At 54.0% G+C, this 140,376-nt stretch overlaps 3 protein-coding genes across 6 annotated transcripts; 2 read left to right on the top strand and 1 right to left on the bottom strand.

Annotated features, from left to right (window-relative positions):
• The first annotated feature begins 32,755 nt into the window (after window positions 1-32,755).
• Window positions 32,756-77,324, top strand: LOC308516057 (G-protein coupled receptor 157-like). 4 transcript variants are annotated; one of them, XM_081086810.1, is made up of 13 exons: window positions 32,756-33,225; window positions 43,550-43,763; window positions 65,703-65,801; window positions 66,350-66,510; window positions 69,672-69,796; window positions 71,888-72,040; window positions 73,944-74,069; window positions 74,188-74,375; window positions 74,506-74,616; window positions 75,102-75,203; window positions 75,418-75,493; window positions 75,956-76,083; window positions 76,178-77,324. In XM_081086810.1, exons 1-13 carry the CDS (start codon window positions 32,843-32,845, stop codon window positions 76,778-76,780), a joined length of 2,469 nt encoding a protein of 822 aa, XP_080942936.1. In that variant the 5' UTR covers window positions 32,756-32,842; the 3' UTR covers window positions 76,781-77,324. The 4 variants fall into 4 exon arrangements, with proteins under 4 accessions (XP_080942936.1, XP_080942935.1, XP_080942933.1 ...); XM_081086807.1 differs by lacking the exons at window positions 32,756-33,225; window positions 43,550-43,763 and adding exons at window positions 55,990-56,328; window positions 57,125-57,212; XM_081086808.1 differs by lacking the exons at window positions 32,756-33,225; window positions 43,550-43,763; window positions 66,350-66,510.
• Window positions 77,325-82,697: 5,373 nt separating this feature from the next.
• On the top strand, window positions 82,698-93,978 carry SLC2A7 (solute carrier family 2 member 7; the record flags this gene model as incomplete). The annotated part of the gene is made up of 12 exons (XM_081087710.1): window positions 82,698-82,727; window positions 83,699-83,797; window positions 83,888-84,048; window positions 86,275-86,399; window positions 87,837-87,989; window positions 89,435-89,560; window positions 89,966-90,153; window positions 90,480-90,590; window positions 91,454-91,555; window positions 92,390-92,465; window positions 93,268-93,395; window positions 93,675-93,978. 12 exons carry the CDS (start codon window positions 82,698-82,700, stop codon window positions 93,891-93,893), a joined length of 1,518 nt encoding a protein of 505 aa, XP_080943836.1. The 3' UTR covers window positions 93,894-93,978.
• Window positions 93,979-103,482: 9,504 nt separating this feature from the next.
• Window positions 103,483-119,870, bottom strand: CA6 (carbonic anhydrase 6). The gene is made up of 8 exons (XM_081087055.1): window positions 119,246-119,870; window positions 116,376-116,555; window positions 114,394-114,542; window positions 113,845-113,937; window positions 110,161-110,230; window positions 108,675-108,832; window positions 106,373-106,496; window positions 103,483-103,914 (listed from the first exon to the last, which is right to left on the bottom strand). The coding sequence occupies exons 1-8, from the start codon at window positions 119,313-119,315 to the stop codon at window positions 103,808-103,810; spliced, it is 951 nt and encodes a 316-aa protein (XP_080943181.1). The 5' UTR covers window positions 119,316-119,870; the 3' UTR covers window positions 103,483-103,807.
• Between the last annotated feature and the right edge of the window lie 20,506 nt (window positions 119,871-140,376).

Raw genomic sequence — 140,376 nt, forward strand, 5'->3', positions numbered from 1 at the left:
GGATGAGTGGGTGGGTGAGTGAGTGGATGGATAGGTGGGTGGGTGGGTAGATGCATGGATGGATGGGTGGGTGGGTGGGTGGGTGGACAGTTCCAGGCATGAAGTGTAAGACTGCTGTGCAGTGCTAAGGATCTAATGGCCATGCAGAGACTGCTGGCTGCCAGATTCTAGCAACAAGTACGGGGAATGTAAGAAAACAGTACGTGCTCTGGGATTTCAGGGGCGCACAGGACTGGGGAGAGGCCGAGGCAGTCGGGGGGAAGCAGAAATGATTTGGGCTGAGCCTGGGAGAGCAGCCAGGATTCAGAGACAAGTGTAGCGAAGGGGAAGGAACATGGAAGGGAATGGCATTAGCAAAGCTGGGAGTGCAGGCGGCCTCCTTACGGTTTAGCTGTCTGTTCCAGGCACAGGAGGGGGCTGGGTGGAGGGAGGGCTCTTATGAAGGCGGAAGGAATGGCTGAGGACTAGAGGGCAGGGGATTAGCAGGGGAGAGAGAGCCTGCCTCAGAGGCCCTGCCTTCACTCCCTGGCCTCCGCCCTCTCGGATCCTACCCACTCCTGCCGCCCACCTTGGGGAGCCTGGGTGGCACCTCTCGCTGTTCTCTGGTCTCTGAGGTAGGGAGGGTGGCGGGGTGGATGGTTGGGTGGGTGAGTGAGTGGATGGGTGGGTGGATGGATGGGTGGATGGATGGGTGGGTGATTTTAGAGACAGAGAAGGGAGAGAGAAACATTGATTCTTTGCATCCTGTACACATCCCGATGGGGGAATCAGACCCGCAACCTGGGTATGTGCCCTGACCGAGAATCGAACCCGCAACCTCTTGGTGTACGGGATGGCACTCCAGCCAACTGAGCCACCCGGCCAGGGCATGACCCTCATTTCTGATAGAAGAAGAGTGCGGTGCTGGGCGGCTGGTGCCACCTCCTTAGGGGGTGATGTGGGTGCAGTCTCCCCCCCACCCGCTGGGCCCTCCAGCTGTTCTTGCCCAGTTTGCACCTGCGGCCTTTGCTGAGGGCCGGCCTGCTCTCCTGTGTTAGGTGTGAGGTAGGCAGGCAGATCACTTGTTTGTACCACACAGAGAGGAGGCGTGCCGACTCCAGAGCCATCAGAAGTGGCATTTACTTGCACGTACACGTGTGTGTGTGTGTGTGTGTGTGTGTGTGCAGTCGGGGAGGACCGGCAGGGCCCTTTAAATCCAGCTTCAGTGATTAAAGTCCTTAGCAATGGAAACGGTTGGTGGCCAGCTGTGGGCTGTCCCCTCGCATTCTGGGCCTGGCTGTAGGGGCCATGCGGAGGCTGCTAGGTGCCAGGTGCGGCGTCTAGCAGCTTTTTTCTCCACTGGAAGTGCCCCAGCAGGGCTCCAGCGTCCTTACGCGCCTGGCACAGAGTCAGAGGCTGGCTGCCCAGGCCCAGCTGTGTCTGGCTGCAAATCGGGAAAGATGACTAACCTTCCTGGGTTTGCTTCCTCATCTTCCACAAAGTGGGCTAATGTGAGGACCCCCTTCGTAGAGTTCGGTGCAAAAACAATTAGATAATGGACACAAACTCCGGAGCAGTCTGTGGCCGCTACTGGGCCTCGTCCCTGATAAAGAGCCTTGCTTTCCCAGATGTGTAATAATTTCACTACGTCAGGAGAACCTCCCTCCACCCATACAATCTAGCGTGGCTTTGGAGATTTTTGTTTGGTTGGCTTTTGCATTGCAAATTTCCCTCTCTCCACTTCCTGAAAATGGGTGCTTTCCTTTGTTGTTGTCGTTAACTAGCATTGCAGATACTGAGGGGGGTAAAGTGCCTTGGGTGGATGCAAAAAGGCCCTCCACCCCCACCCCGGTCCCTGGCTGTGGGCAGGTGTTAGCTGACCCCAATGGGTAGAGCCCAGCATCTACAGTCTAGGCCTGGGGTCCCCTGACCTCACGGTGCCAGTGACCTATTCCGCACTGTCATTGGGTGCAGTCTCGGGGCTGACCCACTCCTCCCAGCCTCCCCACCTCACCTGCCTGATTCCCCTCTGATGCCCCTCCTTCCTCTGGGCGGATCAGCCTGGGGCTGGTGCCTCACTCCCTGGGGAGAGAGTGGAGTTTCAACACTCTACTCAGTAGGAGAAAAGCGGGTGGAGAAAGGGAGGGTCCATCGGAGGGGGAAGAGCTGGGTGGGGGCAGGGAGGTCCCCTTGGGGGAGGGGTGTTAGCTGATCCGAGCTGAATGGATTCCTAATCCTGACATTAAACATATTCTGAGGAAGTCACATCATCTCACAACAAAATGAATGACTGAAAGGGGGCTTGGAAGTGGAGGGGACTGCTGTCACTATTGTCCCCTCTCCTGAAACCCACCCCCAGTGCCGGGGGAAGCAAGTTGTATAAAATCCTGGACCATGTGATCAACCACGAATCGATGCCTCCTCCTCCTCCTCCTCCTCCTCCTCCTCCTCCTCCTCCTCCGGGGTCACCACAGCCTGTGCTGGTTCTCAGAATTATCTGCCCAAACCCCACCGAGGGACAGGGAAGCAGCTCTTGGGAAGCTGCTGAGAAGCAGCTGCTCAGGGGCCTGGGTCCCTCCCAGCCGGCTCCCCGCCCTGTCCGCCACCCCCCTGCTCAGGGCAGAACCAGAACCGGGAGGGCTGTGGGTGGGAGGCAGAGAGCCTGCAAGGGTAAGGCAGCTGGGCTGGCCCAACAGGGAAAGGTGGGGCAGGGGGACATTTCAGGCTGAGCCTGCAGGGGGACGGCAGCTCTCCAGCCCCCCACTTTGGCACCCCCACCGCGGACTGTCCTGGCCCCTCAAAAGCCATTTAACCCCAGGATACTTCAGAACTTCCATTCGCTTAGAGCCAGTCATAAGCCACAGCACTGCACCCTGAATGTTGTTTTAAAAGCAGACACTTCCCTGCCTGCCTCGTTCTCTCCCCTTCACCGCCTCCCAGGTGCTCCCTGAAACGCAGCTCCGACGGCTTGCGCGAGCTCATTCTGTCTATCTGTGTGCATCGTGCCAGGCCCGCCCGGTCACTGTCCCGGAGGCTCACTCTCACCCTCGGCCTGAAACACGTGTCGCACCAACTTTGGTCGAAGTTGCCTTGGGAGCGGGGAGAAGTAGGAAGACGGTTGTTTGGGAGTGAGATGGCCCTCGTTTACCTGTTGTAATGTACCCCGCGAATCACAGAAGGACGCCTCAAGAAGTCGAATTAAAGAGTCACATTTATTGCAATCCGGGACTATGAGGGGCCATTCCCAAATCTCATGGCCATAAGATGGTGGCAAAACCAGACTTCTATAGGCAAAAATCACAAAGGTATTGATTACATCTCAGGGTTTGGAATGAGGCACCTGGCTCCCAAAAAAGCAGATTACAGATGCAGAATTAAGCATGTTAATTACAGTTTCGGGTCTCCGGGTCACTGAATTGACAGAAATATATTATCTAGAGCCCTTGGGTAACCTGGGTTAAACTTAGGCATGTTATCTAAATTACAGTTTTGGGTCTCCGGATCACTGAGTTGATAGAAACACATTATCTAGAGCCCTCGGGTCTCCTGACCACTGAGTTGTCAGGACAATTTAGAGTAATTGTGTTGTCCTGGTCTCGGGACCACTGAGGTAGCTGGAACGCACCACCTGTGGCCACTAAAACAGTTTAGGGTAATTGTGCTGTCCTGTTTCCAGGTACAGAAGAATGTGCTCTCTAAGGCCAGTATGATAACAATCAATGGGATAGTCATTCAATCGATAAGGCATTCAATCGAATGGGATGACTTATACAATTTAGAAAATCAAAATAACCTGTCCATTGTTAAACAAAGCAAATAGGTACCATACTTCATACCCTCATCTCCTCGGGGTGCTGGGCAAGGATCGAACATCTCTCATCCTGGAATGGGTTATGTTTACCCCGCCGGCCTCATAGAATTGCCGGGAGGGTCGCGGGAGACGGGTTGCATTCCCAGTGCTCCGTGGCCTGCCTCCAGGTCAAGGCTCTGTGCACCCTCGGCCAGACAGACCATCGCTGCCGCCTCTCACGTCACTGCCCAGTCGGCACAACAGAGGGTAAACCCGTCGGGTGGGCATAGCAAACACTTACGGAGCCTCACTGTGTCCTTCTCCGATGCTGCTTGTCTAATCCCTGCACCAACGCGTGAGGAAGCTGCTGTTGTGTCCATTTTACAGATGAGGAGACCGAAGCCTGGGGAGACGTCCAGGCACAGGTGTCGTGACGGCAGAGCCAGGGCTCCAGCGTGTGCGGCATGAGCGTCACTCCGCTGCGACCTCGGTGGAGGACAGCAAGGCCCCACCCAGGAGCTGAAGTGGCCTGAAGCCCTTTGACAGCTGTTCCTGTGGGCCTGGCGTCCAGCGACCGGACCCACCTCCTGTTGGTGAGAAGTAAGTCGTAGGTCCCACCCACACTCGAGGGTTGGGGCCGGCATAAGGGCGTGAGCACCATCCCGGGGCGCTGCAGGGTCTGTCACCACCGTTTCTAATTCTGTTTGTGGACCTTGTGTCTTCATAGTGTCTTGTTCTGTCAACAGTTTCCAACCTAAAAAAACAAAAAAGGTAAGGCCCGAGTGGGGTGCGCAGTGGTTAGAACATTGGCCCGCACACCAAAAGGTTTCGGGTTCGATTTCTGGTCAAGGGCACGTACCTGGGTTGCAGGTTCCATCCCCGGCCCCAGGTGGGGGCGCATGTGGGAGGCAACCAATCCATGTGTCTCTTTCACATCGATGTTTCTCTCTGTGCCTTCCTCCCTCCCTTCCTTCCCCTCTATCTACAGTCAATGGAGGATTATCCTCGAGTGAGGATTAACAGAACAAAAAAAAGTAAGGACACCAGAAGCATTTCTTTTTATTTTTTTTACAGTTTCTGTGAGCATTTCTGGCATTTTCCCCATCCCCCCTGGATTGGAAGGACCTGCCCTCCGGGGAGTTGGTACCATCAGGGCTACTCCCTCACTCCCTCGGGTAAAAGGTCTCAGGATTTTTTGAGAAAATCGGACCCACAGAAGATGGAGGCCGAGTCAGCAAAGAGAGAAGGGAGAGCCCGTGAAGAGTCTAGACAGTGAGTCAAAACTCGAACATCTCCCATTGTTTTATTTAGTCCTTTACCCACTCGTGCATGTGTCCACGTGTCTGGCACGCTCAGTGGGCATCTTCTGTATGCTGTGCCTGCTACCGTGCTGGGTGCTGAGAGACGTGGCCACTCCCCCACCCCGCACCCCGCACCCCGCACCCCGCACCCTGGACAGAGTAACAGAGGAGAGGGCGCACCCTCTGCCTGGGGCACCGTGGGCGGCTTTGCGCCCTGTGGGCGCGGGGACCACCCTGGAGGTCACAGCCAGGCCGGGCAGACAGAGGGAACAGTATGCTTGCTTCCACCAGAATAGACACCGTTTTCCTTTTCTGCCGAGTCAGTGTCACCCCGAACCTCAGGGGCTGTGGTGGAGGGAGCGCCGGTGGCCCGGGGCCCCAGCCTCAGCGCACAGGCCCTTCAGTGCCGTCGTCAGTGTGGTCGGTGTGTTTCATAGCATTTCCATTTCTTCTCTCCTCTCTCTGCCCCTCGCTCGTCTCCTTGGTTTTGTCAGTGACTCTGATCTCAGCAAGTCTTCTCCTTTCCGAGTGGCTGCTCCTAAATCACTGTCAGTTAGCATCGTGCGGGAGGACCGAGTTAATGCAGGCGGTCTCAAGAGCAAGCCTGCCTCCCGCAATGTCACGGTGAGCGAGGGGCATCGTCTGGAGCAGGCATTGCTGTGATCCGCCGCTTCTGTTTGCTGTTGGTCCACTCACTGACTTCCTGGACTTTGGATTTCCGCTCAGTGTGACGCCGTCGTGGGGTGTTATTCAAGGGCCGTGGTCGGCAAACTCACTAGTCCACAGAGCCAAATATCAACAGTACGATTGAAATTTCTTTTGAGAGCCACATTTTTTAAACTTAAGCTATAGAGGTAGTTTGCTTCTTCTTTGTAGCCATGTCAAACAGGGCACCTAAAAAATGTTTCATTTTATAATAATAAAGCCACCAACACAAAATAATTACAATTCTTAAGTTGGTGACAAAAATACCTGTAAGGATTTGCAGCTGGTTGGAAAAATACAGGTAACTTTATGCTTCGAGTAGGTACTCTTGTCACCCGCGCGCGATTTGCGGACGCGACCAGCACTAACCACTGCACAGTGAGACTGCTGACCGACTGGCTCACTCACCTCGTGCAGGAATCCCCGCGCCGCGTAGCCTGTGGCCCGCCTGTGCCGCGCCTCCCGTTGCCTGACCGACCGACACCCCCTGCTTCTTCTAACGCCACTTCTTCAGAATAGACGCGCCCAGGCCGAAAACCGACTTCTGCGCATGGGCCACGAAGTTTCAATCGCACTGTACGTGCACACCCGCTCGTGGTATTTTGTGGAAGAGCCACACTCAAGGGGCCAAAGAGCCGCATGTGGCTCGAGAGCCTCGGTTTGCCGACCAGGGGATTATAGATGAGCAGACAACGAGAAGATGACCAGGACACAGTATTGGGGGCCCCAGGACGATCTCAGCAAGGGCAGGAAATGCTCACTGGGGCTGAGCTGCTCAGAGGCCTCGTGCTTACTCACCTCCTGCTTACTCACCTCCTCCGTCCCCCGCTCCCCAAACCCCTGCCTCCCCCGCCTGTGCAATTGTTTGAGTAGTTCATGGAGGTCTCCAGGAATGTATTAGTTTCCGGTGGCTGCTGTAACAAATTACCACAAAGTGGGCGGCTTAAAACAACAGAAATTTCCTCTCCCAGGCCTGGAGGTCAGGCGTGGAAATCAAGCTGGGCACACCCCTCCGGGCAGGGCAGCCCCGCCCCATCCTGGCTTCTTCCAGCCGCTGGGGCCACCTGGCATCTCTGGGCTCCTGGCTGCACCCTCCGACCCCACCCTCTGTCTCCACATCACCTCTGTGCGTCTCTGTCCCTCTCCTGCCTTTAACCTCCTTGTGCCTCAGTTTATAAGGATGGACACTTGTCATTGGATTTAGGGTCCACCCAGGTGATCCAGAAGGACCTCATCTCAAAATTATTTAAAAAATATATATATATTATTGATTTCAGAGAGGAAGGGAGAGGGAGAGATGGAAACATCAATGGTGAGAGAGAATCATCGATCCGCTGCCTCCTGCACACCCCCTACTGGGGATCGAGTGTGCAACCCGGGCATGTGCCTTGACTGGTTACCAACCATGACCTCCTGGTTCTTAGGTCGATGCTCAACCACTGAGCCACACCAGCCGGGCTCAAAATTCTTAATCACATCTGTACAGATGCTTGTTCCAAATGCGGTCCCATCCACAGGTCCCAGGGGTTTGCTGTGTCTGTCCTTTGGGGCTGATTTTTATTGGTGCCTAGAACAACGCCTGGCGCACAGTGGGGCCACGTCATGCTGCTGCTGCTGCTGCTGTCCTGTTACTCACACGCTCATTCATTCACCCGAGTGTCCAGGTGCCATGACACAGAAGGGAAGCGGGGTGTGGCCCTGCCCAGGAGGGGGCGCCGGCAGTGTTTCCAGGTGTCTGAGGTCCGCTCTGAGCACAGGCGCTCAGCTAGGTGTTTGTTCCCGGACAGACTTACAGTGTTAGCACTTTGGGACGCGGCATTCCTGGTTCCAAGCACCCAACGTACAGCTAAACTGAGGAAAAGTCCAGATGACTGTTAACGTGGGAATTGGGCGCGCTCAAAGACAGTCTACGCCGTGAGCAGGATTCCGCACGTGTACAGTTTTTAGAACGCTTCCCCGCTGGCTTCCTCACCTGGGCCGTGTGTCCCCTTGAAGAGACGATCGCAGGACGTGAGCCTGAGGTGCCCGACTCTGTCCTCCTTCTCCCTCCGTCATCAGACCTTGACTGGCATCCGCTGTGTCCCTGCCCCCTGCGAGGTGCCGAGACTACCAGCAGGAAGCTCCCTGAGCCTCGGGAGGGTGCCCGGGTGGCACTGGAGCCCATGGGGGGTGTGCCCTGCTTCCCCAGGAGGGGCGAGCTGACCGAGGCCTGAAGCACCAGGAAGGTTGTCTGGTGAAACTGGCAGGAAGGGAAGGTGCTGGAGGCACAGAGACCGGCCCCAGGCGGCACCGGCAGGAGAATCTAACATCCCGCCGGCAGGAGGCCCTGGTCTGTGATCACAGGGAAATCTCCCTCCACTGCCACGCCCGCCCGTCTCCTTCAGGGAGCCGGTTTGTGGCTGGAAATTAAAAATTAGAGCATCGTTCTTCTGGCTTAAGCTAGATGGCAAACTTACTCTCCCCGCAAATGCAAAATCCCCCTCAATGGGGTGAGGCTTCTGCTCGGCCGGCCCGTGTGCATGTCGGGCGCCTGGGGTTCTTCCCAGGCAGGCAGGGTCTGAGGATGTGAGGTACTTGACGGATGTGGGTGCACGGGATGTGGGGCAGGAGCAGGACAGCCCCTGGGGCCCACCGCACCCCTCATTTACCATTCCTCTCGGCCCAGCCTGGAGCTATCCCACCACATCGGGCACTGGGTCCCAATGCTCTTCCTTGAGCCCTTCCTTTTGGGGGGCAGGAAGTAGGCTCCCCATTCATTCGCTGGACTTCTGTATCCCTTTCCCCTCTTCCCTCCTGTGTCCAGCTCTCCGTTGGTCCCCTGAGATGGCAGCCTGCTCAGAGCCCCAGGCCCCAGGCCGGGGCCCAGCGGGGCAGCCCCTCTGTGGCGTCGAAGTGGCTTCTCTGGCCAGCCCGCCGGGCATGTGGCCTGTTTGCCTCAGCACCGGCACAAGGTGCGGCAGCAGTAGGTTCTGTGTGTGATTCGCATGCTGAAGACACACGCACAAGCTTTAGTTATTTCTTTACCAACCGACCCACTTTTCCTTACAGCGGTTTGCAGTGTGCACGGATCGTTCAACTGTGACGTTGTTTTGGCCGAACGTTACGCGGCAGTGTTGCCATTGACGTTGGTAGGAAGTAGATGAGGATGTTAGAGCCTTGAGAGGGGGCGCTCCTGCCCAGGGCAGCCCCTGTCCCCCAGCTCCGGCCGCCTCTGGGTGTCTGGGTTCCTCTGGCAGGACAGGGGCGCCTGGGGAGGTGGGAGGTCTGGGGGACATCTTCCTCCGTTGGAGGGAGGTCAGAGGTCACAGGTGGCAGCCGTGACAATGCTGAGTCTCAGGCCTGGAGCAACAGGTGGCAGTTCCGAGGGCAGGGAGGGCGGCCGGCTCCAGGGGGCAAGCGGGCGCAAAGCTTCAGGTGCTGGGGTGGGGCCGGGGGGTGCGTGTTAGCACCCATGACGCTCTTCCTCAGGGTGACCCTCAGGGGCTAGTGATGCTCTAGAACAGTGGTTCTCAACCTTCCTAATGCCGCGACCCTTTAATACAGTTCCTCATGTTGTGGTGACCCCCGATTTCATTGTTACAAATTGAACATAATTAAAGCACAGTGATTCATCACAAAAACAATATGTAATTATATATGTGTTTTCCGATGGTCTTAGGCGACCCCTGTGAAAGGGTCGTTTGGCCCCCAAAGGTGCCACAACCCACAGGTTGAGAACCGCTGCTCTAGAACCTCGCTGTGGTCCAAGGGGCCCTCCGTGGTCACGTTCACCTGCTGGGGTGTTGGCAGGAGACGTGGGGATGTCAGCCCGCGTCTCCTCCCCTGTGGGTGCCTGGCTTGGCACAGGAGCTGGTTTTTCTCGTTTCCTCGGATTAGCTGGAGGGGGTGCTCTCGCCTGCCTCTATCCTTTCCCTTTGCCTCCCTGAGTCTCACTCGGGGCAGTTGTCGGGGGTCCTGTGACCCTGATCGGGGCAGTTGTCGGGGGTCCGGTGACCCTGATCGGGGCAGTTGTCGGGGGTCCGGTGACCCTGATCGGGGCAGTTGTCGGGGTCCGGTGACCCTGATCGGGGCAGTTGTCGGGGGTCCGGTGACCCTGATCGGGGCAGTTGTCGGGGGTCCGGTGACCCTGATCGGGGCAGTTGTCGGGGGCCCGGTGACCCTGATCGGGCAGTTGTCAGGGGTCCGGTGACCCTGATCGTGGCAGTTGTCGGAGGTCCGGTGACCCTGATCGGGGCAGTTGTCGGAGGTCCGGTGATCCTGATCGGGGCAGTTGTCAGGGGCCCGGTGACCCTGATCGGAGCAGTTGTCGGGGGTCCGGTGACCCTGATCGGGGCAGTTGTCAGGGGCCCGGTGACCCTGATCGGAGCAGTTGTCGGGGGCCCGGTGACCCTGATCGGGGCAGTTGTCGGAGGTCCGGTGACCCTGATCGGGGCAGTTGTCGGGGGCCCGGTGACCCTGATCGGGGCAGTTGTCGGGGGCCCGGTGACCCTGATCGGGGCAGTTGTCGGGGGCCCGGTGACCCTGATCGGGGCAGTTGTCGGGGGCCCGGTGACCCTGATCGGGGCAGTTGTCGGGGGTCCGGTGACCCTGATCGGGGCAGTTGTCGGAGGTCCGGTGACCCTGATCGGAGCAGTTGTCGGGGGCCCGGTGACCCTGATCGGGGCAGTTGTCGGGGGTCCGGTGACCCTGATCGGGGCAGTTGTCGGGGGTCCGGTGACCCTGATCGGGGCAGTTGTCGGGGGTCCGGTGACCCTGATCGGGGCAGTTGTCGGGGGTCCGGTGACCCTGATCGGGGCAGTTGTCGGGGGTCCGGTGACCCTGATCGGGGCAGTTGTCGGGGGTCCGGTGACCCTGATCGGCAGCCGTGAGAGATTCAGTGGAAAGTTTTCTGAGCAGGGGAAGTGTGTTCCCAGGAAAGTAGGTATGGATACGAGTATTTGCCCTCATTTCTCTTTTTTTTTTTAAGATTATAAAGTTAGTAGTAATACTCATAAAAAGCCAAATGGTCCAGAGGTGGGTGAAGTTAATGGGTTGGGCCCACTTCTGGTCTGCATCTCCCCCCAACTCCCAGCTCCCTACAGCGGCCACTGTGGGCCCTGGGCCTGCGTCTGCCCTGCGCGCGGCCACCCAGCTCTCGGGCGGTTTCTGTGGACTCTGCTGGGCCTCGGGGTGACCAGCAAATGCCCCGATTGCGAGGGGCTCCCTTTAGTTCTGGAGCCTCCGGCTCTTCGGATCCTGTCACTCAGTTGCCCCCCAGATGTACTTTGTCTCTGGAGGTTGGGGTGACGCTGGGCTGGACTCACTCGGGGGGGTGGCGCCTCTGCGTGCGCCCTGGCTGGCAGGTCAGGAACGCAGACTGACTGCTCTCCCAGTCTGCTCTCCCGGGCGGAGGAGGCCTTTATCCATCTGGGCGAGACAAACATGTGACAGTCCCTGCCCAGGAGGCACCTGCCCCAGGGGAGGCGAGAACTGTCATCCTCTCTCTCCATCGCTTCACTGTGAGCGCGTCAGTCCGAGGGTGAGTTCTGCGGACAGGAACCCCTGGCCGGTGGCTCACCCAGGCGGGGGCCTGTCCTGGAGGCCCCTCCCAGGGTACTGACCCCGTTCTCACCCAGCCGCCCCGCAGGTTGATCGTGTCCCCAACAGTGGCCCTCTGGGCTGAGGGACATGTCCAGTGACTAAAGGTGACTATTTGCCTAGGACAGCAGTTCTCAACCTGTGGGTCACGACACCTTTGGGAGTCGAACGACCCTTTCACAGGGGTCACCTAAGACCATAGGAAAACACGTATTTAATTACATATTGTTTTTGTGATTAATCACTATGCTTTAATTATGTTCAATTTGTAACAATGAAATCGGGGGTCACCACAACATGAGGAACTGTATTAAAGGGTCGCGGCATTAGGAAGGTTGAGAACCACTGGCCTAGGACTTTAAAAAATACCTTTTCCTTGTATTACAGCCATTTTTCTCAATGGTGGAGTAGTTGTTGGTGGTGGGGCTGTCTGGTGCCTGTGAGGTGGTTAGCAGCCTCCCCGGCCTCTACCCACTGGATACCAGTGGCACCCCGCCTTCCTGGTGACACTGCCAAATGGGGGACAAAATCCCCCCGCCTCCCCCCTTCCCCCTCGCCGAGAACCACTGGCTCAGGGTGCGGGCCAGAGGGGCTTTCTGGGCTGCCGCTCTGCATCATCGCCCTGCCTCTCTCTGCACCGTGGCTTCCTTTGCTCTTTCTCCGCCAGGCTGAGCTCATCGGCTCATTTGTTTGCTTGACTCACCCGGTGCTAACCACACGCAGCTCCCCACTCTGGGAGATCCCGGATGACTTATCACAGGACTTTGCCGGAACCTCCGCTTCTTCCCAGCTCCTCTGGGTAGAGACTTCCCTAAAGTCCTGACGGGCAGGCAGAGCTCCTGCTGACGACTTTCCTGCCAGCGCCTTCGCGGTTCCGCTTTCTGAAGTCGCTGCGCGTTTCTCTCCTGTCACTTTCGGTCTCAGCCCAGGACTAGTTGGGGATCGGAGGGCCAGGCGGCCTAAAGCTGGCCGTGCTGGGAGGGCTTCTTAGGGCCTGTGACCCAGTATTGGGGGACAAGAAGGCAGCGGGCCGGCTGCTTGAGAGCCAGGAGGAGGAGGACAGGATGGGCCCATGGGGGTCACGCCCCCGCTGCTATCCATCAGGTTCCTTGAGCAAGACCCGGCCTGTTTGATGGCCCCACTGGGGTCACACAGAGAGCCACTGGCCTTGAGGGGCCTCACGAAGCACCGTGTGGCTGTGAGAAGGGACACCGCCCCTAGGTCCACGCCAGGTTCTCTTTCCAGCCCAGGCGGGCGGGGCTGGACCCCCAGGAAGGAGGTGGGGTGTCCGAATTCCACCACTGGTCCCCCTGGCTCCTTTCTCTGCCTCCCTGTCCCCGCAGGGAAATGGGCCTGGGTTTCTAGGAGGGGGTGCAGACCTTAGCATCTACCCTGCCCTCGGCAACCGAGTTACAGGTGAGCCCCGGGTGCCCACGCTCCCCGCAGTGTCATGTCACCGTTTCTGTTTTGCAGGGGCTCCCAGGGGCTCCATTTCATTGGCTGCCGCTGGAGCCCACGGCCGAGCTTGAGCAGTGGCTGGGATGGTGAGTCCCACTGCAGCCATGTCTGTGACCTTGCCCTCAGACAGCTGGGCGATCCCAATCCGGTGCTCGATGGGCATTGGGGGCTGGAGAGGGAAAGGGAAGGGAAGCCACGTTGGCCGCCAAGGACTCTCAGTCTCGACGGCAGGCCCCGAGGCAGTGATGCTGCCACCTGATGCCACCAGCCCCCCAGAATGGCTCGTCAGGACCCTGGTTAACACACCAAGCCAGGCCTCCTCCCACAAACCAGAAGCACCCCAGGTACTCAGGGCTGGGGGCAGGGGGACCAGGGCCTGCGTGTGCTCAGAGCAGCGTTCGGGGCGCCCGGATTCCCTCTGCTCTCCTGCCTTCACCTGCGCCCGCCCGTCCTGGCAGAGCTCCGCGCCTTCCGGATTCCAGGTCCGCAGTAGCGGGTCTGTTGACGGCTGCAGAAAAGCACTTTCCCAAAATAGCCGCCCGAGGGGAAGGGCAGCCCTGGAATTTGACCCTGATGGTCACCCTGGTGGCCTCGCCTGGGCCCCTGGGCCCGCCCAGCCCCACCTGACTGTCACCGGCACCTAGGGACTGCTGGCGGTGTGGGGCCGGGGGCCGGGTTTTTCCTCTCCTCCCCACCCTCTCCCTCTTCCCGTTTGTTCTTTCTCTTCAGCTTTAAGTTTAGAGTCCAGATGACTCAGGAGAGATGTCCCAGCGCCTGACTGGCTGGGGGCAGGTCACAGGATGGGAGCCGAGAGGAGAGGGGAACCCACGTGCTGTGCGGGGCAGGGACCTCCGCTGGTGAACGCACACCTGTGAGGGGCCCGGCGCCGGCCCCAGCCCTGCCCTGGCAGCTGTACCAGTCCCGGAGGCGGCAGCAAGCCCGACGAGTCGGACAGGTGGAGCTGGCCGTGGCCACGGGGCCACAGCTGAAGGTCTCGTCCCTGCCCTCCCGCAGCCCACAAAGCAGGTAAAGCACCTTCTCATTTTTTCTGCTGGTTTAGTTCGCCGTCAGCCTGAGGGAAAGGCCTTTGGAATTAGTGGGGAAAATCATGAATTTGTTTGGCCGGGACTTACTGGGGTTTTGCATAGGAAATTTGGCCTTGATGTTAGAAACGCACAAAACACCATTGCCTGGCCCTTGGTTCTGAAAAGCCGGTATTTTACCGAGCTGTGCGTTTTCAGTGGCCGGCGGGGAAGGCAAGTCCGGAAGGAGGGAGAGTACTGGTAATGCTGCTGGCTGGGGCCGTTCGCCTGTTCAGTGTGGAAGGGGGTGGGGTGGGGGCTCGGCTTTATCCGGGGCACCCTCAGTCCCTACGCAGAGAAACGGGATTGCTGGGCTTCTCCCGAAACTCAAATCCACGTGACAGCCCGGGGGCTGGGTTTTACGTGGCACCGAGGCTCTGAAATCGCCTCTCCTGGTGAGAAGAGTCCGCTTGCAAAGGCCGGGCTGTAGCGTTTCACTCCTGCTGTCCAGCCGGTGAACGCCCCTTCCCCGTTCCCTGTCTCCCGGGGATCTTGGAGGGGGGGGGGTGGGGGCGGGGGGTGTGCACAGGAAGGGAGGGAGCGCGGGCCTGAGGAATAGATCCAGGACCCCCGACCGAAACAGGGAGGGTCCTCTTTGACGTCCTTGGAAACGTCTTTTCCGCCTTCCTCTGTGCAGCGGCTCCCCTATGGCCTCCATGGCGGGTAGTCGCCCAGATCTCCCGGGGAGACACCTGCCCGGGGAGTGCAGCCGGCCTGAATTCCTCCCGCACATTGCACTTGGCAGGGGGCGGGCCCGGAGGCTGTAAACTTTTATGACAGTCGTTTTTTGTTAAGTGGTTTTCTGTGCCCAAATTGCCTAGATGATGGATATATCAGTTAGGGTTCCTTCCTCTATGAGTAGAAGAAAACTCCATTCAAAATAATGTAAATAATTAAAACATTAAAAAATGTATAACGCATGCCTTAGCTGGTCGCTCAGTGGTTAGAGCGCCGGCCTGCAGACTGAAGGATCTGGGGTTCGATTCCGGTCTAGGGCATGTACCTCGGTTGCAGGCTCGATCCCCGGCCCGGGCCGGGGCATGTGCGGGAGGCCACCAGTCCTTGTGTCTCCCGCGTTGATGTTTCTCTCTATCTCTCCCCCCTCCGTTCCATTCTCTCTCTCTAAAAAAAAAAAAAATTCAATGGAAAAAAATATCCTCAGGTGAGGATTAACAAAAACAAACACTGATTTATAAAACACAAGCCCAGAGGCCAGGCGGCTCCGTGGTGGGCACCTCCAGGGCTCGGCCATGTGGGGTCGGGTTCTCTCACATCTGCCCTGTGCCCTCCCAGTACTGGCTCCAGCCGGCCGGCCGGCTCCCCTCCTGGGGTCTCCCCTGAGTGAGGAAACCTCCCAATCCCCTGCGGGCTTCCCACACATCTCATTGGCCGGAGCTAGACCTGGTGCCCAGCCTAGCCCATCGGTGGCAGGAGACGGGATCGTCGTGGTGGAATCCCTGAGACACCTGACTAGGGAGCCGGGAAGCCTTACCTGCACCCAGCCACGGCCTGTGAGGAGAAGAGGGCGTGCATTTGGGACAGGCGGCCAACAGTATCTGCTGCCTCAGAAAATGTAACCCACTCCGATTTCTAACTGATGTGGGGTAATGCAGCCATTCTTGCTCCTAAAACACATGTATGTTATACTCAATTCTTTTTTAAAAAATATATTTTTTTATTGATTTCAGAGAGGAAGGGAGAGATAGAAAAATCAATGATGACAGAGATTCATCCACAGGCTGCCTCCTGCAGGCTCCCCACTGGGGTTCGCGCCCACAACCCGAGCATGTACCCTGACCGGGAATCGAACCGTGACCTTCTCGTTCATAGGTCAACGCCCAACTACTCAGCCACGGTGGCCAGGCTAGCTCGTAAAACGTAAGCGCCAGGAACTGAAAACTCCCCTGGTCAAGGTGACTTCTGGTTTCCTTGCCTTCCCCCTAGTTCCCTAGACCAGCAGCGCCGACCCCGCAGCAAGACGTGTGGGGCCTGGGGCTCAAGGGCCCTGTGAGAAGTGAAGGCAAAGTCAGGCCCCGCCCTGAGCTCGGGCCTTGAAGCACCTGTGTTCCTGCAGCCGGCGCTTGCCGGTAAGGGACGGACCAGGGGCCCCTCGGTCAGAGGAGCGTTCCTGCAAACCCAGCCTTCACTCTGACCCCGGGTTGTGACTTCCTCGGAGAGTCTGACTCTGTGTGTCTTGTGGGTGGGCCTCGCCTGGTCAGGTGAAGGCCTTTAGGAGCAGAACTGGGGTTTCTCTGGGGAAGAAGGGACTCCGCCAGTGGACTCAGTGTGGCTGCCTGAGAGGCGCCCGCCTGCTCGGCTGCCCTCCAGCCCCCGGTCACGTAAGCCATTTCCTTGAAATGAATCTTTTCATCTCCACCTCCTTCCGCTGTTTCTCCAGCAGAACTCTGACTGATACACTCTCTAAACCAGTGATGGCGAACCTATGACGTGCATGTCAGAGGTGACACACCAACTCATTTTTTTGGTTGATTTTTCTTTGTTAAGTGGCATTTAAATATATAAAACAAATATCAAAAATATAAATCTTTGTTTTACTATGGTTGCAAAGATCAAAAAATTTCTCTATGTGACACGGCACCAGAGTTCAGTTAGGGTTTTTCAAAATGCTGACACGCCGAGCTCAAAGGGTTTGCCATCACTGCTCTAAATGGTGCTCGGCATGGCGGGGGTGGGGGTGGGGGGGGAGGGGGTTGTTGTGTTTTATTCTGCTGCTGACTTTTCACGTAGACATGTGGACATTTTCTCCCCGTTTCTCTTCCAGGGAAGTGCTGGTTGTGTTTCTCCTTGTCGGCTAGTGGTGGGCCAGCCCTGTTGGGGTCCGTCGCCCGTCTCCGCTTTCTCCCCCATCCTCTCTTTCCTCCCCAGATTCCCTTCTTCTCTACAGGGCCTGGGGGAGGCAGGACAGGCTGCCCCCCGCGCGCCGCAGGGCCAGCTGTGAGTGTTTCTTTGGCAGTGTCTTAGCTGGTTGTTGTGAGTCATAATGAAGGAAGCAATCAGCAAGTATACTGCCCTAGAAATGCTGCACCTTGTGGGCTCGAGAGGAGAGACCAGTGCGAGGTGCCGGGATGTTGGAAACGTGGCTCGCCATGTTGGTTGGTGAGGGGCACTGGGGGACCAGCTCGGGGACCAGCTCTGGGGGCCCTGGAGCAGTCGGCTCAGGGTGCTGAAGGAAGAAGGCAGCATGCTGGGGAGGGCCCCTGGCTGGGGGAGGGCTCCTGGCTGGGGAGGTCCTCTGGCTGGGGGAGGGCTCCTGGCTGGGGGAGGGCTCCTGGCTGGGGAGGGCCTCTGGCTGGGGGAGGGCTCCTGGCTGGGGGAGGTTGGTACCTAGGGATGATAGTAGCCAGCGTTTATGGAGCAATTAGTATGTAGGGAACCCTGTTCTCCGCATTCTAAACACATTGCCTCGTGAGCAAGAGTCTGTTGTTCCATCTTACACAGAAAACCATGCCATGGGCAACAGTAGCTAAGGATGCCGTTGGTAGGGACGGGGGGGCCAGGATTTGAACCCAAGCAGTCAGGCTCGAGACTCTGCACTTTGACCACCGGCTCATGTCCTCGGGGATGGGCTGTGGGCAGCGGCACTCCCCTGTGGACCTGCTTGGCAGTGACCTGACCGTGAACACACACCCATTCGCACCCACTCTCCCTCCAGACACATTCCGAAAGCAGTCTTTGTGGAGAATGTGCCTGTAGGCACTGCCGATGTATCCACCTGGGAAGCCCAGGATGACCGGGGGTGAGAAGGGGGTGTGTGTTCGGCCGGCCGAGGACAGTTCAGTTCTGGGTCCCGCCAGAGGCAAGCTCCCGCTCCAGAGAGCTGAGGCCATGGCCATGGGCACTGGACCCAACCGCCAGGGGATGGAGAATGAAGGCATGGAGGCCTCTCCAGGTCTTGGAGCACCAGGCACACCCAGGGCCTCCAGTGAGCTGGGGGCAGCCCGCCAGCGGGCCCTGTGCCTTGACAGCTCCCCGACCCGCCTCGGCCCCTGACTTCCTCCCGCTGGTGTCCTTGAGCTCTGTGGCCCTGAGCCCGGTCTCCAATCCAGCGCTTACAGAAATTCGCCCAAGTCCGGGAGGTGAGGCTGGGTGTCCGTGGCTTCTCCTCCGACCCGTTGACTAAATCAAACCTCCGGGGTCTGTGAGATGATGGACCGCCTGTGCCTTTGACACCGGCCAAGGCAGCACCTGCCGTGACTCCCAGCTTCCACACGCCCCCTGCTGCTTCCCTCCCAGCCCCTGCCCACCTGATGGACCCCACCTTCTGCTCTGTCTGGTCTGTCTCACAGCCTCCCCTTGCTGATGGGGGGGAGCCTGTTTCTATTCTGACACCGTATGAAAGTCGGAAGGCCCCTGCGAGAGGTTTTCTGGGATTCACTTGACACACTCCGATGACAGGCCTTCCTGTGGGGGTTATTCTATTTCTCCTCAGCGCTCAGAGGGCCTGCCTCACACATTGGACTGGCCACACCCAGGCCCACTTGGCCACAGTTCCTCTGGGCTCCCCAGCCTCGGAGCGGAGCGGAGCGGAGCCGGCGGGTGTGGGCTGAAGTGGGGCCGTGGAATGCCTGGAATGCCGGCTGCAGTGACAGACGCTCGGATCCCGGGTCCCTCGTAGGAGCTCTGACCTGGGCGGCGTTTGGGATCGTTCCTGAGCCAACGTCTTCGCTTTTTCCCAGCTCCAGGCAGAAGTAAGGCGTGTCTGCCTTCTCCCAACCACCGACTGATTCGGGGTCCTGAACTTTTACACGAAAGGGTTCTGGCCTCAATAACCTACTACCCTGAGTTCAGGTAAACCATTCGCAAGCAGCGCCTTTCCTCTCCCGCTTTGCTTTTGTTTGTGCCACAGCAACAAGAAAAACGGTCCTTCTCGGACGGAGCGCACCTGCAGGCACTCTGGGTAGTAAGGAAGGGCGCGGGAGCAGCCGCTGGGGCTTCCGTCCAGGGCCCTGATGAAGCGGGTGTCTGGGTGGCAATCTAACTTACTGCCGCCGCCTTCAGAGCAGACGTATAGGGTTTGTGCTCTGGGTCTGCCTGGCAGGAGGAATGTGCTTGGGCCTCCATCTAGCTCTTTATCTTTCGAGGCCCAGGAGGCACGAAAAGCCGCCTTGGCCGCGTGGGAGTGAGTTTAGATAGAAAAGGGATTGAGACAAAGAGGGGCTACCCCTCATCCCCAACCCCCCCTCACTCCTCCACCCCCGGCCCCCCCACGGGCCATGACTCTGGAAGGCCAGGGTCCAGCACCTTGAGGACGTCCACGCGCCTGGCAGAGTGCACGTCTGCTTTCAGGGCTGCAGGGCCGACTGTGGTCGACAGCTGATGGGCTGGACAGAGGGGTCAAGAATTTCATAGAGCGACTTGAGTTAGAGGCACATTTTATGTTCTGAGGAAAAGTATTTGATCTGGATTTTAAAGTATTTGATTAAATAGATATGTGGATATATAGATATATCTATAGATATGTAGATAGATAGATAGATAGATAGATAGATAGATAGATATTTAACAAGCTCTGGATTATCCTGTCAATTTCCTGGTTTCGTTAGTGTTCTGTAGTTTCACAAGATGTAACCACCAGGGGAAACTGGGTGAAGGATACATGGGATCTCCCTGTACATCTTCTTCTTTTTTAATTTCCTGTAAATCTATTATTTCAAAGTAAAAAGTTAGAGCCTATCTATTTCTATTTGATTAGATGCTGCGTGGTATCCTGGAACAGAAAAAGGACATGAGTAGAAAAAAAAAGATAGAGTCCAAAAGAGGTCTTTAGTTACAGGTAACATGTCAGTGCTAATTTCTTAGTATTCACAAGTGAGCCATGGCCGTGTCCAATGTTACCATTAAAAGAAACTGGGGGAAGGATGTGAGGGAGTCTGTACTGTCCTTTATAACTTTCCTGTAAATCTAAAATTATTCCAGAATAAAAAGGTTAGGAAAACAGAAGTCTGTGTGTGTCTGTGTGTGTGTGTACTGTCAAATTCAGGTGCCCACAGGAATACCCAGTGTGGGGTGCGGTAAGGAAGGGAAACTGACTGCGTGCAATCAGCTGGAAGGAGCACCGCGTGGCTGTGAAGACACTGCTGCAGAACCCTCCACAGTGCTACAGCGCGGCTGCCCAGGACCACCCCCCCACCTCAGCTAGGCAGCCCCCCACTGGTCCGCTCTGCCCCTGCCCTTGGCCTGTGGCGCTGGCAATGAGACATGGGGGAAATGCACTCTGGGACCTACAGGGGAGCTGGCTTATATAAACAGAAGTCCCGACCGCTGGTTTCTGATTGGCCAGAGTAGAGCTGCTCTGATTGTCAGAGCTGCACTGCTCTGATTGGGTGGAGAAAGCCTCAGTCCTATTGGTTGAAATAGGACTCCAGGGACTCCTTTATAAGCACTGGCTCAGACGGCAGAAACAGTGCAGGGAGGGTAGCTGAGCGTTCCCCAGTTCCCCATGAAGTGCAGTTTGCCTGGGAGCCCCCTGTGCAGAAATGGCTGCTAGGCTGTTTTTATTTTGTTTTGTTTTGTTTTTCTTTTCTGAACCCACTTAGGCACAAGGAGCCCTTCTTTGTAGGTGTCCTTTTCCCCCTCAGGGTTCACAGTATCTATATATACATACTGTGAACCGTTCGACTGCCCACCCGGTAGCTATGATGCGCACTGACCACCAGGAGGCAGATGCTCAATGCAGGAGCTGCCGAGCTGCGGTGACTTAGCAGCTGCGGTTCTCGGGTGACACACCTGGAACCAGAGAGGAAGAAGCCCGATACTAGGGTGTGTCACCCAAGAACCACCCTCTCGTAATCCAGAACCCCTCGGGGGATGTCAGAGAACCAGTTTCAGCCTGATCCCCGCAGGCCAGGCTGAGGGACCCCACCAGTGCATGAATCCGTGCATCGGGCCTCTATATATAATTTTGCTCCTTTGTTTGGCTGTGTGGCCAGAAGGAACCCTGCAGAGCTCTTAAAACCCAATAGGAACCCTGAATCCTTTCCTCCGACATTAGGGAGAGCTCACCGTGATACAATCCCATTTTCCAGACCAGAAACTGAGGTCCAGACAGGAACTGAGGTAATTAGATTGTGATTTCCTGGAATATTTAAACTCAAATTCTTTTCTGTTTTCTAAGCTTGTGCTTGCAAACATACAAAATAATCTGTAAACTGTAGCTGTTATACATTTAAAGGGGGGTGTTATGGAAATGACCTTTGCCACTCTTCTGGGCTGTCCCCAGGACCAGTGGCTAAATTGGGTGTGGAATCCTGTCAAAATGAAAATACCGAGTCAGCACCTGGTCCTTGCCTTGCAGTGAGGGTGCGTCCAGGATGCCCGAGGACTAGTGGGCACCAGGAGGTTTTGCTCCTTGGAGCACCTGCCTGGACCTTGGGGGAACCCCTCACCGCACCAGGTGCAGTCCAGAGGCCCACCCCAGTGACATCATCTTTATGATCTCCTTAAAGACCCTATTTCTAAGTACAGTCACATTTTGAGTAACTGCAGTGTTACTGCTTCAACATATGAATGGGGAGGGGGGCGTGGCATGGACACAATTCAGCCATTCACAGGGACTTTTCTGGACACTCCAAAATCGAGGGTTAATAGCTTAACACTATCTCCCCAGTCTGAAAAGCCGGGAAATCGTCGACTCCAGGTTTGTTCTCGGTCCACAGGAAGAGGCACCGTGAAACTGGGCCGCCAGCAGAATGTGGCTGTGGGTGGTTGCTTAAGGGCGTGAGGCGCGGGTTACTTCATACCGGGCTTTCAGAGCGACACAGGAAGAGTGACTGTACCGAGGACAGGAGCCAGCTGCTCCCAAGTCCTGCGGAGCCCGAGCGAGAGGAAATGAGTATGAACAGAAGATTGGGGTCAGAGATGGGAAAAGACCTTCAGGTCGGCAGGGGTAGGCAGGGTCAAGGTCTTGAGAGCCGGGAGTAGTAATGTCTGGAGACCTGTACTCGGTTACCTGGGGTGTCCAGGAGTCCGTGCCAGGTTCATAATAAGCCTTGACACTCAATCCCCCCATCGGGGGCAGTGCCAAGCATCTGTGTTCTTAGAGAGTCCCCCAGGCAGGGCGTGGTAACACAAGATTAGTCGTGTGCCGTAGTTACTGAAGCTGGCGGGTGGGTTCGTGTGCTTTTTCAGTACGAAAAGTTTAAGAAGAGAGAGATGGAAAAAGGGGAAAAGCTCCCGGGAAGTTCTGATGCCAACCCTGGTTAGGACACAGATGGGAGGAGGAGGAGACCAGAATCTGCCCCTGGGCTTCCTCTGACCTGGGAGGAGCAGCGCCTCCTGGTGGTGAATGGTGGGCACTGCACCGCACTGTGTGTGACCTGGGGTCCAGGTGTGACCCTGAGACCAGGACAGCATGTGCCCCTGGGATGGCCATAGAGGTGAAAGCGAGGCAAGCCCCGAGAGCAGGCTCTTCACCTTGGTTATACCACAGGCCCCTCTGCCGTCTAGCCATGCCTGTGACCCAAAGGATAAAGGCAAATTTACAAAGTGGCATAATCCTATCTAATAAAAGAGTGATATGCAAATTAACCATCACACCCTCACTGTCAGCCCGTCACAAAGATGACAGCGGCCATGGACCTGGAGCTAGCAGGAGGCTTAGGTTGCCCCTGGCAATGGAGGAAGCCAAGCTTCCTGCCTACCCTGGCCAGCCCTGAGCTCTGCTCAAGGCTACAAAGTTTCAATTATAGAAGATAAATAAATCCCAGATACCTGCTTCCAGCCATCATGGCCTCCGCTCAAGGAGGGACTGGGAACATGGGTTGCCAGGGGCAACCCAGGCTTCAAGCCGGACCAAGGCTACAAAGTTTCAATTATAGAAGTTAAATAAATCCCAGATACCTGCTTCCATCCCACAGCCGTGGCCAGCCTGAAAACGGCCATCAGCCCCTCACTCAGGCTGGCCAGGTACCCCAGTGGGGACCCCCACCCTGAAGGGGGTGTGGCCAGCCTGAAAACAGCCCTCAGCCCCTCACCCAGGCTGGCCAGGCACCCCAACGGGACCCACACCCTGATCCGGGACACCCTTCAGGGCAAACCAGCTGGCCCCCACCCATGCACCAGGCCTCTATCCTATATAATAAAAGGGTAATATGCAAATTGACCCTAACAGCAGAACGACTGGGAATGACTGGTCACTATGACACACACTGAGCACTAGGGGCAGACGGTCAATGCAGGAGATGCCCTCTGGTGGTCAGTGCGCTCCCACAGGGGGAGCTCTGCTCAGCCACAAGCCAGGCTGATGGCTGCCAGCACAGCGGTGGTGGCGGGAGCCTCTCCCACCTTCTCAGCAGCACTAAGAATGTCCAACTGCAGCTTAGGCCTGATCCCTGCTGGCAAGTGGACACCCCCCGAGGGCTCCTGGGCTGCCAGAGGGATGTCTGACTGCCAGCTTAGGCCCAATCCCCCGGGGAGCAGGCCTAAGCCAGCAGATGGACATCCTCCGAGGGGTCCCAGACTACAAGAGGGCACAAGCCAGGCTGAAGGCCCCCCCCCCCCGAGTGCACAAATTTTTGTGCACCAGGCCTCTAGTCTATATATATAAAAAGCCAGTGACCAGTCACTATGATGCCCACTGCGGCCAGCAAACTGCCCGATGAGGGGGTGGGGCTGACCAGCCAACCCCCCTTGGCCCCTCCCCCCAGCTGCCCCAACCCTGATCACTCCCCCACCCCAATAGGGGGTGGGGCCAGCTAGCCAACCTTCTGCAGCCCCTTCCCCTGGCCAGCCCCCCCCCCATGGTCCCCCACCACCCCGATCAGCCCACAGCCCCTCCCCCCAGCCAGCTCCGCTCCCGATTGACCCCCCCACACACCAATTGGGGGTGGAGCTGGCTGGCCAACCTCCCCCAGCCCCATTCTGGGGATGGTTCAGTTGGCCCACCACCCACAGCCCCTCCCCACGGCCGGCTTGGCCCGGATTGGCCCCGATAGGAACCGGGCTGGCCAGACGCCACCCATGCATGAATTCGCACACTGGGCCTCTAGTTATAGTATAATGTAATGATCAAAGTAGTTGATAAAAGCACATTTGTACATGTGCCCCTATTAGCACATTACGTAAGATCCAGTGGCAGCTGGTCTTATGATGACTATAGAAGTAGTGATGAGCATGAGTGGCATTTTGAGAAATCTGAACCATGATATGAAAATATCTGTGATTTCTATTGTTGACAGAGTCAGGTATACTGCTGAAAACCCTCCAGGGCCCGTTGCTCACCTTCCTAGGTCAAGGAGATGCTAGATTCCTGTGGGAAGTCGGTGAGAATAGATGCACCTAGTTGCCTTCTAGGTGTGTGGCCCACAGGTAAGAACCTGCCTTAGAGAGGCAGTCTGGGGCCACGGTGCTCCCCTCACCAGGGTCCAGGTGGCTGTTGTCTGGCTGCTTCATATTCCCATCATTTGTCGCACAAACATTGATCGGATCGAGGGCCTGCTGTGTGGCAGACACTGTGCACAACGTAGACCAGGTCCCTGCCCTTCCCAGGGGTGCATCCCACAGAGAGACAGATGATAAACTATACCTGGAACAGCCCCTCCAGCGTGGTTCAGTGGGTGAGTGTCAATCTATGAACCAGGAGGTCACAGTTCGATTCCCAGTCGGGGCACATGCCCAGGTTGCGGGCTCCATCCCCAGTGCAGGAGGTAGCCGATCAATGATTCTCTCTCATCATTGATATTTCTCTCTCTCTCTCCCTCTTCTTGCCTCTCTGAAATCAATAAAAATCTATTTTAAAAAACCCCACAATACATAGAACAGATTCCACATGCTTAGAATTTCAGTCACATGTTCCTATGGAATATATTATAATATATAATATATAATATATAATATATAAAGTTTCCTGTGTAACTGATACATAATTCTTCTCAGTGAAAGTTTCAATCCCATTTGCTTTAAAGTCAGGGTTTGCCACCTTGTCTAGCCCATGGTCCCTTTTCATAAGGCAAGAGAGATCTCACCTCCTCTGACAAATTCCCAAGGGCTCCTGGGAAGGCAGGGTGCTCATGCCTCGCCAACCCCTATTAAGAATCACTGCTTATTCATAACAGCGTTATTCACAAGAGTCAAAGGTGGAAACAACCCAGGTGTCCGTCAACAGGTGCATGGATACACACACGCCCATGCAATGGGATGTCATTTGGCCATCACAGGAATGAAGAACCCATAGACGCTGCCACGTGGATGCACCTCAAGACATTGTGGGAAGTGGGAGAAGCCAGACACCAAATGCCACCTGCTGTCTGATTCCACGAATGTGGAATGTCCAGAACAGACAGATCCACGGAGAGAGAAAGCAGGGGAGCGGCTGCCAGAGGCTGGGAGGAGAGGCGATGGGAGTTATTGCGTCAGGGGTACAGAGTGTCTGTTTGAGGTGATGAAAAGGTTATGGAAATAGTGCTGAGGGTTACACAACCTTGTGACTAAAACTGCATTATATACTTTAAAATGGTCGAAATGACAATTGTTTATACTGTAGACATTTTACCAGCATTTACAAACTAGAGGCACTTTTTAGAGCAGTGGTTCTCAACCTTCTGGCCCTTTAGATACCGTTCCTCATGTTGTGATCCAACCATAAAATTATGTTCGTTGCTACCTCATAACTGTAATGTTGCTACTGTGATGAATCGTCATGTAAATATCTGATATGCAGGATGGTCTTAGGTGACCCCTGTGAAAGGGTCGTTCGACCGCCAAAGGGGTCTCGACCCACAGGTTAAGAACCGCTGTTTTAGAGACATCTTTCTGGCTGGAGACACTGACTCCGCCCCACCCCTGGTCACCACAGTGTCCCGGGCTCCCTGTGCTAACATCTCTCCCCACACTGGGCTCTGGGAGCTCTCAGTCCCGTGACTTCGACACGATCTGTAAGCTGATTGCCTCCGAATTCCTGTCTCCGGATAGGATCTCCCCAGAAGTCCAGGCTGCCCCCTGGGCTGGTCCAGTAGGAATCTGACCACAGGTCCAGAGCTGAGCTCCTGCGGTTGCCTCCCCGCAAACCTCCCCCACTGCAGAGCCGCTCTGTGCCTTCAGCTTAGAAATCTAGATGCTCCCTCGACTCATCGTTTGCTCACACTGACACCTGACCTTTCCGTGAATCCGTCAGTCATCTCTGCCTCGGAACACAGCCATGACCCCTCACCTAGTGACACAGACGCCTCTGAGCCGGCTGTGTTCTTTCACGGCCGCCTCTGCCCAGCCCTCAAGGGTTCCCATGTCACCGTGTAAAAGCTCAAGTCCTCATGGTGACAGGGGGCCTTGTGTGACCTCCGGCCCCGCTGCCCGCCTCTCCCTCACGGCTCCAGCCACAGTGGCTCCTTGCTGTTTGCTGGAAACACTGGCCATCCTTCCCCTCAGGGCCTTTGCACATGCTGTAAAAATATGATATAAGGGCACTAGCCGGTGTTGCTCAGTGGATAGAGCATCAGCCTACGGGCTGAAGGGTCCCGGGTTCGATTCCGGTCAAGGGCACATACCCGGGTTGTGGGCTCGATCCCCAGTAGGGGGTGTGCAGGAGGCAGCTGATCAATGATTCTCTCTCATCATTGATGTTTCTTATCTCCTTCTCCCTTCCTCTCTGAAATTAATAAAAATATAGTTAAAAAGTATGATAGAGCCCTGACCGGTGTGGCTCAGTGGATAGAGCGTCGGCCTGCAGACTGAGAGGTCCCAGGTTCGATTCCGGTCAAGGGCATGTACCTTGGTTGCAGGCACATCCCCAGAAGGGGGTGTGCAGGAGGCAGCTGATCAATGTTTCTCTCTCATCGATGTTTCTAACTCTCTATCCCTCTCCCTTCCTCTCTGTAAAAATAAATCAATAATATATATATATTTTTAAAAAGTATGATATAAGGGATGAAAAATGGAATGCCTGTGCAGGGCACGGAGCATGAATTAAGTTGGCCGGACATTGCTCTGGGTGAGTCAGTGAGTGAGGGGGGCGTGTCTGCAGAGTCCACCACTGGGCTCTATAAACCCTGTACACTCAGGATACCCTACATTTATACAGCCACACGCCACTCAATCAAGCACAAGAGAAAATGACGCGATCGAGAGACAGGTAAGAATGAGATGTGTGAGGCTGCTGCCATGCCTCATGACCCTGTTTTACAGCAAAGTTTTTTATAAGTTAAGAGTATACTCTAAAATAACGATAAAAAGTATGGTAGAGCCGATGTAGAAACCAGTAACCTAGGCAGTCATTATCATTACCCAGTGTTATATACTGTACATAATTATATGTGCTGTACTTCTATGAGATTTTATAGGTCTGTTTCCACCAGCATCACCACAAGTCCAAGCTCAGGGTTCCTGGATCCCACTCCCTGGCTTCGGACGGCCCCCTTCTCGCTGCCCCCTCCCTGGCAGAGGGAGAGGGAGCTGGTGTTTCCTCCTCTTCTTGCCCAGGCACCACTCCCATCACAGGACTCCATGGCATGACCTCTTCTAGCCCGAAGCCCTATCCAAAGGCCCCGCCTCCTAATGCCACCACACCGAGGGCTAGGGCTTCCACAAGCAGGTTTGGGGAAGGGGCTCCACAAATGTTCCGTCTATAGCAGGCCTTTAATTGCACCGTCACATCCCCTGATGCCGTGCCCAGCTCAGTGTGTGATTGAATAAGCCGGGGACGGGATCTTGAGTTGGCGGATCCATAGAATTCCGCCCACCAGACAGACGTGGTCGGGACAGAGGTGCAGTGGGACCTGGCCCTCCCCTGGATGACAGGCACCTGCCCTGCTGGCTGCAGCGCCCCTCCACCCGCCCACCTGCAGAGGGCCTCTGAGGAGAGGCCCCCCCCCCCCCCCCCCGAGGAAAACGGCCTTCCCTTTAGCAGTGGTTCTCAAGCTTCTGGCCCTTTAGATACAGTTCCTCATGTTGTGACCCAACCATAAAATTATTTTCGTTGCTACTTCATAACTGTCATGTTGCTACTGTTATAAACCGTAATGTAAATATCTGATATGCAGGGTGGTCTTAGGCGACCCCTGTGAAAGGGTCGTTCGACCGCCAAAGGGGTCGCGACCCACAGGTTGAGAACCGCTGCTTTAGTGCCTTAGCTCTGCCTTTGCCCCGGTGGCTGGGAACAATGGTGCCGTGGCCGCCCCTCGGAGCTGGTGCAATGCTCAGCAGAACAGCGAAACCAGGGTTTCCGCAGGCAGCAGGCCCAGGTGCACAGCTAGCTGGGGCAAAGCCTTCTGAGTTTGGGGTGGGGAGGGGCAAGGCTCAAGGTGAGGAAGGAGAGTTTTAGGGCATCCCACCAGGACCCGAGGGCTTCTCTTGTAGGGAAATACTCCCACCAGATGGTGTGCCTTGAAGGGCAGGCCCCTGGTCTCCGAATGTGGCTGGTCCGGCCTGTCCTGGCCTTTTCCCTGCACGGCCCAAGGTCACGTGAGCAGGCCCAGGGGTTGCTGGAGGTGGGGGCGGGGAGTATGGAGAGGGGCTCCCGTGGGCTGGGCTCCTCTCCCACGGCCACTGCTCGTCACATCGAGGTACCTGGGCGGGAAGGGGCAAGACAAGCAATACGCACCTTTAACTAGGAAATGAGAGGCCCACAAGGAAGGCCCCTCTTCTGCTCGGGGTTTAGGAGTCACAGGCGTGGCCTGTTACTCAGGCTGGGGTTGAGCTCAGGAGATCATCTAGGGCAGTGGTTCTCAACCTTCCTAATGCCGCGACCCTTTAATACAGTTCCTCATGTTGTGGTGACCCCCAACCATAAAATTATTTTCGTTGCTACTTCGTAACTTTGCTACTGTTATGAATTGTCATGTAAATATCTGATATGCAGGATGTATTTTCATTGTTACAAATTGAACATAATGAAAGCATAGTGATTAATCACAAAAACAATATGTAATTATATATGTGTTTTCCGATGGTCTTAGGCGACCCCTGTGAAAGGGTCGTTCAACCCCCAAAGGGGTCGCGGCCCACAGGCTGAGAACCGCTGATTTAGAGGCTCCCTGTTGCCACTGTCAGGAGGGGGCTCTGGGCCAGTTTCTGGGGCCGGGGGAGGGAGGAGAGAGCAACAAGCCCATCTGCTCCTGGGGCCACCAGCCCGGGCTGTGGGGCCTCTCTGGGTCTGTGCCCTTGATCTGTGGCCAGACAACTGGCACGGGGGAGGCTGCCGCTGTGTGTAGGGACCTGGGACCTGGCCCCTTTGGACGTGGGACATGGAGCGGCAAGACAACCGCCAGCTGGCTTGGCATGGATGCTAGAGAAACAACTGAGGGTCAAAATAAGATGCCATCTGAGTTCCTTGCTAGTTCCCTGGAGGGGAGGGGAGGAGACAGGGGACCAGGAGGACGTAGCATCCCACAGCGGGTGGGCACGGTCGCAGGCAGCTGGGAGCCTGGTTCTCTGGGGCTGCTGCTCTTGGCCGGGCCCTGGAGGACCCGCAGCCCGTGGGAGGGGAGAAGCAGAGCCCAGGACTCTGTGACAAGCTGGGAGCCAAAAGCACCAGTGAACTCGGACCTCGGAAAGTCAGCTTCAAGCTTAGAGCTCAGTGACCCGAAGCTGTATCATCCCACATCTTTCCCACTTTCCCCTGGTGGGATGTTCTTGGAATGTTGTTTTCCAGGGCAAAGAAAACCAGGCGATCTCCCGGCCACACCTGCCTGCTACATAGCCGGCCTCTCACCGGGGAGGTGGACGAAGTGCTTTCATCTCAATAAGGCCGGGAAGGTACAGTCAGGCTGGCCTGTGCAGAGCAGCTTGCCAGGGGACCTTTCCTGTCCTTTGTGCCCCCAGTACCCTAAGGATCAGATGACCATGATCCGGGGAGAGAGTCCACTCCAGGCTCCTGCCCAGCCATGTTCCAAAGCCCAGGGCTCGTTGCACAATCCACACTTGAAACTGCCCACACCAGTAAAGGCTGGGAGGCCTCACTGACAGCCGGGGCCCGTCTGTGGCCCGGGGTCCTCTCGGGAAGAGGCCAGCAGCTCCCGCAGTGACTGGAAAGAAAGCAGCTGCCCCTCTGCCCTCTGCGGGCCACGCCCCCGAATACTTGCTCAAACTGCTGGGAACTGTCGTTAGTAACTACTTTCCTGATTAAGAAAGAATCTATGCTCATTCCAGCCTGGCTTGTAATAGCCCAAACCTGGACACAGCCCAAATGTCTAGAAACAGTACCACGGATAAATATATTATTTATTTCATGGAAAACTACACAATGGTTTCAGCAGGGAAAACGAGTGAACTGCAGCTTCATGCAAGAACGTGGATGAATCTCACAATTAACAATGTTGAACAAAAAGCAGAGGATGCAAAAGGTAACAGAGGGTATGATTCCGTTGATATGAAGCTCAGTGACAGGCAAACTACTGTTTTGTTTAGGGATGCATACATGAATGGTTAAAAAAAAAGCAAGAGAATGACAGAGGAAGGAGAAAGAGGTCTGGGGAAAGGCTTCTGGTAATATTAATATTTCTTGCGCTGGGTGGGTATTTGCTTTATAATTATTCATTAAATCATACAGTTGTATGGGAGGCACTTTGCAGTATGCTTATTTCATAATCAATGATTTTCAAAGCTAGATACAAAAAGGTAACCTATGCCCATGATAATCTGCCTTTTCTGACTCAAATGCAAGATCAAATCTAGTGTACACGGAAAACTACAAACATCGTTGAAAGAAATCAAAGATGACCTAATTAAGTGGGAAGACATCCCATGTGCATGGGTAAGAAGATTTAACTCCATTAAGATAGCATTATTCCCCCAATTTATCCGTAGATGCAACACAACCTCTGTCAGAATCCCAGCAGGCTCTATTCACAGAAATGGAAATGCTGATCCAGAAATTGATCCAAACGGCCAAAACAATACTGAGAAAGAAAAGCAATGTTGGTTCCTGATTTCAAAACGTACCACAGTGTCACAGGAACCCAAACCACGTGGTCCTGGCAAGAAAGAAAACTTGGCTGTACATCTTCACGAGCTTGGATGAGGCAATGGTTTCTTAGAAATAACACCAACAGCCCAGCAACAAGAGAAAAGAAGTAGGTCATGTGGACATCGACAAAATGAAAACTTCTGTACGTCAAAGTGCGCTACCAAGAAAGTGAAAATATAACCCACAAGATGGGAGAAAGATTTTGTAAATTAATCTGATAAGTTTCTAGTATCCAGAATATCTAAAGAACTCTTCCAACTCGACTTGATAACAAAAAGACAAACTCAATTTAAAAATAGGCAAGGGAGCCTGGCCAACATGGCTCAGTGGTTGAGCTTCGACCTTTGAACTGGAGGTCACGGATAGATTCCTGGTCAGGGCACATGGCTCGATCCCCAGTGGGGGGCATGTGGAAGTCAGGCAACAGATCAATGAGTGTCTCTCATCATTGATGTTTCTGTCTCTCTTTCCTCTCCCTTCCTCTCTGAAATCAATAAAAATATATTTAAAAATTTTTTTTAAATAAAAATAGGCAAGGGAATTGAATGGGCATTTCTCCAAAGAGGATATGCAAATGGCCAATACGCATATGAAAAGGTGTTCCATTTCATTATTAGAGAAATTCAAATCAAAACCACAATGCAACACCACTTCACACCCACTAGGATGTCAGGAATAAAAAAGCAGATAGTCAGGTGTTAGGAGAATGTGAAGAAATTGGAACCCTCATACATTGCTGTAGTAATATCAATGGTGCAGCCACACAAAGTTCAACATTGAGTAACCATATGACCCAGCAAGTTCACTCCAAGAGAACTGAAAAGATATGTCCACACAAAAACGTATACGCAAATGCTCATAGCAGCATTATTTATAACAGCTAAAAAGTGTCCAAATGTCCACAACTGATGAATGGGGAAACAAATGTGGTCCATCCACACGCGGGAATATTGTCTCACCATAAAAAGGAATAAAGCACTGATACGTGCTACAACATGGATGGACCTTGAAAGCTCGCTACATGAAGGAGGCCAGGGACGAAGTCTGATTCCATCTCTGGGAGCTGTCTGGAATGGGCGAATCCATAGACACAGAGGTAGATTAGTGGTTGCCAAGAGCTGGGGAGGGAGAAGGGGAGAGGAAGCTGGGCAGTGAACACTAACTGGGTTCCTTTTTGGGGTGATGAATATGTTGTGGAATGAGACAATGATGATGGTCACACAAACTTGTGAACATACGAAAAACTACTGAGTTGTACACTTAAAAGTGCCAATTTTATGGTAAGGTATATCTCAATTAAAAATATGACTTTATGAAAAAAAAACCAATAAACTGGAATGGCTTCTTTGTTTTAAAAATTACATCTAATATGACTAATTTTTTAAAGATAGTGTGCTCATTGTAAGAAAAATTATCACATCCCCTTCTGGGAGTAGCCACCACACCCTGTGGACACTCTGTACCCTGCTTAGGGAAGGAGGATGGTAAATGTATTTTTGTTACCAGTGGAAGGAATGCCTCCATCCCCCGCCCAACACACACACACACACACACACACACACACACACACACACACACGCTGGCTGGAAGGAAGGAAGGAAGGTAATATTAGCCCTAAAAATGCAAGTCCCTGGCTCCCAGGACCAGATGTCCTAGCCATCTGGGGAGTGCACGGGTAGCCTTTCAGGAGGGCGGGGATCAAGGTCTGGAAGCCCGACCACACACCGGACTTGGGCGCAGGGGCGTGGTGTGAAATTGTTCGTGGGGCACGTGGGAGGGCGCAGGGGCGGGGCCAGCACACAGGGGCGGGGCGTAGGGGCGGGGCCCGGAGCCGCGGGCGGGGCGTGGGGCGGGTTGCCTAGGACGCAGGGGCGTGGCTTGAGAACATGGGCGGGGCTAGGGGCGGGGCCCAGCAGCCCGGGCGGGACAAGGGGCCAGGACTGGAGCCGCTGGCGGGTCGGTGCGGAGTCGGCGGCGGTGGCCGCACTGGCGGTCCTCGTGGCGCCCTCGCCTTCGGCCCGCTCCCCGCCCGGCCATGCCGCCGCCCGCGCCGCCCACGGTGCTGGTGCCGTCGGAGCGGGCCGTGGTGCTGCTGTCGTGCGTGCTGTCCGCGCTGGGCTCGGGCCTGCTGGTGGCCACGCACGCCCTGTGGCCCGACCTGCGCAGCCGAGCGCGGCGCCTGCTGCTCTTCCTGTCGCTGGCCGACCTGCTGTCGGCCGCCTCCTACTTCTACGGGGTGCTGCAGGACTTCTCGGGCACCTCGTGGGACTGCGTGCTGCAGGGCGCGCTCTCCACCTTCGCCAACACCAGCTCCTTCTTCTGGACCGTGGCCATCGCCCTCTACCTGTACCTCAGCATCGTCCGCACCCCGCGCGGACCCCGCGCCGGCCGCCTGCTCCTGGCTTTCCACGTCGTCAGGTGGGTGGCCGCCCCGTGGCCCTCGCGCCCTTCTGGCGCCCTGTCTTGGTCAGATCCCGGCCGGGCGCCCAGCAGGCAGTGTGCTCCTCCCCCGGGCAGCCCGCGGGGGGCGGGACTCGGGTCAGGCTTGTCTGAGAGGTAGGTGCACCTGTGCTGAGCATCCCCTTTTCGCTTGCCTCCGCCTGAGGCCCCACCAGGTGGGCGCCTGAGCTCAGCACCTGCAGGCAGGAGGGCCAGCGCTCGCCCTTAGAGTTTGCCTGGGAACTCCGATGCACCTGGAGAGCTGAGGCCACTCTGGGTCCTCGGCTCCTGCTTCACTGCGCTCTGGCCACCTGTGCTGCAGGGGGTGGGGTGGGGGGTGGGGGCCTGGATCCCAGGCTGGGAGATGGGTTAGGTGGCTGCCGCAGGTTGCAAGCCTGCCAGCTCCCAATCCCATGTTACCACTCTGCACCCTGACCCACAGGAGTGGTGCACTCAGCTACTCCCAGGCTGTGGGTCCGGCTAGCCCGCTGTCAAATGCAGTGTCTCAGCTGTAACTTTTACAGAAGACTCTTCTTTCTTTTCTCTTGGCTCATCGCTAGACCTCAGGCCCCTGTCTGTTGTTAGCTCTGTCCTAGATGGTCTTGGCTGGCAGAGTTGAGCAACTCTGAGGTTGAGGTCAGTGGCAGTGGCTGGCCTGGAAGAGGGCCACAGGCTGCCACCGTATCTGAGACTAGGGAAGAGGAAAGCCTTGCCCTGCCCTGGCGTGGAAGCGTCTCATCACACACCCCTCACCTGAGGGAGGAAGGATTCAGACGCCTGGGGCTGTCCTGCTTGAACCGAGACAGGAATCTTACAGGGCATTTCCTCTCCTTCCTCCCCAGATAAGAGCCCCAACTACTGCCCTAATTATAGGCCCTCTCTGCTAAATGCTTGGGTGCTTTCCAACGGCCGCTGGGAGTCAGCACTTCAGCAGACACCTGGGGGTCACGGCAGTGAGGTCACAAGACTGCAAGAGTCACTTGACCTCTTCTCAGAGCTGCTGGCTGGAGGCCAGCTGGTTCCCGGGAAACACCATGTCCTGCTGCTCAGCTGTTCCAGTCGCAGTTGCAGCAAGCCGTTCAGACGGTGCCCGGATGCTGCGGGGACCACAGGAAGTGGCCTGTCCGCCCCTCGCAGCATCCATTCGGCCTCTGTGTCCATTTCACAGGCCCAGGCCTTGGCCGGCTGGTTGGGTGGGGCAGTGTGTACGCCAGAGTTCACATGGACTTGAGAAGGTGCCCAAGGCTTTCTGTGCAAGACTCTCTTCTCTTTCCCTACTCTTTGTAACAGTATTGAAATGTGTGTGTGTATATATATATATATATATATATATATATATATATATATATATTTAAGTGGTGAAGATAAACCGGGTGCAGTTCCTGTAGAAAAGACAGCTTTCCTACGGAACCTGAGTGGGAGTTCTCTCTGCTCACGTCCAGGGGTTTCCTGTGATGCTTAGGAAAAGCTTCCTGTGGTGTTTCGGAGGTCAGTGTGTCCCCTTCTGGCCATGAAAAAGGAGCACCTGTTCTTCTAGTTTGTTGAATGGGATCCGCCTGCTTCTTAAAAGAAAAAGGAGAGAAAATACCTGTGTCCAAGCTAGAAAGGGACTCGGACATTTACTCCCTGAGAGGCGTGGGCGCTCGCCTGAGAGAAGCGGAAAAACCCGTCTAACAGGTTCATCTATTGACTTAGATCCTCCCAGACAGGAGAGCTAATGACCTCGCTAAGCACTCTCCTTGGTCCTTCTATGGAGCATCAGTGTGTTGATGCTTAAGTGCCTGTTGGTGTGAGAAATGCCATCTTCGGACATTGGCTAGACCCGTGGTCGGCAAACTCATTAGTCAACAGAGCCAAATACCAACAGTACAACGATTGAAATTTCTTTTGAGAGCCAAATTTTTTAAACTTAAACTATCTAGGTAGGCACATTGTTATTAACTTAATTAGGGGACTCCTAAGCTGGCCTGTGCTAAAGATGTCCTCAATCTGATTGAGGTACGTTCGCTGAGGTCGGCCCCTTCCAACTCTCCCATCCACACTCGTCTTGTATTCTTGTTTCGTCTATCTCCTTTCGTTCATCCTCTCTCTATGTCCAAACCATCTCCACACACCTTTCTCCATCCTCGACACTGCATCTTCTTTCACTTCACAACGTTCCCTAAAATTAACTTAATAAACTTCACTTAAAGTTTTAAGTCAACTTCGCACTGTATGTGCGCGCCCGCACATGGTATTTTGTGGAAGAGCCACACTCAAGGGGCCAAAGAGCTGCGTGTGGCTCGCGAGTCGCAGTTTGCCGACCACTGGGCTAGACTGTCACCACATGTTACCATTTCAGATAACACAGCCCACTTCGAACCTTCTGGCCTTGAAAACTATTTTAGAATATGACAACACCAAAGGTTGTTATCTCTATTCCACAAAGAGTTTTTATGAATTGATTATTTTAAAACTGACAAATATCCTGTTAAGTGGACAAAAGCCACATTCAGACAAAATATAAAGGTTGGTAAATACATGGGGGGAAATTGAGCCCCATTAGTTAGTACTCAAAACAATGCAAGTTCTAACATTTGAGGTATCATTTCCTCATTGAGTTAAGAAAAATATACTAAGGCAGAATAGGGATGTATTAAAAGCCGTTGAAACTGGTATTTTCCTACATTGTTCTTGGCGATGTAATTGGGAGTAATCTATGTGGAAAGTACTTGGTTCATACCTCTTGATCCGGTAATCTTATTTATAGAGACCTAGTGTAAGGAGATAATCCTGAATGCACGCAAAGCTGTTTGTGCACAGGGGTTTGTGAGACGCTGTTGTCACGGGCAGAATTCAAAAGCCACCTCAATGTCCACAAAAGAGGGAACAGTGAATTACAGACGACAGCCCCCCTGGAATGTTATATAGCCAGTACTGGCTGTGAACTCTGTACATCTTTTTTTTTTTTTTTTAAATGGTATGATAGCCTTAGTCGGTTTGACTCAGTGGATAGAGCATCAGCCCGTGGACTGAAGGATGCTGGGTTCAATTCTGGTCAAGGGCACATGCCTGTGTTGCAGGCTCGATCTCCAGTGTGGGGCTTGCAGGAGGCGGCTGATCAATGATTCGCTCTCATCATTGATGTTTCTATCTCTTCTTTCCCTTTCCTTTCTCTCTGAAATCAATAAATATGTACATATATATATATTTTTTTAATGGTATGAGACTATGTTAAGTGAAAATAGCCATGTATAAAACAGTGCAGCCGTGTATATAGGAAGCTGGAGAGAGTCCTGCCCACACAGCCTCCCAGAAAGCGCCTGCTCGGAGGGCCCCACCATGGCACTGATGTGGCTCCTTGGCAGAAAGATGGCTTTTTCCCCGCTGGAGAAGGGGGGCAGCTTAGCCTGTCTCATCCTCGGGGAAATTGTGTTTCATACAAGCTGCACTGGCTCCTGGGCACTTGCAAAGTGCTGCTCCATCCCTTAGCTCACTGGTCACCAGCAAGGGAATGGACAGGACGGTCACCCTCCAGTTACGGCTGATGCGATCTGCCCGAGCCACGTCGGGGGAGGTCGAGGTTAGGACGCCAAGGTCAGTCCTCCTGTTACGGTTCCATCTTGTCTCTTGGCCTTGACACTATTGTTTTAAATGGAGGTATAATTTGACAATGAGATATTTTTAACTTTCCAGATTTCCCCCATTATTAACACTTTAGCATGTCACCTTTATCCTCTCCAGTTATTCCTTTTTTTTTTTTCCTGGAAACATTTAAGAGTAAGTCAGTCGCAGCCCTGGAGCCCCCGAGTGTGTGTTTCCGGAAGACAAGGACAGTCTGTAAGGACCACGTAGGACCCGGCTGGTTTGGCTCAGTGGTTGAGCATCGACCTATGAGCCAGGAGGTCAGGGTTCGATTCCTGGTCAGGGCACATGCCTGGGTTGTGGGCTCCATCACTAGTGTGGGCGTGCAGAAGGCAGCCCATCAATGATTCTCTCTCATCATTGATGTTTCTCTCTCTCCCATCTCCATTCCTCTCTGAAATCAATAAAAGATATATTTTAAAAAAGAAAGTGCTAGAAGCTTGGGCCACAGCGGCTGTGTGTGGGCCCAGCTCCCTTCCCGTAAGATCAGCCCCGTTGGCCTGACCCATCCCTGTGGCCCTGCCGAAGGTGACCAGCTCTTCTAAAGCAGCTGTCAGGCCCCCACCCCCGCCAGGCGGGCTGCTCCTGAGGAAGCGGGAATGTGCGGCTGGTCAGGGCACCGGCCCCCCACTGGCACTGTGCCAGGCCTCCTGGCCCGCGTGTCCTGGGAGCCTGAGGGAAAGGCGGGCGGGTGCCTCATGTCGCCGTGGAGGAGTGGAAGGGTTCTGGCCCCACTGAGGCGGGTGTGGGTGTGGGCATGACCCCAGGCGGGGACAGGCCCTGTGCCTCCGGCCCACGTGCTCGCCACCCTCTGGAGTTTGCTTGGCTGTTCTGGAGGGTGAAGGAATCTGGGGCACCCCAAGTTCACCGTCAGAACGCCTGTATGGGGAGTGGGAAGTTCTAATGAGAGAAAAGGGGAAACGTGACCCTGAAGGGGAAGGTCCGCTAAGTTCTCTAACTGGAAGCTGGCTGCGGTGGGGCCCAGCGAGGGGCCCGGCAGGCGGCCTGTGAGTGAGGGTGCTCCTGGCGTGGACCTGGCTTTTTTATTGCCTCCAGACGGTTCCGAGGGCGCTGCTGTCGCAGGTAGTTCTTGCGCTGCGCTGCCATGTTCACGGGACCCACCACAGGCTGATGGCGGAGGTGCCACCCTTCCGCCAGGGCAAGGTCAGACCTGCCCATCCTCACCCGAGCGCAGGACAGAACCAGGGGTGCAGGGGGTGCAGGGGGTGTGTCTAAAACTTCCTTTGGGCGCCCCTCCCCGCTTCTTTGGCCAGAGCTGCAGAGTGACTGAGGGGTGCCTGGCCACGGCTGACTCCCTGACCCTCTCCCCTCCCACCCCTGGCTCCACACTAACAATTAGTGCCCATTGTTCCCAAAGAGACCTCGAGGCTGGCTCGTGGCCCTGTGACCCCTCTCCCTGGCCTATCGCTGCAGCTGCGTCTCCCTCCCCCCCCCCCCCCCCCCCCCCCCCCGCTCCCTAGAGCTTTCTAAATCAGCACATTGTTGCCTCATGGTTTCGCTCTCAAAGCGCTTTTTGAGTTATGTTAACATTCAAGGCTCCCACAGGCCCGGCAGCACGAGGCCGACTGGCCCACGGAGGGGAGAAGGCCCCTTTGTTTCCCTCCCAGCCACCTCCCGCCCTGCCCCGCAGGGTCTGTGGGAGGGTGAGGCCTGGGTGGAGGGAGCAGGGCCGGAGCTCAGCAGTGGGGCCAGCCTTTGATCGACCTTGAGCCCCTGCAGGCTGCCCCTTAGAGCAGGGGGCGGGGACCCCACTGCCTGTGAAGGAAAGTGGAAGTGGCTCTCCGTCGCCCCAGGTGTCCCCACCCTGACTCTGGTGGCCGAGGCTTGGGACGGTCTCCCCTGGGCAGAGCTGGGAACTCGGAGGGAAGCCCAGGGCACTCGCTGTTCTGGGACAGGCGCCTGCAGGTCGGCTGACAAATGCCAGGGACTGGGGGACGCCAGCCAAGGACTGGGGGACGGCTGATCCCCACCTGGCTCATCTAGTTCCACTTCCCCAGGAGATTGGAAAACAAAAAGGACGCCAGTTCTAAGAAGAGCTAAGCTCCTCCCAACAGATCTGAATGGCTTTGGCCAGTTTACGCCCCCTCCCACCCCAGGAGGGGGGCTGTGGGAGGGAGGGTAGGGTATTTCCCATCCATCCCTTCCCCTCTGGAGGTGGGGTCCCCAGGATATGACTGCGCCCCAGAGCCTGTCTCTGTCCCCGTAGTTTGCAGGAACCCTCTGTATCAGTGTCCTGGGTCTTACCTAACCAAGTGCCCCAGACAGAGGGGCTTAAACAGCAAAAATGTCCCACAGTCCTGGCGGCTGGAAGTGAGACGGGGAGCAGCGGGGTTTGCTCGAGGCCTCTGTCCTGCCCGCAGATGGCTGTCTGCATGTGCTGTCCCTCTGCCTGTCTGGGTCCTCTCTCCTCTTGTAAGGACACCAGTCAGATTTGCTCCTTTAACCTCACTCACCTCTTCAAAGACCCTCTCTCCAACCACAGCCACCTCCTGAGGTCCTGGTGCTTAGCTCTTCAACAGAGTTCTGGGGTGACACAGCTCAGCCCACAACAGCCTTGGGGGGCGGGGGGGGGGGGGAGTGGGCTGCTGACTTGGACTTGGACCTTAGTTCTGAGGCAAACACAAGAGAGAGCTGGCGCCCAGGCACCTCTGGGGGAGGCTGTCGGTGCCCCTCCACGTGGGGATCCTGCTCAGGGTGGTCTTCAGGCTCCTTCCATCCAGGTGACCAGCCCTGCTTCCCCTCGGCCTGAGTCATGGCTTTGGAGGGAAGGGGCCTCATCGGTCACCGGCTTTAGCCGTCCCCCACCCCCAGCGCCTTTCTCTGCATCCCCTGCACATGGCCTGTGGCTTCTGTGCCTTCTCCCTCCGCGCCCAGCTCTGGCGCCAGCTTCACAACCTCAGGGTTAAAATGCGGGTCGCAGGTGGGCGCGGAGGCAGGACCCTTCCCTGGCCGTTCTGAACCTCCCGGAGGCCTCGGAGCATCAGGGCAGCCTCCCGCCACGGGTTTCCAGGTCAAAACCAACTAATGCCCTTGGTCCTTTCCCACGTGCTGGTCGGAAGCTATGTCTCCCTTGCTCTGGTGTTTATTGTTTGGTGGATGAGTCCCTTTTTGTGGAGGAATAAAGAACTGTTAGGTGGTACATGTCAGAAATCGCAAGTGCACGTTGCCGGAAAGCAGGGCTGTGTCACACACGTCTCTGTGGAGTGCCTTCTGGTTCACGTGACCTCGGGGCGGACAGGGCATCTTCTCTTCCGGTTCACGTGACCTCCGGGCGGAAGGGGCATCTTCTCTTCCGGTTCACGTGACCTCCGGGCGGAAGGGACCTCTTCACCTCCCTGTCCCTGGCTTCTCTGTCCATACGTGTGTCCTGCAGCCAGCTGCTGAGACCCGGTGGTTACATTTGAGGGCACTTTGTGAGCTGATGGTTACATACAGCCATTATTGAAAATTAGATTATGCAAACCTAAAATTAAGTGATTATACAAAAGTAAAATTAATTAAGGTATTAAAAACAGAAGTCATAAAAATAATTCAACATTGATTATGCCCTAATTATTTCACCGCATTTCACTCTGGTCTGTGCACTTGAGATTGCTGGCATTGTTGTATCTGTGCGATGGACATCCCAGCTGATGGTGTGCTGGCTTGAACTTGGCCCTGCTGGGAATATTTACACCTTGGGAATTGGCAAACTCTGCAAGTCGGGGCTTGATTTATCGTTTTGTTGGTTGTGTAGGGCAGAGGTCAGCAGACTGGGCCTGTAAAGGACCAGGTAGTAAGTGCTTTCAGCTTCACGGGCCATGTGATCTCAGGTGCAGCTGCCCAACAATGCTGTTGCTGTAGATAATATGCAAACACATGAGTGTGGCTGTGTTACAATAAAACTTTATTTAAAAAAAAACAGACCTTGGGCCGGATTCGGTCTGAGGGCCATAGTTTGCTGGACCCCTGATCTGGATGAAAGAAAGTGGTGGAGAATCCGTTAATCAGTAAAGATTAAGCTTAAAAGTGTTCCTTGTCTCTGAACCTAAGCAGAGATGGCAGCCACGGGGGGCGGGAGGTGGGGCTGGCAGGAATCCGGGCGTTTCAGGGGGAGAGGATGAGAAGTGTCACGAGCAAGAAGGAAGGAGAAATGCTCCTCCAGTGCTGGAAACTATGTGTTCCCACCGAGAACTTGCTCACGGCGCTGTCCGAGCAGTCACGTTCTGGCATTCGTCTTCCCTACGTCTTCCTGCTTTCACTTTCCTCTCAACCAGGACATCAACCAGCCTCACATCCCAGAGCCACTGTCTTTGGTAATTGCAGCCGTGGAGTGAGTAGCTGCGGACACCAGCCTTGGGTGAAAATCAGCAAAAGTGCTCTGTCAGGTTCAGTTGGCCACGCATGGAATTTACCACGAGGAGTTTTGTGTATTATTCCTTATAAATCGTGCTTCCTACCTTTTATACCAGCACATTGTATAATAACTTTATATGTGCACGTTTACACACGTGCATTTTCCCGGAGAGCCTGACGCTGACACTGGTGGAGCCTGCTCTGTCTTGGATTAGGAGACAGTCCCTCCCACTCCATTCCCACGGCTCCCTGGTCTTGCCTCTTCTTACCACCTGCCCCTTAAATACCTCCCCAACAGCTTCTGACCCCAGCGGAGCTGAGCTGCCAGTGCTTAAGTTCAAACAGCACCTGATTACCTGATTGATCAACCCTCCTTAACCCTTTCAAAGCCTTCCCTCTGCCTCTTTGGTCTTCTCTCTGGCAATTCCCATCACATACTTGGCTCCGGCACACCCCAGTACCCTAGACGAAACGCACCCCTTTGGAGCTCTAGCAGGACACACCTACAGCCTCAGAATGTGGTCTGTCACCGTGTGGTCCCCAAGCCTCCGGGAAGGGCCCGCAGGACCCGGAGCAGGGGGAAAGGATCCCCACGCTGCCTGTGGGGGAGCACCTCGGCCTGCCCCTCCTCGGCTCCTCCTTCCAGCCGGACTGGGGATCCTCTGCTCCAGCCCAGCCTCCTTCCTGGTGACTGCCCTACTCACGGTACTTTTCCCTTCCCAGAATTCCCTGGAGGAGCCCTGTAACCCATGACGTGATGAGAAAGCACACATATAACTACAGGATTGTGGTTTTAGCAACTTTAAAAGCCTTTTACTTCCTTTTCAATACTGTGCGTGCCGTGAACATTTAAGCAGTGGATTGGGGAAAGCTCTCGGTCACTTGGCTTAAAGTTCACTCACTCCTTCATTCATTCAGCAGGCCATCTTTTGCCCCTATCCAGTGACACAATAGTGAACCAACACAGCCCTCGCCCTCATGGGCTCTTAGCGGTGACATGTCCTAAAACCCCAGGGTGGCATGAGTTTTTAAAAGGTAACCCTTTATTACAACAAAACAGTTTGACACTAATATATTGGGGGGAGGGCAGAAGTGGGTTTACAGTGGTGAGTATGCGAAACACTTTGTTCTTCTATTATTATTTATTAACTAGAGGCCCGGCGCACGAAATTCGTGTGCGGGTACGGACCCTAGGCCTGGCCTGCGATCAGGACCATCTTCTCTGGCTGCCCACTCGCCGGCCCCGCCCCCGCCACAGGTCCCCCTCTGTGTGTGGGGTGATTGGTGGGGCGGGGGCCTTTGCCCACATCCTCCGCCACCCAACCCCGGTTCCCTGTTGGCCTTCAGGTGATTGGAGCCTGCCGGCCAGGAAAGGGACTGAGAGGTGGTCAGTATGCCTCATAGTGGCTGGTCCAGTGGTCGTTCTGGTCGTTCCACCATTAGGGTCAATTTGCATATTGCCCTTTTATTATATAGGATAGAGGCCCTGTGCACGGGTGGGGGCCGTCTGGCCTTCTCTGATGGGGGCCCTGGATTAGGGTGGGGGTCCCCACTGGGGGGTGGGACTGGCCAGGGTGAGGGGCCATGGGAGGTTTGCAGGCCGCCCCGGCCCCCGATCAGGGTGGGGGTGCCCACCGGGGGGCGGGGCCAGCCTGGGTGATGGACTGCAGGCAGTTTGCAGGCCAGCCATGGCCCCAATCAGGGTGGGGTTCCCTGCTGGGGGCGGTGGGTGGGGGAGCTGGTCTGAGCGAGGGGCCGGTAGTTCTGGTCTCTGGTTTGTTCTGTTTGATCTGCCATTTCAGTTGCTGGGCTTTTATTATATAGGATTATTGTATTATTTTCCATAAGAATAGCTGTAAACCTACTTTTGCCCCGCCCTGTATATTAACTTACCAGATAAATAACTTCACATAGAACAAGCATTTAAAATGGACAAACTCCCTGATACCTTTGTCATTCCCTTTAACTTTTGTGGGGCTTTGCCCCTTCTGTGCCTTTGTGACTGCTAGGAGGGCACGCTCCTTCCTGCCTCCCCTATTAGGGGCGAGGACACGGGGGGCCCTGGCATGGGGACTGCTGGGAAGGGCCTCAGGCTCGGGGTCCCGGCCGCGTGGCTGTGGGGATAGTAACTCAGCTCCAGAAAAGTGAGCCTGGTGCTGCCCTGGCTCCGTAGAGGCCCCTTCAACCCTTGCTGGGCACTCCCCCCGCAGGACACTCGGAGAGCGTGGTTGTTCTTGTCTGGAGAGCGTCCGGTCATTCCCCTCTGGCTGGCTGTGCTGGGAGCCGGGGCCTGATCTGTGCCCGTTTGCTCCTTATTCCTCAGCTGGGGGGTTCCACTGGCCATCACCGTGGCAGCTGTCATCCTAAAGAAGATCGGCTACGACGCCTCGGACGTGTCCGTGGGCTGGTGCTGGATCGACCTGGAGGCGAAGGACCGTGTCCTGTGGATGCTGCTGACCGGGAAGCTGTGGGAGCTGCTGGCCTACGTCATGCTGCCCGTGCTCTACCTCCTCATCCGGAAGCACATAAACAGGGCGGTAGGTGCCTGTGCCCGCTCACCCGCAGCCCCGCCCAGAGCGCCGTGTGGCCACTGCGCCCGCTGCGGGCTTGCCCCTGAGTTCTGGCTTTGGGCTCGGCCACCTTAGGGGACTGAACTAGTAATGGGGAGCCCTAGCCGGTTTGGCTCAGTGGATAGAGCGCTGGCCCGCCGACTGAAGGGTCTTGGGTTTGATTCCAATCAAGGGCACATACCTGGTTGTAGGTTCCCTGGTCCTGGTCGGGGTGCGTGTAGGAGGCAACCAATCGATGTGTCTCTCTCACATCGATATTTCTCTCCGTCTTCCTCTCCCTTCCACTCTCTCTAAAAATCAATGGAAAATATCCTCGTGTGAGGATTAACAACAACAAAGAAAGTAGTAATGGAGAGCTTGGGCGGCGTCGGTCACCGTGAATTACACACATCACGGGATGTCTGGTTTGCTGACTACACAGTCCTGTCGGAGCGGGTCCTGTGACTCCTCGTTTGTGGATGAGAAAAGGGGAGCTTACAGAGGTGAAGGGCTCCCCAATCCCATTCAGCTCCCAAGGAGAGAGCGCCAGCCTGGGTGCCCGGCCACAGCCCTCTACTGCCCCCTCCTGTACAGCCCACCGCGGTGGCTCAACGGGAGAGGAATGTAGATGAAAGTCACGGATCTCACCATAGTGAACCGATAACTCACCTCGTTATCCTTGAGGATTCGGGTTACGTCACAGCTGGTCGGCTTTCCAGGCACCCAGGAGCCCATAAATCAACACGCTCGGCCGGCTGGCGACGTCTCGGAGACTTCTGACCACGAGGGCTGGCCGCAGATTCTAGGGAAGAATGGTTTCCCTCTGGCAGGCTGGCCAAGCGGCTCCTTGTGCGTAACTGCTGGTTCTGCAAGTGTGAGGGGTGAGCCTCCTCCTGGCCACGGGCAAACTGCCGCCAGGAAAGGCCTCAGTCACCCGCCCGCCCGCCGGCTCAGCCGCGCGTTCAGTGCACTTTTATTGAGCATCTACTTTCCAAACCGCTGTGTGCGGTGGGAGGTCATCCTGAGAACCCAGACGGGGATCCTGTCCGAGAGCGAGGCAGGGGTGTGAGTCGTTACGGTAAAGGATGGGCGGTGACCAGGGGCCAGAGCAGGGAGGCAGGTGCCCATGAAGCTCCGAATACGGCCTTCTTCCCGGCTCCCTCTGCAGGTGTCTGAGTGTTCGTGGCTGGACTCCCTGTCGCTCAGGGCAGACGGTGCCCCAGCAGCCATTTCTGGGTTTGGGGGGTGCTCCTGGCAGCTGTGTGACCCCTGATCCTCACCCTGGGTTCCCACCTATGTGGAGACTCCTCATTTTACTCTGAACAGACCGGGCTCTCATCCCTCCTGCCCCCACTTCTGGCTCGGCTGGAGAGATGCCTGCAGGGCTTACCCGCTGGTCTGAAGCCCTCTTTGTGTTCTTGCCTGGGCCAGGGGGTACCCCGCTGCCCTCCCACTCCTCCTCGTTTCCACTGCCCTAGGAGGGCTCCGGGCTCCCAGAGCTCCACCAGGCTCTGCCCAGGGTGCCCCTCCAGAGCTGCCCTTCTGTGTCTCTCTTCCTCCCTGCCCTTCCTGTAATGGCAGGAAGTCTGGGACCACTGGGCCGATCCCCGTGTGTGAGACACCCACATGGAGGTGTGGCACAGGCTGTGGACCGAGGAGACGGGAGTTCAGAAGGATCTGGGCTTGTGATGGGAACCTGGGCTCCAGTGGCAGGTGGGAGCTAGTGATGGGAATCGGGGGCTCACGCAGGGGGAAGCTGGTGATGGAGGCTGGGCTTCAGTGTGCAGGGGGAAGCTGGTGATGGAGCCTGGTCTCCAGCGTGCAGGGGGAAGCTGGTGATGGAGCCTGGGCTCCAGTGTGCAGGGGGAAGCTGGTGATGGAGGCTGGGCTTCAGTGTGCAGGGGGAAGCTGGTGATGGAGCCTGGGCTCCAGCGTGCAGGGGGAAGCTGGTGATGGAGCCTGGTCTCCAGCGTGCAGGGGGAAGCTGGTGATGGAGCCTGGGCTCCAGTGTGCAGGGGGAAGCTGGTGATGGGGGCTGGTCTCCAGCGTGCAGGGGGAAGCTGGTGATGGGGCCTGGGCTCCAGCGTGCAGGGGGAAGCTGGTGATGGAGCCTGGTCTCCAGCGTGCAGAGGGAAGCTGGTGATGGAGCCTGGTCTCCAGCGTGCAGGGGGAAGCTGGTGATGGGGCCTGGGCTCCAGCGTGCAGGGGGAAGCTGGTGATGGAGCCTGGTCTCCAGCGTGCAGGGGGAAGCTGGTGATGGAGGCTGGGCTCCAGCGTGCAGGGGGAAGCTGGTGATGGAGCCTGGTCTCCAGCGTGCAGGGGGAAGCTGGTGATGGGGCCTGGTCTCCAGCGTGCAGGGGGAAGCTGGTGATGGAGGCTGGGCTCCAGCGTGCAGGGGGAAGCTGGTGATGGAGCCTGGTCTCCAGCGTGCAAGGGGAAGCTGGTGATGGAGCCTGGTCTCCAGCGTGCAGAGGGAAGCTGGTGATGGAGCCTGGTCTCCAGCGTGCAGGGGGAAGCTGGTGATGGAGGCTGGGCTCCAGCGTGCAGGGGGAAGCTGGTGATGGAGGCTGGGCTCCAGCGTGCAGGGGGAAGCTGGTGATGGGGCCTGGGCTCCAGCGTGCAAGGGGAAGCTGGTGATGGAGGCTGGGCTCCAGCGTGCAGGGGGAAGCTGGTGATGGAGGCTGGTCTCCAGCGTGCAGGGGGAAGCTGGTGATGGGGCCTGGGCTCCAGCGTGCAGGGGGAAGCTGGTGATGGAGGCTGGTCTCCAGCGTGCAGAGGGAAGCTGGTGATGGGGCCTGGTCTCCAGCGTGCAGGGGGAAGCTGGTGATGGAGGCTGGGCTCCAGCGTGCAGGGGGAAGCTGGTGATGGAGCCTGGTCTCCAGCGTGCAGGGGGAAGCTGGTGATGGGGCCTGGGCTCCAGCGTGCAGGGGGAAGCTGGTGATGGGGCCTGGGCTCCAGCGTGCAGGGGGAAGCTGGTGATGGAGTCTGGTCTCCAGCGTGCAGGGGGAAGCTGGTGATGGAGGCTGGGCTCCAGCGTGCAGAGGGAAGCTGGTGATGGAGGCTGGGCTCCAGCGTGCAGGGGGAAGCTGGTGATGGAGGCTGGGCTCCAGCGTGCAGGGGGAAGCTGGTGATGGAGCCTGGTCTCCAGCGTGCAGGGGGAAGCTGGTGATGGAGCCTGGTCTCCAGCGTGCAGGGGGAAGCTGGTGATTGGAGCCTGGGCTCCAGCGTGCAGGGGGAAGCTGGTGATGGAGCCTGGTCTCCAGTGTGCAGGGGGAAGCTGGTGATGGAGGCTGGGCTCCAGCGTGCAGGGGGAAGCTGGTGATGGAGGCTGGGCTCCAGCGTGCAGGGGGAAGCTGGTGATGGAGGCTGGGCTCCAGCGTGCAGGGGGAAGCTGGTGATGGAGGCTGGGCTCCAGCGTGCAGGGGGAAGCTGGTGATGGAGCCTGGTCTCCAGCGTGCAGGGGGAAGCTGGTGATGGAGGCTGGGCTTCAGTGTGCAGGGGGAAGCTGGTGATGGAGGCTGGGCTCCAGCATGCAGGGGGAAGCTGGTGATGGAGGCTGGGCTCCAGCATGCAGGGGGAAGCTGGTGATGGAGGCTGGGCTCCAGCGTGCAGGGGGAAGCTGGTGATGGAGGCTGGGCTTCAGTGTGCAGGGGGAAGCTGGTGATGGAGCCTGGTCTCCAGCGTGCAGGGGGAAGCTGGTGATGGAGGCTGGGCTCCAGCGTGCAAGGGGAAGGCGCTCCACGCCTCACTGCTCCCTCTCCTGCGAGTCTGAGACCTGGGAGGACGGCAGCCCCTGGGCAGCTGCGGGCATCCGTCCTGCTCACGCCGCTCTGGGTGTTCCCTGCACAGCACCAGGCGCTCTCCGAGTACCGGCCCATCCTGTCCGAGGCACACCGGCTGCAGCACCACAGCTCCATGGCGGATAAGAAGCTGGTCCTCATCCCCGTCATCTTCATTTGCCTCCGGGTCTGGAGCACCGTGCGATTCGTGCTGACGCTCTGTGGCTCCCCGGCCGTGCGGGCCCCGGTGCTGGTCGTTCTGCACGTAGGTAGCTTTGCCCGCCCTTCTTCTCTCCCCCCCCCCACCCTGCTGCTCCCAGCGGCAGTGTCAGATCACCCCCCCACGCACACACAGAGTGGGCACGTCCCAGTGCATCCGCCAATGCAGGGCTGCCAGGGGGCTCGGCTCCAGTCCCTTCCTGCCGGCCGCCGAGACAGGGAGCCCGGTGAGAGGAGGTGGAAGGTCGGCGTGGCTCTAGTGCAGCCCCCGCGCGTGCGTCCAGGGGCTGCCCAGCGGCCCCAGAGGAGCCCCAGGAGCGTGGATGCTCCCTGGTCCTTCCCAGCCCAGGAGACCTAGAGACGCGGCTGGGCCAGGTCTGCCCGCTCAGACCCGCCCGGAGCGCTGCCGCCGACGGCCCACATGCAGGGTCATGGCAGCCCGGCCCCAGGGTGCAGGGCAAGGTCTGGGGTTGCCAGCCCCCCCGGCCTGTGTGCTGAAGACCCCCTGCAGCCCTGGCACTCCTGCCCTCCTCTCGCCCCCGCAGGGAATCGGGAACACGTTTCAGGGAGGTGCCAACTGCATCATGTTCGTCCTCTGCACCCGCGCCGTCCGGACTCGGCTCTTCTCCCTCTGCTGCTGCTGCCCGACGCCGCCTCCCGCCGAGAGCCTGGCCGGCCCGCCTGAGGCCTCGGCGCCCTCCAGGACGGGGGACTCGGGGGCCCAGGTGGACCCCGACGAACTTCCACACACCTGAGCCTCCCTTCCTGGTCTGGGCGGGTGCTGACCGCTGCAGGGAGGGGGACGCTGCAGCCGGAAGCCTGTCCTCTGCTGTCCGAGCTCTTGAGGCCGGTGGAGGGGCGGCCACAACTCAGCTTCTTCTACCTCCTGGACCCTGAGGCAGCAGGTGTCCGACCACGTGTCCGCTGTGCTCGGCGTCTGTCCGCGTGCGGGTGGCAGTGAGACTCAGGGACACCAGTGGGACGTGACCACTGCCAGGTCAGCGGCCTCTGGACCACACAGCACTGTTTACAGCTTGAGGACCCACACCCGTGGGAAAAGCATGAAGAGCTACACACACTATTTACCCTCCTAAGTAAAGCGCCAGGGGGCGCTGGAAAGGTGCCCCCCCTCCCCCCCCGCCCCCCACACACACACCTGGATATCATGGAGCAGAGTTGCGCAGGTCAGGGTGTGGGCCTGCCCTGGGAGCATGGCTGTTCTGGGGGAGCTTTGCCAGCCACCAAGAGCCGGTACCTTGAACCAGGTGCCCTGGAGGTGCCCTGGTGATGCCCTGAGTGCAGCCCGCAGCCGGCCTCCTGGAACCTCCCGCCTCTCAGGTGGCCAGCCTTGGTGTAGATGCATCCAAGTCTCCAGCACAGGCCAGAACCCAGACTCCTGCCTCCCCAGTCACGTCAGATGCAGGTTCCCTCCTCCAGGCAGCGGCCGGGGCAGGAATAAGAAAGGCCGTCGGGGACTCCCTGGGGTCGCCCACGGTCGCGGTCTGTGCTGTGAGCACCGGCCGGGCCTGTCGGGAGCGGTCTCTTCACTTCCTAGTTCAGTTTTTACAGGAAAGGTGACACGAATAGCCCCAATACTGGTTCTGCCCCGAAGGTGGATGTTTGGGAGTTGGTTGGGGAAAGTGACATAGGTCACAGGTGATAACTTACGTTTAATACAAAAAGGACTTAAAATAAGCACCTGTATCTCTATATTCTGTGGCTCTCCCGCCAGCCCTTTAACTTTCTCGGAAGTCACGGAAGCCGGTGGCTAAGAACGGGACAAGTAGCTGTCACCGTCGGAGCCTTAGTGGGGGCTGGAGCCTTGGGGGGGGGCCTTAGTGGGGGCTGGAGCCTTAGATGGGGGGCTGGAGCCTTAGTGGGGGGGCTGGAGCCTTAGATGGGGGGCTGGAGCCTTAGTGGGGGGGCTGGAGCCTTAGATGGGGGGCTGGAGCCTTAGTGGGGGGGCTGGAGCCTTAGATGGGGGGCTGGACTTAGTGGGGGCTGGAGCCTTAGATGGGGGGCTGGAGCCTTAGTGGGGGCCGGAGCCTTAGTGGGGGCTGGAGCCTTGGGGTGGGGCCAGGACCTTAGTGGGGGGGCTGGAGCCTTAGTCGGGGCTGGAGCCTTAGATGGGGGGCTGGAGCCTTAGTGGGGGCTGGAGCCTTAGTGGGGGCTGGAGCCTTAGATGGGGGGGCTGGAGCCTTAGTTGGGGGGCTGGAGCCTTAGTGGGGGCTGGAGCCTTAGTGGGGGCTGGAGCCTTAGTCGGGGCTGGAGCCTTAGATGGGGGGCTGGAGCCTTAGCGGGGGGGCTGGAGCCTTAGTGGGGGCCGGAGCCTTAGTGGGGGCTGGAGCCTTGGGGTGGGGCCAGGACCTTAGTGGGGGGGCTGGAGCCTTAGTCGGGGCTGGAGCCTTAGATGGGGGGCTGGAGCCTTAGATGGGGGGCTGGAGCCTTAGTTGGGGGGCTGGAGCCTTAGTGGGGGCTGGAGCCTTAGATGGGGGGGCTGGAGCCTTAGTTGGGGGGCTGGAGCCTTAGTGGGGGCTGGAGCCTTAGATGGGGGGCTGGAGCCTTAGTGGGGCCAGTACCACGTTATTCGCAGGTGTTACTCCCTGGGGCTCCGTGAGGGCCTTGCCGCATGGACATGATTTTCGGAGCCTATAAAACGGTTCTGGATTAAAACCAAAGCCACGCCACCCTGTGGGTTCCTGTTTTACTCCGAAAAGCAACGTCTGTAACAGGAAGAGAACCTGAAGGCGTGGCCGTCTGCAGAACTAGCCCGAAGTGCTCCTTTTCGGTCGCCTTTAAAGTTTCGTTATGAAAATCAGCAGGAGGTGGGCATCCCCGTAGGATCCGAGGGGAAATCCCCTGACAGAAACGGCCCGTGTCGGGGGAGCCCGTGTCGGGGGAGCCCGGGGGCCCTGGAGCTGTGGCAGCAGGTCACGCCAGAGCCCGTGGAGACCCTCACGTTAGCTTCTGGGCTGGAGTAGAAGTTCAGGGAGCCGCTGAGGCTGAGGATGGGCCACGAGGAAAGCTGCTGGGACAAGTCCTGCTCAGAAGGCCCCCCCCCCCCCCCCCGCCAGTCCCGGGCTCAGCTGGGCGTTTCCCCAGACAGGCTGCAGTCAGAAACGGCCGGGGGCTCACGGGAGACATGGCGGGTGCCCTGCGCGCCCTCAAGCTCTCATCCCACGTGTCCGGAGCCCTGCTGTGCTGTCCGCCCCCGGAAACACCTCTGAGCAGCTGCACCTGGGACCTCCATCCCTGCGGCCGCCCGTGGCTGCAGCTGGTGGTGCTGCTGGGAGGGGATTGTCCCTGGGCCTGGACCTGGGCCTGGGAGACCACAGCTGGTGGGCGTCCGGGGCTGGAGGGTGTGAGGCTGCGGGAATGAAGTCACGCGGGGGAGGGGAGAGCCCGGGTGGGGGCCGAGCACACAGCGCTGTGTTCCTTTCACACGTTCTCGTCGCTGTCCCTGACGTTTATCCACCTTCACCCCCAGTTACAGACGCGTGTCCTCAGCTGGAACAGGTGCTGTGCACTCAGACACTCTCTGAACCTTGGTCTTTATCACTATCTTAATCCTCACCCAAGGATATGTTTTTTATTAGTTTTTAGAGAGGAAGGGAGAGAGGAACATTAACTGGCTGCCCTCCGCACGCGCCCTGATTGGGGGTTGAACCCGCAAAACGGGTCTGTGCTCTGACCAGGAATCAAACCCGCGACCCTTAGGCGCACAGGATGGTGCTCCCACCCACTGAGCCGCACCGGCCAGGGCTGATCCCTGGTCTTTTAAATCACGTTTACCAGGCACTTTTGCCTCTTTTTGCTTCAGCGTTGTTTTGTTTGGTTGGTTTGACTTGTTGATAAAGATTATTATTTGGCCTGGACTGAGGCAACAAGCAGAGCTCCCCACATGTTCACGACAAGAAGAAATATTTTTACAAACTTCCCTTTTATGGCATAACAACATAGCGTGAGGTTTCTTTGCGCATGCAAAACTGTAATGAAAACCCTGACCATTTAGGTTGACGCCAGAGTCCTGCTATTTTAAATGAAATAAAATAATCGTGTTCCCTTTGCGTGTTTGCTGAACGGATTGCCTGTGATGGCGGGAGTGGGGCAGGGTGGCTCCGCAGGACCTGTGCTCCAGGGGCCGCCCCAGAGCCTTCCACGTGGGGACCCTCCTCGGTGGGGCATGGAGTCAAGTAGGCGGCCACCTGGAGGCGTAGTTTCTCCCGTGTTTGCCTGATAGGATCACAGGTGTGTGTGTGTGTGGGGGGGGGGGGGGGCCATGGCTTTAGGATACAGAGTCCCAGGCCCTGTCCCATATGAGTACCAACAGGTCTGAGTTCCAAGGACCCACTGCTTGGGGCTAGACTCTCATGAGGGCGACACCCCAGCACTGAGCCCTCCCCGCACGCCTCTGCCCATCGCAGCGGCAGCTCCAGGCCTCGGTGCCAGGGACAGCGGGCGCCCACGGCTCTTCCTGCGGGCAACGGCCTGGTTCTAAGCGGGTCTGCCCAGCCCACACAGCCCCGCCTTCGAGTCCTCCTTCTTTCTTCTTTCTCCTCTTCCTTCTCCTTCTCCTTCTTCTTTAACTGCTGTATCCTGGGAACGTGGCTCCTCCAAAATGCTGCTTGGTGATTTGTTCTACTTTCTGGGTTTTGTGAAGTTAAAAATACATTAACTGTCAAGAGAAGGAGAAGATGGGCCACAGGCGGAGAAAATATTTGCAAAAGACACAGCAGCGCATCTCCACGAGAGGGCGCCGTGGGGAGCAGCCTCACTGAGGCACACGCAGGCCTCTGCTCCGAGGTGGTGCATGTGTCCCTGGAGAACCCGCGTCCTCCCATGTGGCGCACAGAAACAACAGGGACGAAGGGGAAACGGGCTGAGGCAGGCCACTCCGATCCGTGCAAGTTCTTCACCAGAACGCGAACAAAAACAAGAGCCGTTTAATGAAGTCAGCAGCCTGGGTGAGGCCCCACTGACGTTCGCACCCAGCCGCTCAGGGGTCCACGCTCTCTCCTTTAAGACCAGGGCCTTCAGGCCGTTCATTTCCAAGAGAGAGCCCTTTCCTCAAAATGTAAAACATGACCCAGGCCAGTCAATGAAAATGTCTTCACAGCTTCTTCAAGGGTTAGGCCCTTCCCGTTCTCGGTCCTGACAGGTTTCCAGGCAAATGTTGGAGGGTTCTATCAGTGAGAACCAGACTCAGCTGCAAGCGACAGAAAGCAAAACGGAAGAACATGCCAAGTTCAGGCAGTGGTCCGGGGCTGACATCGTGCCCCACAGGGTAGGGACCCAGGCTCCTACCATCTTGTTGCTCCGTTCCGTGTGGCCTCCATCTCGGGGTCAATGCCGGGGGCACCCTCATTTCAGGCAGCAGGGCTGGAGAAAGGGGCAGAGAAGAGAGCAAGGTTCCTGGAAGCCACCACCCACATGACACCTTTGCATATGTGGCATTAGACAGAACCGAGCCATTTGTCCACCCAAGTTCAGGGATGAGGGGGAGAGGCAGTCTTTACTTTGGGCAGCCGCAGGTTCTGGCCCAGGTAATTCCGTTACTATTGAAGAGGGACTGAGCAAATGGATTCGGGAGCCACAGCAGTCTACAACTGAAGCCCATGGTAAAACTTTAAAATCCCAGAACATTCCTAAGTAGAGGTGAGATGCCGGTGACCTGAAGTTCTGGTACCATTGTCTGGTCTCAAAACAACCCAGGGATTGCCAGTCTGCTTTGAGGTGCTAATTCAACAAGTTACGTTCTGGTTAAATTTTCCTATGTAAATTTTTTTCAATTCTGAAAAGCTTCATTTTCAAAAGGATCTTTTTTTTCTTTTTCATTTTATTCCAACATGAATACAGAAATTCTCTTATTTCCCCTCATCATCATACTGTCAGACACCAAGTTCCATCAACTTGACATCCTAACTATCTCTCAAACGTATCCTCTAATCTCTTGCACCATCATCTTTCAGCTATTCCACAGCGAAGAACTGCCCCCATTCCTCTGCCCCAAACCCATCGGCCTCTTGTCCCCCTCGAGGGTTAGTTAACTTTTAAAAACACAAACCTGAGCACTCTCCAAAACTCTTAATGCCTCCTCTCTGCTCCTAGAACAAAAATCAAGCTCCTTAACAAGGCCCACAAGGGCTAACTATCGTCTGGCCCTGCCCATCTCACCAGCTTCCTTCTCCCTTCACTCTTCCTCTCTGTTCTGTGTTCTTGAACCACACTGACCTTACCATTTCTTTAATACATTTTTATTGATTTCAGAGAGGATGGGAGAGGGGGAGAGAGAGAAACATCAACAATGAGAATCATTGATCGGCTGCCTCCTACTGGGGATCGAGTGCGCAACCTGGGCATGTACCCTGACTGGGAATCGAACCATGACCTCCTGGTTCATAGGTTGAAGCTCAACCACTGAGCACCCGGCCGGGCTGAATTTACAATCTCTTGACGGCATCACACTCTCTTCTGCCGCAGGGCCTCGGTACCAACTGTCCCCTGTCTGGGAGGCTCTCTCTGCCGCCCCATCCCTACCCCCTTTGCCTGGGTAAGCTCTCCTTCCTTCCTTCCCATCTCAGCTCAAGCTCGCTTTTTTAAGGAAGCCTTCCGTGACCACCCCACCGGCTCCCCGGTCTTCAGAGCCCGTCTGTAGTTATAAATTCATCAATGTGTTTATTTGACCAAGTCATGTTTCCTCACCCGGAGTTAAGTTGCATGAGGCCAGGGCTGTGTTTATCCTTTGCGCCCCATCGCACCCCCTCTGCCACAGCCGCAGGCTCAGTGAAATAAACGTAAGCACATGCGAGGACCCACGTCACCTGGAACCCCACACCCCAGCGCAACCACTGTCTTCAGATTCTGTAAGTCCTCTCCAACTGTGTGCTGACATGGTTACATTTCATAACATCGAAGGTGTTCGTCATAAATAGCAGAAGCGATTGGGGAATGGAGATCTGAGACCCGCACCCTCAGGTCAGAGTCCTTGGCCAGCCAGGATGCTTGGCCAGGCTTTGCCCACGGTGGGAGGTCAGCGAGAGGGCCTCACGCGGGCCCCTTTGGGAAAGAGGAGCCCTACGAGGACGGACCCCTAACAGGATGTCCCCGGGGTGGACCACACCGTGGGGGGCGGGGAAGGGAAGTCCGGGAGGCCTTGCTGCACCGGGTGTGGCCCCTGCAGCTGTCCGCTGTCCCCTGACCTTGACAGATGACTCGCCGGCTCTCCTAGAGGTCGTTTCCAAACACAATCAGTTCCCTGGAAATCTGAACGCGCGTTCCTGGTCCCGGGACACACCTCGGCCTGCTCTCTGCACCCAGACGAAAGGCCGGGCTGCTCACTGCGCGCATTAGTCACCGCAAACCGCGGGCAGGAACGGCCTCCCATCGCCGGTCCCACGGGTCCACGCTGGACGCAGGCGGGCAGGCGGGGGCGAGGCCACTGGGGGCGACTCAGAGACCACGCCCGGTCCCGGCTCCCGTGGGTAATTCACAAACACCAGAGCTCCCGAAACCCAAAGGACCACCTGCAGGGGGCGAGCCGGGCCACACTCCCGGGTCAGCGGGGGCAGGGGCCTGGGAGGACCCGGGTGGGGACGATCCCCGCCGCGGACCAGGGCCACCCCTCCCCCGCCCCCGCCCGGAGCCTCCGCCAGGCCCCACGGTGCCCGGGGCAGGGAGGGGCTGCTGGGCGCCACTCGGGGGTCCTGGGCCAGAAGGAGGCTGGGGACCGGACCGGACCGGACCCGACGGCGCCGGAGCCCCCGCAGCCCGCGCCCCGTGGCGATGACCGCATCACGCGGCACCGCCCGCCCGGACCCTCGCGCTGCGCTCCTGGGAGGCGTTGGTGACGACGCGTGTTCCCTGGGACGGCAGGAGCTCGGTACCGCGGCCGCAGCTCCCGGGGGTCACCCGTGGGCCTAGGCTCCGGTCGGGGAAGTCGAGGCAGGGTAGGCGGGAGCGGACTCGGGTGGGAGGCAGGGTTTCCGGTTCCCCACCCCCCGCCTGACTTCTGCAGACCTGTGCCATTTGTTGTGTTTGCACCGCCTGTAGCTCCCCCGACACCCCCTCCTCCCACCCACCGTGCATTTCCTCGGAGAAGTTGTCATAACTCTTCGGAACCATTGGAAGCCTCGGGCCCTGCCAGGCTTTAGGTGGAAATCGTTGTCTTCTGGCTGGTCCGTCCTCCCTTTTATTTATTCATTAAATGTGTTTTTATTGATTTCAGAGAGGAAGGGAGAGGGAGAGAAACATCCATGATGAGAGAGAATCGTGGATCGACTGCCTCCTGCACCCCCACACTGGGGATCGGTTCCGCTACCCAGGCCTGCGCCCTGATGGGGAATTGAACTATGACCTCCTGGTTCATCGGTGGATGTTCAACCACCGAGCCAGGCCGGCCGGGCCAGTCCTCCCTTTTAAATAGGGACATAGGGACCACCCACCCGGTACACGCACACGGGCTATTACACCGTCCCCCTCTTCACAGCCCCCCACACGCGGAGCCGACCACAAACCCCAGGGCTGCTGCTGAGGCCGGAGCTGCGCCTGACTCCCAGGTAATTGCACTTGAAGGTGAAGGAGGCGGAGAAATGGCCAAAGGAACTGGATTTGTGCCTCGGCAAGTACAGCAGGCGCCTGTCCTGGGAAGACGCCAGTCTGCAGGCCTCCCGGGACTTTGGATTTTGGCCCCTTGCCGCTATGCCCGGGCCGGGGAGCACGTGCCCGCAGGGGGTCTGGCGGTGGCCTGGCCACGCGTGGGGGACCCAGACCCGCAGCCGTGACTCACCCTCCTTGCCCTGCTGATAAAGGGCTTGGAGAGATCGATTGTGTTTTCAATAGTGATCATTGCACAGAGAATTACAGCTCTGGGCCACTTCCGAAGGAAAACAAACCCTCCAAGGAAGTGCTGCGTAGTCTCAGGTAGAGACAGGGCAAGGGGGTGGGGGGGCTCGGCTGCCTGGCAGGGACCACTTCCTGGAGCCACTCTGGCTCCCTTCACCCCAGTGCTGAGGGGATGGCAGCTCTTGCTTTCTTCCCATGTGTTTGTGACAGAAATAACCCTTCCAGTCACTCACCACGAGCCTGGCTGGTGAGGCTCACGCAGTGGGGACCGCAGACTGTGTGCCCACCGGGAAGGCGCTGGGCCCGCAGCCCCGGGGTGGGGGGGGGGGTGCGTGCGCCCATGTGCCCACTTGCTGAGCTAAGCCCCAGGCATTTCAAAGGAGAAGTGAGAGGAGGCAGCCCTGGCTTTCTGAAAGGCTTACTCGGCCTTAGGCTATAAAAACGTGATTGGCCGGTTGGCCGGGACTTCACTGGCCAAAGTGCAGCCTGGTGTCTTCTCTCTCCAAGCAGTGCCTTCGCTCTCCTGGCTGAAAGCAAGTAAGCGGCACATCTTCCCGGGGCGAGGATGGAGGAGAAGGGCACGGTCAAGAGGGAAGGGGTAAGTGGGCTTCCGGGGAAGGGCGTGGAGCAGCCCCGGGGCCAGGGGGCCGGGGCCAGGGCCTGGCCTGGGCAGCCTTGCCGGGGAACCTCCTGGGAGCTCGGGCGGGGGGGCTCTGTTTCGTGCAACCTGCCCTCACCGTTCACCCAGCAGTTGGGCTTTTGCAGTGACGAGAGAAAGGAGGCATTCGGGGCGTTTGGATCTGAGATCCTTCGGGAATCATGCTGCTGGAGCAACCTTGACAAGTACCTGCAGCCAAATTGAAGGGACTCAGGGTTTCATTTGCCCCAACTTCCTTCACCAAAAGAACCTGAGGTGAAGGGACCCCAAAACCAGCCACAGACTCCTTAGACATGGCTGGTGAGGGGGTTTTCCTCCTGTGTTTTGAGGAAACACTCAAAACAGACTTTTACAATTAACCTTTTCAGCAGCTAACATAACGAAGCCAACATGAATTTAGACGCAGAACAGATGCTGCAGGAGTTGAATGTAATTCACCCCTGTAGCGGAGCTTCCCTACCTTTTAGATGATGAGGCCCCCCTCCTCCTTTTTTTGGAGACAAAGGTTTTTCTGGACCTGCTGTAAGACCAGTGGTTCTCAACCTTGGCTGCACATTAGAATCACTTGGGAATCTTATTAAAATCCTGATTTCTGGGCCTCATCCTCCAGAAATTCTGTTTCTTTGTTATGGGGTGGGGCCACAGCATTAGTAACAAAGAAACAGAATTTCCGGAGGGTGAGGCCCAGAAATCAGGATTTTTAAAAGATTCCCAATAAAACATATTAAAAAAAAAAATTAAGGCCCTAACCGGTTAGGCTCAATGGATAGAGCGTCGGCCTCCGGACTCAAGGGTTCCAGGTTCGATTCTGGTCAAGGGCATGTACCTTGGTTGCGGGCATATACCCAGTAGGGAGTGTGCAGGAGGCAGCTGATCGATGTTTCTCTCTCATCGATGTTTCTAACTCTCTATCCCTCTTCCTTCCTCTCTGTAAAAAAATCAATAAAATATATTTTAAAAAAAGATTCCCAGGTGATTCTCATGTGCAGCCATGGTTGAGAACCACTGTGTTAGACCTTTAGAGTCTCTTGCTTGAAGAAAATGCATAGACAGAAAGATAATGTAAATATATGAATGCTTTTCAGGATTTGTATTTTGTTCATCACAACAGCATATGTTTATATTTATGGGAGAAGAAGTACATATCTGAGCAAATTATTGTTTATCCGGTTATGATTGTGAGCCCTGGCCATAGGCAGCTTTGGAGCGTGCTCTGTACTGGGAGGTAGAGGTACCGGAATTCATTCCTGCTCCGTCCTATTCTAAATGTGGGGACTTGGGCAAGTTATGTAACTGCTCTGCGCCCCAGTTTTCTCATCCATAAAGTGGGTGTAATAACCATGCCCTCTCCTAGGGCTGCTGGAACAATTAAATGACAGAGTGCATGGAAATTACCTGTCACATAATGAATTCCCCATAAATGTTCTGACTTTTCGATCACTGTTTAGAGCTGGGCACTGTTGACCTCTGGGCCGGGTAATTCTCTGCTGTGGGTGCTGCCCTGGGTGCGGGGGGGATGGGGGAGTGGGGAGGCAGGGCGGCAGCATCCCTGGTCTGCCGCCCCAGCTGCCAGTGGCACTCCCGTCCCAAGGAGAATGAATCACTGCTTCCGAGATCACTGAGCACCGGGATGATCTTGTTGGATTTTCACAACTAAGACAGTGCTGGTGGAGTGTGAGCCCCTCTACTCTATCGAAAAGGGACTGGGAGGTCACGGGAGGCCCTGGTCTGGTCTGTGTCCCCTCTTCCAAGAGAAATGCACCGCCCAGGTGTGTCCCCAGGTGAGTGCAGAAGACGGACACGCCCCCGTGTGGTGGTGCCTGAGAGTGAACAATGCATTTGAAAGGACATAATTAACAGGGTCACATGCAAAAGGTATGGGATGATCACAGCTGCCTGCCGCCTCTATTCTCCGGGAAGGAAGCCTCCAGCCGCCAGGGCAATGCAGCTCCCCCCCCACCACCACCCCGGGGCCGCCTGAGGGTGGACCTGCCCCTTTGGGCAGGTGCTGAGCTTCCTGGGAGATAGCAAAGCAAAACTCTCCACTGGTGACTAATTGTAAGCGTCTGCAAATCATTAAGCCAAGCGGAGCGGAGATTTGGGAGCCAAGGAACGGTGGAGGGACCAGCGGGGCTGCCGGGAGCGGGGCTGGGCTGGGTGGCTGCGTGACCCCGGCCTCACTGCCTTTGGGTTCCTCATATGTAACAAGAAAAGCATCCGTCTGATGGGCCTCAAGGACTTTCAGTCAGGAAGAGACTTTTAGTCAAAAGAAAACAATAAAATGGATTTAAAAAAATGCCAAAGTGCTTTGGAAATGAAATGAAAATGCATATTTTCTGTGTGTGGAGTCCCCCCCCCCCACCCCCACCCCAACTAGTTCAGCGGCGTTGAGCAAGCAACTTTCCCTCCGGTCCTCGCTGTCAATAGTTAACGATGATAGGTGTGGCTCTGGGTGGTTTATGCGCGGGTTGAGGGTTATTGCCCACAATAAAGAACTCTGTGCCGACAGTGCCGAGGCCAGCACACAGGGCCGGCCACGTGAGCGCTTCCAGATTGTACCTAAGTGCCCCGTGCTCCTGGCCCGTCTTCTGGTTAATAAAGCTCTTGTAGTCCTCACACCCGGCAGGTCGTTTTCCGTACCAACAGCCGTCAGTCTCCTTTTGCCCATCCCTGTATATGAACGCCTTTATTCTTTTTCTTTTTAATCCTCACCTGAGGATATTTCCTCCATTGATTTCTAAAGAGAGTGGAATGAAGGCGGGGGGGGGGGGAGGGAGAGAGAAACATTGACATGGGGAACCTGGGAACCTAACCCAAGACCCTAAGGTCCACAGGCTGGCGCTCTAACCACTGAGCAACCGGCCAGGGATGAACTCATTTATTCTTCACATCAATCCTGTGAGGAAGGTAGTGTCATTGTCCCCACTTTTTAAAAATATATTTTTTATTGATTTCAGAGAGGAAGGGAGAGGGAGAGAGCGATAGAAACATCAATGATTCTCATCATTGATCAGCTGCCTCCTGCACGCCCCCCACTGGGTGTGCCCTTGACTGGAATTGAACCTGGGGCCCTTCAGTCCACAGGCCAATGCTCTATCCACTGAGCCAAACTGGCTAGGGCTCGTTGTCCCCATTTTAGAGGTGAAGGAACCGGGACACAGAGAAGCTCAGCAACTGGCCCAAGGCCACACAGCCAGCAGCAGGAGAGCGGGGATTCGACCTCATGCTCGGGCTGCAGCCGCTGTGCTCTGAAACCCAGTGACAAGACAAGGCACCCTCCCCCACATGGACCTCACTGTCTCTTTGTAAAACTTGGGGTCCCACAATGTGGTAACATGACGTCCAGTGTTGACAACACTCAGTTTCCAGGGATATTTGCATTCTACCTGGGGATTCCTGATGAGGAATGTCTTATACAGAGCGTGTCTCCGATGGTGGGAAGGGAGTGGACACAGATGCCTAAGGGAGCTGACCTGGGCAGATTCCTTCCCGGCCTCCTCGCTCACACCTGCCAGAGGGCCCGCCCTGCAGAGGGTGTTTTACTAGAGTCTCGGTGTTCCCAGCACGAGGCAAAACAGGAAGCCAGCGGAGCGTGGGCACGCGGGAGGCGGTGCGGGCCGTGGTTCCTAGTTCCTCCCAAATCCCAAAGTGAAAGAAAGGAACGAGAAGAGAAAAAAGAAATCTAAGCCCTGGCTTTCTTTTACACGCCTTTCTCATACATCACCTTTAGTGAGAGTGTAACATACAACTCACCGTTTAATCCAGTGGTTCTCAACCTTCTGGCCCTTTCAATACAGTTCCTCATGTTGTGGTGACCCCCAACCATAAAATTATTTTCGTTGCTACTTCATAACTCATGTTGCTACTGTTATGAATCGTAATGTAAATATCTGATATGCAGGATGGTCTTAGGCGACCCCTGTGAAAGGGTCGTTCGACTGCCAAAGGGGTCGCGACCCACAGGTTGAGAAACACTGGTTTAAAGTATATAATCAGTGTAAACTCACAGAACTAACTGTACAACCACCACCAGAAGCAGCTTTAGAACGTTTTTTTTGTTTTGAGTATTTTGGGTTGTTTTTATTGTAGTTTAGTTCTAATATTATGCCATCGTGGTCTGAGAAGATGCTTGGTATGATTTCAATCTTCTTGAATTTGGGGAGACTTTGTTTGTGACCCAATATGTGGTCTATTTTTGAATATGTCCCATGAGCCCTTGAGAAGAATGTATATTCCGTGGCTTTGGGGTGAAGTGTTCTGAAGATGTCAATTAAGTCCATCTGATCTAGTGAGTCATTTAGGATTGCTGTTTCTTTGCTGATTGTTTGTCTAGAGCAGCCATGGGCAAACTACGGCCCGCGGGCCGGATCTGGCCCGTTTGAAATGAATAAAACTATTGAAAAAAAAGACCGTACCCTTTTATGTAATGATGTTTACTTTGAATTTATATTAGTTCACACAAACACTCCATCCATGCTTTTGTTCCAGCCCTCTGGTCCAGTTTAAGAACTCATTGTGGCCCTCGAGTCAAAAAGTTTGCCCATCCCTGGTCTAGAGGATTTATCCAGTGATGTCAGTGGTGTATTAAAGTCCCCTACTATGATTGTATTGTTGTCGATCTCTCCTTTGATATCTTCCCAGGAGTTTTTTTTATGTATTTGGGTGCTCCTGCATTGGGTGCATATATGTTTATCAGGGTTATATCTTCTTGTTGTATTGATCCCTGTAGTATTATGAAGTGGCCTTCCTTATCTCTTGTTATGGCCTTCACTTTGAGGTCTATTTTGTCCGATATAAGTATTGCTACCCCAGCTTTTTTTTCATTTCCATTTGCCTGAAAGATATTTTTCCATCCCTTCACTTTCAGTCTGTGTGAGTCCCTCCTTCTGAGGTGGGTCTCTTGTAGACAGCAAATGTATGGGTCATGTTTTTTTATCCATTCAGCCACTCAATGTCTTTTGGTTGGAGCATTTAGTCTGTTTACGTTTAAAGTTATTATTGAAAGATACTTGTTTGTAGCCATTTCTTTTTTTGTGTGGCTGTTTTCTTTCTGAGCTTTTTATTTCTTCTTTTTACACCAGTCCCTTTAGCATTTCTTGCATTGCTGGCTTGGTGGTGATAAACTCCCCTAGCCCTTTTTTGTCTGTGAAGCTTCTTATTTCTCCTTCAATTTTGAATGATAGCCTTGCTGGATAGAGTATTCTTGAATTCAGTCCTTTGCTTTGCATCACTTTGTAAATTTCTGTCCATTCTTTTCTGGCCTGATGTGTTTCTGTTGAGAAATCATTTGATAATCTAATGGGAGATCCCTTGAATGTAACTTTCTGTCTCTCTCTTGCAGCCTTTAAGATATTCTCTTTGTTCTGAACATTTGCCATGGTAATTATGATGTGTCTTGGTGTGGGTCTTTTCGGGTTCACCTTGTTTGGGACTCTCTGTGCTTGTGTGGTGTGATTCTTTTCTTCCCCACCTCTGGGAAGTTTTCTGATATTATTTCTTCAAATAGGTTTTCTAACCCTTGTTCATCTTTCTTTTGTTCTGGCACCCCTATTATTCGTATGTTGTTTCATTTCATGTTGTCCCATAGCTCCCTTAGGCTCTCCTCCTGTCTTTTAATTTTTTTCTCCAATTGCTGTTCAGTTTGGGTGTGTTTTGTTTCCCTGTCTTCTAATTCGCTAATTCGGTCCTCTGCTTCTCCTAGTCTACCATTGAAACTTTCAATGGTGTTTTTTATTGCAGCCATATCACTCTTCATTTCTTCTTGATTCTTATATAGTTTATTGATTTTTTCATCTGTTTCTTCTTGCTTCTGGCATAAGTTGTTGATTTTTTCCTCCATCCGGTTTATGCACTGTAGGACCCTTAATCTGAATTATTTTTCTGTCATGTTGCATGCCTCTGTATCACTTAGCTGCTTTTCTGGCAAGTCCTCCTTTTCTTTCCTTTGGGGGTTTCTTTGTCTACCCACGTTTGATCGTACCGCCATATCTAGATGTTGAGTCATTCAGTGGCTGCTCCTTGGGTGGCAGTGGCTCCTCGGGCTGCGGTTGCTCCTCAGGCGGTTGTGGTAGCAGCTGCTCCTCAGTTGGTAGCAGCTCCTCTGGTGGGTGCTGTTCACACATAGCTGCTGTTCCTCAGACAGAGGGTGTGGTGATCAGGAGACTGCTGTTCCTTGGATGGGGGCAGGCTACACAAGCCCAAGTTCTGTCAGAACGTTTTTTATCAACCCTAAAAAACCTACACTCATTTTTAGCCACTCCATATTCCCCACCCTCCCTTCCTCCTCTCCCCAACCCTAGGCAACCACTGATTTATCTTCTGAGTCTATGGACTTGCCTGTCCCAGACAGTTCACAGAGTTAGAACCAGGCAGTGGGTCGCTTCTGTCACTGGCCTCTTCCATTTATCATGCATTTAAGGTTCATCCATATTGTAGCATGTATCAGTGTGTCATCCCCTTTTATGGCCAAAACATATTCCATCGTATGGATAGACCACATTTTGTTTATCCGTTCATTAGCGGATGGACATCTGGGTTGTTTCCACTTTTGGCGGTTATGAATAATGCTGCTGTGAACATTCATGTTCAAATTTCTATGAGTATGTTTTCATTTCTCTGGGGTCTGTGCCTAGGAGTGGAATTGCTGAGTCATTTGCTGACCTTATGTTTAATTTAGTGAGGAACTGGCCGACTTTTCCAAAGTGACTGCACCTTTTTACATTCCTACCAGAAATGGTAGAGGGTTTCTCCGCATCTCTGGCAACACTTATTATTCTCTGTCTTATTGATTTTGACCATCCCAGTGAGTGAGAAGGGGCCTACATGTCCTGCATCTCAGGTGGGGTGCATGTGGGTATGTGTGTGGGTATGCCTCCTGCCTCTGGAAAATACAGGGTAAGGTGGCAACAGCCCTGAAACCCACCTTGCTGCCTGGGCACCATCACCTGCCCCCCCTTTTGTCACGCTCACCCCAGAGGATGGTGAGGACCGAGGACGGGAAACCAGAGCCCACTGCTCCTTCACAGGCTGCTTGTCTGCGGCTCTGACCTCCCTCACCAGAGCTTCTGAGGAATTACCTTGGCTCATTCATTTGGTGGATGGAGGAGGCGAAGGCGAAGTTTCACTCACAGCTTTGCACCTGACCAGGGCTCCTGGCTGGTCCGCTCCAGCTCTGCGGGGACTGACTCTTCTGTCCTCAGGGCATCACGACGAGGCAGGGGTGGCCTGTTCTCTCTCTGTCCTGCTCCTCACTTCTCACAGGAGGTCTTCTTTAGATCAGACGGGACACTGCCCACAGGACCACAGGAGCACCCAGCTTGCCCCCTGAGGGGCATGTGCCCCACATGGCAGGGGGTGCGTGAATGAAGGTCTTGAATGGAGGGTTCCAACAGCCGTGTCCGGGCCCAGCCCAGTCAGCAGATTCTCTCTGAGGCTGGATGCTTTTCTAATTCATCCTTTCAATAACTCTGGGAGTGGTACCATCCTCATTTTAAAGATGAGGAAACTGCCCTGGCTGGTGTGGCTCATTGGTTGGAGCATCATCCTGGGTGGCAGGTTTGATTCCTCGTTGGGCACATGCCCCGGTAGCAGGTTCAATCCCCAGTTGGTGCTCATGTGGGAGGTGGCCTGATTGATCTTTCTCACATTGACATTTCTCTCTCTCTCAAATCAATAAATTTTTTTAAAAAAATAAAGATTAAACTGAAGATGGTGGGAATTAAGCTGGAAGGTGGCAGTGGGCAAATTCAAAGTGAGATCTGTAGAGTCTAGGAGCAACGTTCTTGCCGCTTTCATTTTTCTCCCGCTCGGCTCGAAGGACTGCCTTAGATGAAGGCTCGGTTTCCTCTAGCGTCAGGGGTTATGTGTGTGTCAGTGTCCCCAGGAGTCTGTATGTAAACAGCTTCTCGCTGCGCCCTCTGCCTGTGACAGCGAAAGTGCAGCGGCTCAGGGACTTACTCAGCGGCCCTAAATAATATAAATCGCTTGCTTTTTTCCTCTCTGAGTTCTAGGGCAGTTGGCAAATGCAGCCACGCTGCAGGAATGCGCGGAAGCAACTCAGACACTAGATGGGGTGTTCCAATAGGTCCCTCAGTGTCTCTCTGACCCTCTGACCCAGTGCATCTCAGCCGGGGTTTGGGAGGCATTTAGCAATGTCTGGAGACATTAGGGTTGTCACAGATGGGGGAGGGGTGCTCCTACAATGCATATAGGACAGCCCCCCATAACGGGGGATTGTCCAGCCCTGAGTGCTCCTGTGGCGGAAGCCTGTCCTAACCCCAGGTGAGCAGAGGGCGGGTTTCAAGACCAGGGAGCCGATGAAAGATGCAGATCTTCCGGTTCCATTCCGTCTCCCTACAAGACGTGGAACCAAATCGCCCCCCCCCCCCCCCCCGAGGCCTCCTGACCTCACCGTGACCTCTCCTCCCACAGAGGCTGACGCTGGTGCTTGTCCTGGCCACGCTGATCTCGGCCTTCGGGTCCTCCTTCCAGTATGGCTACAATGTGGCCGCTATCAACTCCCCTTCAGAGGTAGGTCTCTGCGGGGAGCGAGACCCGGCCCCCACGACCCAGGGAGGTGGGTTTGGGGCAGCCCGGGCCCTGGAGGTGGGGGGGGGGGTGCAGGGTGGGACTGCACACAGGTGGAGGGCACGCAATGGGTCCTGGAGGAAAGGGACACCACACAGGCCCCAGGGGACTGGCGGACACAGGACAGGGGGATGAGCCAGGGCCCAGGCCTGGCTGGACCTCTGGGGGGCTGGCCTTGATCTCCCGCAGCTTTGCCATCTACAGAGGAGTCCGGAGCAGCAGAGATCACCTACTGGACTGGAAGACGGGAGTCAGTCCTCTCTGGTGTTAGAAACATCCGGGCAGTTTGCCTCCCAGAGGCCTCGAGGCCCTACCCAGGGGGCCCCTGCGCCCTGTTGTTAATACACCGTTGTCCTCCCCCCTCTCCTCCATCTAACAATGTCCGTATCCGCGTGCCCAGGCTGTCCCCTCGTGGGCCCAACAGCTTACAATGCACTTTCTGCAAAACCGGGTCACATTATGGGGGCCTTCTGTTTTGCTTCATTCTCCAGCTCATGAAAGCATTTTACAATGAGACCTACTATGATCGGACCACTTACTACCTGAGCGACTTCTCCTTGACGCTCCTGTGGTCTCTGTCTGTGTCCATGTTCCCCTTCGGCGGCCTCATCGGGTCCCTCATGGTCGGCTTCTTGGTGAATAAGCTTGGGAGGTAAGGAGAAGTGCACGTTCAGCTTCGCGAAACGCATACAGCCTATTGGAGCTTAAGACCTAGCCTCCCGAGGAAACCCTTACTGTAAGGCGAGGCGAAGCCACGGAGCTGATTTCTGTTTTGTGATGTGGCCTTAAGACCAGACGTTGGCCAAGTGTTGGGGTCGTAGGCCAGGTCTTGGGGCTGAAGAGGAAGTGGCAGGTTTCAGGCTCCGGGCGGACACAGAGCGAGCAGAGCGCTCCAGGGCCAGGCCTCCTCCCACTGTCTCTGCTCCCTACCCTGGAAGGTTTTGTGTTTTCTTGTTTGTTTGTTTTTGTGTGGATAGTTTTGTACCAAAACCAAAACCAAGCTCTCTCTCTTTTTTTTCTTCTCTTTTTTTTTTTGCCTTTGGAAGAGTCAAACCCCAGATGACATGGCCAAGAGGCCAGTCCCAACGTAAATCACAGCATGGGGTTCTTGAACTTTGCCCGCTTGTTCTTCCACCTTGAGAACAAGGAATATGAAAAATTTAGCCCAAACTAAATTCCTGTGAAACTCTGAAATGGCTGGGAGTACCAGGCACTTCCCTGTGGCCCCAGGGCCCCTTTCATTGGGGGTGTAGTGGCTGTCAAGGGTGGAGCTTATATCTTTGCCCCTGATTCTGGAAGCATTGGAAGTTCTGTTATTTGATTCCAAAAAAGGTCCCTAAGTCATCCCTCTGCCCCATGTAAATTGCGTGGGCCCAAGAGACCAGCCTTGTGCTAAACAGCATTTAAGAGCCCCTCCCCTCACCCCCTCTTCACGGATGAGTGCAAGGCGGCTGAGCGGGATCAAGTGCCCGTTCTTGGCCACAGATCTAATAGCTCAGGAGTCAAGGCAAGGCCAGAACCCAGACTTCGGTTCTTTCTCCAATTCTTTTCAAAAAGGGTCTGCGAGCCCTGGCAGTGGATAGAGCGTCGACCTGCAGACTGAAAGGTCCCAGGTTCGTTTCCGGCCAAGGGCACATGCCTGGGTCGCGGGCTTGATCCCTAGTAGGGGCTGTGCAGAAGGCAGCCAATCAATGATTCTCTCTCATCATTGATGTTTCTATCTCTTCCTCCCTCTCCCTTCCTCTCTGAAATCAGTAAATATATATATATATCTTTTAAAAAAGAGTCTGCGAATAGGAACGCACAGCCTCTGCTCTGGGACCTCAGGTCCTCGGGTCTTCCTGGGAGCTTGGCATTGAACGCACAGCCTTTCCTGTGGGCCTCGGGGAGCAGGACCCCGGTCAAGTCACAGTGGGATCTGCAGGACCCTCCTCCTTGAGGGACTTGCGGTTCCGTCCACAATGGAGCCGACTGGGGCTGGGTCAGCTGTCTGCTTGGGAATGTGTATGGTTTTCTTAACGATTCACAGGTGTTCCTTAAATAACAACAGCAACTAGCATTTTCTGTGCCAGGCTTTATCTTGAGTGCTTTTAGGGTTATTAATTCCACTAATCCTTCCAAAAGCCATCCCCTTTTCAAAGACGGGAAAACGGGGGGCAGGGAGACGCTGTAGCAACCCAAGATGACACAGCTGGGGGCAGTTTCACTTCTGAGCTGGTGCTAGTCACCACCACACTGTCCTCTGTTATATCAGGCAAACAGCTTCTCAGCCCGTTGTTTTATTTTTTAATCATACAGACAGTAGTATTTTTTAACATAAAAATTTTCATTGTTCAAGTGGTCAACTTTAATTTACAGTTTTTGTTTTTTGTGTCTTAAGACAACCTTTTTAAAAATATATATATATATGTTATTGATTTTTTACAGAGAGGAAGGGAGAAGGATAGAGAGCTAGAAACATCAATGAGAGAGAAACATCCCTGCCTTCCGCACACCCCCTATTGGGGATGTGCCTGCAACCAAGGTACATGCCCTTGACCAGAATCGAACCAGGGACCCTTCAGTCCCCAGGCCGACGCTCTATCCCCTGAGCAAAACCAGTCAGGGCTTAAGACAGCTTTTTACCTTCCTGGAGACATAAGGATAGTATTCTGTAATTTAAAAAATAATTCAACAGTTTTGTTTTTCCCAGATAGACCTGGAATTTTGTTTTGTATATGGTGAGTGGTAAGAGACAGCTAATTTTTTTGCACCTAAAATCTGTATAATTTTGTTATCAGTCTCACCCCAATAAATTCAATAAAAAATAAAAATACAGTGACTACTGATAGGAAAGAACTAAAAAAAACCTAATTTTTTCCATGTGAAAGGGCCATTATTCTTAAATTTCTTATTCATGTCCCTTTCCTCTTCTGTGTTAATTTTGAAATCATTTTATCAAAATCCCTGAAAAAAATTCTCCTTGGCATTGCTTTCATGTTTGTCATAGATTTTTAGGAGACTTCACCTTTATCAGCTTACAGAAGTTCTATTTATAGGTTAATGCTGTTTTTTTAAATCATAATATCAAATTTTATGGACTTCTTTTGCAGCTTCAATTGATAATCTTATATTTTCCCCATTATAATCTTTTTTAAAAATATATTTTTTATTGATTTCAGAGAGGGAGGGAGGAGAGAGACACCAATGATAAGAGAAACATTAATCGGCTGCCTCCTGCACGCCCCCTACTGGGGATTGAGCCTGCAACCCAGGCAAGTGCCCTTGACCAGGATTGAACCTGGGTCCCTTAAATCCGCAGGCCAACACTCTACCCACTGAGCCAAACCAGCTAGAGTTCCAGTATAATCTTTAATATGGTATTTATATATGCCAAAGAATTCTAGCTGAGTCCTTTGGCATCTATGTTGATAAGTGAGGTTGGCTCATACTTTTCTTCTAATGTTCTTACCCAGTTGAGTTTTCAGATTATACCCAAATCATGACAGCCCATGATTGCAAAACCTTGTACTGTATTCCTGGATCCTGGATCCTGTTGTCACCAGGCACACACTTGGTGAACCTTAGACCAAATTGGTTTTTACTTTTGTTTTGTTTTTAATGTATTGATTTTAGAAAGAGGAAGGAGGGGGGAGAGAGAGTGAGAGAGAAAAACATTGATTTGTTGTTCCACTTATTGATGCATTCATTGGCTGCTGCTTGCATGTGCCTTGACTGGAGATGGGGCCCACAGCCTTGGTGTATCAGGACGATGCTCTAACCCCCGGAGCTGCCTGGCCAGGCCCGGCCTGGCTGACGTGCTGTCCTCCACAGGAAAGGGACCTTGCTGCTGAACAACGTCTTCTCCATCGTGCCCGCCATCTTGATGGGTTCCAGCGAAGCTGTCCACTCGTTTGAGATAATCATTCTCTCCAGGCTGCTGGTGGGCATCTGTGCAGGTAAGCCAGGTGGCACTGCCTGCTGAGCCGTGACTGACAACCATCCCCAGGAGGGAGGACAGGGGCCAACCTGGGGTCTCTGAGGCCAGACCACGCTGTCCCTCTGTGCTGTCATGAGGCAGGCTCCAGTGCGGACAGTAGGCGGCTCCCCCCCGATGTTTCCTGCGAAGCAAGCTGTTCTTTGAAAGACTGAGACACAGAATCTTAGGTTCCGGAGGGTCCTTCCACCCCAGTCCTTTATCTCGGTGTGTTCTCAACAGCAGGCGGGGACCAGCAAGAGGGAGGTGGCATCTGTTTAGAGAGCAATGTTTCTGTGTGTGTGTGTGTGTGTCTGTGTGTGTCTGTGTGTGTCTGTGTGTGTGTCTGTGTCTGTGTGTCTGTGTGTGTCTGTGTCTCTCTGTGTGTGTCTGTGTGTGTGTCTGTGTCTCTGTGTGTGTCTGTGTGTGTCTCTCTGTGTGTGTCTGTGTGTGTCTCTGTGTGTGTCTGTGTGTGTGTCTGTGTCTGTGTGTGTGTCTGTGTGTCTGTGTGTGTGATTAGTCCTCACCCAAGGATATTTTTCCATTGACTTTTAGAGAGAGTGGGAGGGGGAGAGAGAGAGCAAAACATCAGTGTGAGAGAGACACTAATTGGCTGCCTTCAACACAACCCCAGTGTGTGCCCTTGACCGCAATCGAACCTGGGATCCTTCAGTCTGAGGGTCGACGCTCTATCCACTGAGCCACACCGGCTCAGGCAGTGAGCAATGTTTTGTTTTTTGAATAGAGTCCACTGTGTCACTATCTTTTGAAACTTCGATTCCAATTATCTATCTGCGTACGAATGAGACCCGGGTTGCAATGTAAAATGTATTTTTGTAGCTTTTACTGTGGGTTGTGGCCAAAAAAGCTTGAGGAACAACCGAATGCATGAGTCCCTCTAACGCAGCGGTTCTCAACCTGTGGGTCGCGACCCCTTTGGGGGTTGAACGACCCTTTCACAGGGGTCGCCGAAGACCATCGGAAAACACATATATAATTACATATTGTTTTTGTGATTAATCACTATGCTTTAATTATGTTCAATTTGTAACCATGAAAATACATCCTACATATCAGATATTAACATTACAATTCATAACAGTAGCAAAATTACAGTTACAAAGTAGCAACGAAAATAATTTTATGGTTGGGGGTCACCACAACATGAGGAACTGTATTAAAGGGTCGCGGCATTAGGAAGGTTGAGAACCACTGCTCTAACGGAAGGAGTTAATGGCAGCAACCTCTCCACTTTTATAAAGAATTGAGAGTTTGCAAAGGGCTCATTTGGCTTCTATTTCACTCCCTCCCTCCATGCCCACCTGCTGGGCAGGGGAAGGGCCTGCCTGCGGCCTCTCCCCTTGGGAGCCCTGGAGCTGCTTTGCAAACCCCGCAGAGCTGGGCCCCCAGGCTGTTCTGCTGGTGGTGATGGGAAACCCCCTACAGCGGCTTCCAATGGAAGAGGGGTGGGGAGGGCCTGCGCTGGCCTCTCTGGAGCCCGTGCTCTCCCGTAGGCAGCGTCTGCCAGGCCGCTCCAGGTGAGTGAGGGGTAGAGTTAGGAGGCACCACTGCTGGGCCAGGCACCTGTAGGTGGGCACCCGAGGGTGAACGCCCTTACCCCCCCCCCCCCCCCCCGCCCCGGGCACCTCACTTATCTGCTCCACTTGCCAAGTAACTCTGTTTCTCCTTCCAAACACGGGGACAGGGACAGACAATTGGGCCGACGTCAGCGAACCCCTTACCTGAAGTTAACTGAGCACAGGGGAGACTCGGGGCTTTTCTTCTCCGAGACCAAGCCAGTTAGGGGGAGACCTGAAGCCAGGCTGGCTCATGCCTGCAGGTGACACCAGTCAAGAAAGTGAGGCCCCGGTCCATGAGCCTCTTTGGTCAGACTACTTTCTCCTTCCTCAAAGTTCAGAGGCCCAAGAATGAAAAGGGGTGTGTGCTTACTGGGCAGTTTTCTGAAAGTTTCGGCCCAATCACGTGACTGCTGAGTGGGAACAAGCGTGTGGAGGCCGCGGCCCGGCCCCGCCACACCAGTGCTTCCCGATCCTGTCGTTTCACCCTCCGCCAGGTCTGTCTTCCAACGTCGTCCCTATGTACCTGGGGGAGCTGTCCCCCAAGAACCTGAGGGGAGCCCTGGGGGTGGTGCCCCAGCTCTTCATCACCGTGGGCATCCTCGTGGCCCAGATCCTGGGCCTTCGGAGTCTCCTTGCAAACGAGAAAGGTAAGCGCGGCCGTCTCCGGGCCACAGCCCTCCCTCCGCTCGGTGGATGGGCATTCTGTGAGCTGGGCTTTTCTCTCTGCTTGGCTGGCTGTCCCTCTGGCCCCCACGCTGCCCTGGCCCCACAAGGTGCTGGTGACAGACTGGCTGACATGCTCTAGCCCAGTGGTCGGCAAACTCATTAGTCAACAGAGCCAATATCAACAATACAACAATTGAAATTTCTTTTGAGAGCCAAATTTTTTTAACTTAAACTATATAGGTAGGTACATTGTTATTAACTTAATTAGGGTACTCCTAAGGCTTAGGAAGAGCCATACTCAAGGGGCCAAAGAACCGCATGTGGCTCGCGAGCTGCAGTTTGCCGACCACGGCTCTAGCCCCTTAGCACCGGGGTGAGGCGGCCTGGAGGGAGCACGAAGCCGCCTGGCTTCCTCCTGGCCCGATGGGGCTGTCCATACCAGGGCCAAGGCAGTTAATGCTCCATTTTTGACTCTCTGTGGCAGGGCCCACCGGGTAGGCGACGGCGCCTGTGAGTCTGGCTTCCTTGCCAGTGCAGCGTAGAATCCACGTTGTGAACTCACCATGATTTGTGTTCCCATTCTACCACACGGGCTGGCATCGCTCCGGGTTTTATTCAACAGTCGGGGGTGCTCTGCCCATTCTAGTTTGTGTGCCCAGGTGGCCGGGCCTCCCCCTGAGCAGGTAGCGGGGTCAGAGCTGAGGGGCCCAGCAACCCCAGCTCCGCCGGCCTGTCCTCCAAGGACTCCACATGTCCACACGACGACCGTGGAGACTTCCCAGTTGTCCACATTCTCGCCAGCATTTGGGGTTGTCGGTTTTTCGCTTTGTCCACCTGGTAGGTGGGCACTGGCGGGTCATCACCACCCCTCTTGTACGCATCTGCAGGGTGTTAAGTGTCCTCCTGGGTGCTGGGGACACGGGGATGGGAAGGCCGCTCCCAGGAGAACCCATCCGTGCCGGGAGCCGGTCCATCCTTGCTGTTTCAAAGGACCTGGCATATATGGCATACTGTTCTTAATATGTTTGCTCCCCTTAGCGCTGTGTGTTTTAACCAAGGTCACCTCTCCGAGAAAGGTTGTTTCCCCAGGTAGGAATTTTTCCCTGAAGTCAGGGAGGGGATGCCTCTCCTAGAAAGGTTGTTTCCCCAGGTAGGAATTTTTCCCTGAAGTAAGGGAGGGGATGAAACTCCTTAACTAAGTGCCAGGCGGGTAGTTAATCACTACAAACAATCATGCTTAAGCTACATAATCTTTACTCCCTGGAATGGAGATAAGAAACGCCCTAACCTTTGTAATAGAGATTGATAGGATTGAATCAACTGGTATAAATACAGATGTAATAAGACAGCAAGACACAGAACTTAGGAGACAGAAAGAAGACAGCACCTACACAGAACCTACAGACAGAAGAACTTCGCTGGAGAGAACATGGCAAAAGATCCTGGACTGAACCTGACTACAGAAATTGGCAAGAGAACCTGACTAGAACCTGGTGACTGAACCTGGCTGGAGAACCTGGACAGAACCTGGCTGGAGAACCTAGCGAGGGAACATGGCTACAGAACCTGGCTGGAGAACCTGGAGAACCTGGCTGGAGAACCAAGCAAGAGACCATGGACACAGAACCTGGCTGGAGATCCTAAGCAGAACCTCTCTGGAGATCGAGACCAGAACTTGGCTGGAGATCCTGGCTAGGCTGCTGATCAACTGAACGCTGTCTCCGTGTCATTCCTTCTTCGCCGACTCCGTCTACACCTTTGGGGACCCCTGGACCCGCTGGGGTTGGACCCCGGCACATCCGGGTGATGGGGCAGAGTGGCCGGCTGGGTGCTGTGGGGGTGCTTGGCTGGGGCCTCTGAGAGTGGCGCCCATCCCCCTTGCAGGCTGGCCCATCCTCCTCGGGGTGACTGGGATCCCCGCGGCTCTGCAGCTCCTGCTGCTGCCCTTCTTCCCGGAGAGCCCCAGGTACCTGCTGGTTCAGAAGAAAAACCCCGAAGCGGCCAGGAAAGGTGAGGCTCTCTTGGAGGAGATGGGGGGCTGGGGTTGGGGAGGACAGGGCTGCAGCGTCTTTGCTCTGGGGAAGCCGTGGGCCCCCTCAGACGCTGCCCCACTGGTCCCCTCCCTCAGCCCTGAAAAGGCTGCGTGGATGGGACGACGTGGAAGACGAGATGGAGGAGATCCGGCTGGAGGCCGAGGCCGAGAAGGCTGCAGGCTTCATCTCCATAGTGAAGCTGTTCAGGATCAGGTCCCTGCGCTGGCAGCTCATCTCCATCATCGTCCTCATGGGCGGCCAGCAGCTCTCGGGAGTGAACGCGGTAGGGGGCGGCCTGGGACTGGGGTGGCCTAGGACTGGGGCGGCCTGGGGTGAGGGGACCTGGGGTAGGGCCGGGGGCTCTGGGCAGGCAGTGGCCTGGCCAGCCCACCAGCATCACGGTTGCCTTCCAGATCTACTACTACGCGGACGAGATCTACAAGGATGCGGGGGTGGCAGAAGATAACGTCCAGTATGTGACGGCGGGCACGGGGGCTGTCAACGTGGCGATAACCATTTTAGCCGTGAGTGTTCCCGGGAGCTGAGTGCCCTCGGCTGCCCAGGATGGAGGGCGCCTTGAGAGTGGGAGTCCTGGTCCAGGAAGCAGCCCTCCGTCCCTTCACATGTTGCCTCTGGGCTCTGCTCAGGTGACAGCCTGTCCCTTACGGGAGCTGGCCTATGGCTCTTCAAAGATGGAGACAACCCTGCCCTCAGCCCCAAAGCTCCCACTGTGCGAGTGGCGCTTCCTGGAGGCCACTGCCCGTGCCAGGGCCCCAACATGACGGAGCAAAGGGGACCCTTGGACTACGCAGGGCTGGGCCCACTGGACATTCAGGGACGCACCCCTGGGGCACACCATGCATGGGCTCCTCACGGTGCCCCTCAGAGGGGGTGTGCGCAATGGGCGGGCAAAGAGCTTCCTGCAAAGGCCGCTCCAGGCTGGGGTGTGTGTGTGTGGGGGGGGATCATGGCTCCTGAGCCCCCGCTTTTCCTGGCCCCTCCCCTCCAGGTGTTCGTGGTGGAGCTTTTGGGGAGGAGAATGCTACTGCTCCTGGGCTTCTCCATCTGCTGCTCTGCCTGCTGCGTGCTCACGGCCGCTCTGGTTCTGCAGGTGAGAGGGTGCGGCCCCCACGCCCCGCCTCCGGCAGCCCACTGCCCACTTCCAGTGGCAAGAGGTGGCACCTCCTGTTGAAGGAGGAGCTTGGTGCCATCCTTGCTCGGCCTGGGCAGAGCAGCCGGCCCTCTGGGAGCTGAGATTCCTGGCGCTCCCTGTCCCAGGCTGTCTCTGCGCTGCCCTGTGTGACCCAACTCTGTTCCCCCCACAGACCACCATCTCCTGGATGCCTTACCTCAGCATCGGCTGTGTCCTCATCTACGTCATAGGACACGCCCTGGGGCCCAGTATGTACCCAGAGCTGGTTCTGCTTCTACTGCCCAGTCCCGCACCATCAGCCGTAGGAGCTCCCGGCTTGAGCTCCCTGGAGGGGATCTGGGGACCCCTGTTCCTGCTGCAGCGGGGTGTGGGCAGAGCCTACTTAGAGCAGAAACAGTAAAGCGGCCGTATAGGCTGAAACACGCTGCCCCAGGGGATTACACGCTGCCCCCCCCCCCCCCCCCCCGTGGGATTGGGGTTGAGAGCCTAACAGATGGTCAGCCCTTTGGGGACATGGTAGGATGTCACATACTGTGCTGAACTCTGGCTTCTGGCCTTCTCACCCTGCTGCTGCACCCCGAGTCCTGGAGACTCACCACGCCCACCCTGCACCATACCCCGAGGCCCCTGGCACCCAGCAGGGACTCCAGGACCCTCGGTGGGCGTGCTCTGCCTTCAGCGAGTGCAGCTCTTCCTCTTCCACCCCGCAGGTCCCATCCCCGCACTGATCATCACCGAGATCTTCCTGCAGTCCTCCCGGTCCTCGGCCTACATGGTGGGGGGCAGCGTCCACTGGCTCAGCAACTTCACGGTGGGCTTGCTCTTCCCCTTCATTCAGGTAAGTGTGACCTGGGGGCCCTGGGCCCCCGACATCCTCACGCAGGAAAGGGAGAACCTCTTCCAGAAAGTGAGCCTGGCTCCCCTTCCCGCAGGAGGGCCTCGGGCCCTACAGCTTCATCATTTTTGGTGGGGTGTGTTTTCTCACCACCGTCTTCGTGTTCCTGGTGATCCCCGAGACCAAGGGCAAGACATTCATGGAGATCAACCAGACCTTCGCCAAGAGGAATCATGTGTCCGAGGTGTACCCAGAAAATGAGGAGCTAAAGGAGATTCCGGAGGAACGCAAGAAACTTCCGGAGGAAATGGAACTTCCGGAGGAAACGGAACTTCCGGAGGAAACGGAACTTCCGGAGGAAACGGAACTTCCGGAGAAACGGAAGGAACTTCCGGGGGAGCAAAAGGAACTTCCGGGGGAGCAAAAGGAACTTCCGGAGAAGCTCAAGTCCGTCTCGGAGGAACTAAACTTCGTGTCGGAGGGACTAAAGGAACTTCCGGAGGAAGTGAAGTCCGCGTTGGAGGGACTAAAGGAACTTCCGGAGGAACTGAAGTCCGCGTCGGGGGGACTAAAGGAACTTCCGGCGAAACTGCAGTCCGTGTCGGAGGATCTAAGGGCAGTTTCAGAGGCGCTGAAGGCCGTGGCCGAGGAACGTCAGGAGGATCTAAAGGAGCTTCCGCCCTCCGCCTCAGAGCAGTAACTCGGGAGGAGGCGCCTGCTAAGTGGTCGACAGCCTGGAGCCCCCTTCTTGGGTTTTTTTTCTGAGTAACAGTTGTCTGTAAATATCCAGAACTAGGACAGTCCAGTGTGGGATGCAGGCCCCAAAGGGCTTCCGTGCAGTTACGAAAGCCAGACTGCCCCCTCCCCAGGCCCAAGTCACAGTGAGCAGCCGTCCTCCCGCCATGGCGGGGTTAGCCTTTGTGTGGCTCCTGTAACACCGGCTTTTAGGACAAAAAGCATTAGTGCGGCGGTGAGAGAGAAGGAATCCTTTCTCCAACCCCGTGGGTCTTCTGGGGGCCACGGGCCTGTGTTCAGAGCAGAATTCATCCTCTTGTCGGATCCACCTCCAGCATCACCGCTCCGGGAAAGTGTGCGGTCGCAAGCAACGATGTCCAGGAAGGTGGAGAGCAGGTCCCTACGGAGACTTGAACCAAGTCAGGGATTGTTAATCCTAAATTATACTGTTAGAGGACAGTGGAATTGCCTCTGAATACTCAATAAAACAAATGCGATCATTTTTCACCAAGATGTACTGCTTTTCTATGAGCAGGTGGGAGGAGGGGGGTAAACCCTGCTGCTGCAAGCAGTTTGACGGCACTGGAGTGTAAGCCCATTGAGAACACGGGTTTGTCCTGTTTTGTTGATCCCGGAGCCCCCACTGCCTGGAGCAGGCAGGAAGGAGGCACTCAGGCAGTATCTTCTGGAAGAGGAGGAGAAAGGAGAGATGAGGTGGTTGCAAAGTTGTGAGTTTTTAAATTTGAGATTGGGGAAGCCTCTGCATGTCTTCAGGTACATAGGGAACACCGAGAGGTCCTAAAGGTGAGATGGGGAGGGAGGGAGGGAAGTGGGTGTGCCCCCCACAGATGCAGCAGAGCTAGAAGCTTTGCATAGAGACCTGGGTGTGTGAAGAGGGCATGTGCAAGAAGATGGAGAAAACTTTGAGGCATGGGAAAGGAAAGTGGAGAGAACACCTACTGAATAGAAAATCTGGTATTGGGGGACGGGGGGCGGGCAAAAGCTCAGAACCAGGTGGGACAGAAGTGGGATTGGGCACAGCTTTTGTGGGGGGAGAATGATCAATTAAATAACCTATAAGAGTGTTGAAGACACAGACCAAGTAAATAGCAAAATGCTGGGGTTGAACCATCCTTGACCTTCTGCAGCAGGGATCTGCAGTGTGGAGGGGCCACAAAAACAGCCAAAGATGGAAGCTCTCAACTCTGGGGAGCAGTAAGGCTGGCGTGTGGGAAGACAAGGGACTGTGGTGTTATTCAGCTCAGGTTCCCTGCAACGTCTCATACACAGGAAAGCTGTGGAGTCCATGACTCTGGGGGTCTACCACCTGGGGTCAACCTTGGTTCTGCCACTTAGTAATTGCATATCTTGGCTAAAACTTTTCTGTATCTTCTGGCTTTTCTGTACCTCAGTTTCCTCTTCTGTTAAATGGGAGTAATAATAAATGTCTCACATGGTTGGTTATGAGACATCAATGATGTGTTTAGATCAGTGCCTGGGGTATATTAAACACTTATTTATTTTTTAATTAATTAATTTTTTTTAATTAAATCGTTGTTGTTGAAAGTGTTACATATGCCCTCCTTTTTCCTCCATTGACCCCTTTTAGCCCACCCCCACTGCCCTCCCCAGGCCTTCACCACCCTATTGTCTGTGTCCATGGGTTATGCATATATACATTTAAGTTCTTTGATCTCTTCCCACCTACCCACCCTCCCCCGTCTTCCCTCTGAAGTCTGTTCTATGCTTCCATGTGTCTGGATCTATTTTTGTTCATCAGTTTATTTTGTTCATTAGATTCCACATCTGAGTGATATCATGAAGCATTTAGTTAACTTTTAAGTGCTTGGGAATGAGCTTTGATTTTGAGGGCAAATAAACTCACAGGTAACATACAGTGAGAAACCTGTACTATACATGTATACCGAGATCTAACAACCAAGTAAATGGATGGCAGATGGAGGGAACCATCTCATTGTTGCAGTGGTAAGTTACAGATAAACCATGAGAGGTAGTTTAGAATGATCCACGTGGTATTAGAGTAGAGCTGGAGATATTGGTATGAGCTCATGGTCAGCTTCCTATAGACTCAGGTGGCTACATATGGGAGTATTTATAGATGTGTGCATTTACCCGGGTCAGTAAAATCCAACCAGAAGAGAAAGGGATGGGCCTGGTGCTATGGCTGCACTGAAGGAAGATGTGGAATTAGGAAAGACAAAAAGGATTTCTCCAGCTGGAGAAGATGCAGTTGGAAAGTGTAGGATGGCTATTCCAGGTGAGATGTGGTGTTTAGGGGAACTCCGGATTGGTCTGAAAGTGAAGCCAGAAAGATGTGGGAAGCTTACCTAGAATCTGTGGGTCCTTAGGAGCCAAATTAAGTGAGAACTTTGACCTCTAGATAATGCCAGTGTTTTCGTGACCTCTGAGTTTCAGAGCTGGCGTGGCCATAATGAAAACGAGGTGGAACTTGGGTAGGGCACCCAGTCGATAAGAAATAATGACGGCCCTGCAAAGCCAGCAGTGGTCAGGCCCAGCAGGGAGGAGGAATTTGAGAGAGACTGAGGAGGATGCAGTGACCACAAGGCCATCACAGGTGAGATGCCATTCGTTCAACCAATATTCCTGAGCACCTACTATGTGCCTGGCAGTGGATACAATGGATCTAACAGTCAAAAGCACATACCTAAGATCATTTCAGATAGCACTCGGGGCAAAGTGTTAGACAATGTCAGGCGAGAGTGGGTTTACTTTCAAAAGGGTGGTTGCAGGGAGGATGTTTGTACTGCCATGGTAAAGCCCTGAGACTGAAAAGCCACCCCTATAAGTGGAAGACAGGGGCCAGCCACTCCAGTCTGGTCATTAATAGGGTCTATTAAGGGGAATTCACATCCGAGGCATGTCCTGGTGGCTGCAATGTGAAATGACTTCCCGAGCTGCTTGGCAAGTGCCAACAAATTATATAGTCATGGGGGTGCGGGAGAGGTTTGAGTAGTCACGGGTGCTAGTCCGTGAATGCCACAGGTCTGGGAAGTGACGGGCTGGACCAGGTGAGAACAACGGCCTGTTCAGGGACCAGTGCAGAGCAGGAGATAAGGGAAGGGGGCTGGTGTATGGCCCGAATGAACATCAGTTATGATCACACAGCCTTGGGGTGGGGGTGGGGTGCAGGAAGCTGCCTCCCCCACTGGCCTAGGTCCACTTGTGGGTCCGGCAGCGGTCACCTCATGGAGCAGTCTCTTCTCCACAGAGGCCCTCCCCAAGGAGGTGGCGTTTCAGCTGAGACCTGGGGGAGGAGGTTTCAAGCAGAAGAAACAGCAGGTAGGAACTCGGTTTTGCCATCAGCTTGACTTTGTTGCTGTGGTTGACTCAGAGGAAGGCAGGCAAGACATCCAGAGGTGATCAGTGTTATCAAACTCCGAGCCTCATGGCCAGCCAGCCAGGCGGCGTGCCAGTGGGATGCAGAGCGCACTCCCTGGGAGCTGAAAGGCCTCCTGGACCAGCTCTCCGGGGTCTTTAGGAGCAAACAGAGAGAGCTATGGTCGCAGAATAATGCCCCGCCCCCCCCCCCCCCCCCGCACTATGTTATGTCACATGGCAAAGGGAATGGAAAGTGCAGGTGGTGTTAAGGTTGCTAATATGTAACTCGGAGATGGGAGATTACGCTGGATTATTCGAGCAACCACATTGAAGAGGGAGAAGCAGGAAGACAGCAGCACAAGAGAGACCCAAGAAAGACTCAGTCTCCGGTGCCGGCTTTGAAGACGGGGAAGGGACCACTAGCAAGGAAGGCAGGCAGCCTCCTGGAGCTGGAAAACGCAAGGGAATGGATTCCCCCTGCAGCCTCCAGGAAGGAACGCGGCTCTGCTGACACCCGATTGTAGCCCCGTGAGACCGGGTCACAGTCATGACCTCCAGAATTATAAGGTAATAGGCATGTGTTGTTGTAAGCCACTAAGTTTGTGATGGTTGTTACAGCAGCCACAGGAAACTCATACCCACCTTGGTATTGGGGAGTGGGGGAAGTGCTAACAAATACCTAAATATATGGAATGGCTTTGGCATTGGGCGCAGGGGAAGAGGCTGGGAGAGTTTTGAAGAGCGTGATAGAAAAAGCCTAGATTGCTTTGTACAGACTATTAATAGAGATATGAATGTCGACAGTTCACTGTTGACTGGGTGGCCAGGCTGTGCAGCCAAGGTTAAAGGGCAGGACAGTGCCACTTTGGGGGAGAGACCAGTGTATGATTCAAGGTCACTGAGAACGGACAGTTCACACACCTGGCTCTAGTGGTACAGCATGGACTTCCAGCAAAAGAGGAGAGAGAGGCCTGGCCTGTGGCTCAGCTGGTTGGAGCCATGTCCTGTGCACTGAAAGGCTGCCGGTTCGATTCCCAGTCAGGGCACATGCCCAATTTGCGGGCTCCATCCCCAGGAGAAGGCGTACAGGAGGCAGCTGATCAATGGTTCTCTCTCATCATTGATGTTTCTATCTCTCCCGTTCTCTTCCACTCTCTGAAATCAATAAGAACATATTTTTAAAAAGGAGAGAGGGCCTGCACAGAGCCTGTCCCTTGCAGTGTGTGGGTCCCCCACTGTGCAGCTGTGGTGGGCGGCGGTGTGGCTGCTCGCACTGTGAAGGGACCCTGGCTCCTCCCCAGGGGGCCTGAAGAGCAGAAGCCTGGGTGTGCCTGAGGCCCTCGCCTCACCTGCTTGAAGCAGAGCCCAGGAGCACATTGTCCCAGCCCAGGGCCCACTCTTCTGTGACAAAGCCAGCAGGGCGAGGGACACATGCCTTTCTTTCCTAACAGCCACTCCGCTGGCCGGGCCCCTGCAGCAACGAGGGCACCGCAGAGACCACATGGCACTTTGGAGCAGCGACGTAAACCCGTGCACCCCGAGAATCCTTCAGACGTGCGATAGCTGGCTATTTATTTAGTCAGGGGCGCGAACCTCTTCTCCCTTAGACCGTCAAATAACAAAATGCCAACAGCCAACACAACAAGAGCCACCCAGTGGGAACGAATCAAAGTTACACCAGAATAGACGTCAGAACGGCAAAACAAATGTATGGTGTGTGCAGAATGTTAGCAACTGGTTTCTGTGTGCCAGGCGATGAAGAGGTGGAACACCCTGCTTTAGAGAACCCCGAACTGTCAGGAGCAGATGGGTGGGAGCAATAAGGACCTCGCGTTCTTTCGCCGTGTGCTGCGCCCTCGGGCTGCCACCCACATGCCAACACATTGCGCCCAGGGCCCTGGTACGTCTCGCTTTGGTGACTTCGTGTAACGTTCATAATGCGCTGCCCCATTCTTACGTAATTTTCATTATGATCCTTTGATCATTATTCATATCCTTTGATCATAATTTCCTAATTAGCCTGTGATCGTTATTCAGTCGCTCCCTACTTCGTTTTTTCTCAGTAGAGGTAATTCTGAAACGAACACCTTTGTTGAATATGTTACTGACCTGTTTCATGCCGGTAGGTGTACTTGGGAATAATTACGTTGTCCGCCTGTAAAAGTATTTTGTTGGCTCTTTCCTCCAAACGGACAGTTAGTCCACGCGGGTGAGAGGAAGCACAGAGATCTAACAGGAGACGCGGCTGAGGCCCAGGCAGACTCCCAGTGCTGCTCACGGCTCGGGAGGGGCCAGTGGCAGGCACCCCCGTGGTACCTGGTGGAGGCAAAGACAAATCCATGCTTGTGTGAAACTTATCTTATCAGACGCCCAAGGAAAGTGCGCTCTGGGGAAAGCGGGCAGGGTCCGGAGGCCAAAGGGCAATCAGAACACCCAGGCCCCGCGGCGAATCGGCGGGTGCGGAACAGACCCGGGTGTCGCTCCGCTCAGAGGCAGAGCGCACCGCTTCTCACCTGAGCAGCATGGAGGTGCCCAGCCCACCCCGGGAGGGGGTAAGTGCCAGGCTAGGAAAGGCCCCTGTCACTGTCCCTTTCCCACCAGAAGAGGGGACCCGTGGAGGGAGGGGACGGCTTCTGAAATGCCTACAGTGGCAAGGACAGCACCGGGGATCAGTCAGCTGAATCCTGCACCCCACCCTTCTCCGCAGGCTGGATCCCAGGCCAGCAGGGCTGAGGTCTGCGGGCAGTCACGCAGCTGATGGTGGGGTGGAGTTAGGGGCGCAGTTAGCAGGCAAGCAGAGGGTGGAGCGTGGCCCAGGGCGGTGGCTCTGGACCGCTGGTCGCCTGGAGTCCCAGGAAGCACCGCCTCAGGCAGCCGCAGACCTGCCCCAAGTCTGCGCCCCCTGGGCTCTGGGGCAGTTCCCCGGAGCTGCCCCGGGTTCTGAGGTGGCCAGGGAAGTGGGATGTGGAGGCCCCAAGTGAAGGACAAGCCTCAGGCGCTCCAGCCCTCTGTCCCTGGCTCCCTCCACCTGGACACTCCTCCCCCAGGCCCAGGGCTCAGCCACTCAGGGCTCAGCTCCCAGGCCCTCCTCAGAGACCTGCCCTGACCCTGCTGAACACGCCCCCCGCTCCCTGCTTCTCCCCTGTTACCCTGTTGGTCCTCATAGCTTTATTGGTATTTGGTGTCTGTACATCCTTTTTCTATTTGGCCTCCCCGCTCCCTAGAATGTAAACTCCAGGAGGTCAGCAAGTGCTGGACCTTTTCCCAAAGCGTCCCCCACTCCATCCCGGGCCAGCACGTGGTGGAGGCTCAGCTTTGTCTTTAGGGAGGGAATGACTGTGTGCCAGGAACAGGAAACCATGCCATTCACGGTGCCCCCCACGTCTCAGAGCCCTGAAACCCCACTCCCAGCCAGCCACCGCCCCACCTTCCCTGGGCTGGTCCTGGGGTCCCCGACACCTGGCCCAGCTGGTGGGAGCCCACTTCTCAGGTTATGGAATTCATCTCCGCCTCATCTCCGCAGAGGCTGCAGCCCACGCTGGTGCTGGCCACCCTGAGCGCGGGCTTCGGCTCGGCCTTCCAGTACGGCTACAACATCGCCGTGGTCAACACGCCGCACAAGGTGGGCGCCGGGCACGGGGGCTGCCGCCCGCTCCATGTTCAATCACCAGTTGCCCAATCTTCTTGGCGACCATGGGGCAATGTCTTCCAGGTCTTGAAGTCATTTTATAACGACACCTACTATGCGCGACACGGGACGTCCATGGACGAGAAACACATGCTGCTCCTGTGGTCCTGCACCGTGTCCATGTTCCCCCTGGGCGGCCTGCTGGGCTCGCTGATGGCCGGCGGGCTGGTGGACAAGTGCGGCCGGTGAGCGGAGGGCGCGGTTCTCACTCGCGGGTCACGGGGAAGCCACGCTGTCTCTGGGTGGTCTGCACGAGGTGGGGGCTTGATGTGACCTTGAAAAGCCTCGTCCCCACGGTGCCACAGACCTTATGCCCTGAAGCCAGTCCCCGAGGTCCTTGCACGGGAGCAGCAGCCCCTCTGTCCCCAACCCCGCGGGCGAGGTACCGCCCTTGAGAGCAAAGTTCTGGAGGTGACTCCCCCTGGTGCCATGTCAGCACCTGCAGCAGGTGCTCCGTAAGTGCTTGCCGATCGGGTCTGACGCGCGGCCAGGTGACCCGAGGCCCCAGGTGTGACAGCTGCAGCCTCGCCCCGCGGCCTCACCTGGGCTGCTGGTCTGAGGCTGGGGCTCAGACTGAGTCACTCCACGTGCCCGTCCCGTGTCTTTGAGATGCACAGTGGCTCTTTGTCCTTTGCTGGGCTTGCCCGGGCTCCCTAATCTGGGTGCCTAAGCCCAGGAGCTGCAAAGAGGTGCCTCCCCAGATAAGGCAGGTGCCCAGGTCAAGGTTCCCAGGGAGGGAGAGTGAGCCAAGGCCTCAGGGTGAGGCACCGGGATGCCATCTGGCCACATCCCACTTGGAGGAATTCTCAATGACACTTGGACTTGATACGCCGAGACCAGCAGTTTTGGGGTGTGCGTGGAGCACCCTCTAAAGTAAAGAACTTTTAAAGAACTGTAGCCCTTCAGTTCCCACGCATGGGAGAAAATATCGGCGACTGAAAACCAGTTATGCGTTACAGCGGGACCCATAGAACCCCTTCTTCTAGGTACTTGATTGGCACTTGCCATGTGTCAGGCACGTGAATGAGGAAACATTCAGTATATTGTCCTTATGCCATATCCCAGGCTTTTGTGTAATCCAGACTGCGCTGTTCTCAGCTACACCAGTGGCTGGACTGTTCTAGAAGCCCAGGTTTGGCCTCCTCGCCTGGACCCCCCGTCACAGAACCTGGGAGCTCAGTGATGGTCTCCTCGCCCCCTCACCTTGCAGACAAGGACACAGACCGCTCTGGTGGAGCCGGCCTTGTCCCAGTGGGTTCCCAACCGCCCTGAGCAGGAGGGGTTGGGGGAGACCAGGCAGGGGGCGCTGTCCTCTCCGGTCTCGGGGCAGCTGATTCTTGGTTCTCAGTCTGGGCCCCGAGGGCAGCTTTCTCAGAGGAACAGCCGCCCCGGAGAGAAAAGGAGCCTGAGAAACCATCTCACACACCTGGGTGTCAAGCGCTGCCTCGTCGGGGATTTCCACTGGACTCTGTGGCTACCCCTCCAGAGGGGTTTCTGTGTTTCTGTTTAAAGATCCCCCCACCCCTGCTCCTGGCATTGTCCTCAAAGGCGGGCAGAGTGTGGGCAAATGTCAAAGGCGGGTGCAGCCAGCAGCCACCCCACAGCTGGGACCTCTCTTCCTGCCTCATCCTCCACTGGTGTCTCCTTTGGCAAAGCCCAACCCAGGTTGGGGGTACGGGCTGTCAAGGGAGCCATTGATGGAAGCCATCCAAGGGCACAGAGCACAGTCTGGGAGGGATGGTCCTGGGGGCAGGGCAGCATAGTCCCTTTTTCTAGATGCCCCCGCCCTCTCGTTCATAGACTCATGGGCTGGCAGCCTTGTCAGGGATCTGAGAGATCCTCTAGTCCAGTGGTTCTCAACCTGTGGGTCGCGACCCCTTTGGAAGTCGAACGACCCTTTCACAGGGGTCGCCTAAGACCATCGGAAAACACATATATAATTACATATTGTTTTTGTGATTAATCACTATGCTTTAATTATGTTCAATTTGTAACAATGAAATTGGGGGTCACCACAACATGGTTGAGAACCACTGCTCTAGTCTAACCCGGTGTCCCCGCCTGTTGTGGGAATCCCCTGTTCAGCATTCCTGAGGGTCCTCATCTAGTCTGGTCTCTGCCTGAATACCACCAGGGACAGGAAGCTCCCTGCCAGAGGCGGCAGCCACTCCTCGTCCCTTCTCTGCTGTCCGCAGTCGGCTCCGGCTGTTAGCACCCCCACCCGCCCCTGCTGGCCCCAGACCTTCCTTCCTGGGACTTTTGTCTCGGTCCCAGCTTCCCCGTCCTTCCCAGCCATCGGTCTTCTTGGGCACGTTCCCGCGCCACGGTACCAGCTGCCTGCAGAGTAGGAGTCGTGTCAGGACAGCCTCTGCGCCTCAGCCCCCGCCCCCTGGGCTCTGCTGTCCTTGCAGAAAGGGAACCCTGCTGATCAATAACATCTTCGCCATCGTCCCTGCCATCCTGATGGGAGTCAGCAAAGTGGCCAAGGCTTTTGAGCTGATCATCCTTTCCCGAGTGCTGCTGGGAGTCTGCGCAGGTACCTGGAGCGACTGCTGAAGCCCCAAGGCCACGCTTAGGATCACCCATGGGGGGGAAGCGTCTGGTGCCCAGCACAGGGGCCGAGGCTGGAAGCCGGGGAGATGAGGGTCCCCCTGGCCCTGCCCGGCCCGTGTCCCTTCTGGGGCACCCTCCTTCTCCTCTCCCAGTCCCTGCGAAGCTCATGCTCTCCCTCCCCCTCACTAACAAAAGCTACCAGGGCTTTAAAAATGCACGTTTGGGTGGTGAGCACACAATAGAGTATGCAGATGTCGTATCATAAGTTTATATGGCGTTATCACCAATGTTACCCCAATATATTTAATTTTAAAACTTTTTTTTAAAACGCCCACTTTTGCCTTGAAGTGTAAGTGACTGAAAGGCTTTACAGGTATTTTCTGAGGAGGATGCCCAGTGTGCACTGAGGGGGAGGGGCTGCGAGCCAAAGAAACAGAGTTCGGGGCCTCGCTCAGCACGGGAGCCAGGTTCCTCAACCACAGTGGTTTCTTCTGTGTGTGTGTGTGTGTGTGTGTGTGTTTTGTGTGTGTGTGTGTGTGTGTTTTTTAAGTGATACAAGTTACCTGTGCTTTAGAAGTCAGGAAATAGGTCAAAGCAAGAGAATCGTCCCAAAGTCCCACTATCCAGGGCCCCAGCTCTGCAACTAGGAAGGAGAGGACATTGGCATCATGCCCTGCAGGTGGCCCCGGGGTCGGAGGATTCTGGAAGGGTCCCCTCAGCAGTGCAAACTAAAGCAGCCCACAGGGCCGGTTCCGTCTCCTTGCGGGGAGGCGGGGCTTGTGCTGGGAGGCGAGGCTGTGAGGAGAGGCAGGGTCTTGTGGGGGCGGGGCTTTGAGGGGGGCGGGGCTGTGTGGGGAGGCAGGGTCTTGTGGGGGCGGGGCTTTGAGGGGGCGGAGCTGTGTGGGGAGGCAGGGTCATGTGGGGGCGGGGCTTTGAGGGGGCAGGGCTGTGTGGGGAGGCAGGGTCTTGTGGGGGCGGGGCTTTGAGGGGGGCAGGGCTGTATGGGGAGGCAGGGTCTTGTGGGGGCGGGGCTTTGCAGGGGGCGGGGCTGTGCGGGGAGGCAGGGTCTTGTTGGGGGCGGGGCTTTTCGGGGGGCGGGGCTGTGCGGGGAGGCAGGGTCTTGTTGGGGGCGGGGCTGTGCGGGGGGCGGGGCTGTGTGGGGAGGCAGGGTCTGGGGGGGCGGGGCTGTGTGGGGAGGCAGGGTCTTGTGGGGACGGGGCTTTGCGGGGGGCAGGGCTGTGTGGGGAGGCAGGGTCTTGTGGGGGCGGGGCTATGCAGGGGGCGGGGCTGTGCGAGCCACCTGTCAGTGGTGGACACCCAGGAGAAGCTGGGGGACTATGAGATGGAGCTGAATTACACCGAGTCCTGGGTCCGGGGCTGGGACTGCTCTTCTCCCTGATTTTTGTTTTGCTGGAACCAGGCATCTCCTACAGTGCCCTCCCCATGTACCTCGGAGAGCTGGCTCCCAAGAACCTCAGGGGCACTCTGGGAACAATGACCGAGGTTTTTGTCATCGTGGGAATCTTCCTAGCGCAGATCTTCAGCCTGCAGGCCGTCCTGGGCAATCCTACAGGTACCCAGGCTGTGCACGCCAAGGTCAAAGGGGACGAGGGAGGGGCCTGGGGGTCGTGTGGGGCCGTGGGCGCTGGGTCCAGTCCTTCGCTCAGCTGTGCCCATGTTATTGGTGGATCAAGCCCGTTGAGGCCGAGAGGTGGCCTCTGGGCTGCGCAGTGTGCAGCTTGGTGGACACAGGTGACCTTGATGAGGACAGTGGTGGTGAGTGATGGGGACAAATTGTGCTTGGGACTGGGAGGAGAGGACTGGGACAAGAGGCACACGCGCTCTTGGGGGTTCTGCTGGTGAAGGGGAGAGCTGGCGGGCCGCTGGATGGGGGAGTGAGCGGGAGGGGATGTTGTCCCCTGGGAAAAGTAACCACGCACTTGGCTGCTCACTGGCCCAGAAGCAGGAAGGCAGTGGGACCAGCTGCATGGGGCTGGCCATGGTCGCTGCCTGTGGGTGGGCATGGCCCTTGTAGACGTTTTCTGCTGGTTCCTTCCATCTTCTCAGTGGAAGAGGAGGCAGGGCCATTGCCTGAGAGTGGGTGGGAGGGGGTGGGCATGGTGGGAAGTTCGGCGAGAGAGAGGGGGGGACCACGTCTAGGCCGCGGGTGCAGTGGGGTCTGGTTTTGGTTTTCATTTTACACATTTCCCAGTCACGCATTCCTTAGTGGGTGGACTTACGTCCTTGTATTCCCCACGGTGCCTTGAAGGGACTCGGAGTGCAGGAGGTGCTCAGTGAAAGGTCTTTAGTATCAGCGATTCCCAGGCTGCCCGAGCAGCTGAACACTCGTCACAGGACGGGCCCTGAGTGGAGGCCACGCTGGCCGGCGGCTGCCCAGAGCCACCTGTACGCCTGGCTCGTGCGGTCTCTTGCAGCCCTCACCACCCTTGATGTGCTACTTTGTCATCATCATCATCATCATCATCATCATCGTATCGTAATCTTTACTGATGAGAGACCCGAGGCTTGGGAGGTTAAATAATTCCCAGTTTGCACCGTTGCTTGAGTCTCAGCACCGCCGCCTAACACAAACCTTCAGAAGGAGCTCAGATAGCCACTGGGCCCATCCCCGCTGGCCTAGCCTCCAGGGAGGTAGACTTATAAAATTAGAAACAACACCTGCCGTTCTTTTCTCTGGGCTCACGCGTTTAAGTCAAATACTGTTCCTAAGAAAAGCAATGCTCCTCCTGCAGAAGGAATTCATGCCATTTCTCTTTAAAATTATCATTATTTCCTCCATTGGTAAACGTGGAGCCCCTGTGTGGGTGGGTCGTGGGCAGCCACCTGGTGGCAGGAACTAGGTCCCTGCTGGCCTTGGCTCTCACCAAGGGCTGGAAGGTCGTGGGCGACTGACCTTGTAACAGGAGAGTCAGGCCCTGGGGAAGGTCAGCTGGAGGGCGCCAGAGCCCCAGGGACCCTGCGGGTCAGTGTCAAGTTCTGGGTGGTGGTCCTTTGCAGGCTGGCCCGTGCTCTTGGCACTCACGGGGGTCCCGGCGCTGCTGCAGCTCCTGTCTCTGCCCTTCTTCCCCGAGAGCCCGCGCTACACCCTCATCCAGAGAGGAGACGAGGACACGGCTCGACAAGGTACCGGGATGCAGGCTGCTGGGCGCCTCCCACACCCGCCAGAACGTCCCTCCATGGCACCCAGCGCTTGGGACAGGCGGTGGCCAGCGGGGAGAGGGGCCCCAGTGAGCAGGCGCCGGTGGGCTAGGAGGAGTCCGGGCAGCTCTGGGGTGAGGTCCAGGGGGGAGCACGGACACGGTCAGAGCCACGGCTGACCCGTGTTGGCTTGAGAGCCTGACCAGCGTGGGATGTGGTTGGGGTTGGGGACACCATCACATGATTGGGTCCTGGTTGGGGTCATGAGCACTCCGCACTGGGAGAATGGGGAGCCGGTGGCCAGAGGTGGGCTGAGCAGGTGGGCGGCTGCCCTCCTCCCCGAGCACAGGTGAGTGGGGTCAGCCACGGGGGCTGCTCCGCTCCCCGCAGCTCTGAGGAAACTGAGGGACTGGGCCGACGTGGAGGACGAGATCGAAGAGATGCGCGTGGAGGACCAGGCCGAGAGGGCCGAGGGCCGCCTGTCCGTGCTCAACCTGTTCACCTTCCGGCCGCTGCGGTGGCAGCTCATCTCCATCATCGTGCTCATGGCCGGCCAGCAGCTTTCCGGGATCAACGCGGTACATGGGGCCTCGCGGGGCGCGTGTGTGCCCGGCAGCCGTGTGGGCAGGGGATGGAGGGGTACAGGGGGGCTGAGATGAGTGATCGGCCCTGCAGGCCCGGCCAGGCTCTCCCTCAGAACTTCTGGTCCATTCGAAAGCCGCTGGATTCAATCAGACGGGCTGCATCCCGGTCTCCTAACGCCACATCCCAGCTCTTTTCCCAGCTGCCTCTCTCCTGTCCAAGGGGCCCTGGGCCTCCCAAACTGTTTGCTGTAGAGTCAGGAAAGGCAGGCCAGTGGCCGACCCCGTGGGCCGGTCCTCACAGCCCTGGGCTTCTGTTTCAGATCAACTACTACGCAGATATGATCTACGCATCCGCCGGCATATCGGCCGCTCACTCCCAGTATGTAACCGTGGGCGCCGGCGTGGTCAACATAGTCATGACCGGCGTTTCGGTGAGCGACCGGGAATACCCTTTCCACTGGGGGGGGGGAGGGGGGTGTCCCGGCAGGTGCCCCGGCAGGTGCCCCGCAGGCAGACAGGGACCCCACAGAGCCCACTGAGGTGCTGGTGACACCGGTCCCAGGTCACTGAGGGACACAGACTTGTCCGGGAAGCGGAGGAGGACATGCGTGGGGTGACTGGGGCTCGAGACGGGAGGTCAGACCCTGGCTGCTCACTGCCTGAATTGGAGCAGCAGGTGACAGGAGGGGCCATTGTAAAACGTAGGATTTATTATCGTTCAGGCAGGGGGCGGCCAGCATAGCAGTAGGTGATTGCCATTGGAAGGACAGTCTGTCACTCCTAGTTCCAAACTGTGTGAGGCGGGAGGGGCAGGCCAGGCCACTCAGGGCCACGCGGGGAGGCACCAGGGTCAGCCGGGAGGCGGAGGGAGCAGGGGAAGGCGGGCAAGAGCCTGCGTTGTGGTTTCTGTGGGAAGACAGGTGAGCAGGCTCAGGCCCCGCCCGTGTGAACAGTTTCAGGGGTTCTGGGACGCAGGGGCTGCCCGGGTTGTCTGGTACCTGCCCTGGGTGATCAGGACAGGGGGACAGCAGCCCTGGGTGTGAGCGCCCCCTGGAGGAGGAGGTCGGAGGTGCGGGCTCTGGATGGGTTAGTTTCACATGAAAGGCACATTCAGGGGCGATGCCGGCTCTCTAGAAACTGGCCAACCAACGTAGGAACAGTCCTTCCAGGGATCAGCAGGGCCCCAAGATGGCAAAGCATCAAATGCAGAAACTAGAAAATGTAGAAGGGGTGGTGGGCCAAGAGTTCCAGGCGCCCTGGGCCTGGAGGCTCCTCACGTCCTCCCTCCCCACAGGCGGGCACCGTGGAGTGGCTGGGCAGACGGCTCCTCCTGCTGGTCGGCTATGGCATCTGCGGCTCGGCCTGCCTGGTGCTGACGCTGGCGCTCCTCTTCCAGGTCTGGTTGCTTTCTGGGCACCGGGCACCCCCTCCCCACCCTCAGGACCCAGAGCCGCAGGCGGGTGGGAGGTCCCCGTAACAGACCGGCTCCAATAGACCAGGGTGGGTCTCAGCTGGTCTGGCTCCACACGCCTTAAATGCAAGTATTTTGTGTTGTTGTTTTTTTTGTTTTGTTTTGTTTTTTTAATCCTCGCCGGAGATTTTCCCATTGATTTTCTAGAGAGAGTGGAAGAGAGTGGTGACACAGTGACCTGTGCAGCTGGGTCGGTTGAAGTCTGTTCCCCTGGTTTTGTGCCGGCCATTGTCCTGGCTGTGGGGAGACGGTCCACCCACGCTCCTGGTCCCCGGGCTTCTAGAAGGGTCCTCTCAGCGAGCATGGAGTCCTGGCCCCAGTGCCATCCTGCTGATTGTCTCACCTGGGCTGTTGCTCGACCCCCCAGGGCCCCAGGGCCCTCCTGACCCGAGTTCAGGCTCTCGGTGCTGAGTCCACATCTCTATGTTTGAAACAATAATGTCCCGCTCACAGGCGTGTCATGGGGATTAATGGTTAACGTTGTGATGGGTGGGGAGTGAGTGAGCTCATGGCAGGCAGGTAGGGCTGGAGGGAGCCTCTGGGAGCTGGAATGCTGGCCAGCCCCTGGTTTCATCTTCCTCCCGCTCTTGCCCACGCACCCTCGAGGCCCTCCCACGTGGGTGAGCAGAAATCCAGGCTCCTCCCTGTGGCGGGAAGGCGCCTGGTGTGGTGGACTCACCTGCCCTGAGCTCTCCAAGGCCGCAGGCGGGTGGGAGGTCCCCGTAACAGACCGGCACCGACAGCCCTGCTCTCCCACAGAGCTCGGTCCATGGGCTGTCCTACCTCGGCGTCATCTGCGTCTTCTCCTACATCGCGGGACATTCCATTGGGCCCAGTGAGTACCCGCACCCCCTAGCCCTCCACAGATAGAGCCCTAGCTGGTTTGGCTCAGTAGATAGAGCATCAGCCTGCGGACTGAAGGGTCCCAGGTTCAATTCTGGTCAAGGGCACATGCCCGGGTTGCAGGCTCGATTCTCTATTGGAGGGCAGGCAGGAGGCAGCCAATCAATGATTCTCTCTCATCATTGATGTTTCTCTCTCTCGCCCTCTCCCTTCCTCTCTGAAATTAATAAAAATATATATATATTTTTAAAACCACAGATAGATATACAGTAAATAAGCAGATATACAGTGTACCTGTGGTGGTGAAACTTTATAAGGGATGATGATTAGGAAAAAATGGGTTTATAGATTGTAAACAAGTCTCCTTAATGACGAAAGGTGGAGAAACAGACCCCAGGCAAGGTGCCTGCAGCAGGGGCCTGCCATTCCCCAGACCTACCACAGGGGGCAGCACTTCCCAGGCACAAGCACTTGTTGAGCTCTGCTCCCCTTCATTGAGAATTTCAAAATGACACCAACACTGGGGAGAGTGGACTCGGTGTGACCTCGAGGGCCCCGAGGGAGGTTGTCCCCCCCGCCCCGCGCCACTGCAGCCCTGGTGCGCCCGGAGGAGCCAGCGGGGCAGGAAGCAGGGCGCTGGCTAGAGATGCCGGCTCCTCCCTGGCCATCTAGGACCCAGGAGGCCTGGGGCCTACAGTTCCATCGTGTTTGCCTGATCGGAGGGGCTGGGGCTGGGCGAGGGCCCCCCCCCCAGCCGGCTGCGCCCCACTGGCCCTGTGCTCTATGCCCTCGAGGTCCCGTCCCCTCTGTGGTGAGGACCGAGATCTTCCTGCAGTCCTCCCGGCCGGCCGCCTTCATGGTGGACGGGGCTGTGCACTGGCTCACCAACTTCATCGTGGGCTTCATGTTCCCGTCCGTCCAGGTGAGCAGGGGGTGGGCGGGGAGCAGGGTGGGTGGCCCCTTGCCCCCTCCCTGCCCCACCCTGCCCACCCCGAGGCAGAGAGCCTTTAGGAACCAAGCACAGGTTCCTTCCACTAAGAGCATCAGCTATTTCAGCACACGTGGTACCTTATTGGACAAACTTATTGGTCAACACAAAACTGGCCACCGGGGAACTCCCGGTGGCGCCCAGAGGCCTCCCCGGGAGCGGCCCTGTCCTCTCTTCCTCCGTTCCCTCCTGTTTTCTTGTCTCTCGGCCCAGGAGGCCATCGGGGCCTACAGTTTCATCATCTTTGCCGGAATCTGCCTCCTCACTGCCGTTTACATCTACGTGGTGATTCCTGAGACCAAGGGCCAGACTTTTGTGGAGATAAACCGGATTTTTGCCAAGAGAAACGGAGTGGAGATTCCAGAGCCGCGAGAAGAAACCACAGGTGTTGAGCCTCACGCGTCTCCGCCCGCGCAGGAGACTTTCTTCTGATGGCTCTGCAGGTGCCACGTCACAGTCGGAGGCCAGTCCCCGAGAAAGGGACGCCCCCAGGCCTCACGAGAGGGCCACAGCTCTGAGCTTTCTGCGCCCCCAGTGGCAACTGGAAGGCTTTGGAAAGATCAGTCCCTGGTTTGGTGGAGATGTGGTTAGCTTCCAGCTGTAATTACCGGGTGGTGTGACTCCGGAGAATGGGCAGGCCCTCCGCCTTGATTGGCAGGACTCAGTGCTCTGACTATGGATGTAGGGGTCGGAGACTCATGGAATGCTGCATGGATGTACTTTTATAAAGTAAAATGTTTCAAGTTCAGCTATTCATAGGGAGGCCTGAATTCCAATCAATGTATTGGCTAGAGAATGAAAGGAACTAGAGGCCAAGGCTCCGGATTCCGCTGCCTTCCGGGCAGCTTCCATTCACGCTCCGTGCTGTGGCTTGCCACGTATTCTGGTCAGCGTCACAGCCTGCCGGGGCAGCTGGGCAAGAGAGCTAACAGGTATTCTTGGGCCTGTTTAGAGAAACCCCTTCTCTGGGTGGGTCAGTTGACCTCTGCCTTGGAAACAGGAGAGCACTGTATCGAAAGATACAAAGTACCAAAACTCACTCAGTAGGAAATAGGCAGCCTGTGTAGTCCTACATCCACTAAAGAAATGGAATCTGTGGCTAAAAACCTTCCCACAAAGAAAACCCCGGGCCCAAATGGGTTCACTGGTGAATTCTACCAAACATTTAAGGAAGAAATAATACCAATTTGACACAAAGCCTTCCAGAAAATTAAAGAGGAAGGAATACTTCTGAATTCATTGTATGAAGAAGTCATCATTATTCTGATTCCAAAGCCAAACTAACGATGTTACAGGAAAACTACAGATTAACACCCCTCATGAACATAGATACAAAAATGATTAACCACATTTTAGCAAATAGAACACAATAATATAAGGATAATAATATATCCTGATCAAGTGGGGCTTATTCTAGGAATGCAAGGTTGGCTTAATCCTCCACAAATTTATCTATAGATTCAACACAATTAGAACCAAAATTGCAGCAGGCCTTTTTTGGGCAGGGAGGGTAGAAATTGACAAGCCCATTCTACAATTTATGTGGAAATGCAAAAAAAACCCTAAAGTAACCAAACCAACTTTGAGAAAGATGAAGTTGGAGGACTTATTACCTCATGTCAACACTCATATAAAACTACAGGTATCAAAACAGTATGGTTGGTATAGCAGGTAGATCAATGGAGTATAAGAAAGAACCCAGAAATAAACCTCCACATCCAGAGATAACTGATTTTTGTCTAAAGCAATCTGAATGGTGACAGGATAGTATTTCCAACAAATGCACTGGGCTAATTATATCCATATGTGGGGAAAAAGAACTTTATCTATACCTTACATTAACACAAAATGGATCACAAGCCTAAATTAAGACTTAATAAAACTTCTAGAGTAGAACATAGGAGATAAATATTTGTGAGCTTGGATTACACAAAAACAACACCAAAAGCACAATCCACAAAATAAAATATTGCTAAATTGGACTTGGATACAATTAAGAACTGCTATTTGTAAGACACTCTTATGAATATGAAAAGACAACCACAGACTGACACATACATATGCAAACCTCATATCTGAGAAAGACGTGTATCTAAATGTATAAATGTGTAATGAATAAAGAGCTCTCAGAGCTCAAATAAGGAAACAACCAATTCAAGCTTAAAAACGGTCAAAAGAGTGGAATAGCTACTTCACCAAAGAAGACACAGGATGGTAAATAAGCACATGAAAAGATGCTCCATATTATTAGTAATTAGGGAAATGCAAATTAAAACCATGATAAGATACCACTACACACTTGTTAGAGTGCCTAACGTTAAAAAGACTCCATCAAGTGTTGACAAGGATGTGGAGAAAGTAGAACTCTTGTATTCTGCTGGCAGGAATGTAAAATGGTGCAGCCAATTTCAAAAAGTTTTCCAGTGCCTTAAAAAGTGAAACATCTACCATGATCCAGCATTCTACTCCGGAGTATTTACCCCCATGTCTGTTCAAAGGCTTGTACCCAAGTGCTCACAGCAGGTTTATTTGTAATGGCCCCAAACTGGACACACCATAAAAGTGCATCCCCAGGTGAGTGAATGAGTGAATTGTGGTCGATCCGTACAACAGCATACTTCTCCGCAGGGCAAAGATACGAACGCTGCCACCTGCCAAATATGCATGAACCTCAAAGTCATTCTCCTCCATGGCACAAGACAGACCAAGAAACACATACTGTTATTTTAATTACATAAAATTGTAGAAAATTTTTCCAACTCAACTTTAGTGACAGAAAATGGATCAGCAGTTACTGGGGAAACTTTTTGAATGATGGACATGTGTATTATCTTCATCATGGTGATAATACAGAAGTATACATAGGTCAGAACACCAAATTGTACATTTATTTATACTAATAAAAGGGTAATATGCTAATTAGACCTGGAGATCTTTCAGGCATTCTTCCGGACAAAGCCATGGTGGTGGGGCCAAGGCAGAAGTGGTTAGGGGCGATCGGGCCAGGAGGGGGAGGGCAGTTGGGGGTGATCAGGCCAGCAGGGAGGGTGGGGGGGGCGGTGAGTCAGGGGCGGGAAGGCCGCCAGGAGGGGCCAGTTGGGGGTGAGCAGGTCGGCAGGGGGAGCAGTTGGGGGCAAGAAGGCTAGTGGGGGGGGGCAGTAGGGAGCAAGCAGGCCAGCAGGCAGAGTGGTTAGGGGCGATCAGGCAGGCAGGCAGGTAAGCAGTTAGGAGCCAGTGGTCCCGGATTGCGAGAGGTATGTCCGACTGCCGGTTTAGGTATGTCCTAAACCGGCAGTCGGACATCCCCTTGGGGTCCCAGATTGGAGAGGGTGCAGGCCTGGCTGAGGGACACCCCCTACCCCGTGCACAAATTTCGTGCACCGGCCCACTAGTATATATGTATATATATAAAAGGCTAACATGCTAAGTGTTGGACCATCTGACCAGTAGCTATAATGCGCATTGACAACCAGGTAGCAGACTCTCAACGCAGAAGCTGCGCAGCCGCAGTGACTTGGCAGAGGCGGTTCTCAGGTGACGCACCCTGAAACCAGAGAGGAGGGAGCCCGATTCCTCACGGGGCAGCACGATTCCTCCTTCAGTCATGGGTTATGTTGTTGCTGGGGCACTGTCGGCCCCAAATCTGGTTTACCAATACACTTGTGTTTGCGTTCCACACCCTGTATGACAGCAACTTTGCAGAGCGCCCTCTTGCACTCTGGGACCCCTTGGGGGATGTCAGAGAGCCGGCTGTGGCCTGATCCCTGCAGGCCAGACCAAGAGACCCTACCTGCAGAGGGACCCCGCTCACTCCGCAGACACCCTTCAAGCCACAGTGCCACCCCAGGTGCACATGGGGTGGCCAGGGAGGGATCGCAGGAGGTTGGCTCCAGGACGTGTCCGGCCCATCTCACCCAGTCCCACCCCACCAGCCACCTTCTAATTAATTTTCTTTCAATGTGCACGAATCCATGCACCGGGTCACTAGTTTTTCATAAGAAATTATTAATTAAATATATTTTCAATTTCTCATTAATGAATCGCACTGTCTCTGGGTGGTCTGCACGAGGTGGGGGCTTGATGTGACCTTGAAAAGCCTCGTCCCCACAGTGCCACAGACCTTATGCCCTGAAGCCAGTCCCCGAGGTTCCCGGGACCCCTTCCCTTGTCCTTGCACAGGAGCAGCAGCCCCTCTGTTCCCAACCCCGCGGGCGAGGTACTGCCCTTGAGAGCAAAGTTCTGGACGCGACTCCCCCTGGTGCCGCGTCAGCACCTGCAGCAGGTGCTCCGTAAGTGCTTGCCGATCGGATCTGATGCGCGGCCAGGTGACCCGAGGCCCCAGGTGTGACAGCTGCAGCCTCGCCCCTCGGCCTCACCTGGGCTGCTGGTCTGAGGCTGGGGCTCAGACTGAGTCACTCCACGTGCCCGTCCCGTGTCTTTGAGATGCACAGTGGCTCTTTGTCCTTTGCTGGGCTTGCCCGGGCTCCCTAATCTGGGTGCCTAAGCCCAGGAGCTGCAAAGAGGTGCCTCCCCAGATAAGGCAGGTGCCCAGGTCAAGGTCCCTAGGGAGGAAGAGGGAGCCAAGGCCTCGGGGTGAGGCACCGGGATGCCATCTGGCCACATCCCACTCAGAGGAATTCGCAATGACGCTTGGACTTGATACGCCGAGACCAGCAGTTTTGGGGTGTGCTTGGAGCACCCTCTAGAGCAGGGGTGGGGGACCTTTTTTCTGCCGAAGGCCATTGGGTATTTAGCACGGAATTCCCGGGCCACCCACAAGGATCAACTTGAAAGTTATGTTGCTGTGAAAAAAGCTCCTGGACTTACTGAATTTCGAGTCCTGCCTGCGGTTCCCTAGGCAGGGCCAGACCAAATGTCACCCACCCCTGCTCTAAAGGAACTTTTAAAGAACCGTAGCCTTTCCGTTCCCACGCACCGGAGAAAATATCGGCGACTGAAAACCAGTTATGCGTTACAGCGGGACCCATAGGACCCCTTCTTCTAGGTTCTTGATTGGCATTTGCCATGTGTCGTGTTGCGAATGAGGAAACATTCAGGATGTTGTCCTTATGCCATAACCCAGGCTTTTGTGTAATCCAGACTGCGCTGTTCTCAGCTACACCAAGAGTGGCTGGACTGTTCTAGAAGCCCAGGCTTGGCCTCCTCACCTGGACGCCCCCCACCCCAGTCACAGAACTTGGGGAGTGGAGGAGCCCTAAAGACGGGTCCCCTCACCTCCGTCATTGTCCAGACGAGGCCCCTGGGCCGGGAGGTGTGGGTGGAGCATCCCTGCGGCTGATTCAGCTCTTCAGGACGGGCAGGCGGGGGGCGGGCAGCTCATGGCAGGCCGAGTGCACAGCCGGCAAGGTTTGGCTCTGATGAGCAGCCCCTCGGAGACAACACTGGCTCCAGGTGTGGGGCCAGGTGTCCCCTGTAAAACCCACTCAGCTGCGGCCTCAGAGCTTCCCAGGTTGGCTGCCTGGCCCAGTTTTCAGATGCTTCTCCCTCCTCGTCATAAGATCGTGGATTTCAGTTGACAAGGACCTTGGTTAGCGGTCTCTCTGTCCCCGTCCCCAGAGGCTCCCTGGCTCAGTTCCCAGGACGGCCCTGCAGTTCTCAGGCCTCGGCTCGAACGCCTCCATGGACAGGCAGCTCCTCACCGTCAAAGCCCGCCCCTCCCAGCACGGACGCTGGAACCAGCCCCTGGCCTACACGCCTGGCTCTGCGCTTTGGTAAGTTGCTTCTCCATCTCATTTCCCGTCTGAGAAACCGGAATAACGGGAGTTTGGTGTCTGCCTCACAGGATGGTTGAGGGGATGACAAGTGTCGGTGTATGTGGGGCAGACAGCATTCCGTGTGCTCTGGCTGACTCGTCTGCCCGCCTTCCCTTCCCCTGAAGGCATTTCTGGGCCCAGGCTGAGCCGGGGGAGTGGGGAGTGGGGCCCTGCTGCCCTGCCCCTGTGGCTGATGGAGTTGGTGTGCGGGCACCCGGTTCCCGCGCCCCTGGTGGGCTCGGTCTGAGTGTGTCCTGCGGTTCCGGTGTAGCTGCTGGGGAGGAAGCCACAGGTGCCTCTGGGAGTGGCTGGGTCTCTCCCCGCCGCTCTGCTCCCCTCCTGCACCACCTTTCCCTCCCTTTCCAAATGAGCCGCTCGCCGGGGGGCTCGGCCCGGCTCTTCCCTGGGGAACCCAAGCCGAGCCGCCCCGCCAAGCCTTCGCACGGCGGTCGGACGGCCGTGTTGCCCATTCACTCGGTGCTAACGGTTATTGCGAGCAGCTTCGTCCCATAAAATGTTCTTCCCACTTTGGTCCCAAACCCCGCTCCTTGGAACTCGGCCGCTTGTCCTGTCTCTGCCTGCGCACCGTCCCGGCGCCCGGGCCCACACACCTTCACCAGGGGGGGCTCCGGCGTCACCGTCCCCCTATGGATCGGTCCGTTGTATGTTTTTCTTCTTCTTTTTTTAGTATTTTTTATTGATTTCCGAGAGGATGGAACAGGGAGAGAGAGATAGAAACATCAATGATGAGAGAGAATCATTGGCCGGCTGCCTCCTGCACGCCCCTCACTGGGGATAGAACCCTGACCTCCTGGTTCAGAGGTTAATGCTCAACCACCCAGCTATGCCGGCCGGGCAGGTTTCATGTCCAAGAAGACACTGCCATCTCAGCCCTCTGTCCCAGAGCCTGGCCCGAGGCTGGGCCCGGTTGCAGGAGGGAGTCCCGCTGGTCGGGAGCGAGCTCGCCTTCCTCCCTCATCCTGGTGGGCTCAGCGGGGAAGACGTGGGGCGGACTGTTCCGGGCGCTGCTGGCCGCGTGCAGCCCCCGGTGCGGGGCCGGCTGTGCTGGGCTCGGAGAGGAGCGGCTGGGGCAGCAGCGGGCGGCAGGGCTCCTGTAGGTTCCCTGGCCTGTGAGGGACAGAATGTGACCCCTCTGGGGGCCCAGGCTCTGTTCCTGGTTTCCCGTTTCCACCTGTGACAGCCCCTACGCCTCATTGTCGGGTCTGGGGGGCTCCAGTCTCCTCAGTCTTAGACATGTCCCAGTTACGATTCTTCAAAAATATACATAAAAATTTTCCATAGTTCTCCTCCCCCTGCTCCCCTTCTTTGCTAAAATATTTTGAGGTTAATTACAGACATCATGACATTTCACCCCTAAATATCTTACTTTCCCTTCGTCCTTCAGGGAGAGAGAAACATGGAAACATCAATGATGAGAGAGAGTCATTGATCGGCTCCCTCCTTCTTACTTTGGATTTTTAAAAAATAAAGTCATGTTTTTGTATAATGCCTTTATTTTACATACAAAAAAATTATTAATCCCTAAATATCTCTGCTATTCCTGCCATATTCACGGTCTGCCGTCGCCCCCAAAATGTTCTTGCGCTTGCTCCTTCCAGGCACCAGGCGGCCCACTGAGCTTTCCGTTCCTTCCCCACCGCCACCGCCACCGCCACCTGGGTGTCTCCTTCTTTTAACAACAGGCGGGTGATGTGAATTTGAGCCCTGCGTCCCGGGATGGGGGCTGGTGCTTGTGACGCTGCAGGCCCGGCTCCAGGCCCAGCTCGCCCCCTCCCCTGGGTTTCCTCGCTCTCTCTCCCTCTCTCCCTCTCTTCCTCTCCCTCCCCACCCCCCATCCTCTCCCTCCCCCTCCCCTGGGGGCCCCTCCTTTCTGCTCTCCCTCGGGCTGCAGGCATCCTCTCCAGGGTCCCGCTCCAGGTAGGGGGCCTCGATTCTCTGCAAATAGTCACTGGGCACGGGCAGTGCCACTTAATTCACACGAAGATGCAAACGACCTCTGACCTTTCCCTGCAGTGTGTTCATTTTCCAGCGAAGCTTGTTGAGCAGAAAGGATTTTTAACCCTTGATGGTCGCGGGAATGGAGGAGAAAGAGTCCTGGGCTGAGGAACACGGACCTGGGTCCCAGACCTCGCCCCGTTATTTGGCACCGGGAGCCCGAGCCCCTCCTCCTTGAGTGAGCGTGGGAGGGCCCGCCTGCCCCGCGCGCGTGGGGACTCCGCGTCCTGAGGACGAAGGGGAGCTCACGGTGCGGAGGGGCGCGGCGAGCTGCACAGGGCACACCCCGCTCTTGCCCGTGGGAAGCGGAGCGCTGCTTCACAGGCCCCTCCCGGATGCTGGGGTTTTGTCCTTGACAAGAGGCTAGCGGCCCCTTCTGGTATTTTTTTTTTTAATATATTTTTTCTGCTTTCGGAGAGGAAGGGAGAAGGAGAGAGAAAAATGGAAACATCAGTGATGAGGGAGAGCCAGTGATCGGCTGCCTCCTGCACGCCCCCCACTGGGGATGGAACGTGTAACCCCGACATGTGCCCTGATCGGAATCCAGCCGTGACCTCCTGGTCCACAGGCCGATGCTCAACCACTGAGCCACACGGCCAGGCCTTCTGGTGTTTTGGATCCAGTCTCCCTGGTTGTTTCTGTGGCCTCTTATTTGGAGATTGTGTCCATCCGGCTGGGGGGGGTGGGGGGCGGGTCAGGCTGCTGGTGACAGGAGGGTGGACAGGAGGGCTGGGCAGCTGCCAGCCAGGTGTGAAGGTGCTTGGAATTCATAAAGCTGGACACAAGCCGGACCACAGCCCAGCGCAGTCCCGTCTTCCTGTGGGAGAAGACCAGCCAGGAACACACATGTGCTGTGAGTCCCTGGCACGCCTGTAACTTGTCATGTGACCTTTACAGGCCCTGTTATGTGCCTCAGTTTACCAATAGGAAAAAATGAGAGGGGATGGATGGATCTCTCAAGTCCCCTGGGCCCAGCCAGTGTGGCTCAGTGGTTGAGTGTGGACCTATGAATCAGGAAGTCACGGTTCGATTCCTGGTTTAGGGCACATGCTGGGGTTGCCAGCCGGATCCCCAGTGTGGGGTGTGCAGGAGGCAGCTGATCAATGATTCTCTCTCATCATTGATGTTTCTATCTCTCGCTCCCTCTCCCTTCTCTGAAATCAACAAAAATAAAAAATAAAATGCATGCATGCATACATACATACATACATACATACAATACAATTCCCTGGGCACAGGCCCCGCCATCCTCCCAGCGGCCACTGGAGGGCAGCACCTCCTCTCCAAGTGCAGCCGTCAGCTCAGCCCTCTGGACTGTCCTTGGCAGAACCCTGGGTTCAGTGAGATTTTCACTGAAGGGCACCCCCAGGAGGCCTTTTGGGAAATTCCTGGCACTGGTGAGAGGGACACCTCCTGAGAGCACCAGGGACCAGCTGGTGGGCTGTTTCTACCGGATATCTTGTTTCTCAAACCTTTTCTCAGGACCAAGAACTTGTGGACACCAGCCTTGGACATAGGAATTCCAGGGCCTGAGAGCGTCTTGCCAGCTCGGCTCCCAGAGGCCCAAGGGGGCGGGCAGGGCTGGTCCTCCTCCCACCTCAGGAGCCTGCTCTGGGCGGTGTAAAGGCAGATTCTTCCTGCCCTCCCTGCTGTGTTTCCCGGGGGGGCCCCCCCCCCCACCCCCACCACCTCCACGGCTCCCAAGAGGAAACTTCAGGAATTCAGTTAGGAAAGTGTTCCCAAGGCCAATCGGGGGGACATCAGATTAGCCCCAAACTGGCATCACTGAACATCTGGTCGTTGTTTTTCTTCGATGTTTGTTTTCAGTTTTTAAACTAAATTCATCCAAATTCCTGCTTTGTGTGGTTCATAGGAGTGAAAAGTTGAAATCAGAACTTAACAGTAAGCAATAACACCAGTCAGCAGTAATGTTTACACTTCCCACAAAAATTATTAAAATGTCCATTGGGGGCTGGGAAATTTCATTTTTTAGCCTTCCAACATTAAAACAATGTGATTGGCTACAAAAAAAAGGTGAAATTTTGAAATGTTAGAAGATTCTAGATCTTCTTCATTCTTTCTTTTGTTTTATTTTTTTTCTCTCTTTTTACAGAAGCAATGCTTATTTATCAAAAAGTATAATCTAAGCCACTTAGAAAAGGATCGTTTAAATCCTTGGTGTGGAACCTTCCAGATCTCTGTATATTCATACACACACATACACTCACACACACATTTCCAAAGTCATTTATTGCATCTAAATGCTACAGGGACGTGGGAGCGGGTTTATCGTTTAGAAAGATCAGCGTGCAGGATTCGACAGGAGGCTAGCCAGCCCTTTCATTCCTGTTCCAGCCCATTCCCACCGGGGGTCTGCCTCACATCCCTCCTCAAACTTTTCTGCCATCTCACTGCCTGAGGGGGGGGGGGGCGGGGGGTGGTCTCGGGGTTCTCATCAGAAATCAGCACGGGTGCTCCAGGGGGCGTGGTGCGGCCGGACCAGGTGGCGTCCCGGGGCGGGCGTGGGCTCTTCCTGCCCCACCTCACCCTGCAAGCTCAAAAGAATATGGCTCTTCTCTTCACTTTCTTCGCTTTCTTCTCAGATCTCAGCAGGTCATCGAGCTTACCGTCGATCTTGCGCAGGTAGGACTGGAGCTCAGAGCCTGTAAAAAGAAGAGGGGCCCCCATGAACCCGGAGAGCGGGAGAGCCAGACGCCCTTCCCCACACGTGAGCTCAGGGCAGTGTGTGCGGTGCCTCCGAAGGCCCGCGTGTCCATCCGATTGGCTTCCCGCATCTCCACTGGGTGTGAATCCAGGCTGGCGAGCTGCCGGTCTGCCAGGGGTGACATGTCGAAGGCGGGTCTATACTCTCACGCCTCAGCTTCTCCTGTGGTGCCCAGTGGCCCTTCCTCTCCTTAGGGTGCGGAAGTGTTTCCCGATCCATTGCCCGCGGTCTGTGTTTGACCAGCGTCTTGCTTGGGAACAGCCCTTGGCTCTCAGGTCCTTCCTCACTGAGGGCTGGTCATGCTATGGAACTGTGAGATGCAGAACTAGGGGATAGCCATGGGCCGCCCAACCGGCTTGACCGGGGACAATCACGACTACACAGAAGGAGGGCCTGCTGCCACCCCCCTGCACCCTCATCAGCAAAGGCGGGCCACCACTGGTCCGTCCAGGGCGGGTGTGGGAGGAAGCCCTCTTACTGTCTCCCGGGAGTCACGGGAACCATCCCAGGCAACGAGGCTCAGAAGGGCCACAGTGGACCTCCAGGCAAACAGCGACGGGGAGTGCTGGGCCTAAGAGGTCCCGGTATCGGGGACACCTGAGCCCCTCGTGAGGGTACATTGGAGTGACATCCCTGCCCCTGCCAAGTAGACAGAGCATTTGCGATGTGGCCTATGGTGAACTGTACAGTCTGTCCCTGTGGCAGGAATAGTGTGGCCCTGGCCAGGTGGCCTAGCTGGTTGGAGCATCATCCCGTGCATCAAATGGTTGCAGGTTCAATTCCTGTTCCGGGCACATCCCTAGGTTGCAGGTTTGAGCCCTGGTCAGGGTGCATATAGGAGGCAACCAATTGATGTTTCTCTCTCCACCTTCCTCTCCCTCTAAAATCAATAAAAACATATACTCAGGTGAAGATGGAAAAAAAAATAGTGTTAATTTTGATTTGGGGAACCTGGCAAAATTAGAACAAGGAGACGGATTGAACCTGAGCTCCCCGTGGCTGGCCCACGAGCAACTGGACCTGTTTAGGAAGATGCCAGCATTTTGAAAAAGGAAGCGTTACTGCTAATATCGCCTAGAGCAGTGGTCGCCAACCGGTGGTCCGTGAGGTCTGAAAGGTTGGCGACCGCTGGTCTGTAGTATAATATGGGGAAACTAGAGGCCGGGTGCATGAAAATTCATGCACTGGAGTCGGGGTCCTCCAGCCGGCCTGCCCCCTCTCACAGTCCGGGAGCCCTCAGGGGCGGGAGGCGACCCAGTGATCAAGGGAAGGCGATGCCCCCATCACACCTCTGCTGCTGCCAGTGCAGTATAATATGGGGAAATTATCATTACAGCTGGCATCATTATTTTTTCTCTTAGTATCATATTGGAGGAGCAAACTGATGCGAAGGAAATCAATAAATGAACCAAGAAGGAAAGATGGGGAGAAAAGCATATTTTGAGGGAAGGGGGGGGGCGCTAGGTACGGAGACTTAAAAATCTTAAAAGAGACAGGTAAAGATGGGGTGATATTGATTGGAAACCAATTCCATTGTGTTAGAGCAGGGGTCCTCAAACTATGGCCCGCGGGCCACATGCAAATACAAATATTGTATTTGTTCCCATTTTGTTTTTTTTACTTCAAAATAAGATATGTGCAGTGTGCATAGGAATTTGTTCATAGTTTTTTTTAAAAACTATAGTCCGGCCCTCCAACGGTCTGAGGGACAGTGAACTGGCCCCCTGTTTAAAAAGTTTGAGGACCCCTGTGTTAGAGGATGTAAAGGTGTCAGGAATGGTAGATAGAAATAGATTGTAGAGACAGAGCAGACAAACATAAAGATGGGAGAACTGCAGAGTATTTATATTCTTACAACCACAGAACCGAAGTCGGAGCTTGACCCAGTGGGTTAGCGATTCGGGGGGAGTCGGACGGCCTCCACCTACACCCAGCACCCCGGTGTCAGGGCTTGATCCCCAAGAAAATGTGGCTAACAGTGTGGCCCACCCTACCTTGAGGGAGTGTGTAGGAGGAGCTGAGATGGCTTGGGCTACAGGCTAAGATGACAGTGTGTGGGGAATGACTTAGGATGGGTTACACAAGGTTAACCTCGACGTACACTCTTACGGGAGTGTCTGCATATTGCGGACATCTTGCTTCTCCTACTGTCTGCGGCCAGGGCCAGGCAGGGAGTAAAGCATACAGCCGCCATCCTCATCGCCATCCTCATCGCTGCCTGGACTAGGAAAATGAGTCGCCCCCTTTGCCACGCCCGGTTCAAGTGGGCCCATCTGGGCCTCCTGCTGCTTAGCTGACTCTCCTCCCTGCTCGGTTGCCAGAAGAGAGAGGCCCACCAGAGACCGAGGGAAACAGCGGTCCACAGATTGCAAAGAATAACTGAGAGTTGATCTTACGATAATTAGAGTGGTCCTCGAAGTTGGCTTCCACCACTCTGCCGTTCAGGGGCTGGGCATTGCGGTACACATTGCGGATGGTCTCGTCCTGGTGACCCAGTAAGGAATTCTCTAGCTTCCCAATCTGTAGGCAACAGGAAGTGATTAGGGAGAGGTAGAGACACATGGTGATTTGAAAGAGTTTCATTAGAAATGGGACTCAGTCTCAGACTTGTGTAACGCTGATAAAGCAGGTGTGAGATCTCAAGCCCAGAGGAAGTTCTGGGTGCTACCTGGCAGGCACAGGACATGCATCCATTTATTCTTCCAAAAATCTCTTTTAATCACTTTCTGCGAGTACTTGTTCAACAGTAGAAAGGGGAGAAGGACGTAAACAGAGACATGCCAAGCAGCAAGCTCGATGTTTGTTTTCCTGAAAATATCTGTATCTCATCTACATCCTTGAAAGGCATTTTTGCTGCGTGTGTAATTCTAGATCAGCTGTTTATTTCTCTTGGTGCTTTGAAAAGATGATTTCACTGCTTTCTGACTCTCACTGCTGCTGCGTGGAATCAACTGTCAGTGTAATCCTGCTCTTTTAACTTTCCCTCTCTGGCTGATGTTTAAATTGTTTTCTTTGTCTTTGATTTTTTTGTGATTTCACTCTGATATGTTTAGTGTGTGTGTGTGTGTGTGTGTGTGTGTGTGTGTTTTAAAATTGACATTGAGCCCTAGCTGGTTTGGCTCAGTGGATAGAGTGTCGGCCTGAAGACTGAAGGGTCCCAGGTTTGATTCCGGTCAAAGGCACATGCCCAGGTTGCGGGCTTAATCCCCAGTGGGGAGTGTGTAGGAGACAGCCAATCAATGATTCTCTCTCAATATTTCTCTCTCTCTCTCTCCGTCTTCTCTGAAATCAATAAAAATATATTTTAAAAAAATTTTTTTTTAAATAAAATTTACATGGACTCATTGGGCTAACTGAATATATGACTTTGTGTCTTTCAACCCTTCTGAAAATTTGTCAGCCAATATTCCTCAAATTGTACCTCTTCTCTATGCTACCTCCCTCCTCCTAGAGTTTCAACTTGATATTGGTTAGATTTTCCCACTGTATTCTCTGTCTCTCTACTTCTTTTTCACCCCTTTTCCTCTTTGTGTTTCATTTTAGATAATTTTCTCAGCTCTGCTAGTAAATGCATTCACTCTGTTCTTACTGTCTTTTCAACTCTAGAAATTATATTTTCAAGTCTCTGTGGTCATTTTTATACTTTTTGTTCTTTTGTCATATTTAAAACTCATATTAAACATGCTTATACCTATTATGCAGCTTTACATATATAAACATTCTTATTTTACGTTAACTGATCATTTTGCTCTCTGAAACTTGTGTAGGTCTATTTCTGCTAACGCTCACTCACAGTGTCTTTTTCCTTGTGTATTTTGTGATTTTGTTTCTAATTAAGCTCATTTCTGGTAACTTTGTGGAAATTCTTCAATATAGGGATTTAAGGTGCACTTTTCCAGGGATAATTTACATTTGATTCTATAGGGTGTCCCAACATTCACGCAAGATTTGCAATTGAATTGAATTGCAAATCTTGCGTGAATGTTGGGACACCCTGTATTAGGTATCTGGGGCACTTCCAACTTCTGGTTGGCAACATTTTTGTGTACGGGTATAGGTATGGGTCTCCTTGAATATGGGTCTCTCCACCTTTCCTGGAGCAGGGAAATGAAGAGCTTAAGAAAAAGAAATATTTTTTCCTGAGGAAGAATATCACCCGAAAAGAAGTGTCCGCTGGGCTTGGCACCCTCGGTCCCCCTGCCCTTCCTTTAGCTCAGCATGCCTCTCTGTGCCTGTGCCCTGCTGGGGGACAGATGACGCTCCGGCGCTTCTCAGAGGGCTCCAGGGATTTTCGGTGGCAAAGACCTACATGTGACGCTGTCCGTCACAGAGCCATTGGTGAAGTCAGAACGCAAGCCCCCTGAGGATGGCATTTTGCACTTCAGGGGCCGACAGCAGCGCCTCTGAGAGTAGCGCCCAGTGAGAATTTGCCTTCACTGTGCAGCTCCCTCCTCTGGCCCGGGTCAGGCCTGTCCCTTTTCTGCAGGAGCTATGGCTCCTTGGGTTCTGTGATGCCTGTTTGGCCGCCTCTGCCACAGCACCGGTGAGATCACCCTGCCAACAAAGGGCGGCCCAGCAGCCCTGTCCATGGACACACCACCGGAGCCCGGGAGGTGGCCCCGTGTGGGGTTTGGGGGAGCACCCTTGTTAGCCAGGCAGTCCAAAGGGGAGCCCTGGGTGAAGGGCTCCACGCGGTACCTGAGCCCTGGAGAGCTGCACGAAGTCGGCCAGCAGGAACCAGCGCACGTTCTCCGTGCAGGGCGGGGTGGTGAGGGAGCCCGCGTAGGTGTAGTAGAAGCGGAGGTTTGCGGGCAGCATGTCCTGGAGGTCCAGGCTGCTCAGAACGGTGTTTTGTCCTAACGGAGGGGACCACAGATGAAGAACGTTAGGGCCTGCTGCAGCCCCTCGAGGGGACGCTCGGCTCAGAGCTCGCCTCCTGCAAACTCCTGACCCACACGGAGCGGCACCGGCTGACTCCGGGGAAACACCTCCCCAGCGTCCTGCTTCCTGGAAGGATGAGGAGCAAAGACCCGGGGGAGACCCCTCAGCTACCTCCTCCTGGCCAGTTCTCCGTCCCGAAGGCGCCTCCTCCTCTGTAACAAGGGAATGGTCAGCAGGGGTGCTGTGGGGGGAGGGGCATGTGTTTGTAAAGTGCTGGCATGGACCGGCATGCAGACATGCGTGTGACCTATCATCAGCATCACTGTGTGGGCTGAGACCAGGGCAGAGGATTTCGGGAGAGAAGAGGAAGTGTGAGGTGATCCTTTTGGAGAGGGGGACAGCCAAGGCCCGGAGGAGTCGTCTAAGATTTCTACGGCGGCTTCAGGCCTGTTCACATTTGTAGCTACGAATAACAATAATCCCCATGCATGTCCGTTTCCACCCAGCCATCTGCTGCCGTGGCTGCAGGCTGGGGTTGGTCTGGGCTTTGGCAGGTGAGCTTGTGGAGGATGGGGGGGGGGGGGGGGAGTGGGTGCGAGGGCGAGGAGGGCGTTTGTCGGAGCGAAGGCCCTGGAATCTGCGAGGTACAGAGAGAGGAAAGGCACGAGGCTGACTCGTGGTGAGAGCCAGGAGGCCCATGGGCGGGAGGTCAGGAGGCCGGGCGGAGGGGCGAGAACAGAAGTGGCCAAAGTGAGATGCGCAAAGCCAAGCCCTCAAAGCGGAAGTGGGTATTGATTGCTCAAGGTCCAGGGTTGGCCCTGGGAGTAGGTGACCCCTCTGACCTGAACTGGCCTCCCGGAGGCAGAGGGCGGGAAGTCCAGCCCCCAGTCTGCGTGTCCCCCACGATGATGAGGGGCTGCCGTCTAGAGACTGGTCTCAGCTCGCCACCGAGGGGGACCCTTCTCTCTAGGGACCAGGATCGATCACCTCCCAGCTGGGGCCAGGGTGGCGGAGGCGGGGGGGAGCACTTAAGTGAAGATAGCGCTGGCCATCCAGGGGTCCCGGTTGTGGGAGGGACAGGTAGGTTATGGACAGGCTCTCAGCGGGTTCGAGGCCTGAGCCAACAGCAGGAATGACCGGAAAAGGAGACCTCGCCCAGGGAGGGTGCTCACCCTTCACGGGGCTCATCTGCCACCCTCCCCATCAGAGCCACCCTTCCCTGCCCGCGCCCCCTGCCCCCCCCCCCCCACCATACACTCATTCCTCCCCGCTCCTCCCTCCTGCCGCTGTTGGCCTCCCTTACCTAAATACCTGACGTCTTCCAAGTGAGAAAGGAAGTTGCTGTAATACGAATTTTCCGCATAGTCCTTGACCTGCAGGGCAAACAGAGCAATGACCTCAGTGGGGAGAGACTGGCCCTGTCCCCTCTGGCCCACCTGCCGGTCCCCTGGCTGGTTGGGCAGAGCCGTGAGGGCTGAGAGGGGGCACCTTCTGGCATCCCAGTCTCTTCCAGGCAGACGAGCTCTGAAGCATTTTGGCAGCTTCATGGGAAGGCCCAGAAGTCGCTGTCGGAATATCCCAGGGACCCCGCCAGCCCTGGCTGCTCCGCCCTGCCCCCCGCCGGGGCCTCTTCCGCTTTTGAATGAGTGTTGACTTTCTTAAAGTCAGAAAAGTTGCTTTGGGTGAAAAATGCCTATTTTCAATAGTTCTTTCCAGTCAATGGGGTTGAGCCACTTCTTCTTGCACCGCGTATAAATCCAGGTTTCTGGAATTTATAACTGCCTCTTGCTGTTTGCTTTCTAAATGTGCCGTGTCTTTTTCTGTCCCTCTGTTCCACCTTCTGTGTTCAACAAATGCTTCCAGTGCACCATGGAACCACGTTTAGTTATTTTCTTAGTGGTTGCTGTAGCGATTACAATATACAACTTAACTTAGGTTGATACTAACTTCCAGTAAAATAATAGCAACTTTCGTCCTAGCTTGTTTGGCTCAGTAGATAGAGCATCAGCTTGTGGACTGAAGGGTCCTGGGTTTGATTCCCGTCAAGGGCACATGCCTGGATTGTGGCTTCAATCCCCAGTATGGGGTGTGCAGGAGGCAGCTGATCAATGATTCTTTCTCATCATTGATGTTTCTATCTCTCTCTCTCTCTCCCTTCCTCTCTGAAATCAATAAAAAAATATTTTTAAAAACTATAATAATAAATAAATATAGCAACTTTCCTCCAGTGTAGCTCCATTTCTTCCCCATCATTTGTCATCTATAATTACACCTACATATATTATAAACCCAACAACAATACAGTGGCATTATTATTGCTTTAAGCTATTTTGGGGGGCGGGGGGGGGGGGTTGAGACCAAAAAATATAGTTTCTGTAGATGCTCTTTTGTCTGTACGCACTGATCTACTATTTCTGGCCTCTGCATTGCTTTCTGTGGATCTGAGTTACTGTCTGGTGTCATTTTCTTTCGGCCCAAGGATTTCCTTTCATACTTATAAGAATGTCTGCTAGCAATTATCTCGGTTTTTGTTTATCTGGGAATGTCTTTATTTCACCTCATTTTTGAAGAGTGGTTTAGGATATGGCTTCCTGGTTGACTGTCATTCCACTGCCTTCTGATGACTTGTTTCTAATGAGATGTCAGCCGTTAATTGTACTGCCAGTCTGTATATATAACAAATTCTTTTTCTCTTGTTGCTTTCAGCAGTTTGACTTTGATGTGTCTGGGTGTTTATCCGATGTGGGGTTTGTTGAGTTTCTTTGGCTGGTAAATTAATGTTTTTCATCAAATTTGGAGAAATTTTGGCCATTGTTTCTTCAACTTTTTTTCTGCCACTTTCTCTGTCTCCTTCCCTTCTGGGACTCCCATTATATGTATGTTGGGACATGTGGTCCTGCCCCATGAATTTGTTTTTCTTCAATCTTTTCTCTTTGGTCTTCAAGATGAATAATTTATTTGTTCTGTCTTCAAATGCACAAATTCTTTTGCTGCCTCATCTGCTTTGAGCTCTTGTGAATTTTTTCATTTTGTTCATTATACTTTTCAGCTCTAGACTTTCCATTTGGTGCATTTTTTACTGCTTCTGTTTATCTGTTGAGACTTCCCTTTTGGGATCATTGTCATATTTTCCTTTAATTATTTGATAGCTGTTCTAAAGTACTGACTGTTAAATCACTCTCCGTCCACTCAGCATTCGTTCTATTGACTGCTTTCTCTTCTCTAAAATATGGATCACACTTTCCAATTTCTTTGCATGCCCAACTTTTTGGGTTGAAAACTGGACATTTTAGATAATGCATAAGAGCAAATATGAATTCTGATTTTTAAAAATTGTGCTGAGGGTGTGTTTTTTGTTTGTTTGTATGTCTGTTTAATAAGTTGCCTTGGCTTTATTGCATGATACGTCTCCCCAGCAGTATGTAGCAGTGGATGTCTTTGCTCTGTTTTTTTGGTGTTTCATTCTGTGTGGTTTTCTTTTTTTCCTAAAAAAAACAGGAAGGTATTCTCTCCCAGTTCTGGAGGCCAGACATCAGAAATCGCGGTGCCCTGATGGCCATGCTCCCTCTGAAGGCTGCACGGGAGACGCCTCTTGGCCTCTTCCAGCTCCTGGGTGTTATAAGCAACCCTTGGTGTCCCTCGGCTAACAGCTGCCTCACTCCAGTCTGCACTCCCGTTGTCACATGGCCCTCTTCCCTCCACATCCGCGTGTGTCTGTCTCTGTTCAGTTCTTAAATATTGGTTTTATTTTTTAGCCTGAATTCCTAGGGGCCGCTGAGGGTCAGTGGAGCTGTGGTCAGTCAAGGCTCTGAGCAGAGGTCATGCTAAATGCCCTGAGCCCTTAGATCTCACTCGCTGCTGCTGGAGCTGGGTGAGGGTCGAGAAGCACGAAGCCCAGCCAGTTCTCACGCTGGCCCCAGCATTTGCTCCCACCTCTTGGGAAGCTTACAGTCCCTCTGTGACTCTCATTCCCAGGACATCTTCCATCAATTTCTGATCGCTCTGCCCTTGCCACTCACCCCAACTGGGACTGCTCCGCAGGCTGTCAGAGCTGCGAGTTTTCTCCGTTTTCTGTCTTTTCTTTCAAATTTGCTACTTATACTGACAGCCATCGCCCCCTCCCCGCCACAACCATGAGTTTTCAGCTTATATCCCAAATCCAGTCAGCCCCCTGCCCCAAGCAGTGCAGCTGCTGGCGTTCCTGTCCAGCCCCCCTGGTAAGCCACCTTGCTACCGAGTTAGCGGTGGGGATGGGAAGTCCACCGGCTACCACTGCTCTTGCTCAAAATTCTAGCTCAGCCAGTGTGGCCCAGTGTTTGAGCTTCGAACTATGAACCAGGAGGTCACGGTTCGATCCCCAGTCGGGGCACATGCCCGGTTGTGGGCTGGGTCCCTGGTGTGGGCGTGCAGGAGGCAGTCGATCTATGGTTCTCTCTCATCACTGATGGCTTCTATCTCTCTCTCCCTCTCCCTTCCTCTCTGAAATCAATCAATATATATATAAATATTCTAGCTACTTTTCACAAGTAAATGCCTCCGTGTGTTGTCTGCCTTTGGTCTGTTTCCAGAGCACTGATATGGTTGCTTGTGACCATTTTATCCAACTTAATACTTGTTTGGGGGGGGGGGGCGGGGACCGGATTCAGCGCTACTCCTTGCCACAGAGCCCAAAGTCCCACACCCCCCGCCCCCCGACTTCCTTAGACACTCAGAGGTGTTGCCTGCACCTGGCGGCCGCCGGCCTCCCCTTACCCTCCACCTGGCTGAGGTTCAGTCAGCACCCCGTGATCCCAGCTCTCTGAAGTCACCTTGTCCAAGGTCCCCGAGTTTGATGACACAGAAGGAAAAGGGTAAACCTTCCCCGAGTCAGCTTGTCCAAGGGCTGGGAGCTCAGAAACGGGGAGCAGGGACAGGAAGGAGACCCCCGTCCACACTGAACGCCCGTGTGGACGCCGATCTGCGCCCGCCCACGCGGGGTTGCGCCTACCTCGATGAGGGCTGCCAGCACGGCCAGGCCGTCGGGAGCATTCTTGGCTATGTCGTAGCTTTCATACTTGGAATTGTAGTGAACGACGTGAATCTGGGGGAGCAAGACAAGGGGGGTCAGGGGCCGTTCAGGCAGACTCCGAAGGCTTCAGGTTTGCAGGAAGGAGGAAAGCAAAGAGGCTCCACCGAGGCCTCAGACTGTCCCACACAAACAACGCCGCCCTCCGCCGCCCTCCGTCTAGGCCCTTCTGTCAAGTCCAGAAAGTTCAGCCTGGCCGGTTCTGCTCAGTGGTTAGAACATTGGCCCAAGGACGGCAGGGTCTCGGGTTCGATTCCAGTCAAGAGCACAAACCTGGGTTGCAGGCTTGATCCCTGGCCCTGGTTGGGCCCTCTGCAGGAGGCAACCCATCGATGCGTCTCGCTCACACCGATGTTTCTCTCTCTCTCACCCTCCCTTTCACTCTGAAATCAATAAAAGTATATTAAAAGGAGAAAAGAAGGGTGACTGTGGGGTTTGAGGGAGGCGGGCCTGGCGGGACGCTCACGGTACCTCAGCCGCATATCTGCGCCCGTCGATGGTGTGCTCGGAGCCGCTGATCTCTAAGGCCGCGCCGCCCCAGTGGAAGTGCATCTGCACGGCGATGTACTCGGTGCCCTCGGCCGTGGTCATGCGCATGGTGGGGGGCAGGCTGATCTGCACTGGAAGAGAAAACGGGGACGGGGTCGGGGGGCAGCCAGGGGTGCAGGCGGCCGATGGGCCAGGCCTCCCGGGGAGGCAGCCTGGCTAGCGTGCCGCGAGCAGGGCCACCTGAAGGGCATGGAGCATGCTGAAAACACAGCCATTCTACAGAGTAGCCAGATCATCGTGGAAGCTGAACTGTACGACTCTTCCAAAATACGTGAGAGAAATCTGAGTCACTGAGTCACGTGCGTGAGCTGTGCGTGTATTCTGGTTGACAAGCTGAGGGGACCCCAGCCGCCGGGACGTTCTGCAAACGCAGAGCGTGGATGTTACATGGTCTGGTCCAGACTTCCGACGGGGGGCCGCCCACACCCCGCTCTTCCTGCCGACCTCCACCCCTTTCTTGGAGGGAAGGGAACGCAGGGCTTCTCTTAAACCTCTGAGAAACCCTGGGCCTCCTGTGGGCACTGTGAGCGAATCAGACTCCAGAGAGAAAAGGAGGAAATCAGGCAGGGGCACAGATCAGGGAGCAAAACCAGCGGGGCTGTGGCTTCGGCAGCATGGCCACCGCACCTGGGTTTGCCCCTGTCACCTGGGTTTGCCCCTGTCACCTGGGTTTGCCTCTGTCGCCTGGGTTTGCCCCTGTCGCCTGGGTATGCCCCTGTCACCTGGGTTTGCCCCTGTCACCTGGGTGTGCCCCTGTCACCTGGGTTTGCCTCTATCGCCTGGGTTTGCCTCTGTCGCCTGGGTTTGCCTCTATCGCCTGGGTTTGCCTCTGTCGCCTGGGTTTGCCTCTGTCGCCTGGGTTTGCCTCTATCGCCTGGGTTTGCCTCTGTCGCCTGGGTTTGCCTCTGTCGCCTGGGTTTGCCTCTATCGCCTGGGTTTGCCTCTGTCGCCTGGGTTTGCCTCTGTCGCCTGGGTTTGCCTCTATCGCCTGGGTTTGCCTCTGTCGCCTGGGTTTGCCTCTGTCGCCTGGGTTTGCCTCTATCGCCTGGGTTTGCCTCCATCGCCTGGGTTTGCCCCTGTCACCTGGGTTTGCCTCTGTCGCCTGGGTTTGCCTCTGTCGCCTGGGTTTGCCCCTGTCGCCTGGGTTTGCCCCTGTCACCTGGGTTTGCCCCTGTCACCTGGGTTTGCCCCTGTCACCTGGGTTTGCCTCTGTCGCCTGGGTTTGCCTCTGTCGCCTGGGTTTGCCCCTGTCGCCTGGGTTTGCCCCTGTCGCCTGGGTTTGCCCCTGTCGCCTGGGTTTGCCTCTGTCGCCTGGGTTTGCCCCTGTCGCCTGGGTTTGCCTCTATCGCCTGGGTTTGCCTCTGTCGCCTGGGTTTGCCTCTGTCGCCTGGGTTTGCCTCTGTCGCCTGGGTTTGCCTCTGTCGCCTGGGTTTGCCTCTGTCGCCTGGGTTTGCCTCTATCGCCTGGGTTTGCCTCTGTCGCCTGGGTTTGCCTCTGTCGCCTGGGTTTGCCTCTGTCGCCTGGGTTTGCCTCTATCGCCTGGGTTTGCCTCTATCGCCTGGGTTTGCCTCTGTCGCCTGAGTTTGCCCCTGTCACCTGGGTTTGCCCCTGTCGCCTGGGTTTGCCTCTGTCACCTGGGTTTGCCTCTGGCTGGTCTGAGTGGGCACAGGAGCGGCTGGCAGGGACTGAGGGAGCAGCGGGGACGGAAGCTCAGAACAGGCCGCACACCTTCGGAAGAGCCTCCTCACTTCAGGGCCCAACACCGGTCCCCCTCCAGGCTGTGCTCTGGAGCAGCGGTCGCCAGGTGGTCCGCACCATGGAGGGTCCGAGACGTTCGAAAGGTTGGCGACCGCTGCTCTCGATGCCCTGCGGCCACCCTGGTAGGAGCCTCACCCTCCCCTCACCTGTGTGGCCGTTGTTGGTCATGAAGAAGTCGCCGCCCTGCGCCTCGTAGCCGGTCAGGTTCAGCGCCTTCAGGGAGGGGTTGTACCGCACCTTCTTCCTCTGCACGTCGATGGGCGACTGTCTGTCCCCCCCGCAGGTGGGGTACTCCTCGTGCCAGTGTGTCTCATCGTTCGGCCCCTCTGAGGCGGGAGAGAGCAAAGGGGAGCACAGGTCAGGGCCCTCCCTGGGGCGCCCCAGTTAGGGCAAAGGTCAGAGCCTGCCACTCACAGCAGAGCCTGCCCAGCCGGGGCCCCCAGTGGCCAGCAGGATGCCAGGGTCAAGGCCAGGCTGCCTTGTAGAAAGCAGACCCAGGGCCTCAGAAGGGGGTGGGAGGGGCATCTGAACCCACTTGAGGGGCCTCGGCGTCTGGGCTTCCCTATGGCAGCGCCTGCCCTGCAGACACGACTCGGGGTATGTGTGTGTATGTGTGTTTAATGTATTTTTTAATTGATTTTTACAGAAAGGAAGGGAGAACATCAATGAGAGACAAGCATCGATCAGCTGCCTCCTGCATGACCCCTACTGGGGATCAAGCCCACAACCCAGGTACATGCCCTTGACCGGAATCGAACCTGGGACCCTTCAGTCCGCAGGTCGATGCTCTATCCACTGAGCCAAACCGGCTAGGGCACAACTTGGTGTTTTGAAAACAGTGGTGACTACACAGCCTCGGTTTCCCTCTGAAGGGCGGGCAGCTGATAAGTGCGTTAGGGGCTCCTTGGGCTTGGGCATCACTGAGCCCAGGACCTCCTGCGAACGGAGAGCATGGATTTTCCCGTTTCCTTGGATGCCACCATGTCCTACCCAACCCCCACCCCTGAGAGTGACACGGCCCCCACGCCCGCCGGCAGGACCTCCCACCTGCTTCCTGGCCCCAGGCCTTCCACCTGGTTCCCGATCCCTAAAGACCAGGTATGGACTCGGGGCAAGAAGGGAAGCATCGATTCAAAGATGAGCAAATAACTGGTTAAAACATATCAGAGCAGCCCCGCCCGCATGGCTCAGTGGTTGAGCACCGACCTATGAACCAGGAGGTCACAGTTCAATTCCCCGTCAGGGCACATGCCCGGGCTGTGGGCTCCATCCCCAGTGTGGGACGTGCAGGAGGCAGCCGATCAATGATTCTCTCTCATGACTGATGTTTCTATCTTTCTCTTCCTTCCTCTCTGAAATCAATAAATATATATATCAAAGTAAGGAAATGTATCTCTCCCAGCCACCGTGGGGAGAGCGATGACCTCAGAACAGCTGTGGGTCCTGGTCTCACCCCCCTGTGCCTGTGGGTCCAAGTCCCGCCCCCCACCCCCACTCCCCAGGGGCCCAGATGCGTGAAAAGAGCACAGTTTGTGTTAAGGGGGACTTTGACCAGGAACTTGAGCAGCTTCTTGGCTTTGCAACAGAAAGTCCATACTGCGCTTCTCTACGTGATGTCCAGACCAGGTTTAAACAATTCTCTCCGGGAGGCAGATGTGCAGTTCAAGATGAAAGGCCCTGGCCCAGGCCCCTGCCAGCACTGGGGGGAGAGGGGGGGGTTGCAGGGCTCAATATTCCGGGAGGCCCTGGCAGTAGCTGCCCCAGTCCTCCGGGCCCTTGGTGGCTGTCTGCAGGCCACAGCCCCACAGCCGGGCTGTTGGCATTCCCTCTCTCCCTTGCCCTCCCAGCGGGGCCATGGCCTCATGGGTTCCTTAGCCCAGTACCCAGAGGCCAGGGCTGGCCGGCTGCCCCGAAGCTGTACCCCCTGGGTCTCCCTGCAGCGTCCCTAGTCCCGCTGCCCGTAGCCTAACGGGACATGGGTGCCTCCCGTGCCTCCCGTGCCTCCCGTGTCGGGGGTGGGCTGTGCAGAGGGGGCCCCACACCGTGTCTGCTCCTGGTCCTGCATCGGCCAGTGGCCCCGACAGGATGCCTCGGGGCAGCTCAGGAAAGACGGGGCGGGAGGCAGGCACTCTGGGCACTGCCACGGGCAGGGGTGTTTCGCGTCCAAGCCCCACAGACACGGTCTCCCTCTCCTTGGCTCCCATGGGGCTAAATGCCAGGGGCTTTCATTTCACAGGTAACAGTCGGGGTTCAGTCAAGTGTAGATTCCAGTGTCAACAGGGTCCTGGCGACCGAGGGCGGGCAGCTGGGGGCCCCCAGAGGCCTGGGTGCCCGGGTCCTCGGCCGTCAGGATGTTCTGGGGCGGCCTCGTCTCGTGAGACAGCCGAGAAGAGCGCTCCCGGGCCCTGGAGGCTGCGGGCAGGCAGCCCTTGGTTTCTTGTGTGTGTTTTTTTAAATCCTCACCAGAAGATATGTTTTTATTGGTTTTAGAGAGAGAGGAAGGGAGGGAGGGAGGAAAGAACATTGATGTAAGAGAGAAACAGTTATTGGTCGCCTTCCATACACACCCCAACTGGGGGTCGAACCCGCAACCTAGGTGTGTGCCCTGACCAGCAATCGAACCCACAGCCTTTGGTGTACAGGACAATGCTCCAACCCCCTGAGCCACCCGGCCAGGCCAGCGGGCAGCCCTTTGTGACAACTTTGTTTCCCACTCACAGGCCAAGAAAGCAAAGGACAGGGCCCAGGCTCCCGGGCCAGCCGGGGGCAGGAACGTGTCCGAGCCCAAGAGCGGCAGGTGAGCCGGGGCCTGGGAAGGGCGAGCCAGTCCCTTTCCCTGCATCGCGGCTTCAGGACGGTGCGTCCTCCTCACCCCGAGCCCTGCAGCCGGCGCAGGGCGGGCCCCAGCGGAGGGCACACATGATCCCGTGTGGGGAGCTCCCACGCCTGAAATGCCAGGCTTCCCCGGGGTCCTCAGGAGGGCCATGGGGCCCCCGAGCCCTGGGGTGGGGCTCACCTGTGTACGTCCAGTCCTGATGGGCCAGGGCTCCCAGGAGGAGCAGGGGCAGGCTGATGAGAGTCCTCATGGCGCGGCAGGTCCGGAATCAGGGCCGGTTCAGGGACGCTCTCCTTTTAAAAGCTCAGAGACCCGCTGTAAGTCACAATTTTCCACGTCTGGCTGGTTGGTCCAGCCTCGGGGGCACCTCCCACCTTGGCCCTTCTGGCGCGCTCACATGACGGGCAGTGTGCACCTGGCCTCCATCGCGCTGCCATGGCCAGGCAGCCTATGGGTTTGGCTGTTCCGTGTCCTGACTTGGGAAAACTCACGTGAAGGCCACACAGGGCGGCCTTTGTGGACGGGGACACCCGGGAGGGGAGGCCCAGGGCAGGGAGGGGCTTCCCAGGAACAGAGCTGCTTCCGCGCCTCGCTCCTGGCCAACAGCGCTCTGGGGCCCGGCCAGGGGCCTGGCAGGGCCATCGCCAGGGCCTGCACACCCTTGCCAGGTCCCGCCTGGCATTTCCTGTGTCTCGGCAATTGTCACCAGCCACCGCTGCTGACGTCAGCTGCCCTCAGCCAGGTACCTCGGGACACGATCTGCCCCCACGCGTGGGCCTGGGATGGAGACTGGCAATGGAGGCTGTCGTGTCTTCGCCTCCCTCTGAATTCAGCGGCGAACCCTGAAACCCCCGCTCAGGAGCACGTCCCTGGGCGTGCCTCCAGGCCACCGAGCTGCTGGGACACATGTGTCCCCATGAAATGCCTTTGTTCCGACAACTGGGGTGAGCTCCGTCTCACCCAAAGCAATGGAACATGTCAGAGCAATGTCTAGCCGAGCGTCAGCGAAGGGTGGCCTCACCTCCTGCGTCCGCTGGGGTCAACAGCCCTTGAACTGAGCCCACAGAGAGCCTTTTGATTGGTACCTGCTGACCGGCCAGCACTTCGCATGCCCTTCAGAGAGGACACAGGCCTAGGGCAGCGCTCCTGGGGGTGCTTGTGCCCTGGCCCATACGACAGACCGCCTATTCCAGAGCACAGAGCGAGGCCCCAGCCTCGTCCGTCTCACCGCCAGCTCTCCCCCACGCCCCAGTCCAGGGATGCCCAGAGGGCAACATGGCATGTGAGTTCAGCCAGGTGAAGGGCATGGAGAAGGGCAAGGACGCTGAAGCCAGACAGACGGTGCTCAGATCCCTGCCGGCCGCTCACCAGCTGTGGGACTTGTGGCAAGTGACTCACCACCGCCCCCCCCCGCCCCCCCCCCCCCCCCCGTGCTTGCGTTTCCCAGGATTTGGGGATGTACCTCCCTCCCGGGGATTAACACAGATGTGTGTGTTGTTCTCAGAGCGGCAGCTGGGACAAATGGCATTTTCATCTACTCGGACCCCTCATCCTACGGAGAAAGGATGTGGTTTATCATTGTCGCCCAGTCTGTTAGTGAGGGAACCAGAGGCAAAAATGAAGGACTCCTCCAACCCACGGAGCTCTTGTCCCCATTTGCCGGGGTGAGAACCCCACTCTGCAGTCTTAGTGACGAGTCACACCCTGCCCGCTGGGCCCGGCCCTGCCGAAGGGCCGCCTTGCAGATCCCGTGAGATCCCGTCTCTGCTGAGGACGGCGAGGACGGGCCCTTAGCCTTTAGGCAGGCCAAGGGTCCCACTGGCAGGAAACACAGTGGCGCTCACTAGTGCAGGATGGGGTCGGGTGCTGCACAGGCGGGAGAGAGGCGGGGCCGCGGGAGGGAGAGGATGCTGGAGCAGGTGCTCCGAGAGAGGAGGGCTCCAGGAGCGGGCCCCGCACAGGCCTGCGCTGGGGAGAGGGCGAGTGTCCATTGCCCATGGCTCCTGCCTCTGTCCCCCACAGAGACCCGCTGTCCTGCGGGTCACGCTCCGGGAAGCCTGGGGAGCCCTGGTGCCTTCACTGCCCCCCAACAGTCCTCAGTTCCTGTGTGAGTCTCTTATTGTAGCAGCCCCACCGTGGAGCCCATGGCAACCTATTCGTCCAGGCTTTGCCCTGGGGTCTCCAGTCCTTGGCACCAGCCTACGCGGCTGGTCATCTGGCTCATGGGTGATGAGGATCAGTAATTAAGCTCATTAATCAATCAGACCAGCCAGGCCCACTGCTGATGAGGGAACATGACTAAAGGAAGAGGGTCCCCTCGTCTCCTGTGTCACCCACTCCAAGGACATCAGCCACAGTCAGGCAGCGTCACCCTTGTCGCCTTCTTTCTAACTCACTGTCGTCTTTGGCCCTAATACTTTCCAGGAACTGGAGTTTCCTTGTATTTGTTTGTTGCAGTTGGGGGTTTGGGTCTTGTTGTTTTAGTGTCACACTAGACTCTGGACTGGCTTCTCCTGCCTTCATCCAACCACGTCTCCAGGGCAGGAAGGTCGTGTCTTAGTCTGAACCCTATCAGGGAGATGGGCTGACATTTTCAGCACAACATAGCATCATCACGAGAAAGAAGCTTTTGTTCTTCCTGGTGCCACCACAGCGCCATGACGAAGGCCCGCGGAGGCAAAGAAAGAGAAGGAGCAGGGGGACGTGGTGAGCCCAGGTGAGCAGGGAGGCACTGTCAGCCAAGGTAAACGGAAGCCCAGGGACAGGGAGGGGTGCCGGGAGCCGGTCCATCCTTGCTGTTTCAAGGGACCTGGCATATATGGCATACTGTTCTTAATATGTTTGCTCACCTTCTTGGCACTGTGTTTTAACCAAGGTCACCTCTCCAAGAAAGGTTGTTTCCCCAGGTAGGGATTTTCCCCTGAAGTTAGGGAGGGAATAAAACCCCTTAATTAAGTGCCAGGCGGGTAATTAATCACTTTAACTACGAACAATCATGCTTAAGCTACATAATCTTTACTCCCTGGAATGGAGATAAGAAACGCCCTAACCTTTGGAATAGAGATTGATAGGATTGGAATCAACTGGTATAAATACAGATGTAAGAAGACAGAGAGAGAGACAGAACCTAGGCACAGAACCTACACAGAACGTTCTCTAGAGACAGAAGAACTTCGCTGGAGAGAACATGGCAAAAGATCCTGGACAGAACCTGGCTACAGAACTTGGCTGGAAAACCTAGACAGAACCTGGCTACAGAACCTGGCTGGAGAACCTGGAGAACCTGGCTGGAGAACCTAGCAAGAGAACATGGACACAGAACCTGGCTGGAGATCCTAACCAGAACTTCGCTGGAGATCCTGACCAGAACTTGGCTAGAGATCCTGGCTAGGCTGCTGATCAACTGAACGCTGTCTCCGTGTCATTCCTTCTTCGCCGACTCCATCCTCACCTTTGGGGTTGGACCAGCCCAGGTGCGCCGGGGCCCAGGTTGGTGCAGGCCTGGCCTGGAGGATGAGTCTGGCTCCAGAAGACTGTGTACATTTGGTCTATAAGTAACACAGATGGGACATTGTTCTGTTTCATTCAAGAGTTTCGGCTCTGGAATCGTAAAAACAAGTCATCCTGGACAGGCAACTTCTCTAGATGGTTAAAGGCTCAGTTCTACCTGAGCAGCAAGACGTTTCGTCCATTTTGGATTAAAACTTCTAAAACATATCACACTCTTCCCTGCTTTTCTTAAAAAGATAAATGTAATTAAACTTAATGACCGAGGCCCCATTAGTATGAAAATTATTACCCTGCATTGTAATATCTAGATGCCCACAGGGCCTATAGCTGTATATGGCTGTACTCCCCACATGAAAGGACCCCTAACTTATTGGTTTTTATTTCCTATATCTGATATGGGGGGGGGAGGGGCAGTCAGCTAGCTTATTCAGTTGTTAAAGCAATGTACACCTACGCTCCTAGGCCAGTGGTCGGCAAACTCATTAGTCAACAGAGCCAAATATCAACAGTACAATTATTGAAATTTCTTTTGAGAGCCAAATTTTTTAAACTTAAACTATATAGGTAGGTACACTGCTATTAACTTAATTAGGGTACTCCTAAGGCTTAGGAAGAGCCACACTCAAGGGGCCAAAGAGCTGTATGTGGCTCGCAAGCCGCAGTTTGCCAACCACGGTCTACTCTAGGTGATATTCACACTATAAACCTCCATGGCCCATCAGATGGGAAATGGGACTCCGTGCCAGAGCAGGTCTGCGAGCCCCGGCCTGCCAGAAGTCAGCCCTGAAGTTGGGGGGCTGGGGGCAGATTGAGGGACTCGGGCAGGGCTGGGCCGCAGGGGCACCTGAAGAGACCAGCGTGTTCAGCGCATTTATCTTATTTTATTTTTTTAATTAAATCTTTATTGTTTAGATTATTACAGTTGTTCCTCTTTTTTCCCCCCATAGCTCCCCTCTACCCGGTTCCCACTCCACCCTCTGCCCTTACCGCCCCCCCCACTGTCCTCATACTTAGGTGTACGATTTTTGTCCAGTCTCTTCCTGCACACCCCACACCCCTTTCCCCCTGAGTATAGTCAGTCCACTCCCTTTCTATGCCCCTGATTCTATTATATTCACCAGTTTATTCTGTTCATCAGATTATTTATTCACTTGATTTTTAGATTCACTTGTTGATAGATATGTATTTGTTGTTCATAATTTGTATCTTTACCTTTTTCTTCTTCTTCCTCTTCTTAAAGGATACCTTTCAGCATTTCATATAATACTGGTTTGGTGGTGATGAACTCCTTTAGCTTTTCCTTATCTGTGAAGCTCTTTATCTGACCTTCAATTCTGAATGATAGCTTTGCTGGGTAAAGTAATCTTGGTTGTAGGTTCTTGATATTCATCACTTTGAATATTTCTTGCCACTCCCTTCTGGCCTGCATAGTTTCTGTTAAGAAATCAGCTGACAGTCATATGGGTACTTCCTTGTAGATAACTGTCTTTCTCTTGCTGCTTTTAAGATTCTCTCTTTGTCTTTTGCTCTTGGAATTTTAATTATGATGTGTCTTGGTGTGGTCCGCTTTGGATTCCTTTGGTTTGGGGTTTTCTGGGCTTCCTGGACTTGTAAGTCTATTTTTTTCACCAGGTAGGGGAAGTTTTCTGTCATTATTTCTTCAAATAGGTTTTCATTATCTTGCTCTCTCTCTCTTCTTCTGGCACCCCCATAATTCGGATGTTAGTATGCTTGAAGTTGTCCCAAGGCTCCTTACTCTAGCTTCATATTTTTGGATTCTTTTTTCTTTTTGTTTTTCCAGTTGGGTGTTTTTTGCTTCTTCGTATTTCAAATCTTTGACTTGATTCTTGCGATCCTCTAGTCTGCTGTTGGGAGTCTGTATAATATTCTTTATTTCAGTCAGTGTATGCTTAATTTCTAGTTGGTCCTTTTCCATAACCTCAAGGGTCTCACTAGATTTCTTGAGGGTCTCACTACATTTATTGGTGGTCTCACCAGACTTTTTGAAGGTCTTACTAAATTTATCGGCTGTTTCTAGAAAATTCTTGAAAAACCTTATAAGTGTGGTTTTGAACTCTATATCCTGTAGTTTGCTTTCCTCCATTTCTGTCATTTGTGACCTGTTTCTTTGTCTCCACATTTTTTATGCTTCCCTGTGTTGATAGAGTGGCTTTCTGTGCTAGATGTCCTATAGGGCCCAGTGGCTCAGCCTCCCCAATTACCTGCGGTGGACACTCTTGGTGCACCCCCTTTGTGGGCTTTGTGCACAGTCTTGTTGTAGTTAAGCTTTGATTGCTGTAAGTATCACTGGGAAGAATTGACCTCCAGGCCAATTGGCTGTGAGAATCAGCTGTGCCTGCAGTGGGAGAACTTCTGTGCTGGAGACACCCTTCTGGGGAAAGACTTGCTTCAGTGGGGCTTTGATGCTCACTGAGTCTGCCCCTGAGTGTCCCTTACGGATCTGAGGAGTTGTAATCTGGATGGTCCCACTCTGACCACTGGGTACACTGGCTCTTGGATCTCTAAGGAAGTGCTACTTTAGCCTCTTCCTGAGGCTACCCAGCAGGAGCTATGGAGAGATCTGCAGATTCCCCTTCCTTGTTTGGGGTTTGGAGATGCCCAGATGAGGCCCAGCTGTGAAGCAATGCAAGCTGCTGTGGGGCCTTGGGCCTTCTTTTGTAAGTTCTGGGTCTCTCTGACCCAGCTGCAGTTTGTTAGGTAATTTTCAGATTGCAAAAGGCCAAGCCTTTCATATGCAAAAGCCTCTGCACACAGCTTGGGTGGGGCGGGGTCTCAGGGAATCAACAGGGCAGAGCAAACAGCTATGGCTGCTCCTCAGTCCTACCCTAAGAGGCCCCGTGTCTCAGTGTCCCGGTAATCGCTGCAAGCACCTCTGAGAAAGCCGCCCTCAAGTTCCGACCGATGCCAGACAGTCCAGTTTCTCCCCGAATGAGTCTGGGTCCCCAGAGACTCGCCCGGAACTGGAGTTCAGAGCAGTCGAGAGCTTGAGACTCCCGATTGAAAAAGACAACTGTGTCCTCAATTGCCAGCCCTTTCCACATGCACCTCCGTACCTCTGCACTTTACTTCCGCACCTCCTCTGAGTCTCAGTGTGCTTTTCTCTTTCCTTCTAGTTGTAGAATTTCCACTCAGCCAGCCTTCCTGTGGTTCTGGATGATGTCCATTTTGTCTTTTAGTTGTATTTTTGAAGCGGTTGTGTGAGGCAGCAATTTCCAGTGTTTACCTATGTCGCCATCTTGGTTTCCTCCCTCAGCGCATTGTTTATAGTCAGCATTGCAATGTCAGCTGCTGGCTGCAGTCTATTAGGGTTGTCTGTCTGCCTCTCTTCACCTCCTGGCTTCTTATTTGCTGTATTTTTATCTGTTTGTCCAGAAATCCGATGACTCTACTTCTTAGACTAGAGCTACATGCACAAGGAGAGTGGACAGAGGGGAAACTGAGGGTCCGGCGGCTGTACTAAAACCAAAGCACAAGGGTGACCTTAGCAGCTCGGCGATGTGAGTCAACTCCCTGGTCTCTCCCCTAAGAGTTACAACAAGTTACAACTATAATCCCACAAGAATTCCCTGCGCGACACACAAGCATGCCCAAGAGATCAGCGCTCCGGGACACCTGGAGGTGGGTGTATGGGAGTTGGGGGGGGGGCAGCGGTGTGGGGGACGGACAGAGACAAACACAGCCCAGCCCTGGCAGACGCCCAAGCAGAGGAGGGTGGGATTGCAGCACCCACTCAGCAACCAGCCACACTGGGCCCAAGGCAGCAGCAGCCTGAATGGCTAGCACACATCACGGCAGGTGGCAGGCGGAAGGGCGGCAGGGCAGCAGGTGGCAGGTGGCAGGGCAGCAGGTGGCAGGTGGCAGGGCAGCAGGTGGCAGGCGGCAGGGAGGGAGGGCGGCAGGCGGCAGGACGGCAGGGCGGCAGGGCGGCAGGTGGCAGGCGGTAGGGCGGGTGATGGGGGCAGAGGGGCAGGTCAGGGGTGTTGGATTATTGCCCTCACTCAGCAGGTTGCAAGGGGGCAGAAGCACCATTCTAGCCTGAGTGACCAGTACACATTTCGGCTAAATCCAGTGGAACAGACGAAGTGGCAGATGCGAGAACCCGCCTCCCCCACCCACCCACCCATTTTGGGGAAACCAAGGGAGGGCCAGGCAGGGACCACCCTCCTTTCTCTACAATCCGCTCAACAAGCAGGTAGCCTGGAAGAGGCACGTGGCCTCAGAAATAAAAATTCCTGAGGAGCCTCCAAAGGAATTCAAAATCTGGAAGTCAAACCCTCCACCCCTCCAGACACCTGCACACGGAGCAGAAGCCTCCCTCCGGGGCTGGCTGTGGTGCAACTGGTCTAACAGGCAGGAGGACAATGGAGGTGACTCAGCTCAGAGAAGCCCAGGCTTCTACCAGAAGGAGAAACAGTAGAATCAGATGATGAAAAAGATGAGCATGGCCCTCGCCAGTGTGGCTCAGTGGATAGAGCGTCAGACTGCAGATCGAAGGGCACCCGGTTCCATTCCGTCAAGGGCACATGCCTCGGTTGTGGGCTCGATCCCCAGTAGGGGGCGTGCAGGAGGCAGCCCATCAATGATTCTCTCCCATCATTGATGTTTCTATTTCTTCCTCCCTCTTCCTTCCTCTCTAAGATCAATAAAATATTCTTTTTAAAAAAGAAAGAAAGGCCAAAACCGGTTTGGCTCAGTGGATAGAGCGTCGGCCTGCGGACTGAAAGGTCCCGGGTTCGATTCCGGTCAAGGGCATGTACCTGGGTTGCAGGCACATCCCCGGTAGGAGATGTGCAGGAGGCAGCTGATCGATGTTTCTCTCTCATCGATATTTCTAACTCTCTATCTCTCTCCCTTCCTCTCTGTAAAAAATCAATAAAATGTGTTTTAAAAAAAAAATAAAAAATAAATAAAAAAGAAAGAAAGAAAAAGATGATCATATTTCTAAAGAACCACAGAGGAGCCTGCTGGTGTGGCTCAGTGGCTGAGTGTCAACCTATGAACCAGGAGGTCACGGTTTGATTCCTGGTCAGGGCACATACTGGTTGTGGGCTCGATTCCTAGTGGGAGGCATGCAGGAGGCAGCCAATCAATGATTCTCTCTCATCGTTGATGTTTCTCTCTCTCTCTCTCCCTCTCCCTTCCTCTCTGAAATCAATAAAAATATAAAAAAATCTCTATATATAAAAGTCTAAGTGACCTGCCTTCCTGCCAACTGTTTGACCAGCTATGATGCACACTGACCACTGCGGGGCCGAAGCTCAACACAGGAGCTGCCAAGCTGTGGTGACTTGGCAACTGCAGTTCTCAGGTGATGTGCCCGGAACCAGAGAGGAGAGACCCCAGTTTTGGGATGTGTCACCCGAGAACCGCCCTCTCGCAATCCTGGATCCCTTGGGAGATGTCGGAGAGCCGGTTTCAGCCCGATCCCCGCAGGCCAGGCCTAGGGACCTATTATTACCAGGCCTCTAGTAATAATAATAAAAAATAAAGAGCACAGAGTAGAATCAGGAGAGCCAACAAAAACAAAAAGTAGAAGACAACAAATAGCAAGCAATTTTGGACTATGAAACTTACTGAAAGGTCTTTGGCTTTTTTTGTGGGGTTTTTGGCAGATAAGTTGATATTGTAAATGATTATGACCCATCTACATTTAACAAATTAACTAATGTTAATTCACTCATAAGCATTGCTACAGGAACTTTCCACTATTTAATTCACTTTTTATTGTAAAGCTTGTATATATTTAAAACTCAAATGGTGACTTGTGGTTGTGAAGTTGACAACACTTGGAAGCATTCTTGCTATCACAGAACGGGTGACATGCTGTGAGAGCATGTCACATGTTAACATGCCAATGTTCTATGAAGCTTTTATAAAAGAACATATATTTTTTCTGTTTAGAAGGATTTTTATTTTTTAAATCTTTATTGTTGAAAATATTACATATGTCCCCTTTTGTCCCCCATCGACGCACTCCAGCCCACTCCTGCTCCCCACCCTAGGCCCTCACCCCCCCACTGTCTGCGTCCATGGGTTCTGCATATATGCATACAAGGTCTTTGGTTGATTACCACCCACCCACCCTCCCTCCCCCACCTTCCCTCTGAGATTCTTCTGCATTCTGTTCCATGCTATGGGATATATTTTTAAAGTAAATGTATTATAATGTACTATGGGGGGGGGGGGAGAAGAAAGAAGAAAAATCCCAAATAAACAATCTAACATTTCACCTTAAAGAACTAGAAAAAGAACAACAAATAAAGCCCAAAGTCAGAAGAAAAAAGGAAAATAAAAATTACAGCAGAGCCCTAACCAGTTTGGCTTAGTGGATAGAGTGTCGGCATGTGGACCAGAGTCCTGGGTTCGATTCTGGTCAACGGCATGTACCTTGGTTGCAGGCTCCTCCCCAGCCCGGGGCCTGGTCGGGGCTCATGCAGGAGGCAACCATTGATATATTTCTCTCACACTGATGTTTCTCTGTCTTTCTCTTCCACTCTTTCTAAAAATCAATTAAAAAATATCCTTTGGTGAAGATTAACAACAACAAAAATTACAGCAGAATTAAATGAAATAGAGAACAAAAAGACAATAGAAAAAATTAATGAAACAAAGAGCTGGTTCTTCAAAAAGATAAGTAAGATTAACAAACCTCTGTCTAGGAAAGAAAAAAAGAGAAAAGACTCAAATAAATATTATCAGAAATGAAAGAGAAGTTACAGTGGACACCACAGAAATACAAAAGACTATACAAGAATACTATGAAGGGCTATACTCCACCAAATTTTGTAACCTGGAAGACAGGACAAATTCTTAAAAATTTCAATCTTTCTAGACTGAACCATGAAGAACTAGAAAACCTAAATAGATCAGCAATAAGGAAATTAAAATAGTCATCAAAAACTTCCCAAAAAATTGGAGAAAAAGGAACACTCGTGCGCTGCTGGTGGGAATGCAGACTGGTGGAAGACAGTATGGAGTTTCCTCAAAAAGTTAAAAATGGAACTCCCATTTGACCCAGTGATCCCACTTCTAGGAATATATACCAAGAAACTAGAAACACCAATCAGAAAGGATATATGCAGCCCTATGTTCATAGCAGCACAATTCACGATAGCTAAGATCTGGAAACAGCCTAAGTGCCCATCAGTAGATGAATGGATTAGAAAACTGTGGCACATCTACACGATGGAGTACTATGCTGCTGTAAAAAAGAAGGAATTCTTACCATTTGCAACAGCATGGATGGAACTGGAGAGCATTATGCTAAGTGAAATAAGCCAGTCAATGAAGGAAACATACCACATGATCTCACTCATTCATGGATAATAAAGACCATTATAAACTTATGAATAAAAATAGATACAGAGGCAGAGCAGCATCAAACAGACTGTCTAACTACAGCAGGAAGGCTGGGGAGGGTTGGGGGGAAGGAGGGAGGTAAGATCAACCAAAGGACTTGTATGCATGCATACAAGCATCACCAATGGACACATGACACTGGGGGGCATGGGAGGACAAGGGAGGGTCAAGGGGAGAAAAAAAAAGGAGACATATGTACTACTCTTTGTAATACTTTAAGCAATAAAACAATTAAAATAAAAAACTTCCCAAAAAGTATAAGTCCAGGACCAAATGGCTTCCCTAGTGAATTCTACCAAACATTCAAAGAATATGTAATACCTATCCTCCACAAACTCTGCCAAAAAATTCAAGAAGAGGGAATACTTCCTAACTCATTTTACAAGGCCAACATTACCCTAATACCATAACCAGGCAAGGACAACACACAAAAAAGAAAATTACAGGCCTATATCTCTGATGAAGATAGATGCAAAAATCCTCAACAAAATACTAGCAGATTGAATACAGCAATATATTCAAAAGATAATGCATCATCAACTGGATTCATTCCAGGGACACAAGGGTGGTTCAACATATGCAAATTAATTAATGTGTTATGCCACAGTAACAAAATAAAAGATAAAAGCCATATGATTGTATCAATAGATGCAAATAAAGCATTCGACAAGATACAACATCCATGTATTATTAAAATACTCAATAAAATGGGTATAGAAGGAAAGTACCTCAGCATAATAAAGGCCATATATGACAAGCCCTCAGCTAATATTATACTCAATGATGAAAAACTATAAGTTTTTCCTCTAAGATCAGGAACAAGAAATGTTATGCAACATAGTTCTGGAATTCCTAGCCAAAGCAAGCAGTCAAGGGAAAGAAATAAAAAGCATCCAAATTGAGAATGAAGAAGTGAAACTGTCACCATTTGCAGATAACATAATTCTATATATAGAAAACCCTAAAGACTCCACCAAAAGACTATTAGAAACAAAAAACAAATATGGTAAAGTAGCAAGACATAAAATCAATGTACAAAAATCTGTTGTGTTCCTATATACTAACAATAAAATGGAAAAGTAAATGAAGAAAAGACTCCCATTTGCAAGTGCAACAAAAAGAATAAAATACCTAGGAATAAACTCAGCGAAGAAAGTGAAAGGCCTGTACACTGAAAACTATATGACATTGTCAAAAGAAACTGAAGACACAAAGAAATGGAAAGATATGCCATGTTCATGGATTGGAAGAATTAACATAGTTAAAATGGCCGTATTAACTAAAACACTATACAGATTTAATGCAATCCCCATCAAAATCCCAATGGCATTTTTCTAAGAAATACAACCAAAAAAATCATCAAATTTGTATGGAACTTTTGCAAAAGACCCCAAATAGCCAAAACAATCCTGAGAAAAAAAGAACAAAACAGGAGGTATCACACTTCCTGACTTCAAATTATACTGCAAAGCTACAATAATTTTAAAAAAAATAGAGTATTGGTAGAAAAATAGACACACAGACCAATGGCATAGAACTGAGAGCCCAGAAATAAACCCACACATATAGGGGCAACTAATTTTTTACAAAGTAGTCAAAAAATATAATGAAGAAAGGAAAGCCTCTTCAATGAATGGTGTCAGGACAATTGGAAGGTCATACAGAAGAATGACACCACACACAAAAATTAACTCAAAATGGGTTAAAGACTTGACAATAAGACCTGAAATAATCAAATACATACAAGAAAACATAGGCACTAAACTTATGGATCTTTGTCTCAGAGAGTTTAGGGGAACTTGACCCCTAATGCAAGGGAAGTAAAAGCAAAAATAAATGAATGGGCTGCATCCAACTGAAAAGCACAAGAAAGCATCAACAAAACAAAAAGGGAACCAACCGAATGGGAGAAGATATTTGCAAACAATACTTCCAATGAGGGGCTAATATCCAAAATATATAAAGAACTCGCACAACTCAACAACAAAAGCAACAAACAATCCAATTAAAAATGGGCAGAGGCTCTGGACTGGCACTTCTCCCAGAAGGACACACAGATGGCAACAGACATATGGAAAGGTGCTCGACTTCACCAGCTATTAGGGAAATGCGAATCAAAACCAAAATGAGGAAACCAAGATGGCGGCATAGGTAAACACCGGAGTTTGCTGCCTCGAACAACCACTTCAAAAATACAACTAAAAGACGGAACGGACATCATCCAGAACCACAGGAAGGCTGGCTGAGTGGAAGTTCTACAACTAGGAGGAAAGAGTAAAACATACCGAGACTCAGAGGAGGCACAGTGCTGAAGTAAAATCCTAAGGTGCGGAGTGCATGCGGAGCAGGCTGGCGGCTGAGGGCGTGGTTGTTGTTTTCAATCGGGAGGGAGTCTCAGACTCTGAGCTCCAGCTCCGGGCGAGTCTCTAGGGACCCAGACTCATATGGGAGAAGCAGGACTGTCTGGTATCGCTCAGAACCCTAGGGCAGCTTTCTCTCTGTGGGGCTTGCAGCAATTACTGGGACACTGAGAAGCAGAACCTCTGAGGGCAAGACTGAGAGCAGTCATAATTGCTAACCCCGCCCTGTTGATCCCGTGGGACCTGCCCCGCCCAAGCCCTGCAGGGAGACTTTTGCTGGATAGCCTCAGGCAAAGGCTAGATTAGCACCTCCCTAGAGATCCAGGAGCCAGGAAGCCCAGAGATCAGAGTGGGACCATCCAGTTTGCAGCTCTGTGGAACCATAAAAGACACACTCAGGGGGCAGACTCAGTGAGCACCAAAGCCCCTTTGAAGCAAGTCTAGCCCCAGAGGGGTGTCTCCAGCACAGAAGTTCTCCCACTGCAGACACAGCTGATTCTCACAGCCAATTGGCCTGGAGGTCAATTCCTCACAGTGATAACTACAACAATCAAGGCTTAATTACAACAAGACTGTGCACAAAGCCCACAAGGGGGTGCACCAAGAGTGTCTACCTCAGGTAATTGGGACACTTAGCACAGAAAGGAACTCTATCGACACAGCGAAGCATAAAAAATGCAGAGACAAAGAAACAGGACACAAACGACAGAATTGGAGGAAAGCAAACTGCTGGATATAGAGTTCAAAACCACACTTTTAAGGTCTTTAAAGAACTGTCTAGAAGCCACCAATAAACAACAACTACACATCTATCAACAAGTGAATCTAAAAATCAAGGGAATAAATAATCTGATGAACAGTATGAACTGGCGATTGTAATAGAATCAGGGACATAGAAAGGGAATGGACTATTCTTGGGGCGGGGGGAAGGGGTGTGGGGTGAGGGAAGAGATTGGACAATAATCGTGCACCTATGGATGAGGACAGTGGGTGGGGAGTGAGGGCGGAGGGTGGGGTGGGAACTGGGTGGAGGGGAGTTATGGTGGGAAAAAAGAGTAACTAATGTAATAATCTGAACAATAAAGATTTAATTAAAAAAAAAATGAGATACCACCTCACACCTGTTAGAATGCCAACTATAAATAAGGCAAGAAATCACAAGGGTTGGAGAGGATGTGGAGAAAAGGGGACACTTGTACATTGCTAGCGGGAATGTAAATTGGCGCAGCCTCTTTGGAAAACAGTATGGAGGTTCTTCAAAAAATTAAGAATAGAGCTACCATATGACTCAGCAATCCCCCTTCTGGGTACCTACCCAAAATTTTTCTGAAAAATGTAGTAGTGAAGATATATATCCCTCTATGTTCATTGCAGCATGATGCACAGTAACCAATGGATGATTGGATAAAGTGGTACATATATATATATATATAACAGAATGCTACTCAGCCATAAAAATGATGAAATATTGCCATTTGATCAGCATAGATGGATCTTGAGAGTATCGTGCTAAATGAAATGTCAGATGGAAAAGGATAAGAACCACATGACTTTACTCATATGTGAGCTATAAAACAAAAAGCAACAAGCTACGTAACAAACAAACTCACAGACACAGACAATAGTACAATAGTTACCAGAGGGGAAGGCAAGGAGAGGATGAAAGGAGTCAAGTAGATGATGACGGGAGGAGACTAGACTGGTGGTGAGCATTCAGTGCAGTATACAGATGTTGCACCTGAAATTTATATAATGTTGTTAACCGCTGTTGCCCCAATAAATGTAACTAAATAAAAAAAATAATTAATAAAACCATTTTTTTGACTACTCAAAATTGTTTATGTCCTTTCTGACTTTCAGTTATGTCCATGTAAGTAACTGATAATATCAAATAACTTACTTGCGGAACATTCAGTCATATTGTCCAGGCACAATTCATCAGGGATGGCCATGCCTTCTCTCCCCAGCCTCCCTGGTGATGAGTTCCCCAATCTCATAGGGTGCCTCCATCATATCTACCCTTCTTCCAGTAACCCACACCAAAAACACCCTGTTCGGCACCCTGGTGGAAATTCTCTATTATTAGTTTATTCATTAGCAAAATAAGGACCCAATACTTAAAGGACCCAATACTCAGACTGCCATCAGCATCCCATGCCCCTTCTCTGTGCCAACTCACCGCAGGACCTGCCGTTGGAATCGGACCTGGCATGCGTGTCTCCTGCTGCTGCACCTGCTCCCGCACCTGCTCCCTCTTGGCGTAGACAGAGTCCTGCTTATGTCCCTCTTGGGGACTCCACCCCTGGTTTGCTTTTGTAGGACAAGTTATGTATCGGGCTCCACCCTCACTTGGTCAATAAGCAATTCCAAGTCTGTATTAAGTCCTAACTCTTCCCTGGTTATGCAAGTGGAGAACTGTGTTAATTTCCTGTCGCCACTGGAACAAATTGCCACGAACTCGGGGCTTCACACAACGCAAGTTGACTTCCTTACGGATCCGGAAGTCAGAAATCCAATTCCATCTTCCTGGGCTCCAGGCAAGGTGTGGGCAGGGCTGGCTCCTTCAGGAGCCTCTGAGGGAGAATCCGCCCCCTGCCTTTCAGCTCCTGCGGCCGCCTACTCTCCTTGGCTCACAACCTCCTCCTCGAATCACTCCGGTCTCGTGCTTGTCACCACCTCTACTCATCCATTGTTCTTCTTGCCTCCCTCTTGTAAGGATCCCTGTGATTACAATTAGGGCCCACGCAGATAATCCAGAATAACCTCTCCATCTCAAGATCCTTAACTTTAATTTACATCAGAGCAAGTCACTTTTGTGACATTCACAGGTTCTGGGGATTAGGAGTGGATTGTGGGGATGGTGGGGCATTATTTATCCAGCCTATCACAAGGACACAGGGAGCCACCAAGCTAAATTAAAGCATGGGTTGCTGAAATTTGGACTTCGATTTTAAAAGGCAGAGTAACAGGTCAGCCATGTCATGAAACACCAGGAATGGAGGGGGCTGCAGAGAAAGGAGGTGGGCAGCCGCTGGTCCACCGGCAGAACGCACAGTTGTCAGGCTCGCCTCTGAGCTCTTCGTGGCCCCGATGGTAACCAAAGTCAACTGGTTGGACTGGAACAGCAACCTAGTGACCTGAAAAAGCCTCAATCGCGCCAGGAAAGGGGGTCAGAGACCCAATGCGTTCAATCTGCCTGGATGGGCGGGACCCGCACCCCGTGAATGTGGCCTGAGTCACAGCCTGGCAGGCAGGGGGAGCTTCTGCGGCAAATGAGAATCCTTAGCTTTGTGGCCACACACACTGGCAATATCGATCTAAAGCAGTGATTCCCAAAGTGGGCACTTCCGCCCCCTGGTGGGCGCTGCAGAGATCCAGGGGGGTGGTGATGGCCACAGGTGTATTTGTTTTAACTTTTTTGTATTACTTTTCTATTCTGAGTTCAATAAATAGTTTCATAATTTCAAACTTCAATGTTTCTAATTTACACCTTTCTTTACTATATTTTACGAAAAAGGTAGAAACATTAATACATATATCTTTCTGTTTAATTGCTATTAAAATTTTTAAAAATTTAATTTCCAGGGGGCGCTGAGTAATATTTTTTCTGGAAAGGGGGCGGTAGGCCAAATAAGTTTGGGAACCACTGATCTAAAGTGAAAAGGAAAACATAAACACACCGAAATTAAAAATATGTAAAGTTTTCCCACTTCAGCAAAGGCAGTCTAGCTTATTTTATGCCAAACCTTTCACTGAGAAAACTAGAAATGCTGGACAAATTTTTTTCCCCCTGAGAATTTCCTTGAAAGCATAAGAAAGCAGCAAAGTAGGGATATACAAACAGAATACTGTATCGCCAGAGGTTGGTTTTACCCCTGGAATGCAAGGTTGGCTTAACATTTAAAATTTAATGTAACAAAAATAAAGGAGAAAAAGATGCTTTAACATAGGCAGGGGAAAAAAACAATTGATAAAATGTAACACCAAAGAGAAAATCAAAATCCAATTATGATTTTTAAAGAAAATTCCTAAGAAAAAGGGTGGAAATTTGTATTAATCTGATAAAGAATATGTACCAAAAATTCTATAATAAACATCATACTTAATGGTGAACTATTGGAAGTTTCCCCCTGAGTTTGGGAAAGAGATTCAGATGCTTGATACCATGATATACATTAACATTTTCCTGGAGGTTCAAGCCAATATAAAAAAAGGCAGAAAGTTTTAGGGACTAGGAAGGAAGAAATAAAACTGTCTTGTTCTCAGATGACATAATTGGATAAACAGAAAATCCAAAAAGATCAACAGATAAATTACAAAGTTGATATATACAAGGACAATAAACAAAATACAATTATGTTTCTATGTAATAGCAACATTTATAAAAATGAAACATTTTTTTTTAATTTAAAAAACTATACTACCACAGGAACTCTCTGCAGTATGTTTGTAACTTTTATGTAAATTTAAGCTATTCTAAAATAAAAAGTATGTTTAAAAGATTATATCACTTAGAATGGCATCAGAAAACATCAAATAACCTCAAATAATTCTAATAAGAGATTATTTAGAGAAATGACAGACATCAATAAATAGGAAGATAGGCAAGAATATCTTAAATAAGACAAAGAAAGAGATTACTTGCACATCATTAAAATTAGAAACTTTAGTTTATGAAGACACCCCATACCGAGTGAAGAGTCAAGCCCCAGAGTGGAAGAAGATACTTTCGATACACATAACCAACAAAGGACTCATGCCCAGAATATATAAAGAGCTCTTGCAAATGACTAAGAAAAACATTCAACTGCTTATTGACAGCCAAATAGACACAAGAAAAAATATCCAGATGGCCCATTAACATCTGAGAAGGTCAACCTCTTTAGTGACAAAATAAATGAACATTAAAACCACAGTGAGGTACCACTACAGAGTCATCCTTACCCTGATGGCACACATTTAAAGCTGACCACACCAATTGTCACCAAGATCAAGATCACAAAACAGGAGAAACCAAGATGGCGGCATAGGTAAACACCGGAGTTTGCTGCCTCGAACAACCACTTCAAAAATACAACTAAAAGACGGAACGGACATCATCCAGAACCACAGGAAGGCTGGCTGAGTGGAAGTTCTACAACTAGGAGGAAAGAGTAAAACATACCGAGACTCAGAGGAGGCACAGTGCTGAAGTAAAATCCTAAGGTGCGGAGTGCATGCGGAGCAGGCTGGCGGCTGAGGGCGTGGTTGTTGTTTTCAATCGGGAGGGAGTCTCAGACTCTGAGCTCCAGCTCCGGGCGAGTCTCTAGGGACCCAGACTCATATGGGAGAAGCAGGACTGTCTGGTATCGCTCAGAACCCTAGGGCAGCTTTCTCTCTGTGGGGCTTGCAGCAATTACTGGGACACTGAGAAGCAGAGCCTCTGAGGGCAAGACTGAGAGCAGTCATAATTGCTAACCCCGCCCTGTTGATCCCTTGGGACCTGCCCCGCCCAAGCCCTGCAGGGAGACTTTTGCTGGATAGCCTCAGGCAAAGGCTAGATTAGCACCTCCCTAGAGATAGATCCAGGAGCCAGGAAGCCCAGAGATCAGAGTGGGACCATCCAGTTTGCAGCTCTGTGGAACCATAAAAGACACACTCAGGGGGCAGACTCAGTGAGCACCAAAGCCCCATTGAAGCAAGTCTAGCCCCAGAGGAGTGTCTCCAGCACAGAAGTTCTCCCACTGCAGACACAGCTGATTCTCACAGCCAATTGGCCTGGAGGTCAATTCCTCACAGTGATAACTACAACAATCAAGGCTTAATTACAACAAGACTGTGCACAAAGCCCACAAGGGGGTGCACCAAGAGTGTCTACCTCAGGTAATTGGGACACTTAGCACAGAAAGGAACTCTATCAACACAGCGAAGCATAAAAAATGCGGAGACAAAGAAACAGGACACAAACGACAGAATTGGAGGAAAGCAAACTGCTGGATACAGAGTTCAAAACCACACTTTTAAGGTCTTTAAAGAACTGTCTAGAAGCCACCGATAATCTTAATAAGGCCCTCGAAAAGACTGGTGAGACCGCCGATAAATGTAGTGAGATCCTCAAGAAATCTAATGAGACCCTTAATGTTGTGATAAAGGACCAACTAGAAATTAAGCATACACTGACTGAAATAAAGAACATTATACAGACTCCCAACAACAGGCCAGAGGATCGCAAGAATCAAGTCAAAGATTTGAAATACGAAGAAACAAAAAACACCCAACCGAAAAGCAAAATGAAAAAAGAATCTGGGACAGCTTCAAGCGTACCAACATCCGAATTATAGGGGTGCCAGAAGAAGAGAGAGAGCAAGATATTGAAAACCTATTTGAAGAAATAATGACAGAAAACTTCCCCTACCTGGTGGAAGAAATAGACTTACAAGTCCAGGAAGCGCAGAGAACCCCAAACAAAAGGAATCCAAAGAGGACCACACCAAGACACATCATAATTAAAATGCCAAGAGCAAAAGACAAAAAGAGAATCCTAAAAGCAGCAAGAGAAAGAAAATCAGTTACCTACAAGGGAGTACCCATATGACTGTCAGCTGATTTCTCAACAGAAACTTTGCAGGCCAGAAGGGAGTGGCAAGAAATATTCAAAGTGATGAATACCAAGAACCTACAACCAAGACTACTTTATTCAGCAAAACTATCATTCAGAATTGAAGGTCAGATAAAGAGCTTCACAGATAAGGAAAAGCTAAAGGAGTTCATCACCACCAAACCAGTATTATATGAAATGCTGAAAGCTATCCTTTAAGAAGAGGAAGAAGAAGAAAAAGGTAAAGATACAAATTATGAACAACAAATACACATCTATTAACAAGTGAATCTAAAAATCAAGGGAATAAATAATCTGATGAACAGTATGAACTGGCGATTGTAATAGAATCAGGGACATAGAAAGGGAATGGACTATTCTTGGGGGGGGGAGGGGTGTGGGGTGAGGGAAGAGATTGGACAATAATCGTGCACCTATGGATGAGGACAGTGGGTGGGGAGTGAGGGCGGAGGGTGGGGTGGGAACTGGGTGGAGGGGAGCTATGGTGGGAAAAGAGAGTAACTAATGTAATAATCTGAACAATAAAGATTTAATTAAAAAAAAAAACAAAAAAAAAAAACAAAAAAAAGATCACAAAACAATGGGAACGCTCATCCTTTGCTCATTAGGCACCAAAAGACATGGGCAGGAATAATCCTAACAGCCCTATTCATTATGGCCCCAAACTGGAAACAACACAGATATCCATTCGTGTGAAAAGAGGTTAATGATGTTATCATTCCAGGTGGCTTCCCACAACCAAGAGGAATAATTGAAGGTGCTGTTGGCATTCAGGCCTCCTGAACTAACAACCGCAGCCAGGAGAGGGAGCCAGGAGTGATTTCATCGGGGAGGGTCCTGGTGCCATAACTGGGCACGGCCCGCATTCCACAGTCAGGCTGGAGTCAGGGCGATCTCGGAGGGAGTCACTCGCTAAGGAAAAGACCAGTCGTTGGGAAGTAAGGTAGTGACGGTGAGCATCCACCCATCCTTCCTTTAATTTGCTAAATGAGCGAATCCCTGTACTGTGGAAAGCCAAAGGGTTCCAGGTCACTCACCTTTCTTGGTCAGAACACTTGAACAGGGGCCCCAAATATGCCTTATGTTAGATCTTGGGTTTCCTCCTATAACTGGTGGCCCATTGAAACGTCCTGGAAAAGCCCTAGCCGGTTTGGCTCAGTGGATGGAGCCTCAGCGTGTGGATCAAAGGGTCGCAGGTTCGATTCCACTCAAAGGCACATACCTTGGTTGCAGGCTCCTCCCCGGCCCAGGTCCCATCAGGCCCATGCAGGAGGCAACCAATCGATACATTGATGTTTCTCTCTGTCTTTCCTTCTCTCTTTCACTCTCTCTAAAAAAAAAAAAAATCAATGGGAAGAAGGAAAAAAAGACCAAAAAAAGAAACAAAGGGGAAAAAATCAATGGAAAAATATCCTCTGGGGAGGATTAACAACAAAACAAGAAAAGAAATATTCTGGAAAACA

This window comes from Myotis nattereri, assembly GCF_964212035.1.
Source record: "Myotis nattereri genome assembly, chromosome: 3".
NCBI lineage: Eukaryota > Metazoa > Chordata > Mammalia > Chiroptera > Vespertilionidae > Myotis > Myotis nattereri.

Bases quoted from the DNA above. Each gene is read 5' to 3' on its own strand.
- LOC308516057 (XM_081086810.1), top strand. From the start codon at position 32,843: ATGCCGCCGCCCGCGCCGCCCACGGTGCTGGTGCCGTCGGAGCGGGCC. The intron at 74,070-74,187 runs GTGAGGCTCTCT...CCCCTCCCTCAG, and splicing joins CCCCGAAGCGGCCAGGAAAG to CCCTGAAAAGGCTGCGTGGA. The intron at 74,376-74,505 runs GTAGGGGGCGGC...GTTGCCTTCCAG, and splicing joins AGCTCTCGGGAGTGAACGCG to ATCTACTACTACGCGGACGA.
- CA6 (XM_081087055.1), bottom strand. From the start codon at position 119,315: ATGAGGACTCTCATCAGCCTGCCCCTGCTCCTCCTGGGAGCCCTGGCC. The intron at 108,833-110,160 runs GTAAGGGAGGCC...CCCCTCCGTTAG, and splicing joins GGAAGACGTCAGGTATTTAG to GACAAAACACCGTTCTGAGC. The intron at 106,497-108,674 runs GTACCGCGTGGA...TGTTGCCTACAG, and splicing joins TGCAGCTCTCCAGGGCTCAG to ATTGGGAAGCTAGAGAATTC.